The sequence below is a fragment of the Bombina bombina genome, chromosome 3 (genome assembly GCF_027579735.1).
Source record: "Bombina bombina isolate aBomBom1 chromosome 3, aBomBom1.pri, whole genome shotgun sequence".
Classification (NCBI taxonomy): Eukaryota; Metazoa; Chordata; class Amphibia; order Anura; family Bombinatoridae; genus Bombina; species Bombina bombina.
The window spans coordinates 1,041,338,353-1,041,482,531 of record NC_069501.1 but is presented as its reverse complement, the minus strand read 5'-3'; the positions used below and the strand labels follow the sequence as shown (position 1 = coordinate 1,041,482,531).

At 39.7% G+C, this 144,179-nt stretch overlaps 1 protein-coding gene across 1 annotated transcript; it reads right to left on the bottom strand.

The window, feature by feature from the left end:
• Nucleotides 1-57,114: 57,114 nt before the first annotated feature.
• Nucleotides 57,115-123,518, bottom strand: SLC48A1 (solute carrier family 48 member 1). Its single transcript, XM_053708261.1, has 3 exons — nucleotides 123,266-123,518; nucleotides 61,138-61,305; nucleotides 57,115-59,834 (listed from the first exon to the last, which is right to left on the bottom strand). Exons 1-3 carry the CDS (start codon nucleotides 123,396-123,398, stop codon nucleotides 59,698-59,700), a joined length of 438 nt encoding a protein of 145 aa, XP_053564236.1. The 5' UTR covers nucleotides 123,399-123,518; the 3' UTR covers nucleotides 57,115-59,697.
• Between the last annotated feature and the right edge of the window lie 20,661 nt (nucleotides 123,519-144,179).

The following is a 144,179-nucleotide window of genomic DNA, read 5'->3' as shown; positions in this document are numbered from 1 at the left end:
ACCCAACAGTCTGGGTCATTCCAGACAGGTTGCAACCAAATTGTCAATAGTTGAAAGTTGTAATAATTTTGACAGCCATATTAACAAACCTGTTGAAAACAATTTCTTGTTCCATAAACACTGTAAAATTGGGTATCAAGCTCACTCTCACCTCAAAGGGTTAGGGCTAGAAAAGTCTGTGACTTAAAAAATGTATAGACATAACACAATCATCATCCTGTCAGGTTACCACTAATCTGGCACAGGTGCTAATAGCAATGGAGAGTTGCACAACAGCTGATTAATCTTTATTATAAAGGCAGAGATATTTTTACCTGATAATATTATACCCTTAAAGAAAAATACAGAACTGCCTGTGCAGGATTATTGCATTGATATTGTGAGAAGGATAGTTCATATAACTTCAACAGAAGCAAATGGCCACTGAATCATTGCTGGAGAGGCATTTACTAAAATATTACTTTGTCATTAACATAGATCTCATTTGGATGCTTAAACAATTTTCAAACCAATTATTATTTCACAGAACAAATACTTTCCTGGTTACAGATTTGGTCTCTAAAACATTTATGATGATTTAACACAATACTTTTAATTTTGCATGTTTTTTTGTGGTAACTATAGATTCTACAACCATCATGCACTGTTGTTGACATTCCTTAGATCCTATTTTTATTTTTATGTCTCTACATTTAGCTATTGTCGTTTTTATATTGTTGTCCGACAGTGAGCCCAATGCTTGTTATATAGCAGAAGCAAAGCACAAGGAAGTTTTACAGATATCATGCTGCTCCCTAGTGGGTAAAATTGGTTATTTTTATATAGCCTCATGTTTTCATAATACACCAGATTTCTTGACATACACACACATTCATACAAACATTTACTTTGATAACAATGCAACTGGCTTAATGATATTGCTCCACAACCATGGTAAAAGCATACAGTGTGCTAATATCAGCATCACATTACAGTTCAGATAAATCTATGAACAGTACAGGCTGAAATAAACCTATTTCTTTCCTAAGATATGGAGAGTCCACAACGTCATTCAATTACTATTGGAAATATCACTCCTGGCCAGCAGGAGGAGGCAAAGAGCCCCACAGAAAAGCTGTTAAGTGTCACTCCCCTACCCATAATCCCCAGTCATTCTCTTTGCCTCTGTCAATGGAGTAGGTGAAGTTTAGAGTCTGAAGAATTTTTTTTTTTCTGGTACTTTTCCCTGCAAGCAAGGATTTGGGTTTAGTTGAGTCCACGTCAATCTCTTCAGTAGAGTAGTAATGGCTTTTAAGCAGTTAGGAAATTGTGAGGTAGTCCTTGCTTTGTTTCCTAACACATTGCTGCCCATGGTACAGAAAGCCAGAGTTGGTTACTCTGTTCTTTCTTTTTCTACAGGTCTCTGTAAGGAGTATGTGTTCTTTCACGCCTTGTGAGCTATCTTCCTGCCGGACAGCTAGACTGCAGGTAAGTGCTTTTGTCTTCTAGGTCTTGGAGACTTTCACTGCAGAAGAATATGTCATATGCAGTAGATGGGAACATTTTTGCAATCCTTTATACAGGATTTTCTTTGGCAGTGGGCAGGCACATTATGTATGTTGAGACTAGGGCCTCTATTTATCAAGCTGTCAACCGCAAATACCCTGGAATTCCGCAGCGTATTTGTGGTGAGCCTGATTCGATGGCATCCCTTGAATTCTGATTGGCTGATAGAATTCTATCAGCCAATCGGAATTAAGGTAGGAAAAATCCTATTGGCTGATGCAATCAGCCAATAGGATTGAAGTTCAATCCTATTGGCTGTTCCAATCAGCCAATAGAATGCAAGCTCAATCTTATTGGCTGATTGCATCCGCCAATAGGATTTTTCCTACCTTAATTCCGATTGGCTGATAGAATTCTATCAGCCAATCAGAATTCAAGGGATGCCATCTTGGATGACGTAATTTAAAGGAACCATCATTCGTCGGGTAGTCGTTGGTCTGGATGGATGCTCCGCGTCAGATGTTTTCAAGATGGAGCCGCTCCTCGTCGGATGGATGAAGACTTCTGCCCATCTGCAGGACCTCTTCTGGCTGGCTTGGATGAAGACCTGCCCGTCTGGAGGACCACTTCTGCCCGGCTTCGTTGAGGACTTCGGCCCGGTTGGGTGAAGACGTCTCAAGGTAAGGTGATCTTCAATGGGTTAGTGTTAGGTTTTTTTAAGGGGGGATTGGGTGGGTTTTAGAGTAGGGTTGGGTGTTTGGGTGGTGGGTTGTAATGTTGGAGGGGGGTATTGAAATTTTTTTTACAGGTAAAAGAGCTGATTACTTTGGGGCAATGCCCCGCAAAAAGCCCTTTTAAGGGCTATTTGTAATTTAGTATAGGGTAGGAATTTTTATTATTTTGGGGGGCTTTTTTATTTTATTAGGGGTATTAGATTAGGTGTAATTAGTTTAAAAAAATTGTAATTATTTTATTATTTTCTGTAATTTAGTGTTTGTTTGTTTTTTGTACTTTAGTTAATTTTATTTAATTAATTGTATTTCATTGTAGTTAATTTATTTAATTAATTTAATTATAGTGTAGTGTTAGGTGTAATTGTAACTTAGGTTAGGTTTTATTTTACAGATAACTTTGTCTTTATTTTAGTTAGGTAGTTATTAAATAGTTAATATCTATTTAATAACTATTGTACCTAGTTAAAATAAATACAAACTTGCCTGTAAAATAAAAATAAAGCCTAAGATAGCTACAATGTAACTATTAGTTATATTATAGCTAACTTAGGGTTTATTTTATAGGTAAGTAATTAGTTTTAAATAAGAATTATTTAGGTAATAATTGTAAGTTTTATTTATATTTATTTAAATTATATTTAAGTTAGGGGGTGTTAGGGTTAGACTTAGATTTAGGGGTTAATAAATTTAATATAGTGGCGGCGGTGTAGGGGGGGCAGATTAGGGGTTAATAAATATAATGTAGGTGGCGGTGGGCTTCGGGAGTGGCGGTTTAGGGGTTAAACAATTTATTTAGTTGCGGCGGGGTCTGGGATTGGCAGGATAGGGGTTAATAAATATATGTAGGTGGCGGCGGTATAGGGGGCGGCAGATTAGGGGTTAATAGGTGTAATGTAGGTGACGGTGGGCTCCGTGAGCGGCGGTTTAGGGGTTAATACATTTATTAGAGTTGCGGCGGGGTCCGGGAGCAGCGGTTTAGGGGGTAAGCACTTTATTTAGTTGCGGGGGCTCCGGGAGTGGCGGTATAGGGGGTAAACAGTGTAGTATAGTGTGGGTGCTTAGTGACAGGGTAGCAAGAAAGCTGTGAAAAAGCCGAAGAGCAGTGAGATCGATGACTGTTAGTTAACAACAGTCCGCTGCTTATCGCCCGTACTTGGTGCGCGGCTTTTTGACAACTTTTTTGATAATTTTGGGGAACGTATTCAGGTCCGCGGCAGCGATGTTAGGCGAACTTAGGCGAGCGTATTGGTGCCGTTGAATGAAAGGAAGTCGACGGCTTGATAAATAGAGGCCATGGGGTTAATCTTCCCTTTATTGGGACGTTTTTCCTCTTTGGGCTAATTTTGTTGAAATACTTTATTAGTATGTGTGTGGCTTATGTTTTATACAGGGTTTTATGTATACATTTACAATTTCGCAGTTGGTTTTCTATGCTTGCTTAGCTGGAACAGGCTAACTGGCAGACTGCTTGAGCATTTGTGTAAATTAAGCTCCGGTGTTGTAGGCAAAGGGAAATGCGCGCCTTTCACTTGCTGCATAGTTTCCTCTCTCTCTGCCGGTCATGTGACTTTTCTCTGCTCAAATATAGACAAGTGATGAACTTTACACCTCACTCCAGATATAGCCTCTTTTACTAGTGTAGTCTTCTCACAATTGACTACACAGTGTTTTAAAAAATGGAAAAGGTAAGAAAGGGGCAGTAAAAAGCAATCTGGATATTTGAAAAAAGATTAATCCTTACTAATGTGTATAAAATTTACTACGTGTGATAATCCTAAAATGATTTTTTCTTTTGGATGATGAACAATTCTTAATTGAACAATTATTAATTGGAAAAAAGTAAATAATTAAGTGAAAGGTGTTGGGATGTGAATAAAAGAAATAAGTGAATGTTTATAAAAAATACTAATAATAATAATAATAATAATGTGTTGTGGACATAAAAAAAAGTTTCTAACGACTTCCGGTGGGCGGGCAGAGCAACAAGTCGCACTTCAGCAGAGCTCCGTGCGGCTTGTGCAAAGAAAAGGATCTTTTTGGTCCCCAAAGTACCCCAACACATTTCTCCTAGGCAGCACTTCAACCGGTAGACTGCCGGAGTACCGCAGTGTTAGGAGCTGTCATCTCGCTCCACTACCGGAGGGGCCACAGAACGAAGATCCACCGGGCGGTGGAAAGCAGCACTATCGTAACAGCGCAAAGAGGAGACCGGAGAATTCCAGAGCGGTCCGTAAGTCGGGGGGGCACAGATATCCCTCAATAAACATAACACAAGCAAAGGGGGCACGACAGTAACTGGGCCTAGTGACTGACCCTGGGCAAGGCGCGGGAACAAGCGCCATCTTGGGGCCTAACAAGTGTCAGGACTTCTCAGACCCTAGAAGGGATAAATTAAAAGAGCAACAACAGGCAAGAGGGCGATACCGAAAAGTTTGTTAGTCGCGCCCCAGAGAGGGTCCATAGACTGTTATAATCCCGCAAATAAAGCGGGGAGCACGAACCACCCAGGCATAGACAGCACATCAGCAGAGAAAAGAGACAGAAGTTATGTGACAGAGTGCTTCCCCCCTGTTTCTTTCCGGAGGATATTTATCTCCCTAAAACAGATCATTGAAGGAGTCCCAGACACTGAAAAATAAACAAAAAAGCCTCCTGCTCTAACCTATTTCCATATAAGTAACTTCATCCTCAGCATGGCACACTAGACCAGCGCCGGAGGCCCTTGTACCCCCCCACATCCTCAGAGGCCCTCCACTTATTCAGCTATGTTTGTCCTGCCCTAACTAGTGAAGGTAGCTATAATCTCTGTATTACTTCCAAACCACAAGAGCTGCTTGTATGCAAAAGTATTTCCCACCTTATAACAAAAAGACTGATAAAATGGCAGGCAGACAGAAACAACCGGATAGACGCCAAAAGCATCAGGTGGAAACTCAGGGAGACTCGCACCCGCAAGGAGACACCTCAGAACTCACCCAAGATACACACCCTATAGTTGCGCAACTCTCAGCTCTGTTCCTGCCAAAAATTGAACAACTGCAAACAGGGGTAGACACGCTTTCCACAGACTTCAAGGCCTTCTCATCCCGACTACAGAATGTAGAACAGAGAGTGGCGGAGGGAGAGGAGAGACAAAGGGAAGCCTCATCAGCGCTCTCCACGCTACAGAAACAAAATAAAATGCTGCTAACTAAACTGGACGATTTGGAAAACCGTTCACGACGGAACAACATTCGTATTGTGGGGGTCCCAGAGTCTGTCCCACCTAAAGCACTAATGGACTTTGTTGAAAACATTCTCCCTGACCTGCTTAAATTTCCTGCCTCCAGTATACCATGTGTTGCAGAAAGAGTGCACAGAATAGGAGCCCCTCAACGCGAGGGAACATCTAATCAAGGTCCGAAGCAAATCATGGTGCGCTACTTAAATTTCAAAGACAAAATGATGCTGATAAGGGCATATAGACAAATACCATCACTCATGTATGAAGGAAAGAAAATATATATTTTCCAAGACTACTCAGCAGAGGTGGCTAAGAAAAGGAGGGAATTCTCGCCATATTGCAGAGATCTGATTGCCCGCGGAGAGTCGGTGGCTCTCCTATACCCAGCTCGACTGCGACTACAAACAGCCCAAGGCCCTCAGTTTTTCGACTCACCCAAGCATCTCCAGCTATTCCTGGAGAGATCAGGAACTGCCACAGGAACAGTACAGAGACCGCACCAGGAAGAAGAGGAAGAGACCTGAAACCAGCATGTATAGTCCGGGCGGACAATATAATAAGTATAATCTAAGTCACTATTTCGGCCATATGGAGGGCCGTTAAAGACTCTAAGTGGTTTATTCCACTACCTATCTGTTCTTTTCAAGTTGGGGGGGGGGGAGGGCTGTTGGGGCTTTGTGAAGTATATTCATTTATTTGTTTATTTGTTTTTGCACTATAATTCACCATCAAGACTCAAATACTGGTTTTCAATTTAGCACTTGAACTGTTTGGATAACTGATCGAATTAGCGTTTACTAGACAGGGCATGGTATTGAACTGTTGACTTTCTCTTTTGTGCACAGGTCTGTCAAGGTGTATCTGAGAAATTAACCCAGTACTGAAGGGGCATCATCTTCTCCCGCGGCTGGCTAACCGTGAGTACCCAGGACAGATCCCCTACACCATATGCTCACCACATATCATTTATACCTAAGCATCACACTACCATTGCTTATCATGAAAATTGTCTCATGGAATGTGGGGGGTATCACCTCACCCATAAAACGGAAAGCCATTCTCAAATACCTCAAAAACCATCACACAGATATAGCGATACTGGAAGAGACACACCTGTCTAGTGTAGAGCATCAGAAACTGAAACAAGGTTGGGTAGGAGAAGTCATTCACACCACATATGGGGAAAAGCGGGCCAGAGGAGTAGCAATTCTTTTTAGGAAAAATCTAGACTATCATATAGACAAACAAATAGTAGATACACAGGGCAGATACATCCTCATAAAGCTTAAGATAGGGAGCAAAGAGACAATGATTGGAGGAGTATATGGTCCCCACACTAATAAGAGAGACTTTTGGATAGACTTCCATAGGGAGATATTGAGATTCGCAGATGCTCCCCTGATATTGGGAGGGGACTTCAACATAGCACCTCAGACACCAGCGGACAGATACAGGGATCCCAGTATGCACACCTCCCAACATTCAAAACATCACAATGCTAGAAGGGACTCACAAATTCTCTCTAAATTCAAACATGCGCTGAAACTAACGGATATCTGGAGAGACAGACACCCAGAAGAACAAAACTTCACATGTCCCACTTTAGCTAAACATACCCTCTCCAGGATTGACCTATTTCTGACATCAGACGCTTTGGGGCCACTTATCACAGACACTGACATAGATGTAGCGACAATATCAGATCACGCACCAATTACGCTAAAAATCAGGCTAACACCAGCGAGAGAGGGGCCTCGTAGATGGAGGTTCCCATCTTACCTCTATGGAGACATCAATTTTAAGAGATGGCTTATGGGGGAGTGGAAAGCATATGAAACACTAAATGCTACACACGCGCAGGACACACTCTTATTCTGGGAGGCAAGTAAAGCGGTAATGAGAGGTGTCATCACCTCCTACTCGGCTGGCAAACTAAAACAGAGAAAGAATAGAATTGAGGAGATGCTGCGCAGGCTCATTAGCTCTAGAAACAAATACTTGAGACACCCCAACCAACTCACAAAACAGAAGTACATAGAAGCAAAAAAGCACAGAGACATGACACTTCATCAAAACGCAATCAGGGAAATGACAGTTACGCAGGCCAAATTCTACAGGCATGGTAGCAAGACGGGTAGATTCCTAGCCAGACTTACACAACTAGCTAAACCTAACAAATGTATAGGGGCAATCAAAGTGAAGAACTCCATATGCACAACAACGGCAGGAATCCACACAGCCTTCATAGACTATTATCAGACGCTCTACTCTGGACGGACCGTGGATAAAACAAAACAAGCAGTGTTTTGGGACTCCATACACACCCCTCAAATATCAGACGAACACTTGACACTTTTAAATGCACCCATCACAGAGACGGAGACGTTGCGAGCCATTAAGTCCCTGCCTCTAGACAAAACGCCAGGATCAGACGGACTACCTGGGGAATATTACAAGTTGATAGGAGGGGAGGTGATGGGTGTACTCACCAAACTGTTTAATAAAATTATGGCAGGGGAGATAAAACCCAATGATCGTTTTACAGAGGCAAATGTCACAGTTATTCCCAAAGCAGGCAGAGACCCGTTACTACCACAGTCATACCGCCCAATTTCCTTGATGAACCAAGATTACAAACTGTTCACAAAGATAATGGCAGATAGACTGGCAATTGCGCTCCCCTCGGTGATCCACCGGGACCAAACAGGCTTTGTCAAGGGCAGATCCTCAGTATTAAACTTAAGAAAATTGCAATTCATTCTCACACATTTTTGGAATAAATCGAAGGAGGGGAGGGGAGACACTCCGGAGGCCTGCGCCCTCTTAGTAGACGCGGAAAAGGCCTTTGACATGGTCCTTTGGGACCATCTTTTCCTCACCCTTGAAAATTTTGGTATTACAGGCCACTTCGCGCACGCGGTGAGAGCTCTGTATGCCAACCCCAAGGCATCTGTCATAGTTAATGGAGTGGCATCCCCTCCCTTCCAACTGGGTAGGGGAACTAGACAGGGATGCCCGCTGTCCCCTCTCCTTTTTGATATGGCCATCGAACCCCTTGCCATTAAAATAAGAGCAGATACAGAGGGGTTGTGGGTAGGTGGGGAGCAGTGCCACTTGTCCCTTTTCGCTGATGACATGATACTGTATGTACAAAACCCATCCAGAAACATCCCCAAAATTATGGACATCATACACCAATTTAGCCTAATCTCAGGATACAAAGTAAACGCGGACAAGTCCGAGTTAGTTTGGCTATACAAAAAACAGACACACCCAAATCTGCAGCGTACCTTTAAACAAGTCACCCACTCCTTCAAGTACCTGGGGATCATACTGTCCACAGATCCTGGGAAGTGGTATGATCTAAATTACTGTAACCAAATAAAAGACATCCAGGACATGCTGGTCAGATGGGGGGGACTGCCACTTACACTGTCAGGTAGGACAGCCCTCATAAAAATGATCGCGTTCCCGAAACTCCTGTATCTGTTCCAGATGATACCTGAAAACATTTATAAGTCCGATCTGAGCAAACTGAACAAATCAATCACCTCTTTTGTCTGGGCAGGGAAAAACACAAGATAAAGGCCAGTAGACTGATGGCAGAGACCCCCTCAGGGGGATTGGCACTCCCCAATATAGGAGCATACTGTAGTGCAGCACAGATCAAGTATGTAGCAGACTGGTTGACCGAGAGAGAGAACTTCACAATACCCAAACTAGAGGAACAGGGGACGTACCCCTGGTCACTGCAGGCGATCCCACACATGTCCCCAGCGCAAGCTGAAAAATCCTTTAAAGACTATACAATGATACTTCAACCCCTGAGAGCATGGTGGAAACTGTGTAGAGCCCTCAAATTTGACCACCGCTTTACTAGATTTCTTCCTCTAAAAGGGAACCCGGAGTTCCCGGCGGGCATTGATTCTGGGGTGTTTGGAGGCTGGAAGGCTAGGGGACTGACATCCATATCACACATGTTAAACAAACTAGACGCGACGGTTAAAACATTTCAAGACCTACAGAATCAGTTCAACTTACCAAACTCACACCACTTCGCATATTTACAGGCTAGACACTACGCCAAAGAACTGATTAGGAAAGAGAGTGTCGTAGATCAAAACTTAAGCATAAATAGACTGCTTCACAAGACCGAACAGGGGGTGACCTCTATATCACACATATACAAGCTTCATATGAAGGGAACTAATGATTCAACGTTAGCGCACATTAGTGACACGTGGACGAATATACTGAACACTGACATTACAATAGATCTTACCCAGAAGAGCATATCTTTATCGAGGAAAGGGTCCCTGTCGGCGATTAGCCGAGAGTCGCATATCAGACTACTACAGACGGCGTACATCTCACCAAAACTATACAAAAAATGGAGGCCAGAAACAGAAGGTTCATGTCACAAGTGCCAATTCCCAAATGCAGACCTTTTACACTTGATTTGGGCTTGCCCGAAAATAACTAGATTCTGGGGTATGATAGCGCACTGGTTGAACACCACACTACACGTAGAAATAGAGATGTCTCCCAAACTGATAGTCTTCTTGCATTCTCCAGAGCATGAGCCAAAATCTCATGGACGGCTGGTTAGTAACATCCTACTACAGGCTAGAAAACTCATCTTCCACAAATGGCTTAGCCCAGAGGCTCCCACTCTTACACAACTTAAAAATACGATACTCAAGCAGGTAACCTATGAAATAGCGGATGCCATGCAAGACACGCAGGGCAGAACCAGGTCACTGATGAAAAAATGGGGTACATACATAGAGACATTAAAACCATTGTTGCAGAAGCAACTCCTATATCCCATAAAGGACACAGAATTTATGCTCGAGGAACACCTTAGAGGGAAGTGGAGCAACATTTACCAAGTGAGTGGGGACATAAGTAGAGCCGCCAATACATACACACTGTCTTGATCTGTCCTGGGGAGGCCGGTACCGCGGGAGAGAGGTGATGAAAGGTTCTTTACATAAGAGCCGTCTAATACCAGTTCTGTTAGAGACCAAATTGTTATATGTTTGTTATTTATCATTATGTAATCTATAGGACATAAAAAGGATACACTTTTCCTCAATATGAGGAGAGCTGTTTGGAGGGAGAAAAAGGAGAGAAGGAAAGTTAGAAAGGGTTAAAGAAAAAGTGGAAAATGAAGTTGCCAAGAGAGGCTCAAAATCATTACCTACCTGACTCTCTCTGGTAGAATCTGTTAAATTTACGGTGAGACTAAAAACTTCTTGAGAGTCTGCAGACATTGTTATTTGTCACTGTCCATGTAAAGATATATATATACTCGACTGTAAATACTCACTGAAGCAATGTATGTATTCTTGGTAACTTTGATTGGAAAATAAAAGTTTAAAAAAAAAAAAAAAAAAAAAAAAAAAAAGTTTCTAACATAGGTTCTGAATCATTTTATGACTGAGCGCTAAAACTTATATAGTCTCCTAAGTGTTGAAAATAAAAAAATAGCCACAAAGATTTAATAAGGAAATGTGTGAGGATAAAGTGATCAGTCTAAGAGGTAGTTAACTATGGCAATCCTACAAGTCTGTTTTTAATAAGGGATCCTGAGTATAAGGGATCCTGAGACTGTGTAATATAACTGCATTTACTTCAGAATTAGCAAACAAACTGGGATGTTTCAAGATAAGCATACAAAATGATTTAAGTCTAAAATGCTGATTTAATAAACTTAGATAAATACAAGGTAAAGGTATATGCAAAAATCATTAAACTATTATTAGGGAAAATCTAGTAAGGTAAAAATAAAAATAAAACCAACACCGGTGTAGGTTATAACTGCAAAACGTTAAAAAAATCTCCATTATTTCAAACATTAAAAAATACTAAAAAAAGGGGGGCGGAGCCAACTACGGAGCAGTGAGGACGCATAGAGCTAGAGCTCCCCTGCTACCTTTGCCCAAAACATAGATTTAAGTGACAAATAGCCCCTCAAACTTTATCCAATTGGCACATCATGCCCTTTATAGCCCCTACATCTTATTCTACGGCATTTCCCTAAGACCGGGACCTTCTCTACACCAGATAGCACCGGACCTATTCGCCTGGCAGTACCGCAAGACCGGAATCAGCCTAGCTCTATTACTATTTATCCCACTCTCTCACCGACATCAGATGGCAGCCCAGTCACCCCTCAGACCCCTCTAACGCTACTCTATCACCACGGATCAGCACAGACAGAGCGCTGTAAAAGCCCGCGAACGGCGGCCATCTTCCTCAGACCTCCGTACATACAAGCTGCTATAAGGAGCCTCTGAAATATTTGCGCTAACGCGCACAACTACCTCTTCTAGCCCTGTATGTCTCGCAGTGAGCAGTGAGTCCTGCGGTCCCCCTCATTGCAGCCCGGCCCGAAGCACAAGAGCTGGATTGAGAATCGATCAGGCACACTTTAGATCTGCACCGGGGATGACTCCCCACGTGGGCCTGCGTGCGCCATGACAGCACTGCAGCTTTAAGGAATCCCTGACTTCGGCTCAGCAGAAGTGAGTACACTGTGTTAACCTATTGTCTTAGGGGGCAGAACTGTATATTTAACTCTCTCTGTGTACCACGCTCATCCCCTTATCCCTGCAGAGTGGTGATTATTTTTATGCCCTGACTCACTTCATCCGGGGACTACACAACGCTGCTGCAGCATCTAGCTGTTTATACTTCTCCCTAACACGGTTTGCTGATCTGGTGGCCTACAACCCTAACACATAGGGGTGACAGCTGCAGTCACAGGCCCCTTTAAATCCTCTGCAGTCTCCTGCTCATTTCTACATCCACCTTAATCCACAGAGACTGTATAACACACAAGTCACTTGATATCTCTACAAGGTATTTTTATTTCAAGAAAGTGTTTTTGCTGAAACCCTACATAAGCAACCCAAAAGCTGCACCTTTTGTCCTCCTAGACGCCCCTCTCTCCTCCCTTTCCCGCGTCCACACCTGGGGCGCGGGTCATATCCTCACTCCTTTTACCGGTCTCACCCAGAGGTGGTAAACTCCCAGGAGAGGGGGAGTTACACATCTATACTGCAGATTTGAAGCGGATTACGGAACTTTCTTATCTATACTATTGCATAAGAGAATGATGGGCTAGGGCACCTGGCTTGGGGGCGGCGGGGGTGGCCTCTCCCCGAATTTCATCTATCACTGGTTCAGCGACCTCAAGCCCACATCATTAAACACTAATCTTTGAGTAATCTGAGCATCACTTGCCTATAATATGGCGCAGTCTATAAAGAGAAAGCCAAAGCATCAGGAAAATCCCAAGAGGACTCTTACTGACCATTTCCACAGTAAAAATCTCTCAGACCCTGATCTTTCAGGGGAAGACTCCAGAGATTCAACAGCCCTAGTGGCAGATAATCCTCGATCTGAGTTACCTCGCAAAGATAAAACAACACTATCTCAGTCAACCTTTTTAGAATCTATCAGAATCTTGACTAATAAGATGGACACTCACTACTCATCCCTAAGACAAGAACTTCGCCAATCAGTGGGCGAACTGAAGAGAGAGATCTCTTCCTTAGGAGAGAGAACTGAAATCCTCGAGAGAAAACATGAGGATCTCGCAACCGACCACGCCAACCTTCTGGCTTACTCTCAATCATTGGCAGAACAAATGTCAGACCTTGAATCCAAACTAGCGGATAACGAAGATAGATCTCGCCGCAACAATCTCAGGATCCGCGGCATTCCAGAAGATGTATCTGCATCAGACCTCCAAAAATATCTGGTCGCACTCTTCAAGGTTATCCTGAATTCCTCCACAGATCAAGATCTCTTGATGGACAGAGCTCACAGGTCCACACGCCCCCGCAACTCTGTATTCGACACCCCCAGAGACGTAATTGTACGTCTACATTATTATACCACCAAGGAAAAGATCATGCGAGCCTCCTTCACTAACAAACCCCTCAAAGAACCTTATAACAAATTACAGATTTTTCCCGACTTATCTCCATATACACTGAACAAGAGGAGGACTTTCCAACAGTTCACCCTGGCCCTCAGACAAAACAAAATCAAATATAGATGGGGATTTCCTGTTAAGCTACATATACAGTATCAAGACTCTTCCCATACAGTCTCCTCTATAGAACAGGGTATGAAACTCCTCACTACTTGGGAACTCACTCACCCCCCTGGTCTTCCTCCCAGGAAAAAGGGAAAAACAGATGATCTGAACCCCTCAGCCGAAGAGTGGCATTCCAGGACCTCTACTCCACCGCCTCAAGCCTCAGATCTTTCCTGATGTTCTCCTCAGAGTTACTTGTCACATTTATAGCTCTCTCCCTGGTACCCTGAGAGAACTTTTCTTCTAGAAACCTTTCCAGATTGCTCCTCGGGAGATGCCCCGAATGGGGGGGTGCACATACGGGTACACATCTTACTCTTCTTTCACTCCCCCATCCTCGACCTCCACGGTAGGACCTCTGCTATGGACATCCAACGGACAGGTAAGCCTAGAGCCCACATACGGGTACACACCTTACCCTATTTTTGGCTCACGGCTTCTTATTTACCTATATTGTTAAGTTAGGGGTTTGTTACGACAAACTTACAGATCACGAGTTTAATTTTGTTTTGTGGAAATGTCCTAAATGTTACTTACTCTGTTTGTTTTCACCAACATGCCCATATTGCTTGAGAAGCTTTATCTGGAACTTATGTGCTAGATTAGATGCCCAGATAGACTAATATTTTTTAATCTGGATGAGGGAGTGTACACACGGGTACACATCTTACTCTTTTCTCACTCCCTTATTCTGGATTTCCTTTGTCAGACCTTCACCATGGACATCCAGCGGACAGGTAAGCCTGGAGCCCACACACGGGTACACACCTTACTCAATCTCTGGCTCCTGGCTTCTTGCCTGCATTGCTAGGATGGGGGTTTGTTGTGGCAAACTTATAGATTATGAGTTTAATACTGTTTTGTTGAATGTCCTAACTGTTATTTACTTTATTAGTTTTCATAGTCAAGACACTGCATTTAATTAATGATTGTTCTATAGGAAATACTGAGCTTAATGTATACAGGCCTGATACAGGCACTATTTCTTTACTGTTATGAACCTCATTACACCCTCTTCCTCTTAATCATAACCACTCTACACAGAGATCCTAGTCAGTTTCTCTCTTAACGTTATCCTCTTCTTATTGACCTTCCTCACCAATACACTCATATCACTTAAGAAGTTTAGCTTGAGCTTATGCTCTTGATTAGGTCTCAAGACCAACGAGACTATATTTACTCCTTGTTACATGTTACCAATATCATCCTATAAAACTTCTTTTTCTATGCACACACCTCTCCTGATACCTTCATTTAACGTTAGTCCCTACATAAATGGTTACTCATCCAGCCATCAACACTATACATACTACTATCCTCTGCTGAATCACTCCATCCACTTATCCATTCAGAACCGGGGGGCTCTCCCCCCGCCGCCTCTTTGGCTTTCCATGCCTCTCTATTATATTCTACCCACACACCGTCACTATCCTTATCCTACTTTTCAGGATTATGCCTCTTCTCTTCATCTTTCCCTATCTGCCTTCCAGCCCTACTATCAGCTCTATTACATACCCTCATCCCACCCCCCCTGCTTCGAGCTGACCTCCTCACTTATCTTTACACTAATCCCCCACTGAACATACACTTAAGGCTCCGCCCCCCCACCCCGCCCCCCTCCCTCAACCTTACATCCTCACACTTTCAATTACATTTACTCAACTTACAGTTTCTAATATATCTCCGCTCTCCCTACCTATCCATACCCTTCTCCTTTTTTTTAAACAAAGCGGCTCTAGCCCGCTGTCTCCCTTCCCCTGGAAATATACCTTAGAAAGCGAAACCCAGTCTAGCTTTCTCTCTTCATAATTGGTACTCATATATTCTCTTTGGACTTCATTCCCCTTATTTTTTTTTTTTTTTTTTTCTTTCCCTATACCCCCACCCCCCAACCATAGAACACAATACGGTCGCACCATGAAAGACCTACATTTCTTAACTCTTAATGCTCAGGGATTAAATTCCCCTACCAAACGTAGCCTCCTCATTAATTATTTACGCAAAAATCGTATAGACGTTGCCTTTATTCAGGAGACACACTGGACTCCCGAATGTGGTAAGCAGTACACTTCCAAACATTACCCAACACTTCTTTCCGCCACATTCCCATCAAAATCTAGAGGGGTCTCCATCTACATAGGCAAAAATGTTACTTATGATCAGATACATATTGAATCAGACCCCCAAGCACGCTACATCATTGCTGTCTGTAGAATAAATACTCACCTAGTGACCCTCTTTAATATATACGCGCCAAATAGTAAACAAGTTAACTTCCTCAGAACTCTACTTAAGACTGTAGCCTCTATACAACAGGGAGACCTCATATTAGGAGGTGACTTCAATCTCATATGGGACACTAACATGGACAGACAGGGACCCCCACTCTCCAGAAATGATAGAGCCACTCATTCCCTATCCTCAGCTTTCCAATCACTAATGGCACTACATGGCTTATATGACACTTGGCGCGCCCTACACCCACAAGATAAGGAATTCACTTTCTACTCTTTCCCTCATAAATCTCACACGCGCATAGATTATTTTTTTGTACATGCTAAATTCCTCGATGAGATTCACTCTACGACCATTTCCCCCATCTCGTGGTCTGACCATGACTCACTTCATATGCACATAGGCCCACATACCCGCCCACCCCCTTCTACATGGCGCTTACAGGACTGGACTCTTACAGACCCGCACCTTAAGACTGCCCTACAGAATATAATCACAGATTACATCTCCCTTAATGATAATAATCAGACCTCAGCCCAAAACCGGTGGGCTGCCCTGAAGGCAGTGGTGAGGGGCCACCTTATTCAATTTGAATGGGAGGCGCGCGCAAAAAGCAAGGCCACTTTGTCCTCTCTCAATATCCAGCTTCGTCATCTAAGAGCAGACATTTCTCACGCATACTCTCCGTCTATCAATGACAAAATCTTAGAAACAACGAAACAAATCCAAACTCTTGAACTCAAAAAAACCCAATCCATGTTAGAGAAGTATAGAAGAATTCATTATCATTTCGGTAACAAAGCTACCACACTTCTAGCCAACAAACTTAAAAATCGCACAGCTCAAGCCAGAATCATGTCTATACGAACCCCTTTAGGGACTCAGGTCACTGCCCCTCGCGAAATTGGCAATGCTTTTCAACAATACTACTCCGACCTTTACAACATTGAATCCGCTTCAGAATCTTCGACCTGTCCAGTCCAGCATATTTCTCAGTTCCTTAGAGCCCTTGACCTCCCCTCATTATCACCCGAAGACTTCCCCCCTCTGGTGTCTCCGTTTACCACACAGGATATCTCAAAAATTATACGCAATTTAAAATTAGGAAAAGCACCTGGCCCAGGCGGCTTCACAGCTAGGTTTTACAAAACTTTCCTGCCTCAGATCGCTCCTCTCCTCACTAATTTCTTCCAGGAGATATTCTCAGGAACCCCTTTTGCGGCGGAATTCCTAGAAGCTGTTATAGTTACCATCCTAAAACCTGGTAAACCACCTGATCTCTGCAGCAGCTATCGGCAGATCTCATTGATCAACACAGATACAAAAATATATGCCAAGCTCCTTGCTAATAGGGCTGCCAGAGTGATCCCCTCCCTTGTAGCGAGAGACCAGGTTGGATTTATCCCGCACAGAGAGGGCGTTGATGCGACCAGGCGAATCTTAGATGTCCTTCATCTGGCAGATTGTCGAAAGGTCCCCTTCCTGGCCCTGTCATTAGACGCAGAAAAAGCGTTTGACAGGGTCAGGTGGGAGTTTCTGTGGGAGGCCATGTCTGTGTTTGGCTTCCCTCCCTCTTTCATAGGTGCTGTCCAAACCCTTTATGATCGTCCAACAGCCATTGTTCGTGGGGCAGGGTTCCAGTCCCCCAAATTCACCATCACAAATGGTACTAGACAGGGCTGTCCCCTCTCCCCATTATTGTTTGCCCTCACCATAGAACCCCTAGCCCAATCTATTAGAATAGACCCTCAGACCACAGGATTAGCCATAGGATCGCATGTCCATAAAGTCTCCCTCTATGCGGATGACATCACTCTTTTCCTCACCTCACCTGACACTTCTCTCCCTGCAGTCTTTTCTATTCTTGAGAAGTTCGGTTCACTATGTTTCTATAAACTCAATGTAACCAAAACCGAGGCTCTCCCCTTAAACATTTCCCCACAAATTCTTTCCTCGCTACAGGCCACTTATCATTTTCAATGGAAATCTTCCTCGCTTAAGATCTTAGGAGTCCATCTTAGCCCTGACCCTCTGACTACCATATCCCAGAATTACACAGATAGACTCCGGGAGTTTGGGAAGCTTCTTGATTCGTGGGAGTTCCGGGAGATCTCTTGGACGGGCCGCATTGCTGCGGTAAAGATGTCCTTCCTCCCTAAGCTTACTTATCTTTTTAGGTCTATCCCCTACAACATCCCGAGAGCACTTCTTAACAGATTCCAAAGTCTAATCACTTCATATGTATGGAGAGACCGCCGACCCAGGACATCAGGTCGCACACTTGAAAAGCCGACCTTACAGGGAGGCCTTGCTCTTCCGAATGTGATCTCATATTACAATGCTGCAAGACTCTCACACATCCTCCGTTGGAATGATTCGGAGAGAAATCTAGCTTGGTATTCTCTAGAATCTTCACTACTGCCTCCGGGTATAACCCTCTCGGACATAATCTGGATCCCCCCCCACCATAGACGAGACGTTGACAACCTGCACCCTATCTTTGGACACTCCCTGCAATTTTGGGATCAGATCAGACATCATCCAGACATATCCCCTCATCCCTCCCCCGCCATGACAATCCCTGCCGCTCTCTACTGCCTCCCAGACTCCCACCATGACCTATGGCCACAGGCGCACACATTACAGGTATCTGACTTCTATGAGGAAGACACTTGGCTCTCACACCCAGCAATGTGCATTAAATTTCGACTCCCACCCAAGCTCTATTTTGAGGGTTTCCGCCTGAGTACCCGCTTACGTACATGGGGTTTCCCCAAACAAACACTACGTCCATTAACTGTTTGGGAGTGAGCATGGCGGGGAGCTCATGCTCTCCGACATCTCCTGTCCCTTCATTACAATATACTCATTAATCCGATCCCCTCGCACAAAATCTCACAACATCAGGCCTGGGAGAGAGAAATGGGTCTCACTTTCACTATAGAGAACTGGCACGCCAGAATCAAAATTACCAAAAAGATCCTCCATTGTGCCACACTATGGGAACTACATTATAAGATCCTAGTCCGCTGGCACCTGGTGCCAACCGTCCTGCACAAGATCTATCACACACAACCCCCAGAGTGTTGGAGAGGGTGTAGGATGCTAGGCTCCCCACTCCACATATGGTGGACATGCCCAGTAATCCAGCCATTGTGGCAGAAAGTGTTTACACTTCTCCGGGCACTCGGTCTTACCCCTCCATTCACCCCGGAAGTCACCCTCTTACACATGCAGATGCCCAATCTCACTCCCTCCGGGGAAGCTCTCACGATATATCTCCTCATGGCCACAAAACTAACCCTGGCTAGGGCTTGGAGAGAAGAGAGGCTGCCAACCCTCTCCCAGGTAATTGCTTGTACACATTACATCGGCCAAATGGAACAATACTCGTATAGAGTACTTGACAACACTAGTACTTATCATGAAATCTGGCTGCCATGGCTCACGAGGTTCCCTAACTGGTCCACAAACCCTCAGACATTTTAATCAATCTCCACTCCCTTATACCTTCCGTTTCCCCCCCCTTTTTTTTTTTTTTTTTTTTTTTTTCTTCTTACCTTCCTTTTCTGCCTTACATAAATTTAAGCGTCCCTGATCTTAACGAAATTAAGTACCAAAACCACTTTAAACTACAGACTCAACATCAAAATCCACATATACAACACGTCCTTATCAGAAAAGAGACCCATATAATGCATAGATCTACTCTTACTCTCATTCTCACCCACCATTATCTTTCTTAGCTTAAGAGTGTTCAATCTTTAAATTCCAAATGTATATCTCAATGACATATCTATGTTCCTTTAATTTTGTATGCACAAGCAATACTGTTGTTCATTAAGTTGTCTCAATAAAAAAGTTTATAAAAAAAAAAAAAAATACTAAAAAATACAATTGAGAAATTCTTAGAAACAACTGATCATTACACAGAAAGTGTAATCAAAAATACATATAAACGGTAAAAATAGGGTTGAGATAAGGATACAAGTTGATTGATGTTAGAGCATTTAACAGTCCCAATCTTTCTGTATTCAGTAAGCGCTCAGAGCAAATATATGATCTGACAATCTAAACGCTTTTGCACAATGTATCCATAAGCATAATCATTGTAATATAAGACAATGTTGCAAAGTGTTGTCATTTCTTCCGTTTAACCAATCAAGCGTGATGTGAGATACAGTAATTTATAGTCTTGCTGTGAATACTTTTAAAAACAATCCGGAGCTATATTTGATCACAGTACCTTTAGGTGTAATGTTTAAAGCACCTCTCTCCTCTCTGTTGGCGTTCCAACTGTTGATAGATCAGATGTGGGGTCACATGGGTTTCATGGACCAATGGTGCAGGGTTCCTCTCTTTGAATTAAGTGCGCGCACTATGTTCCTTGATAATTTCTTCACACGGCTCCTCTCACTGTCCTATTGCTAACCTCGGTTTCTTAAATTCAAACAACAGGGTTAGGTGCAGCGGTCCTGGGTACCAGAAAAAAACAGTGTTGTTGTGAGCTGTTAGGTTGGATCAACGCATATCGGCTTCCACAAAGCCTTTCTCAAGATACCCTTCAGCTCCTTCTGATTTCTCTTTTAAACCCTTTTCCCTCTAGCCACTTTAGGTCATGTGATCTTTTATGTTAACTCCTTCAGTGCCATACGAAGTGGAACTTTGTTTTCTTTATGCTCATATGAAAAATAAAAAGTCTTTTTATATTCTCTGTCAATATTTGTTTTAATCCCTAATATTTCAACCCAATCTATATATAATAAATAATAAAAGGACATACAGAAAAGGAAACAGTTCATATTTTATAATGAGTTATTCCATTGAATGAAGTATTATGATTCTCTTATATTAACCATTATCAAACAGATGCCTCCATACAAAGATTTTTTGAGGCTGAGGAACAAACAAAGTAATGTTTTGGGCAATTCATATCATAAAAGTGGGTGATATCAATTATTTATACCAGTACCGTTATACATAAACTTAAGTTTCACTTTATAAATATAAATTATTGGTCTATTTTTTAGTGTTTCATATTCAGTAGTAAAAAAGTATCCCATTATAGGTGCAGATTTGTGAATGCTATAATAAATGTTTCTATAGTGTTCATATTGAACTGTTATGGAATCCAAATAATAATCCTAAATACAGTTGGGTATATGTAAGGGGTTAATAGTTTCACCTTAGTTACTGCTAAGGCTTCTAAGTGATATAGAATAATTAATAACATCTAAATATCAAGTTCCAAGATAGAAAAAAGAAAAAAAGAAGAAGAATATGGTGTCCATATCAGTACTAGAGTTATGCTGATTATAACCATCTGGGTTGTTCAAAATAATCCTTAGGAAGAAAAAAAGCTATAGATTGCTCCTAAAATTGGTTAGAGTTAAATGGTTGTCAAAAGGGTTACAGAAAAAATATAGATGCTATGTCTACTAAGTTTATGCCGATTACATTATGCATACCTAAGTATACAAATTTATTTCACAAAATGTATTCTTAAAAAATATATATAATAATAATAAATACAAAATTGGATTTTTAATTTATCTTTCTCAAAATATTGAACTTTAAATGTTATTTATATTTTTAAGTGTGTGCCTGAGAGAACTGTATATAGAAAAAACTCTGGTTACAAAATGTTGGGAAGCAGTCTTCTTTTTATATTAAACTATTAAGATCAAATTCGCTATTTAATCCTTTTGGGTGTTGGGTACTGAAATTGTATATAGTGTTCATATTGAACTGTTATAGATCCTAAATACAGTTAGATATATGTAAGCGGTTAATAGTTCCACCTTAGTTATTGCAAAGGCTTCTAAGTGATATAGAATAATTTATAACATCTAAATATCCAGTTCAAAGAAAAAAAAAAAAATGAAAAAAGGAGAATATGGTGTCTATATCAGTGCTAGAATTATGCTGATTATAGCCATCTGGGTTGTTCAAAATAATCCTTAGGAGGAAAAAAGATATAAATTACTCCTAAAATTGGTGTGAGTTATATGGTTGTGAAAAGGGTTACAGAAAAAAATTATGGATAATATGTCTACTAGGTTTATGCTGATTACAATATGCATACCTTTGACTTTTCTCTGCTGCCTGATATTCACAGAGCGGAGCGGCATAATTGAATTTAAGTCTCTTCAGTGTCAATCTACTATATGATTGTTTTAGAGACTTCTGGCAGCCAAATAGTGTTACGGTAAGGCACCTCAGCCTGTCTGAGGTGTAGGGGGACTGATTGGTTTATTATTTGAAAGAATTTTTGCATTACATTAAGCGGCTGTGGTATTAAAAATCCTTAAAGTGGGGGGCGGAGGGCAGCAGGAAAAGTTCCGCTTTGAAAGGAGGCCGCACTACCATCTAGTCCTCGTGGCACCTACACTACAGGTAATACCTCCGGGACATAGGGGGAGGAACCGGACTGCCTAACTACTGTGCTAGCCCTTAAATTCTGGGCCTATGAGATCAATGCAGTCCCCTTGAACACAGCTACAGGTAAGCTTGTCAGACACGGGCCTCCTAACAAAGCACTGCAGTCCGCATAACACCAGCATAAGGACATCCCTCATTAGTGCCCATCGGGTGGCCCAATATCCACCCCACATCTGAATAGCTTATACCTAGTTACAGATTACCCTCCCATAACCCCAGAGAGAAACAAACTACCCACAATAGCCCAGAACAGCACAACTAGCCACTGAGGACTGATACACAAGCTCCCCTGCTGAGCTGTCCGCCTGGCCGACCCCCCCCCCACTAATAACACAGGATACTTACCTGACCTGGGTCTGGAGTCCCCAACATATCAGGCCTTCACGTTGAAAACACTGCTGCTCCAATACTCCATTGAATAACAGCAGCGCATCTCCACTAGCCCACTCTCCCTCATTTCCCACCTGTATAAACAGGTCCCCTTTCCCGGCTTCATCATGTCCCTTGGAGAGTGGGTCTAGGCTACCTGAGAAGCGGCGGCCACGCCCCGCAGCTGCCACCCTCTGTACTATGTAGTACTAAGTAAAGAGAACCCACAAAGGAAGGGCCTACAGGAAGACCTATGAAACCCAAGGGCTCTTAAAACAAACACAAAGATGTACTCCTAATTCTTACACATTCCTAACAGACATACTATACCTTCCACACAGAAGAGAGGTCTGGCGTCCCTGTGAGACTTTCCAATCGATCACGCCACTACAAGCAGCTAGATCTTAACCCTATATACCAAAGGCTCCTCCGAAAGACTTTAAAAACATCATGTCTCAGAACCAAAGAAGGAAATCCAAGTCACAAAATCCTCAAAAGAAGACTGTCTTGAATCATTTTCACCTTGCCTCGTCAGCCCAGCGGGAGGCCTCAGATGAGGACTAGTCAGATTCTAACACTTTGAATGAGGCCCTCTTAGGACCTGCCCTTGGCACTGCCCGCAGCAATAATAAACCATCCCCTAGTGACTCCCCGTCCTTAATAGACACTATCAAATGCCTATTAGCGGGACACCATGACTCTATGAAAAAAGTTTGACAAATCCAACGCCGATCTAAAGAGAGATATTCCATCAATCGGGGAAAGGACAGATGCTTTGGAGCAGAAACAGTAGGACCTTATCATAGATCACACTAATCTCCTATCCTATTCAGAGAACCTTGCCTCCCAGATTTCCTTGCTGAAAGCCAAGCTTGCAGACCTAGAAGATAGGTCTAGAAGGAATAACTTAAGGAAAAGGGGGGTCCCGGAGTCGGTCTCTGCTCATGATCTATAGAGCTACTTAAAAGAACTTTTCAAAGAACTGGCCCCAGAGGCTAAGGACTCTGATCTTCTGATGGACAGGGCACACAGAGTGGCAAGACCACACCCTATCTCTGCTGATAAGCCAAGAGATGTGGTGACTAGACTTCACTGCTTCTATTTCAAGAACCAACTTATTAATGTAGACATGAAGTCCAAAGCATTGCCGGAAACATTTTAACAAATCCAAATCTTCCCAGACCTGTCAGCCCACACCCTATTTTTGAAGAGAATTTTCGCAGATTACACCAAAGTCCTCAGAGCCAAAGGAATCAGATACAGATGGTTGTTCCCAGTAAAACTCCTTGTAACCAAGGATGGCCACCTACATGATCTTGACTCCTCCTACAAAAATGGGAACTGCTTCCTGAAGATCAGGAAGAGCAAAATACACCTCTAGGCTTTTCCCACTGAGGGCTGGCGCACCTGAATGGAAGCCTCTCCCGAGTAGGCCAGTCCAGCCCTCCAGAAGGCAGGCTACCACTCTTCGAAAACCTCCATGAGGAAAGACTCTCTCTATTGCAGCTTAGCCACACATGAACTTAAGTCTGACTAGGATGAAAGTCAGAAGAAAAACTTTCTAATATGGTATGCTTTGCAGTATACTTCTATAGCTAATAGGAGAGTTTTTGATTCTTGAGCTTCACACTCTCCATCAAGTTACATAGGTTTTAGTCAGGTTGCCTTAATGTTAGTAAGATGTCTGTTAGTTCTTGCGGTAGACACCTTTCTCCGCAACAAATGATATCCATGTTTATGTGTTTATTTATTGTTGTTACTTTGGTTCCATTAACATCTTTGTTCCTACAGGTGTACATTCCCCACATTGTGTGCCAATGGCTAATGGGTCAAAACTAGCCACTCTTAGGGGCTCTTAGCTAGACAAATAACTATGTATATACCTTAAGTTAGTTATCCGCTAGCTTGACCTCTATATTTACCCGTCCATACAGGTTTGAGGCAATAAGCGATAGTTTCTACATAGGACCACCTATCCCCCCTCATAGTACCTTTAAGTCTTGGTATGGATAATGGCACCCAACTAGAACTCAGATGAAAATAACAGCCATAACTCACATTCTACTTGTAGGCCCTCCCTAACCTCCCCCCCCATTCTTTAAGTATATGTGTACTTATTTTCATGCTACCCTGGGATTCCATAAGTGGAATTCCCAGAGTGACCTTGGGCAGTGCTCTCACGCACTATCCACCACCCAAATCCTTACAATACATGTGAAATGTAATTTTGCACTTTCTTTTTTTTTCTTCTCTTCTTCTACCTTTTTCTTGCTACACCCCCTCCTCTCCCTCTCTCCTCCCAATCCAGCAGGTTGGAAGTTCGAGACCACAGTGAGGCTTTAATCTGTTGAGCCTATGGCAGAACTGACAATATCCCCCCCTAATGCCAAGGGACTTAACACGCCCACTAAAAGAAGCTTGCTGGTAAGATACCTGAAAAAACACAAGACAGCGATAGCTTACATACAGGAGACACACTGGGCTGAGCCCTCCCCACATAGATCAGATTAGCCTTATACACAATCTGCGAAGCAGCCTCATACACACAAAAAAAGAGGGGCTTAGCTATACTCATAAGAAATTACATGAAATATACTCCTCTTACCCATCGATAGGGACATAGAAGGCAGATATCTAATCATTGTTTGCTATCTAGATGACAGCTTATATACCCTAGTTAACGTATATGCCCCCAATACCCGTCAAGGTGCATTTCTTAAACAGCTCCTAGTGAGAGTTGACCAGATCAAGAGAGGTTCTATACGCATGGGGGGGGGGTCTTTAACTCTACTTGGGACCCCACGCTAGACAGATAATCCTGAAAAGAGACAGATTCTGACCCGAGAGTTGGGCTCCCATCCAAGAGATTCCGAAATCTGCTGATGGGATATAACTTCTTTGAAATAAGGTGATGCCTACACACGACTGAAAAGGACTACACTTTCTATTCCATGGCACATCACTCCTATTCCCGTATAGACTATATATTTACTGATTCCTGGACCCTGGACAAGGCACACATTGCGAAAATTGTGGTCTGCCCCTGGTTAGACCATGACATGTTACTGTTACACTTAACCCATCCTTCCCCGTAAGGTCACATGAAATCTGGAGGCTTCCATACTAACTATCCCAAAGGAGGGTAAGGATTTCTCCCTCTGCCAGAGCTACCGACCTATCTCACTCATTAACCTTGACGTTAAGATTTACGCTAAAATACTAGCCACTAGGCTTAGTCCCTTACTTCCTAACGTGATACATAGATATCAGGTAGGTTTTGTGACCAATTGCAGGGCACAGATAGTATGCGCCGGCTATTAAACATTTTCTCAGAAGCAGACAGCTCTGGGAGACCACTTCTCACCCTGTCGTTCGATGCCGAGAAGGCATTTGACAGGATGCACTGGGACTGACAGCAGTGCTTGAATCAGTGGGTTTACCGGACAGCCTCAGATGGGCGGTGGGGGCGCTATATTGTCACCCAATGGCCAGGGTAAGGGGCTTGGGATTTTGCTCCCGACCTTTCGCTCTCAAGAATGGCACCCAACAGGGATGTCCATTGTCCCCTCTCCTCTTTGTACTGGCCATTGAACCACTAGCAGTGGCCATCCGCACACACAAGGGTATCAAGGGGATATATGTTCATGGGACAAACCAGAAACTTAGTCTTTTTGCATACGATCTGACAGTTTTCCTAGCAGACCCCGGAACCTCCCTTTTGAACCTCCTTGAACTCTTTGACTTTTTTGGTAGACTCTCTTACTATAAGCTTAACACAACCAAGACTGAGACCTACCCCTTACATCTCCCAGATGCCCAACTTCATGATCTTCAGGAAAAATTTAAATGGAACCACGAAGGGATCAAACACTTAGGTGTATTCCTATCACATGACTTTTAGAAAGTAGCCGAGACCAATTATGATCACTTTTTGCAGACAATCAAACAGACTTTGACACTTCCCAGGTATAAGGAGATCTCCTGGATGGGCAGAATCTCTGCATTTAAAATGATGATCCTTCCAAAATTCACATACTTATATAGATGCCTTCTGCTGAAAATCCCAACTACATACCTAGATACTTACCAATCACTCCTGAACAAATATGTCTGGGCAGACTCATGCCCAATATAGTGAGCAAGATACTACTGACCCCAATAGACTGTGGAGGCCTAGGTATTCACAATATCAAGCTGTACTATGAAGCGGTTATGCTTACCCATATTTCAGGGTGGGGCACCTTCAATGAACCCCCTAGATGGTACGATATCAAAAAAGCTTTACTGCCCCATGGTATCCTTCTCCCTGATCTGATATGGATCCCCCAACACTGCAGGACCCTTGCCTCCCCATTTAATGCAGTCATCAAACACTGCCCAATGGTAGCCCCTCAAGATCATAAAAATATACCTTTACAATTTACCTTATTCAGAATGGATTATATTAAAATACCACAATGAAATACCAGAGTATGGATCACTAACTTTAACAGTGCTTAGTTAAACAATAGAACAATATACTTTAACAGCCAATTTCTATGCCAAGTTGTCTGAGATGAAATAAATTCTTATTTATCTACAATAAGGCAAATTCTAAAATATATTTATATAGTTGCAAAGATAAATTAATTGGCAAACAAAATACTAGTTTTAAACAACACAGGACTATGAAACACAAGCTTAAAATACTAATTGTGCCCTTTTAAAAATACTAACTGCAATCTAGTTATAGTTACTAAATACCTTTGATTTAAATATATATATATATATATATATATATATATTTATCAATTGCGTATACTTTACCAAAGATAACCAAATCGATATTTCAGCTTCCAAAACTTCTTGTTTCACCTCATATGAATAAGGGTATTGCAATATAGATAATAAAATGTAGCCCAATTTTGCTTATAGTAACTGTTTTCCAAGGCAGCAAGTTATCAGTCAAAAATTGAGCAAACAGACAGTCAGCCAGCCCTCTTCTATCCTCTTGCATGAGGTTATATCATGTGATAATCCTCTCCCTTTATTATTCTAATCATTGGTGAAATGGTATGATAGGCCAGCGGAGCTTGTCCCTGATCTGCCCTTAACGGAGCTGAGCATTGATTGGCTATTTGGATTTGCATGTGTTCTAATAGACAATTCATTTGGCTGTCATACCAGAAATATAGTCTCATCATCCATTATTGCTACAGTTTAATACATCCTTATAAAGTGATTATTTAAACTACTTTAATTTTTTGTATTAATCACTTACAATTTTAATTATAGATGGGATAATATAATGTCATTTTTCTGATTGTTTTAAGACCAAACATGAAAATATTCCACTCAGGATATATTAAAAATGCATTTAAAAATCATATTTTCTATGAAACGATTTAAAAGGATTATAATACCTTTATCATAGACTCAATTACTTTCTCAGTTATCATCTTGATATCACATACATACCTTAAGATCATCAATCAGATGTAATTTTCATATAATTATATCTATATTGGATTACTATCCCATATAGATTAATATTTCATATCTGTATATCTCTTGCTGAGTGTATAAAATATATATTATTTAAAGCACCAATTATATATGTACTTATTAGATGCCTGAAAAATATAAAGAAATAGGTTATTAAAATTGGACATTTTAAATTGACTGTATAGCTACTTAATAAATTCAGCATATATATCCTAATTTGTCCCTTAGATGTCTGGCATTGTATTGTATCTCAATAGGAATGCAGTATATTTCATATTTCTAATAATTTTTGAATGCATGAAACACCAGATGCAAGTCTGAAATGAAAGAAATAATATTGTTATTAATTTTGAGACATTTTAAATCCTTAAGATATTCCATGCTTTCAAGGGAAACCATGATTTACATTTCCAGTTTGTCTGGAAATGAGAATGTGGATTGTAACTCAGCAGGGACAATTTAACACCTAGGTGGTATGAGCTGTTTCTTCTGAGTATGTTTGTATATTGAGAATCTTCAAGGGGTTGCTGTTCATATCTTCCACCAAAACACCCAGGGGTTTGTGCTGGTTAATGAGACAAATGCTCTCGTTTGAACTCTTAGATGCTATGTTAATCAGGAGAAAGTATCTCATGTCTGATCTCAGATTTGGAATGCACAGAATGTATTCAGTGATAAAATGAGCATGCTCAAACTTACTATTTGAGAGATTTCATACTTATTTTATCTTATTATATATATATATATATATATATATATATATATATATATATATATATATATATGTGTGTGTGTGTGTGTGTGTGTGTGTGTGTGTGTATTGTCCACTGACATTTACAGATACCCTAACAGGCCTTCTGCTCAGAACTAATTTTACAGTACATAATTCCACAGAAAATGTACTTCGAAGTGATGCGCTTTAGATCCCTACTATACTAAATAGCTGGAATTTTTTCAAAACTACTCCGCGTGATAATACACTATGGAAATCCCAATGGAAACTGGGACTACAGGGACATATACCACTTACGGCACACTATCTGTGCCTTTTACATTGCCCTACTTTACAAAAGACACAAAATATTTTATCATGGGAGAGAGACTTGGGAAAAGTTTTCAACACTAAGGTGTGGGCAAGAGCTATTACTGACACTAAACAGGTAATATAACCCTTTTTGAACTGTACTTCAAAATATTAGCGAGATGGCATTGGGTTCCTAAAAGGCTACACAAAATCTTTCCTACCACCTCTGATAAGTGCTGGAGAGGATGTGGCAATAAAGGGGACGACATCCACATTTGGTGGAGTTGTCCAGAGATTCACTAACTATGGGCTAAAGTGCTCGATCTGTGTAGACGTCTCTCCCTTTTGTCTGATGGGAGAACTGAAACCTACCTGCTCCATTTAGATTTCCCTAAACTTGCTAAACCCCGAAAACACCTCCTAATATATCTCTTGATGTCAACTAAGCTTGCTATTGCAAGATACTGAAAACAGCAGAGCGCCCCTACGATAGGTAAGATAATTGGGATCCTCAATAATATTAGAATAATGGAAGAAGCAGTATATCTAAACAGAGGAATCATAGATCTACATGCTGATATATGGTCCCTATGGGATGCACTCCTGCAAAACATAACTTCCGAACTTTGAACCCATACGGCCACCTGCTACCCCCCCTCCTTCACTCCTTCTTTTTCTTTCTCCTACTTTCTCTCTCTTCTTAAATCTTCTTCTTTAAATCTCCTTCTTGGATGTTCTAAAATGAGTTAATTTATTTTGTTGTGCACTTAGTGCGTTTTACTGTTCATGATGTTATACTACTCATGGAGCCATATTCCACAGCTCCAATGGGTCCAATCAGACATGCCACTTTAACACTCTAGATGTCAGAGACTATTAACCGTGTGAATGGATGTCCGGAAGCCCAGTCCACTTATGTCATAAGAGAGGTTTTAGACAATTTCCTGGTCTCCAACGTGAGACCAGAGAGATCCCTTATGTAAGATGTTATCTATCCTGTTTTCTGTTTACTATGTAACATGTAGAGAAGTACCTAAACATTTCTTACTACTGTACCACTGTTTATTGTAACCTCAATAAAAATATGATTGAAAATAATAAAAAAATAAAAATAAATCCTTAAAGTGACAGTGTATTTAAAACATTTCTACAATTTGGGGATTTTTTTATTTAGTATTATGGACATGGACCAAGACTCTGTGTCTTTTGACAAATGCTTGTTATGCCTTGAGGCACAAATTGTTTTGCCTATGCAATTCTGTGCTGCATGCTTAGCTAGAACACTTAAATTTAAAGGGACAGTCTAGTATAAATTAAAGTTTCATTATTCAGATATAACTTTTAATTTTAATCAACTTTCCAATTTACTTTTATCATCAAATTTGCTTTTTACTCTTGGTATTCTGAGTTTAAACTAAACATAGTTAGGCTCATATGCTAATTTCTAAGCCTTTGAGGGCTGCCTCTTATCACATGCTTTTTAAATCTCTTTTCAACACAAAGAGACAGAAAGTACACGTGGGCCATATAGATAACACTGTGTTCAGGCACAGGGAGTTATTTAAGATCTAGCACAACACAATGCTAAATTTAAGACAATAGATAATAAACAGTCAAAGTCATGTGATCAGGAGGCTATCAGAAGAGGCTTAGATACAAGGTAATCACAGAGGTAAAAAGTATATTAATATAACTGTGTGGGTTATGCAAAACTGGGGAATGGGTAATAAAGGGATTATCTATCTTTTAAAACAATAACAATTCTATGGTAGACTGTCCCTTTAAAGATAAGTTGTTGCCCTCTGAGCCCAATGTCTCTCATGATGATGCTGTTCAGGCAATGCCACAGCTTTCTCCTCAAACATCCAAAGCCTCTATGGCATCACATACAGTGCCCTGCAGTTCCTCTCAGCCTCCTGGAGGAGTTTATTTGCCTGCAGATTTTGCTGCACAGTTATCTTCTGTAGTATCTGCAGCATTATCTGCTTTTCCTATGCTGGGAAAACGCAAGAGGAAAATTAGACATTCAGATAGGAAGGTTTCTGTTCCACCTACTGCTACGCAGGTTGCCCTCCCTCATAAGTCTGATAAGGAGGATACGTCGGTAGCCTCTGAGGGTGAAATATCAGATTCAGACAGTATTATTCCTTCATCTGATACTGAAGAAGTAAACTTCAGATTTTAGCTTGAACACCTTTGTGTACTGTTATAGGAGGTATTGGCTACTTTGGACGACTCGGATACTTCTGTCGTTGTCAACCCTAAGAAGTCTAGTAAATGTAATAAATACTATGATTTTCCTTCCTCTGTGGAAGATTTTCCTGTCCCAGACCGTGTGACGAAGATTATTTCAAAGGAATGGGAGAAGCCAGGGATTCCTTTCTGCCCGGCTCCTGTATTTAAAAGATGCTTCCTGTTGCGGACTCCATTAAAGATTCTTGGCAAATGGTGACTAAAGTATAAGGGGCTATTTCTACTCTGGCTAAGAGAGCTATGATCCCTATAGAGCAGTGCTTTCCAAACTGTGTGTCATGACACATTAGTGTGTCGGAGGCAGTGTGTAGGTGCGTCCCTGCTTCAGCACATTTTTTTTTAATTTAACTTTTTTTTTGGTTTTTAACTTTCCGTCTGCCTACTACGCATATCACATGGTTGACACGTGATTGATAACTAGTGGGTTACAGATCATCTTAACCTATTGGCGCAGCTTTGGCGGCACATTGGCTCCTGACTGCACGTGTAGTTTCCTCAATCAGCTCGTGACTGCATGTGTAGTCAGTGAATGTGACAGCAGTGTGTTTGCAGCAATGGCAGTAGTCAGTCGGACTCATGGAGCTCTGAGGGTGGCAGTTTAAATGCTGAGCTGAAGTCGGAAGTCTGTGGAATTTTTTGCAGCTAGCTCTCAGTAGTGCATTGCTGCTCCTGCTCTTGATATATGGATAGGAAATGGAAGTTTAAAAATGCTTGATGATGAAATGCAAGTGTCTCTATCTAATATTCCACCAAATATTCAGAAACTGTGTTCATCCCATTATAACAGTAAGTAGCTATTGGTGTTATTAAACATTTTATTTTAATTCTTACACATACATACTGTTACTTGTAAATACATTTTTTTATTATATAATTTATGTATGTGTCAGTATCTCTTAAAACAAGTTAGTTTAACCTACTGTTTGCTAGTACAACTGAATTACTGTGTCGCAAAATGATGTAGGTCTAAAAAAGTGTGTCACCAAGATGAAAAGTTTGGAAAGCTCTGCTATAGAGGATAGCTGCTCCTTTAAGGATCCCATGGACAAAAAGCTGGAAGCTTATTTGAAGAAGATGTATGTTCATCAAGGTCTTTAATGGCAACCTGCAGTTTGTATTGCCACAGTAGCAAGTGCGACATCTTATTGGTGCGACGCCTTGTCTGAATCAATTTTAGTAGAGACTCCGTTGGAGGAGATACAAAATAAGATTAAGGCTCTCAAACTAGCCAATTTCTTTATTTCTGATGCTAACATGCAAGTTATTAGACTGGGAGCCAAGATGTCTGGCTTAATGTCCTAGCTCATAGGGCATTGTGGCTAAAATCTTGGTCAACTGATGTTACCTCTAAGTCCAATCTTCTGATGCTTCCTTAAAAGGGTAAGACCTTATTCGGACCTGGTCTGGCAGAAATAATTTCTGATATTACGGGTGGAAAAGGGTCTTTTTTACTACAAGACAAGAAGAACAGACTCAAAGGATGTCAAAGTCATTTTCGTTTCTTTCATAACTTCAAAGGTCAAATGTCTTCCTCTTCCAAGCAGGAGCAGTCCAAGTCTTCTTGGAACCCCTATAAGTCTTGGAATAAGAGGAAGCAATCAAAGAAACCCTCAGCTGAGTCTAAGTCAGCATGAAGGTTCGGCCCCTGGTCCAGGATCAGATCAAGTGGGGGGCAGACTTTCCCTGTTTGGTCAAACATGGAGATGAGATGTCCCAGAATCTTGGGCTATGGACATAGTATCTCAGGCTTACAAAATGGAATTCAAAACTTTCCCTCCCAGGGGCAGATTCCACCTCTCAAGATTATCTGCAGACCAGGTAAAAAGAGAGGCATTCTTGAACTGCGTTCAGGACCTTTCCTCCCTGGGAGTGATTTTTCCAGTTCCAGTAAGGGAACAGGGTCTAGGATTCTATTCAAATCTGTTCGTGGTTCCCAAAAAAGAGGGAATTTTTCTACCGATTTTAGACCTAAAGTGCCTCAGTCTCTCAGGGTACCGTCCTTCAAAATGGAAACCATTCGTTCCATTCTTCCTTTGGTCCAAGAGGGTCAGTTCATGACGACCATAGATCTGAAGGACGCGTATCTTCATGTTCCCATCCACAGGGATCATCACAAATTCCTGAGATTCGCCTTTCTAGACAAACACTTTCAGTTTGTGGCTCTTCCGTTTGGACTTGCCACAGCTCCCAGAATTTTCTCAAAGGTTCTGGGGGCTCTCTTGACAGTGAACAGGTCTCAGGGAATTACAGTGGCGCCATACCTGGATGACATATTGGTTCAGGCGCCATCTTTTCAACAAACAATACAGAGATCTTGTTGTCTTTTCATCATTCCCACGGTTAGAAAGTGAATCTGGAAAAGAGTTCCCTTGTTCCAGCTACATTGGTGGTTTTCTTAGGGACCATAATAGATTCCCTATCTATGAAAAAGGTTCTTGCCTCTCTCTTCAGTCTACTATTCAGCCATCAGTGGCTCAATGCATGGAGGTAATTGGTCTGATGGTCGCTTCCATGGACATCATTCCCTTTGCTCAATTCCATCTGCAATTATGCATGCTCAGACAATGGAATGGAGACTATTCAGATCTGTCTCAGAGGATAGCTCTAGACCAGTTGACAAGTGACTCTCTCCCGTGGTAGCTTTCTCAGGACCTTCTATCTCAGGGCACATGCTTCCAGAGAACTTCCTGGGTGATTGTGACCACGGACTCCAGCCTGCTAGGCTGGGGAGCAGTCTGGGACTCGTTAAAGGTGCAGGGACTATGGACTCGGGAAGGGTCTGCTCTCCCCATAAACATCTTGGAGTTGAGAGCGATTTACAATGCTCTGATGGCTTGGTCTCAATTGTCTTTAGCCCGGTTTTTCAGATTTCAGTCAGACAACATCACCTCAGTGGCTTACATCAACCACCAGGGAGGAAGTCAGAGTTCCTTAGCCATGAAGGAGGTGGTATGGACTGCTGGTTTCTTGGAATTTCGGTCTAGTATACCTGTTTCCTCCATCTGTGCTCCTTCCATGAGTTATTGATAGCATCAAACAAGAGAGAGCATCGATAATTCTAATAGCTCCTGCACGGCACGCTTAGTTCTGTCTAAGCGTGGATTTTCTGAGTCAGTCATTGAGACCATGATCCAGGCTTGCAAGCCTGCTACTCTAAAAATTTACCATAAGGTATGGTGTAAATACCTTTATTGGTGTCAATCTAAGGGCTACTCTTGCAGTAGGGTCAGGATTCCTAGAATTGTGTCTTTTCTCCAGGAAGATCCGGAGAATGGGTTGTCAGTCAGTTCTCTGAAAGGTCAGATTTCTGCATTATTTATTTTGTTACACAAGCGTCTGGTGGATGTGCAAGATGTTTAATCTTTTTTTTAGGCCCTGGAAAGAATCAGGCCTGTGTTTAAACCTGTTGCTCCTCCTTGGAGTCTTAATCTCGTTCTTAAAGTTTTGCAGCAGGCTCTGTTTGAGCCAATGTATTACATAGATATTAAGTTTCTATCTTGGAAAGTTTTATTTCTTATTGTTATCTCTTCGGCTCATAGAGTTTTGGAACTCTCGGCTTTGCAGTGTGATTCGCCTTACCTTATCTTTCATGCGGATAAGGCGGTTCTTCGTACTAAATTGGGGTTTCTTCCTAAAGTGGTTTCAGATAGAAATATTAATGAGGAAATTGTTGTTCCTTCTCTCTGTCCCAATCCTTCTTCTCATAAAGAACGTCTATTGCACAACTTGGATGTTGTGCCTGCTCTAAAATTCTACCTACAGGCGACTAAGTATTTTTGCCAGTCTTCTACCCTGTTTCTTTGTTTTTCAGGAAAGCGTAAGGGTCAGAAGGCTACTTCTACTTCTCTTTCCCTCTAGTTGAGAAGTTTGATTCGTTTTGCATATGAGACTGCTGGACAGCAGCCTCCTGAGAGAATTACAGCTCATTCCACCAGGGCTGTCTCCTCTTCTTGGGTTTCTAAAATGAAGCTTCTGTGGAACAGATTTGCAAGGCTGCAACTTGGTCCTCTCTGCATACTTTTTTCCAAATTTTTTAAATTTGATAATTTTGCCTCAGCTGAGGCATCTTTTGGGAGAAAGGTTCTTCAAGCAGTGGTGCCTTCTGTTTAGGTCTGCCTGTCTTGTTCTCCCTCCCCGTTCATTCTGTGTCCTCTAGCTTTGATATTGGTTCCCACTAGTAATTGAATGATGTTGTGGACTCTCCATATCTTAGGAAAGAAAACAAAATGTATGCTTACCTGAATAATTTCTTTCTTTCCAGGTTGGAGAGTCCATAACCCCACCCTTTATTAAAACAGTTTTTTTTTTTATTTTTATTTTTTTTTAAAGTTTCAAAAGTTTATTGAATTCAAGCATTTACATAGGTGTAAACATACAAAATAAATTCAATTAGGACTCCTTGAGTCATTTTAATCTGACTTTTGTAAAGGTATAAAATAAAGGGATAAAGGGGTGGGGGGGATCCGAATACGGCTACAATAAATACCAAGATTAAGAAGAAGAGACAATGTATAGTACACCATCTAGACCCTACATATTTCCCTAATGTTACTAAGGGATTTTTCTAAAGACCTTTTCTATTCTAGGGCATGTTTAAGCTACTTAGGTTGAGAGTTAGCCATTTTTTAGTCTGTATATAGGATTCCCACATTAAAGAGCATCTGTGCATATAGGTCTACGTTTCTATTTTTCATAAAGGAGTATTCCTCCAGTGATATTGTGCGATTACACCCTGAGTGCCATTTTGACTAGGGAGGGGAATTTTATCTGACTTCCAGCTCCTTGCTATCATGATTTTAAAGCTATTGCTCAGGATATAAAATAGTTTTTTTGATGGAGTAGAAGTTTGTTCGGAACTTTATTAAAAAAGCCACAGGACAGGGGTCCCAGGGGGGTGGGGTACTCCTAGTATTTTACTGGTTTCCTGAGCTACTCTCGTTCCAAATAGGTTTTATTTTACTGCATTGCGACCCACATATGGGACATGTGGCACTCCACAGAACCGCATCTCCAGCACTGTGCTGATTGAGTTTATATATTTTTTTACAACCTTTCTGGGGTTAGGTAACCATCTCTGCAGAATTTTTTAAGTTTAAGCTCAACAAATTTGCATGAGACTGAGGTTTTTTTTTATGTTAGCAAAAATCTGCAGCGCATCTCTGCATTTGTGATATCTATACCTAGTTCGGAGTTCCATCTGTATATGTAGTATGGGAGAGTTCCATGCGGTTGTTGTGATAAGAGGGAATGGGTGATGGATAGAGCGTGTCTGGTTGGAGTGCTCTTATGACAGATAAGATTCGAAAGGTGTCATTGACCCTAGTCATGTTGCTAGTTTGTGGATGGGATGTGATATATGAATTACACTGTCTATAGAAAAGCCCAATCCTTAAATACAGAAAAGCCTGTGGAAATTAGTTCATCTATTATAGGAGAATAATGTTCGCTTCCTAGGTGATGAATCTGCAAAGATCTGATAGGAGTGCCTGCAAGTTTAGACATTATTGAAAAGACAGGATGGAATTCGTTGTTATGTGTTAGTGGTGTTAGAGGTGGAGAAATTTTGACGATATATTAGGATATTCGGTCAGTATCCCATCCCAAACTCTAAAGGTTTCCTGATATAATTTGTGTGGAGAACTTTAAGAATCTATCTCTATTTTTTGGTGACCAGCATAATTGGCCCAAGTGTTGATTTTGTGTCATTTCGTGCTTAATTGTACCCACGTTTTGTCATTCAAATTTGAGTACCAGTCTATCATTCGCTGCAGGAAGGTAGCTTGCCTATACTGGTGGAGGTCTCGGTACCCCAAGGCCCTCCCATATTTATGGGGAGAAGCATTATCCTTTTTGCCAATTCTCGCTCTGTTATTGAACCAAAATAAAGTCTAGAATATTTGATTGTAAGGTGTTTATGTAGGTTTATAGGGAGAGAATGGGTAGGGTTTGAAAGAGATAAAGGAGTCTTGGGAGAATGTTCATTTTGATGACATTGATCCTCCCTAACCAGGAGATATGTTTCCTTTTCCAAGAGGAGTGGTCTGTAATTATCCCCTTGAGGAGCGGTTTGTAATTAAGAGTGAAAAGTTGATCTGGTGAAGGTGTTAGTTGGAAGCCTAATATTTGAGTGATGTTGTTTGCCAACAGAATGGGCATATTTGTTTGATTAGGTCTATATCTGTTAGTAGGACATTGATGTTCATTATTTCCGATTTCGTTTTGTTAATTAGAAGTTGGACGCGATACTGACTTTGTCTAACTGACGGAGAATATGCGGTATAGTGGTTAGGGGATTTGTGATACAGATAAGACATCGTCGGCATATATCATAATTTGTTGGTGTAAGTTTTGAATTTGTATACTGTAATAAGGGGGTGATTTTGAATTTTGTGAGCTAGTGTTTCTTGCCCACAAGCAAATAGAAGTGGGGAAAGGGAGCAGACCTGTCTAGTGCCGTTTGTGATATGGAATGGGCTGAAGGGAGCCATTTATGTGAAATCTAGCTGCTGGAGTAGAATACATGGCGAACACCCCGATTTATGAAAGTCCTGCCCTATGCCCATTTTTTGGAGCACGCTCTTAGAAACTGCCAACCAACCGCAGTCGATTGCCTTCTCCGCTCTACGGTCGAACAGAACCAAGAGCGGAATATTTTTGTGTATGGCATATTCTATGAGTAAGACAGTTATTTTTTACTAAACCTCAGGCACCTCTACACCTTTGTGTTATTCCTTTTCCCATTTCCCTTTGGTCCCAATGACTGGGGATTATGGGTAGGTAAGTGACACTTAACAAGCTTTGCTGTGGTGCTCTTTGCCTCCTCCTGCTTGCCAGGAGTGATATTCCCACTAGTAATTGAATGACATCGTGGACTCTCCATATTCGGAAAGAAAGAAATTTATCAGGTAAGCATAAATTTAGTTTTTAAATAATTAATTGTAGTCATTATGCAATAATACAATCAATACATTATTGACACTAAATTAAAGGGATATTATAACAGTCCTCCTTTGTTAAAAACAAATATGTTCAATCAAACAAAGTATAAAAAATAAAAGATAGTGTAAAAACACAAATAACTTACTTGTTTTCTTGCAAAATTGGCACTTAGAAATTATCTGTGCAGACCTTCCCCCAGTGTTTCAAGAGCTGAGGATTTTCAAAACCTAAATTTTTATTGTTGTTGTTCGTTCTGGGCAATGAGCAAATCTGACTCCTGTTATCTAGTCTATTCACTAGCCAGAAGATTTATGACATCAATCTAAGATTTTTAAAAAATCCTGCAAAGGCCACCTCCATATAGGGCTGTGACTGGAAGCACAAATTTAGTTTTTAAAAAAATTAAATGTAAATCCATTTAATAGATGAATAATACATATTGTAATTTTTTCTATTAATGTATAAGCAAACTGCTTAGTGCCTTTTTACTAGAACAATTAAATAGGCTCTCAAACATCCTGAAATCTGAAAAGGTGTTCAGTAAAATGTAAAAGCATGTAAAGGCCATAATGACATCTAGTGGCCAATATGAAAATAGGCAAACATTCGAAAAGTTCAGGCAGGAAAAGTCCCCTTAGTGCATCTGGGTGACAGTAATGGAAAATGAGTCTACCAATAAGTAGAAACGTACTCACAGGATGCACAAAATAATTTTGTTTTCTAATTAAATATTCGGTGAATGCTGAATCACTCCTTCTTAATCCAGAAGAAGTGGCCCTCTTGTATTTTAAAATTTCTCCTTTGAAAAATTCAAATGCACAGGAAAAACATGCTATACTTATGATGGCACTGTTTTCATGGTAAATACATAAAAAATATAGACCACACAAGTGCCAGTCAAATATTAGTATGCATGTTGTAGATATGGAGTCCTCCTAGAACTCGGTCCTAACATACTGCATCAAAACAGGATTTTGCACAAACTACAGCATCTCTGTGTATGAAGTCTTTGTGTTGTGTCTTAGGTAGAACCTGAAAACAAACAACATATGGTTAATCTGGTGATAAGGTTAGAATTATACAGCTATTCTAAGAGGATTGCTACCATTTAAAAGGACAGTCTACAATATAATGTTTATTGTTTTAAAATACAGAAAATCCCTTTATTACACATTCCCCAGTTTTGCATAATCAACACAGTTATATTAATATACTTTTTACCTCTGTGATTACCTTGTATCTAAGAATCTGTAGACAGCCCCTTGATCACATGACTGTGACTATTTATTATCTATTCACTTGCATTTAGTACTGTGCTGTGCTAAATCTTAAATAACTCCTCGGGCGTGAACACATTGTTATCTATATGGCCCACATGAACTAGCAGTCTCCTGTTGTGAAAAGTGTCAGTATATGGCTGGGTTATAATACAATATATTTAATAATTATTCTTTAAAACAAACCCCCAATAAAATGCATATACAAAACAATAAAATGAATGTAAATTCCTAAATTCTTTATATTAGTTAAAATTTATAGACACATTGAATTATATTTATAGAAAACCAGATATGAATCAAACTATAAAAGTTTAAAACTGTTATAATATTCTTTACCAAGCAAACCAAATATACCTTTAGAATTAATCTTATTCACAATTGAATTGCATTAAAATACCACAATGAAATATCACAGTATGGGTCCCTAGCTTCCAGAACAAATATACTTAAGCTATTTAGCCCACAAATGATTTTATACAACTCTAATTAAAACACCAGAAGTTATATATATTCTTATTGTAAACAGTTTATATGACAATTTATCTAAGCTAAAATAAATTCTTAATTATCTACAATTAAGACAAATTCTAATATATATATATATATATATATTTGCAAAGATAAATTACACACCAGAGATATTTATTTACAATAATGGGCCTGGCTTAGAAATATGCAATACAAAGGACCTTTGTTTAACAAATACATTATTTAAGAATAGTGACTAGTTAAAGGGACACTGAACCAAATTTTTCTTTTGTAATTCAGAAAGAGCATGCAATTTTAAGCAACTTTCTAATTTACTCCTATTATCATTTTTTCTTGTTCTCTTGCTATCATTATTGAAAAAGAAGGCATCTAAGCTTCTTTTATGGTTTTCAGTACTCTGGACAGCACCTTTTTTATTGGTGGATGAATTTATCCACCAATCAGCAAGGAACAACCCAGGTTGTCACAAAAAATGGGCCGGCATCTAAGCTTACATTCTTGCATTTCAAATAAAGATACCAAGAGAATGAAGAAAATTTGATAATAGAGTAAATTAGAAAGTTGCTTAAAATTTCATCTCAAATCTGAATACGAAAGAAAATTTTGGGTACAGTGTCCCTTTAAGACTACACAGGATCATGAATGCAAGCTAAAATACAAAGTCCTCTTTTAAATCTATTAACTGCAGTTTTTGTAGCAATAATGAATGCATTTGCTTTAAAATATCAGATTATAGAATTCATACATTACCAACATGAGCCAATTTAGTATTCCAATCTTTTCTCTATAGATTCAGATCACCTCATATGCCGAAAGGTTATTGCATAGATTAAGAAGTTAGTCTCAGATTTTTGCTTAGTGATTGTGTCCCAAGTATGGCTGCCAGTTATTCAATCACAAGTTTCAGCAGACATAAAAGACTGTCTCTCTCCTTGCATTGAGGTTATAACATGTGATATAATCCTTCCCCTCCTTATTCTAATAATTTGTAATCTGAATTCGATTGGCCCTTAACGGAGCTTTTCCCTGGTCCGCCCTTAGAGTTGAAACATTTGATTGGCTATTTGGATTTGCATGTGTTTTAAACAGTCAATTCGTTTGGCTGTCATAGCAGTTTTAATCCCTAGGGGGCAGCAGACAACTGCAAATACAATCTCACCATTAATTATTGCTACAATCCAAATATCTCCTTATATTTTGTGTGTGTGTATGCGTGGGGGGGGGGCGCTTAGGTGAAGTGTTACATTTCATATTCTATTCTCCTTACAATATATTTTTCTGGTGAAATCATCTGTTTGCTGGTCTTGGGTGAAGTAAGATGGTCAATGCTTGCTGTTTAATTTATTTCCATAAACACATTGCATTCTTCCAATAGTAGCTGGGGACTCATGTCTTTTTTAATTTATTATTAGGGGCACATTTCCTGTTATTACCTTCACATATGTGTAACTTAGACAATTAGGGCTATTGCACAAAGAGACATGATACAAAAATACAATGTTTTAATTATTTATTTTGCCCTTTACTGGACTTTTATTATGTTACTTATATACTCCAGTCTTATCCTGCTACATTAAACACCTTGATTGTTTTATTGCTATATTAGCTCAAACTAGTACCCAATACTCAGTAGAGGAAACAAAATCAAGGTTTCTAAATGTGTTATGTCCAGGGGCTAAAAAAGAATGAAAAGTTTGCTAACAAAATTACAGTTTAAATGCTTTAAAACATTTATTTTGTATGTAGACCTTTTGCAATAAAGTGTTTAATTGCTGACATATTCTATGCATATATACAGACAGTTTTATGTCCCTTTCATTTCAGAGCAATCTCTGAGGCTTCATAGGCCTTGTGTGATTCTCTAAAAATATTGTATCAATTAGTGGTGCTGTTTCAAATAAAAGTGTCCCTCAAATATCCTCATCAATTCCTCTTTGCAATTTTGCAATTTTTAGCTTGAACTTTTGATGATAGAGGAGCCTTTGATAATTAAAAAGCAGTCATGGAAACTTTGTAAACAGCACTATATTTCGTTGATTCTATGGGGCATATTTATTAAGCTCCGTATGGAGCTAGAAACACAAGCTATGAAGCAGCGGTCTAAAGACCGCTGCTCCATAACCTGTCCGCCTGCTCTGAGGCGGTAGACCGAGATCACCGGAAATCAACCCGATCCAATACGATCGGGTTGATTGACACCCCCTGCTAGTGGGCGATTGGCCGTGAATTTGCTGGGGGCGTCGTTGCACCAGCAGTTCACAAGAATTGCTGTTGCAATGATAAATGCAGACAGCGTATGCTGTCGGCATTTATCGATGTGCGGTGGACATGATCCGCAATATTGGATCATGTCCGCTCGCACCTTATTAAATAGGCCCCATTGTACTGTGCACGCCCCATTTTTCTCAAAGGGGGTTACTGGGATACTCCTTCTCACAATATTTATTTTCAGAATTATATTAGTTTGTATTAAAAAAAAAACAAAATTTATATCTCACCTGATAAATTAATATCTTTCATGATGGCGAGAGTTCACAAGCTGTTACATATGGGATATACATTCCTACCAAGAGAAGGCAAAGTTTCCCAAACCTCAAAAGCCTACAAAACCCCTCCCACCTGACCTCACTCATACCTTAGTTTGATGTATATCCAAGTGGCAATAATAATAATAATAATTTGTGATTTATATAGTGCTTTTCTCCCTGTGAGACTCAAAGCACTTCACAAATATACCAACATAAGACATAAAATTTAGGAGTTTCTGAAGGTCAGATAAGCGGACTGAATGCCTGATGGAAGAGGTGGGTCTTTAGCTTTTTTTTTTTAATGTCTGTAAGGACGGTGCCTCTCTGATTGCGCACGGTAAAGAGTTCCTGAAAGTAGGGCAGCGTGGCCGAATGCTCTGGAGCCTGAGTTTGTCCTTATTTTGACACTAGAGAGGAGGGATGTGTTGGCTGACCTAAGTGAACGGGTTGGGATGTAGGGTGTCAGGAGCTCTTTCAGGTACTGTGGGCCTTGGTTGTTTAAGGCTTTGAAGGGTCAGCAGGCCAAATTTTAAAATATGTTCACCATTTAATTGGAAGCCCAATGCAGGGAGTGCAGAACAGGTGTTATGTGGAAGGAGTGAGTTTGATTGCTCAATAGTCTGGCTGCTGCGTTTTGTACTGTCTGAAGGCGATGGAGTTGTTTTTTTTGGAAGGCCCCAAGTAAAGTGCATTGCAGTAATCTAGCCTAGAGGATACAAATACATGGTATTAATGTTGGCATATCATCCGGTGGAATTAAAGTGTTGTATCCTGGCTATGTTTTTTCAGATGAAAGTAGGCAGATTTTATTACGAGGAAATCTGCCTTTTAAAAGATAGTCCAGCGTTAATCAGCACTCCGAGGTTTCGTACCTTTGCGGAACTAACAAGTTTAGAGCCTCCAAACTCCAGGCCAGTTTGGGTGATGGTGGGATATTTTTGATGCCCGGGCGTCCCCTCACCAAGAGTAACTCTGTTTTGTCCGGGTTTCACTTTGAGGACAGCTAGCATTCATCCATTCTATGAGGTCTGTTAAGCAATTGCTTATGCGGCATGCTGGGTCCTGTAGTATCTGGAGCAAAGGAAGAAGTAGAGTTGTGTGTCATCAGCGTAACAATGATACCTTAGGCCATGCTGGTTTAATGATGTCCTCAGTGGTAGTAAGTAAATTGCGAATTTGCTCATGGGAGACAGGATAGATCATTGTGGAACTCGGCAGGACAGTTCTGTTGGTGCTGATGAGCTTGATCCTGATATTACTCTCTGTGATCTACCAGCGAGGAAAGATTTATAACCAGTTAAGGACTGTGCCTCCTAGACCACAGATGTACTGCAAGCGCTCTATTAGAATCATATGGTCAGTGGTGTCAAATGCACGTGATAGATCCAGGAGGATTAGAATGGAGTAATCACCTTTGTCTCTTGCCATGAGGAGGTATCATTTAGCACTCGGAATAAGCGCTGTTTCAGTGCTGTGGCGGCATCTGAAGCCTGACTGGAAAGGAATCGAATATGTTTATGCCGTGATAGATGGGCTTCCAGTTGAGTTGCCACTACTTTTTCAATTACTTTCCCCAGATATGGGAGGTTGGATACTGGTCTGTAATTAGTCCATGCAGTCTGGGCTCTAATAAAGGTTTCTTTAGGAGTGGTTTTACCACAGCTTCGTTTAGAGGATCTGGAAGTCTCCTGTTTTTAGTGAACACTGCACTATTTTTGTGAGGACTGGGCGAGTGTTTCAATGCATCCAGATATGAGCTGAGTTGGAGCAGGGGTCTAAGTCACACGTAGTAGGGTGCAACTTTTGTATGGTTGTTTTTAACTCCTTTATATCCACATTTGTAAAAGTGGCCCATAAACTGGGGCAATCTGGCATTCCATTGTAGTGGTTCTGGTGTGTAACTGTTCGGCCTGCTGTGATAGAGGTTCGGATTGAGGAAATCTTGTCTCTGAAGAAGTTTCGCAAATGCTTCACATTATCCTGAGAAAAGTTGGTAGGGCTAAGCAATGCATGCTGGTTTGCAGAGCCTTTCTACTGTGCGAAACAGTTGCCTGGGTCTATTGTGGGAGAGTGCAATTTTGCGTGATAATAAATGAAGATTTTTCTTGGATTGATATTTATTTAGATGTTTGGTAAGAGCGGCTTTATCCTCTGGATCATGTGTTCTGCGCCACTTTCTCTCGAGCTTACGTCCTGTTCTTTTAATTTCTCTAATGGAGCTATCAAACCACGGTGCACTGGTTGTGGGTTTGGGACAGTGTGTATGCGAGATGGTGCAATGCTTTCTAGGGTGTCTCTCATGGTTTTGTTGTAGAGTTGGACTAAGGAGCTGGGGTCTTCCAGGTCCCCATTAGTTCACTTAGATCCATATGTGATGCTACATCCAGTGGTGTCACCCCTTTTAATGAGCGGTGTTTTGACCAGGTTCTGCGGCTGGTGTCTGGTTGATTGTGATACAATGGAGAAGTGAAATGGAGTGGGTGGTATGACCAAGTAACTGGGTTTTAGAGTTACTGGTGACACTTCTAGTCCAGACTGAAACACTAGATCCAAGTGTATGACCTTTTCTGTGGGTGGGAGTGGTGACGATTTGTGTAAAGCCGAGTGTACTCATCAAGCTGAGGAGATCCTGCCCAAGCAGGGATAGGGTGGTTGTCGATCCAAGTGTTGAAGTCTCCTAATATATGCCATCTGGGGTGTTCAAGGATTAAGCCAGCCAAAAGATCTGGGGAGTTCCTGAAGAAATCTCTTCCCATCTCCTGGGGGTCTGTATATTAGCAGTATTCGGAATCCTCTCTCTATTGAGAGGCTGGCAGCTACACATTCAAAAGATTGGGTTTTGTGGACTGATATTGGTCTGGGATTTAAGGATGATTTTGCACAGATCATAACTCCGCCTCCCTTGCGATCTTGTCTCGGGTGGTGGAACACTGTGTAATTGTCTGGAATAGCTGCCTCTAGAATAGGCCCTGCATTTTGATCTAACAATGATTCTGTGATGCATGCTAATTTCGCATGTGTCAATAAGGTCGGAAATAATAGCCGTTTTGTTCTTATTGATCTGGCATTGCATAGGATTGCTCTGATAGGACAGTCTTGGGATTCAGAGTTTTTGGCTCTGTACATTGGAGACAGCATGTCTTCTAATAGGGATCAAAGAGATTTTCTTGATTTGATAGTGCGGTTTTTTGTGGCTTTTAGGTTGGATCACTTAAATTGGCCTGTGGGTAGACAGGGTGGTGGGGCAGCTGTGATCGTGTCAGGATATAGAACTTTAATTTTGATTTTCCTCCATGACAGCCCCTGTCAGTCCCTTTGAAAATGCTGAGTGATTTTAGGGTAGCCACTAGTGAGGGGACTGAGTGCTGAAACCACTTTTTGGGGTCTTAAGGAGTGCAGATGTGAGGGCGTATAGGTGGTCATTCCCTCTGCAGTGAAGGGGTTTAAAATAGCTTCTAGTATTTGTAGGAATGTTAGCAGTGAGGGCTGGTTACATTGCCCCTGCTCTATAGTATTCAGGCCAGAGTGAGGTGTGAGATTTTGCACTTCAGGCTGCATTGTAGATAACAGATAAGAAGCATGCAGGGGTTTTAAAACAATGTATTTAGTAAAATAGACTTCATCAATTAGTTTTTCTTGTGTTTAGAAATGAAATCTGAGCATTGCTAAATGGATGATTAAATCAAAAACCCAATTTGTGCATGGGTTGAGTCTGTTGTTTTTTTTTTTTAGTTTAAGTGTACCTTGTTTGTGGTGTTCAGCTGAAGGTATCTCTTTCTGGTAGTAAGATTGTCCGGTGGGAGTATATTTCCATCCGTTGAGTATCTCACTTTAGTAATGTCATCCGTTTAACTCTTATTAGTCTAGTTGTGCCATTACGTGGAGTCGGTATTTGTCCTTGAAATAATTATGATGAGATTTTGAATGTAAGAAGGTTAAAATTAAGATAAATCCAGAAGAGGTCAGGAGCCTGAGGAAAGTGTGGCAGCCAGCAGCGGCGCCTAGAGCAGTGGTGAGGTGACCCGCCTCCAAACAAGCTTTGTGAATCAAAATTTTCAACCAAGATGCTAAAGAAATAGCAGGGACCTTCTTGGCTTTTTATATTACCAGAAAAAAGAACAAACAGACTAGAAGTCTGGCCTGAAAACATCATATAAGATATTAATGGTCCTAACATCCAAAGAATGTAAAAATCGGTCAGTAGCATTTTTTTGATCAGGACACAAAAAGTGAACAACAATTTCCCTATTAATGTTGTTAGAGGAAACAACTTTAGGTAAAATTTAAAAGTGGTCCGCAAAACAGCTTATCTTGATGGAATATATGATAAGGAGTCTCACAATAGAGAGAGAGAGCAGACAATTCAGAAACTCTTCTAGCAGAAGAGATGGCCAAAAGTAATAATATTTTCCATGAAAGTAGTTTAACATACATTTTTTTTTATAGACTCAAAAGGAAGAGCCTGTAAAACTTTTAATACTAGGTTAAGATTCCAAGGAGGAGAAATAGGCCTAATAACAAGTTTAATCCGGATTAAAGCCTGAACAAAACAATGAAACATCAGGAAGGTAGTATTCTTCGATTAAATAAATACAGAAAGAACATAGCTTTGTCCTTTCAAGAACTGGCAGATAAACCTTTATTTAAACCATTGAGCAAAAACTGAACAATCCTAGGAATTCTAAAAGAATGCCAGGAATAATCACAGTTGATACACCATGAAATGGAAGTTTTCCAAATTTTGTGAATCATAGTGTTAATCACAGAATAAGAGTATTCTCTATGACTGAGAACTAAGCATTCAATTTCCATATCATGAAGTGTAGAGACTTTAGATCTGGATGGATAAAGAGACCTTGAGACAAAACTTCTGGCCTTAGAGAAAGAGGTCATGGCGGGCAACTGGACATCTGTACCAGGTCCTCATACCAAATCCTGTGGGGGCACGCTGGGGCTATTAGGATTACAAATGACTGTTCCATTTTTATTTTGGAAATCACTCTGGAGAATAGGATCAGAGGAGAAAATATATAAGCAGGCTGGGAAAGACCAGGGAACTGCTAGAGCATCCCAATACTTCTGCTTGAGGATCACTGGACATTGCAAGGTACCTGGGAAGTTTTTTTGTTCAAACAAGAGGCCAATCAGATCTATTCTGGTAGGACCCCAGTCTTATACAATCAGATAGAACACATCTTGGTGGAGAGACCACTCTCCTGGATGTAGGGACTGACAACTGAAGTAGTTTGCCTCCCTGTTGTCCACACCTAAGATGTGATTTGCAGTGATGAGGCAGGAAATGGTTTCTGCCCAAGAGAGGATTCAAGATACTTTAATCATGGCTAGGAACTCTAAATTTCCCCCTTAATGATTGGGCATAAGCTACTTCTGTAACATTGTCTGTCTGAAAATGAAGGATAATGCTACCTTTTCAATAGTGGCCAAGTCCTGAAGGGCCCTGAAGAGTGCATGGGTCCAAAACATTGATTGGCAACCTTGCCAAACTCCTTGTGCTGTCAGAGGACCTCTCGATAGCTCCCCACCCGAAAGACTGTAGTGATCACAGACCAGGTAGGATGAGCAAAAGAAGCCCCCTGAGTAATAAACTGGTGATTCAGCCACCAAGTCAGAGATAGGTGCATGCTAGGATCGAAGAATATCACTTGGGATATTTGAAGTAGGAATCCTTGCACCATTGGCACAGCATATGAAGCTGAAGAAGTCTCATATGAAATCGAGCAAATGGAATTGCATCCGAAGCTGCAATCATGAGACCTAATACTTCCATACACAGAGCCACTGAAGGGAATGAGAGAGACTGAAGGTTTAGACAAGCTGTTCATTTTATTTGTCTATTTTCTGTCAGGGAAAGAGTCATGGACACTAAATCTATCTGGAAACCTAAAAAAGGTGACCTATGTCTGAGGAATCAAGGAACTCTTTGGTAAATAGATCTCCAACCAGGTCTTAGAAGAAACAACAATAGTTTGTTTTGTTGAAAATTCTGCTAATTGAGAAGATTGAGCCAGTACTAAGATATCATACAGATAAATAAATACTGCAATATCCTAAGTTCTGATTACAGATAAAAGGGCATTTAGAACCTTGATAAATATATATGGACCAATTTAAGCTCAGACTCTCGACAAAGGTTTTTAAAACTTTTGTCGAGAGTCTGAGCTTAATTGGTCCATATAGGACATTGGAGAGAACAGTAATCTTGTTGTTCAGTGAGCTGGGACACTGTGAGTTCCCAGTCTGCCTCTATTAGCACAACGGAGTGCTGCTACATTTGTGAGTATCTATTTGGCATTCACATTATTCTACTTGCTCCAACTGTATTACAGTAGGAGGTGCCTTTGTCTTTGTGATTCCTTTCCACAGAGAAAATTTGTATCCAGACCATCTATGTTACAAACAGCTGACTCCAGAATTTGGGTACAGAATCAACATCATCTGTATTACATAGGAGGATCATCTCACATCAAAGAGACTGCGTTACTTTGAGGATTTCCCTGAGGACTGAGTCCTATACAGCTAAGATCCAATAGGACTTTTATTTTTTCCTTTTATATTTACATATCACTAATTTTATTTGTTTTTATATTGTGTTTTTGTGGGTTTTGTTTTTTTTTATTTATCGTTTAATCCATTGTGCTTACTTTTATTACTATATTATTTTTATCAGATTTGGGTGAATATTAGCATAGGCCCAGTCCCACAGCACATTAGTGCTTAATTCGTTCATTTATTCATACACAGTGTTTCGATTTGTGGGCTATACCATAGATTATTCCATACCTTAGTTTTTGGCTTTGCACCCCCTAGAATTACCATCTAGATTTGTGTAATAGGTTCATCCCTAAACCCCTATTCAGCACATCAATTTTGTCTTGGCTCAAAACTTTTGAGGATAAATTTATAAAATGTACCTACGTCCTGCCGGCTGGTCTGCAACCTGGTCCCCCATGCCTCCTATGTTTCCTCCCTCGTCTGGTCCGCCTCCTCGATCTTTCGCATCCTGTTTGTGCTCCCCTAAAAAAAAAAGCAGATGGAGGTGCATGGGAAGATGAAGTCGACATACCCTGAGTGTTGGAAACCGGGGTGTCCGTCCTGAAACAGGTCTCCAATGGGATGTAAGGGGTTAAAGATGTTTAGTGTTGTTTATAGCATTCTTGTATCAAATGAAATGACATGCGATGATGTCAAACCTTTTAAACACTTCCATGCTTTTAGATTGGTCACCTGTTTTACTATTAGGCCTATATCAGGACTGTCACTTGTATTAGTGATTAGCTAGAGAAAGGGGCAGGTGCCCTGAAACATTGTTTGTTAATAAAGGTATAGCCTTTAACCCGTGTGCCACCTTGTTCTCTGTTATACCTTATAGTCTGGACATCAGGAGTGGTCCTATTAGGTGTTGCACTAGACTTATATGATTCAAGTTTACTTGCTTTCAAGATTGAATTGTGACAGTGCGGATCCACTACTCTCGTTGAATGTGTTTACCCTTGAGAGATTACAGTACCACTCATTTTATTGACTATTCCTGTCTATTCACCAGACTATACCTACCTTTGCCAAGATGTCCTGTGAAACAGAAGTATTTGCCTACTCAGAGGATGAAGCAGCTTGGATTGCAACTCTGACATTGAGGCCCAGAGAGTTCCTGACAGCACCGGACAAAGACTCCCAAAGGAGAGATCTAGAGAGAATGATGAAACGGCAGGTAAACCTGCAAATACATTCAGCAACGATGGCTGAATATTATAGAACCAAACGGATTCCCAGAGGCCTGGGGGTCCCCCTCCAACCCACCTTCTTTTCAGACAATACCGAATTTTGCAGAGTGTACCAACAAATCCTAAACAAAAGTTCAATGATCTAATTATATTGAACATTGACTTTTCAAATCGTAAATTATTAACCTCATCTACATGGATCGATGAACAAAAACGCAAATTGCGTGAATTGCTGAGTGAGGAGGAGTATCCACATGTGCTTGGTGAAGTTGAGAAGGTGGTCGATAACTTTAAGCAAGAGGTGAAAGAGCGGATGAGGCGCAAGTTCAAACGTGACAAACACGATTACAGTGTGGGTAACGTGAATCGTTGGAACCGCCCATGTCGGAGGATGGCCAATAGTGGGCGGGATCACGAGAGATGCTTATAGCGGCGCTGCCACTAGCTCTGACAGTTCCGGTTAAGGACGGACACCGGTTTCCAACACACAGGATATGTCAACCTCATCTTCCAATGCACCTCCATCTGCTTCTTCTTTTTTTAGGGTAGCGCAAACAGGATGCGAAAGATCGAGGAGGCGTGGGGACCAGGTCGCAAGCCAAGCCGACATGACGGAGGCAAATGTTATAAATTTATCCTCAAAAGTACTGACAAAATTGATGTGCTGAATAGGGTTAATCCTTTTGCCCCACTGAACATGCTGACACCTTTTCCCTCAAGTTGGACCTGACCAGGTTTTTTAGGTGGCTGAGATTGAAAGCCTTCTTCAATAATCCAAACAGCGACTATGTTCCCAAGACTACAGATGGACATAAAGATACGGTTCCGTTTGACACAGGCCTGTATGGCCTAAAATCTTAAAAGTGCATTTAATCCATCAGGAGACAATGCTGCTGTGGAAGTGTTCATTAAAATAGTGGACACTGAGTATAAAGAGATTACTTATCAAAATGGTAGACAAAGAGATAGATACAATCTGACCAAAAAACAACAAGATGTGCTGAAACAGCTTGAGAGGGATACATCCATTACGATCAAGCCCGCGGATAACGGCAGAGCCGGGGACGTGATGGATACTGTGAAATATAGAGCAGAGATATTGCACTAGTTAAATGATGTACAGGTATATGAGAAATTAAGTGGTAATCCCACTGAAAATGTTTTCAAGGAATTGCTTAAAATTTTGAATAAGGGCTTGGAACATGAGATTCTGACGCAAAAAATGTACCAGTTTTTGACACCAACACACTCTCTGACACCTGTGTTTTATGTAGTAGCTAAGGTATATAAAAAGCTTATTGATCCACCAGGTAGGCTGATAGTGGCCGACATAGGCTCTCTCTTAAGTCCTACTGCACAATTTTTAATCAAATGTTGGCACCACTTGTTACACAGGACAGATACCTACATTAGGGACACTAAGCAGTTTATTGAGAAAATTACAAATGTCAGGGTATCTGTAAATGCCAGTTATATATAAAAATATGTATATATATATATATATATAATATAAAATAAGTATGACATCTCTCAAATAGTAAGTTTGAGCATGCTCATTCATCACACTCTATGTATTCCACATCTGAGAACAAAGGATTGCTTCCAAAGATGTCCCGCTGAAGTGTGAAGTTAAAATCCCTATCAGATTGTCACTGACCCCTAATTTCTACTCTGAAACCATCTATATTTTTGTGTGTTGTAAATCTTGGATTTGCAAACATCTTTAAAGAAAGGACATCTAAGAACAAGAATATCAGATAGATAACCCCATACAGTGATACACAGACACAATGTCTGAGAAATGGCTGGATTTCTTGTTTGAAGCCTAATGAAATTCGTAAAAAACAGAGTTTAGCTGAAGAAATGACTATGTGTCACCTATATGCTAATTACCCCTGCTAAAACTAATACACATAGAACATCCAACTTTACTGTATAGAAATTATTAAATGAAGCTGTTTGTTTGTTATGCTGCCCCCGGTGTTGCGATGCGAGAATTACAGCCAAAAGATTTGACTGTTAAAGATGCATTTCCCTAGCAACCATACATTCCCAAAATGAACCAATGAGAAGGGACAAGATCCGAAGGGCCTCCCAAACCAATTCACCAATGATGGTACATAACAAAAAGGGGTGGGGTTATATCACATGATTTAGCCCGGAGCATAGAGAGAGAGAAAAAGGCTAACTTTGGCTAAGAACTTTTGCTGCAAAAACTTTGGCTGCTGGCTGGTTTTTGTCTTGCTAACTTGTAACTGATAACTGCCGCGGGGGACACAGTTACTTTAAGCAAATTGGGCTATTTTTATTCTCCACATGCAAAATACTCCATTTTTGTATTCTGAGGTGAAATTGGACCTGTTGAGAAATATTGGAAACTGTGAATTATCGATTTTGGTCATTTTGGGTAAAGTATTAAGAGGTATCTAAATATAGGTCATTTTAAAACAACATTCCTTGTTGCTGTAGTTAATAAATTTAAAGAGCATATGTGTATTTTAAAACTAGTATTTCATAGCCTGTGTATTTAAAACTAATCATATACTGATATATTAATTTAAATTGGTTGTTTGCACAAATAATAGATACTATTTTGATGCTTTAAATTAGAATTGTATTAGAATCAATGGTGGCAATATAGCTGATTGTACTGCTTGAATGTTAGTAGCTAATATCTTGGAATCTCATTGTGTTAATTGAATGAAATTCAATTGTGAATAAGGCTAGTTATAAAGTTACAATTTGGTTTGCTTTGTAAAGAGTATTGCAATAGTTTAAACACTGTATAATTTGACTCATATTCTGGTTCCTACAGATATATTTCAATGTGTTTATAAATATTAACTAATAAAAATAACTTAGGAATTTTATATTAATTTTATGGTTTTGGTATATGTATTTTTATTGGGGTTTATTTTAAGGAATAATTATTAAATTTATTGTGTTATAACCCAGCCATATACTGACACAAAGATAACAAACATGGATGATGATGTGATACTGGCCACTTGGGACGTGACTTCTCTCTACACAGTCATCCCCACTCTGTGGGGATAGGACTGTGTGGGAGAGGCATTGTCAAAGAATAATTTGTATAATGAGGCACAACAGGAATGGTTAACCCAATTACTTACTTTGGTATTAACAAATAATTTTTTTATTTTTGAGAACCAATACCTTATGCAGAAAACAGGCACAGCGATGGATTCCAATGTGGCCCCATCCTATGCCTGTTTGGTAATGGACACCATCAAAGAGAGACGTGTATACGAACCTACTCTTTACTCAATTCTGTCGGGGTTGGTTCCGTTACATAGATGATTAGTTCATTGTGTTGCGGGGCCCCCCCTAAAAACACTAATGGAACTTAGACTTAGCATTGAAAATGCAGTCCATTTTCTGAAATTCAGTAGCAAAATGGAATAAACAAAAGGTTAGAATTTTTAGATACAATGGTCTCAAAAAAGGATGGTGAATTGGTCACTGATCTTTTTGTGAAACCTACTGATAGGAGAGTTGAGAGTAGAAAAGATAGTGTCAGATCCAGAAACTAGACAGGTCAGGTCTAACGACATGAAGGAGAGATTTGTCAGGAAGGATTATAATGTTCAGGAACTTGAGGAAATGGAGAACTCTCTAAAAAAAAAAAAAAAAAAAAAAAAATCGCCCAGTCAGGAGCAATACACCTAGTTCAATGAGATTGAATTTTGTGAGCTCATACAATACTACGAGTAAAAAAGTGTTTAATATCATCAAAAAACACTGGTATTTGTTAAAAGAGGCATGTCCACAGATTTAGGGGTTACAGGAATTTCCTAGAACCTCATACCGTAGAGGCAATACAATAGGCAGACTGTTGTTTGTGCCATGCCTGTCAAGTAAACTAGTAGTGCCCAACACAAATTCTTTGGAACCCCCAAGCAAGGCACGTTCCCATGCTTGGGGTGTGCCCAATGCAATAACATCATTAAGGGAGAAATTATTTTCCATCCTTACACTGGGGAAAAATATATTACAGGTTTTTACACCTGTAATTCGACTTATGTTGTTTATGCATTAAAATGCCCATGTGGGCTATTATATGTTGGCGAAACAACCTAAAAGAGACCTCATTTGTCAAAAAAAGTCGACCATTCGCAATGACAAAAATGTTACATCTCCCTGTTCCAGCACATTTTGTAGAAATGGGCCATCAGGCCAATCAGTTGAGGTACACAATTATTAATAGTGCCCCCAAAAAACCTAGAGGGGGCGATAGAGTTAGGGACCTCCTTAACAAAGAAGCCAGATGGATTTGGCTACTTAACACCATGTCCCCATGGAGAAAAGAATTTGATCTCTTGCCTTTAATTACTCTATGCCATTTATCTTCTTTGAAACTCAGGTATTAAAAATTGAAGTGATTTAATCATGTTTCAGATATGGTGTATGGTTGGCATGTTTCAGATATGGTGTATGGTTGGAAACATAGTCTCTGTTTGGATTATTGAAGAAGGCTTTTAATCTCAGCCCCCTAAAAAAAAACGGGTCAGGTCCAACATGAGGGAAAAGGTATCCGCATGTTCAGTGGGGCGAAAGGATAAACCCCTATTTAGCACATCAATTTCATCTTGGCTCAGTACTTTTGAGGATAAATTTACCTATGTCCTGTCGGCTTGGCCTGCGACCTGGTCCCCATGCCTCCTACGTTTGCTCCCTCGTCTGATCTGCCTCCTTGATCTTTCGCATCCTGTTTGAGCTCCCCTAAAAAAGAAGCAGATGGAGGTGCATTGGAAGATGAGGTCGACATACCCTGTGTGTGTTGGAAACCAGTGTCCTTCCTGAACCAGGTCTCCAATGGGATGTAAGGGTGTTAAAAAATGTTTGTGTTGTGTTGATAGCATTCTTGTATCCAATGAAATGATGTGAGATGTCGTCAAACTTTTAACCACTCCCATGCTTTTTGATTGGTCACCTGTTTTACTATTGGGCCTACATAAGGCTTGTCAATTGTATTAGTGATTAGCTTGAGAAAGGGGCAGGTGCCCCGAAACATTGCTCATTAATAAAGGTATAGCCTTTAACCAGTGTGCCACCTTGTTCTTTGTTATACCTTACAGTCTGAACGTCAAGGGTGGTCCTCTTAGGTATTGCACTAGACTTATATGATTCAAGTTTACTTGCTTTCAAGATTGAATAGTGACAGTGCGGATCCCAACACTCTCATTGTATGTATGTATGTATATAAATTTATGTATATGTGTGTATATATATGTATATATATATGTGTGTATATATATATATATATAGATAGACTTTTAAACATTCAAAAGTGCTCATAAACATAGCTGTTTTTAAGAAATACAAAATATATTAACCCATAGACACTTGTCCACTTAGTAGCAGACAGCAAAACTAGTACTGAAACATATCAGCAGAGGTAATGGAATAGGAGTACAACGCTGATCTGAAAAGGGAGGCAGAAGAGGAGTTCTCATGAGGCAAAAACATTGTATCACGAGGCAGTACTCAAATTAAATGCCTCTGACGAGCATTGTATTCTGAGGGGAACTGGGCTTCAATATGCTCTGAAGTGCCTTTCACTGAATAAATCAAGCACCTCATCTTATTTCAACCACCTCCAACGGAGGCAAAGTAAAAATCTAAGGTATGCCTCTGTATGCTAACACATGCTTTATTTAAGTTAAAGGGCACAGAGATATTAACACATATTTAGTTTATCTGTCTTACTCATGTTTATAGTTGGTTCATACTTTCTGATCTGCATGGCTTGAAAAATGATATAGTACATGTGGAATGTAGTCAGAATAAAATGTAGGGAATTAGTCAAAATATTGAGGAGCTATATACACACACAACTTTACAAGCCAGGTATTTTTTCATATACATATATAACAAAGTTATAACAATGGTAGCCAGGAACTCAGTATTATGAATTGTTGCAATTTGTAAAACCCTGCTACCACATATACTGTAAGTATAACTAACCCAGCTCTGTACAAAATATACCTGCACAGATGGTCCCTGTATATCAGCAGTAGACAGGAATTGATCACCAGTATTCCCTGCTCTAATATAGAAACATTTATAGGGACTGCCCTAGCTCTGTCACCTTGCTGGTCAGTAAAAGCAAGTGGACCAGCCTCATTCTACCCTCCTCCACCAGCTTCATGCCAGCCATCCCCCACAAGGCAAAGAGCAAGTAGACTACCCCTTCCTGCTATCACTGGGAATGTAAACTGCAATAGGCATCTGCAACCCCTGCTGGAGAAGTTACTACAGCTGATTTTGTGGAAAAAGTGAAGTCTTCTTCTTCTCTTGTTTTAGTTTCTTTTCTTTGGAAATGTAAAACTTTTTTTTTGTACCATTTAATATTGGGACATCTGTTAACTGGAGAACATCTATTTTCAGAAAGTAAATTAAAACAATTTGGACAGAACTTTTAAGCAACTAATTTCCACAATTGAGTTTAGAAGGAACATAAAAAAATCCCTAGAGATGGAGCAAACAAGACAAATATATTTTTCCTTGGAAAAAAAATGATGAACTGTAGACGGCTGTGGTGTTGCCAATACTGACTGATGGAAGGATGGGCCTCTGAATCATCCAGTTAATTCAACCATGAAAAGATGAGGCAAGGCAAAAAAGATAATAAATAATAAACAAAACATACTTCACTGTGTAGATGAACGTTCACTAGCAGTATAATTAATTACAACTGATTTGAAACACAGGACAGATGTAAATTTAATTTTTTTTTAAAAAATGAAATCCATACTTCCAAATATGTTTTAATATAAGCCTGAACCTAAAATTATAAATTTAGGCAAACATACAAAACGTAATAAAATTAATGTTTTGTGCTTTAATTATAATCAGATATTTTTTATGTGGGGATATTCAAATGTGTTACTGAAAACACATTACTTTAACAATGGTCTGTGACCTAAATTGTGTGACTTGAACTTTTAAATGTCTACAACTACAGGTACTTTGATTAAAAGGACATCAACCCAAATTTTCTCTTTCATGATTCAGATAGAGCATACAATTTTACACAACTTTCAATTTATTTATTTTATCAAACTTGATTCTCTTTCGCTCGGTATCCTACGTTAGAGCAGAAATGCACTGCTGGGAGCTAGCTGAACACAGGTGAACCAATGACAATAGGCTTATATGTGCATCCATCAATTAGCAGCTAGACCACAGCTGCTCCAGAGCCTACCTATGTATGCTTTTCAACAAAGGATATGAAGGGAACAAAGCAAATTAGATAATAGAAGTAAATTGAAAAGGTTCTTTTTTTTATATGGAATGCTCTATTTGAATCATAAAAGAATAGTTGTGGGATAGGATTTGTTGTGCTAGGAAGAGTAGCATTTACATTTTAACGAGCAGCATGCTAAAAAAAATAATACGATTCAGATAGAGAAACTGACTTCTTTTTCATTATAGTATCTTTGTGGAAGTGTAGCTCCTTTCCATGAAAACATACTGTGGCAACAACAGGAGAGTACACTAAATAAATAATGTTACAGGCATTATTGATAAATTTGCTGTCATACAGTGCTCATGATACATGCACACTCCCAAGCCTACCCCGCTTGAGGAACAGTAAAGTCAAAATTTAAACAAACGGATTGGATAGAGCAAACATTTTTAATTAAAATTTCCAATTTATTTATTTTATCTATTTAGCATTGTTCTCTTGGTAGCCTTTCTTAAAGGGACAGTATACACCAATTTTCATATAACTACACGCAATAGACAATACTATAAAGAAGAATATGCACAGATACTGATCTAAAAATTCAGCATAAAACCTTTTAAAAATGTTCTTAGAAGCTCCCAGTTTAGCACTGTTGATAAGGTTAGGCTGAGACACCAAGTGAAAGGGGCTGGGAAAACAATATGAGCAGACCCCTCCCTGCATATGAAAAGACAGATACCATACAGGAGCCAGCAGGAGTCTGTAAATGTGTGTATACATCTGTGGGGCTTGGTTAGTGTCTGAAAATCAGCACAATGTTATTAAAAAAATAAGTAAAACTATACATTGTTCAAAAACACTACCATATGGGCTATATAAATGGATCAAATAGAAAACATTTATGAAAAAAGAAAAGAAAAAAAAAAAAAGATCTAGTGTACAATGTCCCTTTAAAGAGCATTTCTAGATACCTGATAGCAACGTTTGCAACTATGTATAACATTGCTATAAAACATTGTGGCAAACACTGCTGCCATATACTGGTAAAGACACGTACACACGCCTATCAGCCTAAATTTACTCTTCAACAAAGGATACCAAGAGAACAAAGGAAATTACATAACGGAAAGTTGTTTAAATTTGGAATGTTCTATCTGAATCATAAAAAAACCATTTTGGGTCATTTTAAACATTTGGTGTGCTAGAAAGAGTAGCATTAGCATTTTAATTACACAACTGTTATCCTCTTGCCTGTCAGGATTATGTTAAACATTTGTAGCCAAGTGTTACAGCCCTATCTAATACAGCAGCAACACAACATTTTCAAACGTTGGAATGAAAACAGTCATATTCTAATCTTCAGCGTGGTCAAACCCACCATAATATTCTGTGACATTTCTGATGCACCACTAAAACGCAATATTATATTTTATACTAGTGCAAATATTTATAAAAATGGTCTAAGGATGAAACCCTAGTAGTTCTTGCTAACTCATTGCAACAACCCATTTGTAAAACCCATAGTGAAGTTGTCCTGGCACAAGAAGGGTCAGAATTTGAAAATAGAGCACTATATATTGTGTGAATACATTAACATACACAAAAACATTTATATATTTATACATACATGCAAACACTCATACAGATAAAACAGAAATAAATGCTTTGATGAATAAAAAATATTTAAAGAAAGCAAATCTAAGATTTTTTTTTCTGGTGTAGAGCAGAAAAAAAACTAAAGATACATTGCATGTTGCCTTTTGCAATATGCGAGTGAAAATATTGTTATCTGCCTGGATAGGCCAGAGATAAAGTGACTGTGCCAGCTGTGTTTAATTCAAAAGAGCAAGGTTCGATTTATGCAGTTTAGGGCAATTTAAACCCACCTATATGAAAAAGATAAAAAAAACAAAAAACAATAATGACTTCTTTACAAAAAAAGTATATAAAGTAAGGGTATAAAGAGATGACAAAGTCAGAGATATGAAAGCTATGTTCTTCCAATGTTCATTCAGTTTCCGTGTAGTTTTACTTCACAAACCATATAATAGCTGAATGGCAGAGAAGAAGTTGGTATTTGTATATACACACAAATAAAAAACCCTAATGCTTCCATATGTTCTTAATCATAAAAAAGTCTGTTGGTCAGAAGTCACTGAGAATGCTAATGTCAGCAAATTCCTTCCTGTATCGATGCGAGTAGAGGCTGAGCAGGAGGGCCCATTTCATGGACATGAAACTCCAAACACAGGACAAGTAGTAACTCTTTGGGTCGGTTATTGCTGCATAGACAGACAAGGGGAAAAACAAATAGGGTTAGCAAGCTATAATGCACAGAAATTAATACTTAAATAATAAATATTTCTGTCAATTCAACCAATTTTTTTTTTTGGGGGGGGGGGGGGGGGTAATATCTATAATAATATGGTTTTATTTGTGTTTTTGCTATACAAAGATACTTTTATTTTGTGTGGAAATATACAATTTACGTTGCCAACGGATTCGACATTAATGGCTGTGTGTTGAATTATTTTGATTATTTTGAGGGGACAGCAAATTTACACTGTTATACAGGCTGTAGACTCACTACTTTACATTGTAGCAAAGTGTAATTTCTTTAGTGTTGTCACATGAAAAGATATATTAACATATTTACAAAAATGTGAGGGGTGTACTCACTTTTGTGAGATACTGTATATGCCAACTGACTGACAGATCGTTTTAAAGTAATTTCAGAGACATTTACAAAATATGTTTTGGGAGCTAGAAATGTAATTTTTTTTTTTTTAAACTGTATAAATTTTAAGATCATGGAGAGAAGCAGATCATATTTATACAAATGTATACACATTTTACATGCCAGCAATCAGAAATTGCACTTCTCAGCCGTTAGCAGGAAGTAAGTCAGCCAATTAATATGAAGTACACAGTGGATAATATATTTGTTTCAATTTAAACTGAATTTATTTTACTTTTTCCCCCAAGTGGAAAAAAAAGCCCCCGAATATCAACATGTTTAAAAGTTAACTGAAAATTAAATTGTAATGATTCACACAGAGCATGCAATTTAAATACATTTCTAGTTTAATTCTAATTTGTTTTGGTATCCTTTGTTTAAAAAAAAAAAAAGCATACCTAGGTAGGCTCAGGCACAGCAATGCACTACTGGGAGGTAGTTGCCAATTGGTGGATGCACATTTAGCACATCAGTTAGCTTCTAGCAGTGCATAGCTGCTCCTTCAACAAAGCATACCAAGAGAATAAAGCAAATTTGATTTAAAAAAAAAAAAATGTACTTTGTTAAACTTAGTTGTTTAAACTGTATGCTCTAAATGAATAATTAAAGAAAATAGTTTGGGTTTCATGACCCATTAAGTGCTGCTCTTTCATATGAATAAGACATTTTTTAAGTGAAGCATCCCTTTAATAATGGGCATGTTGTGATAGGAGTACAATTTTATCAGTGTTTGGTTTGTGTCTCCCAGATAAACAGATTCAGCTACGTAGTGTAGTTTATGTACTACTCATGGCCACAACAAATAAACATTAGCAGACCCGGTGCCGCCCATCCCTCGCGATACTTACACTGGTGTGAAGATATGGCGATGGCAAGAAATGCTATGAAGGCCACAAGTGCCAGAAACAAGAAGAGCATTCCAATACAGAAAAAGAATCTCAGCCCTTTAAGCCACGTTCTCCAGAAATCTTGCACATACATGATGTGAGTGATGAGGGTCCAGAGCGCCAGCACACCTGACAAAGAAAACGCAATGTGCTCAGCAAAAAATGCACATGGATGGCAAATTTACATTTTTATGATTTAAAAATGTTTTTTTTTTAAAAAAAAAGAACACAAAACCCCCCCACAAAACTTTACAATTTACTTCTGCTATTATATTTACATCTTTCTCTTCATATACTTTAGACGTTCCTTTAAATGAGAGTATACTAGTGTATGCTCAGGAGTGTGCACGTCCAGCCTCTAGTCTATAGAGGCCGTTAAGGCAACAAATGTTTCTAACAATACAGTTCTCAAGATGTGCACGCTCCTAGGCCTAGCTCAGTATGCTTTTATGGAAAAGACTATGTTTCAAAGGATAAAAATAGAAGGTGGTACGTTTGATAACAGAATAGGAAAAGTTAAATTGAATTTACCTGAACTATTGATTTCTACATCCCTTTAAATGATCTCTTATTAGTAATAAATGCACCATTTCTCGCATATACACAAAAAACAACAATTAAATATTATTTGTTCCCAGGTGTTTCAGTGAATATTAAAAGACAGGAAATGAATGTTTGTGTGCATTAACTGATAAGGGCACACACCCACAAAAAAAAAAAAAAAAAAAAAAAAAAAAAGTATCATGGCAAGAACACCTATTTAAAAAAACAAAAAAAAAAAAACAAAAACATAAATTTATGTAAGAACTTACCTGATAAATTCATTTCTTTCATATTAAAATGCCTATAAATACACCCCTCACCACACCCACAAATCAGTTTAACGAATAGCCAAGAAGTGGGGTGATAAGAAAAAAAGTGCGAAGCATATAAAATAAGGAATTGGAATAATTGTGCTTTATACAAAAAAATCATAACCACCACAAAAAAGGGTGGGCCTCATGGACTCTTGTTAATATGAAAGAAATGAATTTATCAGGTAAGTTCTTACATAAATTATGTTTTCTTTCATGTAATTAACAAGAGTCCATGAGCTAGTGACGTATGGGATAATGACTACCCAAGATGTGGATCTTTCCACACAAGAGTCACTAGAGAGGGAGGGATAAAATAAAGACAGCCAATTCCTGCTGAAAATAATCCACACCCAAAATAAAGTTTAACAAAAAACATAAGCAGAAGATTCAAACTGAAACCGTTGCCTGAAGAACTTTTCTACCAAAAACTGCTTCAGAAGAAGAAAATACATCAAAATGGTAGAATTTAGTAAAAGTATGCAAAGAGGACCAAGTTGCTGCTTTGCAGATCTGGTCAACCGAAGCTTCATTCCTAAACGCCCAGGAAGTAGATACTGACCTAGTAGAATGAGCTGTAATTCTCTGAGGCGGAATTTTACCCGACTCAACATAGGCAAGATGAATTAAAGATTTCAACCAAGATGCCAAAGAAATGGCAGAAGCTTTCTGGCCTTTCCTAGAACCGGAAAAGATAACAAATAGACTAGAAGTCTTACGGAAAGATTTCGTAGCTTCAACATAATATTTCAAAGCTCTAACAACATCCAAAGAATGCAACGATTTCTCCTTAGAATTCTTAGGATTAGGACATAATGAAGGAACCACAATTTCTCTACTAATGTTGTTGGAATTCACAACTTTAGGTAAAAATTCAAAAGAAGTTCGCAACACCGCCTTATCCTGATGAAAAATCAGAAAAGGAGACTCACAAGAAAGAGCAGATAATTCAGAAACTCTTCTAGCAGAAGAGATGGCCAAAAGGAACAAAACTTTCCAAGAAAGTAATTTAATGTCCAATGAATGCATAGGTTCAAACGGAGGAGCTTGAAGAGCTCCCAGAACCAAATTCAAACTCCAAGGAGGAGAAATTGACTTAATGACAGGTTTTATACGAACCAAAGCTTGTACAAAACAATGAATATCAGGAAGAATAGCAATCTTTCTGTGAAAAAGAACAGAAAGAGCGGAGATTTGTCCTTTCAAAGAACTTGCGGACAAACCCTTATCTAAACCATCCTGAAGAAACTGTAAAATTCTCGGTATTCTAAAAGAATGCCAAGAAAAATGATGAGAAAGACACCAAGAAATATAAGTCTTCCAGACTCTATAATATATCTCTCGAGATACAGATTTACGAGCCTGTAACATAGTATTAATCACGGAGTCAGAGAAACCTCTTTGACCAAGAATCAAGCGTTCAATCTCCATACCTTTAAATTTAAGGATTTCAGATCCGGATGGAAAAAAGGACCTTGTGACAGAAGGTCTGGTCTTAACGGAAGAGTCCATGGTTGGCAAGATGCCATCCGGACAAGATCCGCATACCAAAACCTGTGAGGCCATGCCGGAGCTATTAGCAGAACAAACGAGCATTCCCTCAGAATCTTGGAGATTACTCTTGGAAGAAGAACTAGAGGCGGAAAGATATAGGCAGGATGATACTTCCAAGGAAGTGATAATGCATCCACTGCCTCCGCCTGAGGATCCCGGGATCTGGACAGATACCTGGGAAGTTTCTTGTTTAGATGAGAGGCCATCAGATCTATCTCTGGGAGCCCCCACATTTGAACAATCTGAAGAAATACCTCTGGGTGAAGAGACCATTCGCCCGGATGCAACGTTTGGCGACTGAGATAATCCGCTTCCCAATTGTCTACACCTGGGATATGAACCGCAGAGATTAGACAGGAGCTGGATTCCGCCCAAACCAAAATTCGAGATACTTCTTTCATAGCCAGAGGACTGTGAGTCCCTCCTTGATGATTGATGTATGCCACAGTTGTGACATTGTCTGTCTGAAAACAAATGAACGATTCTCTCTTCAGAAGAGGCCAAAACTGAAGAGCTCTGAAAACTGCACGGAGTTCCAAGATATTGATCGGTAATCTCACCTCCTGAGATTCCCAAACTCCTTGTGCCGTCAGAGATCCCCACACAGCTCCCCAACCTGTGAGACTTGCATCTGTTGAAATTACAGTCCAGGTCGGAAGAACAAAAGAAGCCCCCTGAATTAAACGAAGGTGATCTGTCCACCACGTTAGAGAGTGTCGAACAATCGGTTTTAAAGATATTAATTGATATATCTTCGTGTAATCCCTGCACCATTGGTTCAGCATACAGAGCTGAAGAGGTCGCATGTGAAAACGAGCAAAGGGGATCGCGTCCGATGCAGCAGTCATAAGACCTAGAATTTCCATGCATAAGGCTACCGAAGGGAATGATTGAGACTGAAGGTTTCGACAAGCTGTAATCAATTTTAGACGTCTCTTGTCTGTTAAAGACAGAGTCATGGACACTGAATCTATCTGGAAACCCAAAAAGGTTACCCTTGTTTGAGGAATCAAAGAACTTTTTGGTAAATTGATCCTCCAACCATGATCTTGAAGAAACAACACAAGTCGATTCGTATGAGACTCTGCTAAATGTAAAGACTGAGCAAGTACCAAGATATCGTCCAAATAAGGAAATACCACAATACCCTGTTCTCTGATTACAGACAGAAGGGCACCGAGAATCTTTGTGAAAATTCTTGGAGCTGTAGCAAGGCCAAACGGTAGAGCCACAAATTGGTAATGCTTGTCTAGAAAAGAGAATCTCAGGAACTGATAATGATCTGGATGAATCGGAATATGCAGATATGCATCCTGTAAATCTATTGTGGACATATAATTCCCTTGCTGAACAAAAGGCAATATAGTCCTTACAGTTACCATCTTGAACGTTGGTATCCTTACATAACGATTCAATAATTTTAGATCCAGAACTGGTCTGAAGGAATTCTCCTTCTTTGGTACAATGAAGAGATTTGAATAAAACCCCATCCCCTGTTCCGGAACTGGAACTGGTATAATTACTCCAGCCAACTCTAGATCTGAAACACAATTCAGAAATGCTTGAGCTTTCACTGGATTTACTGGGACACGGGAAAGAAAAAATCTCTTTGCAGGAGGTCTCATCTTGAAACCAATTCTGTACCCTTCTGAAACAATGTTCTGAATCCAAAGATTGTGAACAGAATTGATCCAAATTTCTTTGAAAAAACGTAACCTGCCCCCTACCAGCTGAACTGGAATGAGGGCCGTACCTTCATGTGAACTTAGAAGCAGGTTTCGCCTTTCTAGCAGGCTTGGATTTATTCCAGACTGGAGATGGTTTCCAAACTGAAACTGCTCCTGAGGACGAAGGATCAGGCTTTTGTTCTTTGTTGAAACGAAAGGAACGAAAACGATTGTTAGCCCTGTTTTTACCTTTAGACTTTTTATCCTGTGGTAAAAAAGTTCCTTTCCCACCAGTAACAGTTGAAATAATAGAATCCAACTGAGAACCAAATAATTTGTTTCCCTGGAAAGAAATGGAAAGTAGAGTTGATTTAGAAGCCATATCAGCATTCCAGGTCTTAAGCCATAAAGCTCTTCTGGCTAAGATAGCCAGAGACATAAACCTAACATCAACTCTAATAATATCAAAAATGGCATCACAGATGAAATTATTAGCATGCTGGAGAAGAATAATAATATCATGAGAATCACGATTTGTTACTTGTTGCGCTAGAGTTTCCAACCAAAAAGTTGAAGCTGCAGCAACATCAGCCAATGATATAGCAGGTCTAAGAAGATTACCTGAACATAGATAAGCTTTTCTTAGAAAAGATTCAATTTTTCTATCTAAAGGATCCTTAAACGAGGTACCATCTGACGTAGGAATGGTAGTACGTTTAGCAAGGGTAGAAATAGCCCCATCAACTTTAGGGATTTTGTCCCAAAATTCTAACCTGTCAGGCGGAACAGGATATAATTGCTTAAAACGTTTAGAAGGAGTAAATGAATTACCCAATTTATCCCATTCCTTGGAAATTACTGCAGAAATAGCATTAGGAACAGGAAAGACTTCTGGAATAACCGCAGGAGCTTTAAAAACCTTATCCAAACGTATAGAATTAGTATCAAGAGGACTAGAATCCTCTATTTCTAAAGCAATTAGTACTTCTTTAAGTAAAGAGCGAATAAATTCCATCTTAAATAAATATGAAGATTTATCAGCATCAATCTCTGAGATAGAATCCTCTGAACCAGAAGAGTCCAAAGAATCAGAATGATGGTGTTCATTTAAAAATTCATCTGTAGAGAGAGAAGATTTAAAAGACTTTTTACGTTTACTAGAAGGAGAAATAACAGACAAAGCCTTCTTTATGGATTCAGAAACAAAATCTCTTATGTTATCAGGAACATTCTGCACCTTAGATGTTGAGGGAACTGCAACAGGCAATGGTACATCACTAAAGGAAATATTATCTGCTTTAACAAGTTTGTCATGACAATTATTACAAACAACAGCTGGAGGAATAGCTACCAAAAGTTTACAGCAGATACACTTAGCTTTGGTAGATCCAGCAGGCAGTGGTTTTCCTGTAGTATCTTCTGGCTCAGATGCAACGTGAGACATCTTGCAATATGTAAGAGAAAAAACAACATATAAAGCAAAATAGATCAAATTCCTTATAAGACAGTTTCAGGAATGGGAAAAAATGCCAAACATCAAGCTTCTAGCAACCAGAAGCAAATGAAAAATGAGACTGAAATAATGTGGAGACAAAAGCGACGCCCATATTTTTTAGCGCCAAATAAGACGCCCACATTATTTGGCGCCTAAATGCTTTTGGCGCCAAAAATGACGCCACATCCGGAACGCCGACATTTTTGGCGCAAAATAACGTCAAAAAATGACGCAACTTCCGGCGACACGTATGACGCCGGAAACGGAAAAGAATTTTTTGCGCCAAAAAAGTCCGCGCCAAGAATGACGCAATAAAATGAAGCATTTTCAGCCCCCGCGAGCCTAACAGCCCACAGGGAAAAAAGTCAAATTTTTGAGGTAAGAAAAATATGATAAATTCAATGCATAATCCCAAATATGAAACTGACTGTCTGGAAATAAGGAAAGTTGAACATTCTGAGTCAAGGCAAATAAATGTTTGAATACATATATTTAGAACTTTATAAATAAAGTGCCCAACCATAGCTTAGAGTGTCACAGAAAATAAGACTTACTTACCCCAGGACACTCATCTACATGTTTGTAGAAAGCCAAACCAGTACTGAAACGAGAATCAGTAGAGGAAATGGTAAATATAAGAGTATATCGTCGATCTGAAAAGGGAGGTAAGAGATGAATCTCTACGACCGATAACAGAGAACCTTATGAAATAGACCCCGTAGAAGGAGATCACTGCATTCAATAGGCAATACTCTCTTCACATCCCTCTGACATTCACTGCACGCTGAGGAGAAAACCGGGCTCCAACTTGCTGCGGAGCGCATATCAACGTAGAATCTAGCACAAACTTACTTCACCACCTCCCTTGGAGGCAAAGTTTGTAAAACTGATTTGTGGGTGTGGTGAGGGGTGTATTTATAGGCATTTTAAGGTTTGGGAAACTTTGCCCCTCCTGGTAGGAGTGTGTATCCCATACGTCACTAGCTCATGGACTCTTGTTAATTACATGAAAGAAAACACAACAACAACAACCACCAACACATCACAACTGTAAAATAATAACAGAGGAAGAAAAAAAAAAAACTGATTTTAATGCCCATTTATCAGAACAATTGGGTGATGATTTATATTTGGAAGAGAAAAGATATTGAACTAAATTACTATAAGGAATATTCATAACTTAAAAATGATTTTCAACTATACATTTTGTTATGGACATTAAAAGGACACCCAAAAGTTCTCTTTCATGACACAAATAGAGAATACAGTTTAAAAAAAAAAAAAAAAGTTTTCAATTGACTTCTATTATACAATTTGCTTTGTTCTCATGTTATTCTTTGTTGAAGAGATATCTAAATAGGTAGCGTGCATATGCTTGGAACACTACATGACAGGAAATAGTGCTGCCATCTAGTGCTTTTGCTAATGTATAAAATTATTGCAAAACTGCTGCAGACACGTGCACAGGTGAGCTTAGTTTCCTGCTTTTCAACAAAGGATAACAAGAAAACCAAGAAAATGTGATAATAGAAGTAAATTAAAAAGTAGTTTAAAATTGTGAGTCTGAATCGTGAAGGGCAATTGTTGAATTTTCTGTCCCTTTAGCATCAGTTTTGTGCACTTAGTCCTCAAACTGATGCAGTTGCATTACTAGCCATCTTAGCAGTTTGATAACATTTGTGTGTTCAGAAAAAAAGAGTGACAATGTAACTTCTCTAGAATTAGAATAGAATTGTACAAGCCTTTTTTTCCTATGCAAAATTAACAACAACATGCACAAATGTGCACTCATGAACAAAAACCCTTATGTTGATGCCAGAGTTTAAGTTCTCATTAAGATATTCAAAAGCAAGGAAAATTCCCAACTTGATAAACTTCCCCACATGAGAAATTTAATGACATCACCAGACATGGCTTCAATTACACAAATGTCATCCGTTCTGACCTCACACATTAAAAACATAAATTATGCTTACCTGATAATTTTATTTCCATTGTGGGGAGGAGAGTCCACGGCTTCATTCATTACTTGTGGGAATTAAGAACCTGGCCACCAGGAGCAGGCAAAGACACCCCAGCCAAAGGCTTAAATACCTCCCCCACTTCCCTCATCCTCCAGTCATTCTGCCGAGGGAACAAGGAACAGTAGGAGAAATCAGGGTATAAATGGTGCCAGAAGAACAAAACTAAATTTAGATCCGCCCACCGGAGCCACGAGCAGGAGCCGTGGACTCTCCTCCCCACGTTGGAAATAAAATTATCAGGTAAGCATAATTTATGTTTTCCATCGAAAGGGGAGGAGAGTCCACGGCTTCATTCATTACTTGTGGGAACAAATACCTAAGTTCTAGAGGACACTGAATGAAAAACGGGAGGGCAAAAAGAAGGCGGACCCCAATCTGAGGGCACCACAGTCTATAAAACCTCTCCCCCAAAAACTGCTTCCGTTGAAGCAAAAGTCCAAATTTTAAAAAAATGTTGTAAAAGGATGTATGTAAGGCGAACCAGGTAGCCGCCTTTCAAATCTGCTCCATAAAGGCCTCATTCTTGAAGGCCCAAAACAAAGCCACAGCTCTATCAAATGAGCCGTGATCCTCTGAGGAGGCTTATGTCCCGCTGTCTCATAGGCTAAACGAATCATGCTCCTCAACCAAAAGAACAAAGATGTTGAAGAGGCTTTCTGTCCCTTGCACTTCCCTGCATACACCACAAAAAGAGATGTCGATTGTCTGAAATCCTTTGTAGCCCGAAGATTACAAAGGCTCGAACCACGACCAAATTATGAAGTAACCTCTCCTTAGGAGAAGAACAGCCTTATTAGCATGAAAAAACAAATAAGGAGGCTCAAATTTTAACGCCTCCAGCTCAGAGACTCTGCGAGCCGATGCAATAGCCAACAGAAAGAGAACTTTCCAGGAAAAAAAAAAAATCTTAATGTCAATAGAGTGCATAGGTTCAAACAGAACCCTCTGCAACACCCTCAGAACCAAGTTCAAGCTCCAAGGAGGAGCAGATTGTCTAAAAACAGGCCTGAACAAAAGACTGAATATCCGGAAGCTCAGCAAGCCTCTTGTGTAACAAAACAGATAATGCCCAACTCTGTCCTTTCAAGGAACTGGCGGCAAGCCCCTTCTCCAGTCCATCCTGGAGAAAGGACAGAATCCTGGATACCTTCACCTTGTGCAAAAGATATCCATGCTTCTCACACCAGGACAAGTAAGTCCTCCACACCATATGATAGATGCAACGAGTGACCGGCTTCCTGGCCTGAACGAGAGTATCAATCACTCTCTCAGAAAATCCTCTCCTGGCCAAGACTAAGCGTTCAATCTCCATGCAGTCAGCCTCAGAGAATCTAGATTTTGATGTTGAAAGGGACCCTGTATCAACAGATCCCTGCGACAGGGTAACCTCCATGGAGGAGACGATGACATCCCCACAAGATCCGCAAACCACGTCCTCCGCGGCAACGACGGAGCAATCAGAATAGCCGAAGCTTGCTCCTGCTTGATGCAGGCCACTACACGAGGTAGAAGTGGCAACAGTGAAAAAATGTAAACTATGTTGAACCCCCAAGGCACCGCTAAGGAATCTATCAGCTCTGCCTGGGGATCCCTGGATCGCAACCCATATCTGGGTAGCTTGCAATTGAGTCTGGACGCCATGAGATCTATCTCCGGCGTCCCCCATCTGTGAAAAATCTCGGCAAACACCTCGGGATGGAGAGACCATTCCCCCGGATGGAAGGATTGCCTGCTGAGAAAATCTGCTTCCCAGTTGTCCACACCTGGAATGTGGTTTGCTGAGGGCGAAGAGATGTGGGACTCTGCCCATTACAATATCCGAGAAACCTCCATCATTGCTAGGAAGCTTCCCCCCCCGATGGTTGAAGTAAGTCACCAAGGTAATGTTATCTGTCTGGAACCTGAATGACCCCAGAGGAGGCCATGCCTTCAGAGCATTGTAGATTGCTCGAAGTTCCAGAATATTGATCGGGAGGAGAGACTCCTCTAGAGACCACTTTCCCTAAACCATCCTGGCACCCTAAACAGCTCCCCATCCTGCCAGACCCGCATCTGTGGTCACAATCCCCCAGGACAGTCTCAGGAAGGATGTCCCTTTGGGACAGTTGTTCCGGACAGATCCACCAAGGGAGGGAGTCCCTCGCCCAATTGTCCAGAGAAATCTGTTAGGATAGGTCTGTATGATCGCAGTTCCACTGTCTCAACATGCACAACTGAAGAAGAGGTGTTAGATGGAACCTGACAAATGGAATGACATCGATGCTGGACACCATGAGCCCGATCACCTCCATACTCTGAGCCACAGAGGGACTGGAGGAGGACGCAATCTTCCTGCGTCGCTGATCTTGTGAAATATCCTCATGGATATAGAATCTATTATCGTTCCCAGGACCTCCACCCTGTTGCTGGGAATCAGGGAGCTCTTTCCTGAGTTTATCTTCCATCCGTGAGATTGGAGCAAAAGAAGCAAGGCCCTCAAGTGATCCTCTGTGAGACTGAACGGCGGTGCCTGGACTAGGATGTCGTCTAGGGCGCCACAGCAATGCCTATGGATCTGGCTACTGCAAGAAGCGCCCCCAGAAGCTGTGTGAAGACTCTCTGGGCTGTCGCAAGGCTGAAGGAAAGGGCCACAAACTGGAAATGTTGGTCCAGAAATGCAAATCTCAGGAACCTGAAGTGATCCCTGTGGATTGGCACATGAAGGTAGGCATCCTTCAAGTCTATTGTCATCATGAACTGCCCCTCTTGCACTAGGGGCAGAATAGATATGATCGTTTCCATTTTGAAAGATGGAATAGCCAGAAACTTGTTTAAACATTTTAGGTCAAGAATCGTGCACTCCTTCTTTGGGACCATGAAAAGGTTTGAATAGTACCCTAAATCCCTTTCTGCTGGGGGTACTAGTACAATAACACTGAGAGAAGAGAGATCCCTCACACATTCTAGAAAGGCGTCTCTTTTCTAGTCTGGAAGACAGATTTGACAGGAGGAATCTGCCCCTGGGCGGATGAGATCTGAACCCTATCCTGTATCCCTGGGCGATAACCTCCAGAACCCACGGGTCCTGCTTAGCAGTCAAGCAAATGATTTGCATATTGGCATCACAAATAAAAGAATTGGAGACCCTCAAAACCTTAATTCTATATCTCGTCGAGGGGAGTCTCCCGCTCGACTATGTCCAACAGAGATTCGCACCATCTCTTCGAAGCAGCAGTTTTGGCAAGGGGTGACTCTACCCCAAATTGAGACAGAAGATTTACATAGACCGATTTCAGTTGAAGAAGTTGTCAACGCGATAAAAAGGTTAAAATTGGGGAAAGCACCTGGACCAGACTCCTTGCCCGCGGAGTTTTATAAGCTTCTGCTCGAACAGATCCCAACGGTTCTAGTTAAATTATTCAATGAATACTTTATAGGGAGTAAGTCCCAATCTTCCTTATTTGCAGAATCTAACGTAGTCTTGATACCCAAGAAAGGTAAAGATTTGGAACTTCCTTTATCATATAGGCCTATCTCACTTTGGAATCAGGACTATAAAATTCTTACATATATCCTGGCTAGTAGACTGAAAGTCCCTTTAGGATATATGGTGCATCCTGACCAGACCGGTTTTATGATGGGTAGAAATCCCGTTAAAAATTTAAGGAAAGTCCAACTGGTCCTTGATTTTTATTGGAACAATTATGAAAGACAGAGACACTCTCCTAAGCCATCCATCATTTGGGATCATTTACTCACGGTATTGGGTAAATTTGGTATATCAGGCTCTTTCCATCAATTTATTAGGCAGTTATATAATAAGCCATCTTCTTCAATTATAGTGAATGGAGAAGCTACCGAGAAGATAACTCTGGGTCGTGGCACTCGGCAAGGGTGTCCCCTGTCGCACTTTCTCTTTAATTTATCCCTTGAACCGCTGGCAATTTACCTAAGGCAAGAATTGCAGGGCATTCAGCTAGGAAGGCATAAGTTAGTTCTATCTCTCTTTGCTGATGATCTTTTAATATTTCTCAGTAATACGGCGACGTCTATTCCGCGATTATTAAAAATTTGTAATTTGTTTAGCTCATTCTCAGGGTATAAAATAAATTATGGAAAATCGGAAATTCTATGGATACGTAAACCTATAGGTCAAGCTAACCATCCTTTTACAGAATCTACCCAGATTTCTTATTTAGTAATCAAGCTAACTAGGGACCCTAATCTCTGGTATGAGTTCAATTTCAAACAATGTATTAAGGCCTTAGCAACCAAACTACAGAGTTGGAGCAACCTCCCGCTCTCACTTACATCGCGAATTATGCTGATCAAAGTGGTGTTATTCCCCAAACTCCTGTATTTTTTGCAGAATCACCCACTCCTGTTATATAAGAAAGATTTGATCTTTCTTAATCAGTCTTTCAATCAATTTATTTGGCAAGGTAAGAAACCTTGGATTTCTATATTTAAGTTAACTCTACCAAAAGCTTTTGGAGGGATGGCTTGTCCCCACCTGAAATTTTACAATTATGCAGCGGTAGCCAAGTTTGCTCTAGATTGGATCACTGAAAAGTATCTCGTCTCATTCTATGAGATGGAATCTAGCCTGATAAAACCCTTCACATTAAAGGCTATTATACATCATACAGCTAGCAAACTACCCGATAAAATTAATCAGTTAACGACTTTCAAATTTATTATACAGGCTTGGCAGAGCATCTGTAAGGAGCTGGCAATAGATTATCGGAAATCAGAATTTCTACCAATTTTAGGCAATCCAAGTTTTCCAGCGGCTTTGGTTCCTTCGACATTTGGGGCATGGGCGGAAAGAGGAGTGATTTATGTATCACAGCTATGTGAAAATGACAATTTTAGGCTCAGTTCGTTTGAGAGTATCTCTCAACAATTTGGGCTCCTAAGGTCAAGTTTTTTTGCATACCTGCAACTCAGGCACTGGCTTGAGCAATTGAGACAAGAAACAGGTCCTGAGATAAACAACAGTAAGGTTAAGCAAGTTACAATACATTATCGTGAGGGGGGGAACACTATCTCTCAATTGTATGATAAGATTATGAAATCCTTGGGTATGAAGAACATCGAGGCTTTGACGATTAAGTGGGCCGAAGCAAACTTGAGAGTAGAGAGTGAGACCTTAAAGCAAAGTATTATATTTGTTACTGGTGCTACATGTATGAGTGCATGGAAAGAATCGCATTTGAAAATATTAAATAGGGCCTATCTCACGCCAGCTAGGCTGGCAAAATGAAGTCAGGTTAAAAGGAATTGCCCTAAGTGTTGTAAAGAAAAGGCAGACTTAACACATTGTTTCTGGGATTGCCCTAAAATAACCCAATTCTGGCAGAAGATTAATTTTTGGGCTAATAAGATAATGGGGGTAAAGTTTAAACTGACTTTAAACCAGATATTCTTTCTATGTAACTATAGTGTGGCTGTTCCCAACAATAGATTTATTAACTTACTCATACTGACAGGTCGGAATTTAATCTTGAAAAACTGGAGAAATCACATTTCACCCAAATTTACAGACTTCCTGAAAGAACTGCAACATCAAATGGTGATGGAACAATGTAACATAAGAGCTACCAATCCGAAACAGATTATTAGATTTTATAACAAATGGAAGAACTATATTCTTGCTCTCCCTGTTGAGATGCAGAGACAGGCGGTCTTTCAACACAAATCATCTACGTGGGTACAAAAGCAAATAGACCGCGGTATATTTCCTAGATCGTGGTTTAGGAACGAATAAAAATTCCCCCCCCCCCTGCCCTCCTCGGCCCCCCTCTCTTCCCATAAGTCTCCATTTAGATATTAGATAGGATTCCTATTCCAAGAATCCTATTCTTTAAAGAGGGTGAACCCATCACATAATCCTTGGAGAAGAGAGAGATAAGGGCGTATATTAAGACAAGTAGAATTTAAAAAAAAAAGAATTTTTTTTTTATTTGTTAGAGTACCATTTGAGATTAGGATCCTTATCTGTTTCACTTTTACTTTTTCTGCTATGGCTGTATTCCCTTTTTATTTTTTTTCTCTTTTCTTTATGTTAGCAGTATATGATTAAATATATACTTCTGAGTTCATATAGAAGATATTATGCAACAAATTAATGTAACAAAATGCTAAGCAATTGTCTGTATATTGTATTTTTGGTATCTTCACTCTTTTCTGTTGCAATTGGAAATATGTATGATTATCTTTTTTGATTATAAATAAAAGCTTTAAATTTAAAAAAAAAAAAAAAAAGATTCGCACCAATATGTTGCAGCTCCGGTTACCGCAGCTACCGCCGCTGCCAGCTGAAAAACAAACCCCGTGTGCTGAAACATTTTTCTTAACATGTTTTCTAACTTTTTATCCATGGGCTCTTTAAACGACGAACTATCCTCAAGAGGAATAATTGTCTGCTTCGCGAGCGTAGAGATAGCACCATCCACCTTAGGGACAGTTCCCCATAGCTCGAGCTGACAGTCTGGGACAGGGAACAACTTCTTAAAAGGAAGAAGGGGGAAAAGGAAGAACCTAATCTCTCCCATTCATTCTTAATAATGTTAGACCTTCCCGGTTCCTGTTAAGATGGCTAAGGCACCACCCTGTCCTCATATACTTTATCAAGCTTAGGAATCAAAGGTTTCTAAGGTCTAATGTAGTTTCTGTTCTGGAACCTCGAGAGTAGCAAGCTTTTGCTTCAGCAAAAAGCGCAAATTTTACATCCTAAACCTAAAATCAGGCTTCTCCGTAGTTGGAGCTTTAGATGACATAGACTGTGACCCAGAAGGAACGTCCTGTGAAGAGTCAGAATAGTCCTCGTCAGCGGATAATCTTTCCAAAATATCCATTGGAGAATATGAACCCTGGAGTTTAGCAGAACGTGGTAAGGCACTAATCACCTTAGAAACCGCCGTTTGCAGTTGACCTGCAAAATCAGGAGGCCAAAGGATCTCTCCTGTAGGAGAATTGGTTGTGTCCGGGGGCGCTGCATTTGTAATCGGAGATGAATGTAAGGAAACGCACATCACGGGACAGGGAACCCTGCTGAGAGGGGGACGGCTCAGTAGTACTAGACATCCTATTCTTTCTAGATGTCGTAACTTTATCAAGGCATGTGGAACATAGTTGAGCAGGCAGATCTACCAGAACCTCCTTGCAATAAACACAGGTATGAGACTTTGTTAAAGAAGGAGTACCCTCCAACGCGTCAGAGTCCTCCATAGCTTGCGCCTTTATTACGGACTAGATATGTTATATGACAAATGGCACCTTTATAACCTCCAATGGCTGGGACACTCACCACAGAAACCGTTTTGTCTCCTGCAACCGCCGGTCAAGCAGAGGAAGTCGAATAGGCCACACCCAGTCAGAAGGAATGCCTTGCAGGACCACCACTGCACTAGGGAGAAAAACACACCAAATTGGCTGCGCAAATACTCCCAAGAATTAAATTAAAAGTCCACCCATTGCCAGAGCCTCATCTCACACATATCGCAGCAATGACACAATGACAATATCCCTACCAGGGATATTAACCCTTGATTCTATAAAGATAAAAAGGTATCACACTGTGACCCTGTCTTCTTCGTTATCATTATGTGTATAAAAAAGTAAATTTATGCTTACCTGATAAATTAATTTCTGCTACGATATGACGAGTCCACGGATTTCATCCTTACTTCTGGGATATTAATCTCCTGCCAACAGGAAGTGGCAAAGAGCACCACAGCAGAGCCGTATATATAGCTCCTCCCTTCTCTCCACCTCCAGTCATTCGACCAAAGTTAGGAAGAGAAAGGAAAAGCCAAAAGGTGCAGAGGTGACTGAAGTTTGTAAAAAATATAATATAAACTAAATCTGTCTTAAAAAAATGACAGGATGGGCTGTGGACTCGACAGATCGTAGAAGAAATTAATTTATTAGGTAAGCATAAAATTTACTTTTCTTCTACAAAATATGACGAGTCTATAGATTTCATCCTTACTTGAGGGATACAATAACAAAGCTACAGGACATGGATGAAAGGGAGGGAACAAGACAGGAATCTAAACGGAAGGCACCACTGCTTGAAGAACCTTTCTCCCAAAACCAGCCTCAGAAGACACAAAAGTATCAAATTTGTAAAATTTGGAAAAAGTATGAAGAGACGACCAAGTCGCAGCCTTGCAAATCTGTTCAACAGAAGCATTGTTTATAAATGCCCATGAGGTAGCCACAGCCCTAGTAGAATGAGCCGTAATTCTTTCAGGAGGCTGCTGTACAGCAGTCTCATATGCCAGGTGGATGATACTCTTCAGCCAAAAAGAAAGAGGTAGCCGTAGCTTTCTGACCGCTGCGCTTTCCAGAAAAAACAATAAATAATGAAGATGATTGACGGAAATCCTTAGTCGTCTCCAAGTAAAACTTCAAGGCACGGACCACGTCCAAGTTAAGTAACAGACGCTCCTTCTTAGAAGAAGGATTAGGACATAAAGAAGGAACAACAATTTCCTGATTAATATTCATATTTGAAACAACCTTAGGAAGGAAGCAATCCAGGTTTGGTACGTAAAACCACCTTATCAGAATGAAAGATAAGATAAGGCGAGTCACATTGTAACGCTGAAAGCTCAGAAACTCTACGAGCAGAAGAAATAGCAACCAAAAACAAAACTTTCCAAGATAATAATTTAATATCTATGGAATACATGGGTTCAAACGGAACCTCTTGAAGAACACTAAGAACTAAATTCAAACTCCAGGGTGGAGCAATTGGTCTAAACACAGGTTTAATTCTGGTTAGAGCCTGACAAAAAGACTGAACATCTGGAACATCTGCCAAACGTTTGTGTAGCAAAATTGACAAAGCAGAAATCTGTCCCTTTAAAGAACTCGCTGATAACCCTTTCTCCAATCCTTCTTGGAGAAAAGACAGAATCCCGGGAATCCTAACTTTACTCCATGAGTAGCCCTTGTATTCACACCAAAAAAGATATTTACGCCATATCTTATGATAGATCTTTCTAGTGACAGGCTTACGTGCCTGGATCAAAGTATCAATGACCGAATCAGAGAATCCCCGCTTAGATAAAATCAAGGGTTCAATCTCCAAGCAGTCAGCTGCAGAGAATTTAGATTTGGATGTTGGAAAGGTCCTTGAATGAGAAGGTCCTGTCTCAATGGAAGTTTCCAAGGTGGCAGAGAGGACATGTCCACTAGATCTGCATACCAAGTCCTGCGTGGCCACGCAGGCGCTATCAGAATTACTGAAGCTCTCTCCTGTTTGATCCGAGCAATCACGCGGGGAAGGAGAGGAAACGGTGGAAACACATAAGCTAGATTGAACAACCAAGGCACTGCCAAGGCATCTATCAGTTTGGCCTGAGGATCCCTCGACCTGGATCTGTATCTTGGAAGCTTGGCATTCTGTCGAGATGCCATCAGATCCAACTCCGGTCTGCCCCATCGGAGAATCAGTGAGGCAAATACCTCCGGATGGAGTTCCCACTTCCCCGGATGAAAAGCCTGTCGACTTAAAAAAATCCGCTTCCCAGTTGTCTACTCCTGGGATGTAGATTGCTGACAGATAACAAGAGTGGGCCTCCGCCCATCAAATTATCTTGGATACTTCTGTCATCGCTAAGGAACTCCTTGTTCCCCCCTGATGATTGATGTAAGCCACAGTTGTGATGTTGTCCGACTGGAATCTGATGAATTTGGCCGAAGCCAACTGAGGCCATGCCTGAAGCGCATTGAATATCGCTCTCAATTCCAGAATATTGATTGGAAGTAGAGAGACTCCACCTGAGTCCATACACCCTGAGCCTTCAGGGAATTCCAGACTGCACCCCAGCCCAGTAGGCCGGCGTCCGTTGTCACTATCACCCACGAGGGTCTGCGGAAACACATCCCCTGGGACAGATGATCCGGTGACAACCACCAAAGAAGAGGGTCTCTGGTCTCTTGATCCAGATTTATCGGAGGAGATAAATTTGCATACTCCCCATTCCACTGTCCGAGCATGCACAGTTGCAGTGGTCCGAGATGAAAATGAGCAAACGGAATTATGTCCACTGAGCCACTGATGGCCAAGGATTGGACTGAAGGGCTCGGCATGTATTTAGAATTTTTGACCTCCGTCAGAAATATTTTAATGTCTACAGAATCTATCAGAGTTCCCAAGAAGGGAACCCTTGTCCGTGGAATTAGTGAACTCTTTTATAGGTTCACCTTCCATCTGTGAGTTCTCAGAAAGGACAACACTGTGTCTGTATGAGATTTCGTCAGATGATAAGTTAATGCCTGAATCAAAATATCGTCCTGATAACCACCAGAAGGGACCCTAGAACCTTCGTGAAGATCCTGGGTGCTGTGGCTAACCCGAAGGGAAGAGCCACGAACTGAAAATGTTTGTCCAGGAAGGCAAACCTTAGGAACTGATAATGATCCTTGTGGATAGGAATATGAAGGTATGCATCCTTCAAGTCCACGGTAGTCATATATTGACCCTCCTGGATCATTGGTAAAATTGTTCGGATGGTCTCCATCTTGAAGGATGGAACTCTGAGAAACTCTTGAGGTCTAAAATAGGTCTGAACGTTCCCTCTTTTTTGGGAACCACGAAAAGATTTGAGTAAAATCCCTGTCCCTGTTCTAATGGGACGATTTACTCCTATTACGTCCCTGTTCTAACGGGACGAATTACTCCCATAGTAGAGAGGTCTTTTACACAACGTAAGAACGCCTCTCTTTTTATCTGGTTTACAGACAACCGTGAAAGAAGAAATCTCCCTTTTGGAAGAAAATTTTTGAATTCCAGTTGATACCCGTTGGTCACGATTTCCAGTGCCCAGGGGTTCTGAACATCTCTTACCCAAGCTTGGGTAAAGAAAGAAAGTCCGCCCCCTACTAGATCCGGACCCGGATCGGGGGTCATCCCTTCATGCTGTCTTTGTAGCAGCAACGGTCTTCTTGGGTTATTATACCAAAAGAGAGGGAAAGACCTCTCTGCAAGACTGCACTTATAGCACTCTTTGCCTGGACTAGTGATGGAGAAATTGGGAATTTTAAAATATAACTTTTATTGGATATATTAAAATAAAACAAAACACTCAATTAAAAACACCCTGTAAGTAGAAGGCCTATTCCTTGATCTACTATCAGCCTTTGATATGTTGTAGGTACTTAGAAGGAAATTGCTTAGGCAGGGAGTTATAAAATGTGACCACTTGTGCAATAATAATTTAAATACTCCGTCTTGATATTTATGTGTCAAATGCACTTATATCTGAGTATCTTTAAATATTATTAGATTGTGCTGGGTATTGGAATTGAATTCACTGCTAGTAATGTTCAATGAACTCCACAGTGTATATCAGGAGTAATGTGAAAAATTTCACTTTATTACTGTCTGTTATTCCTGTTTCTTCTTTTATTAAAGTATAGAGAGTTAAGATATTCAGAATAATCAGGTCTCACGTGACAGTTTATGATCTTGTGTTATTAGTTATATTGATGAAAATTGAGTATTTTCTTTATTCAACTTTTTCACAGTTGCTAGGTTTATTTATTGCATTAAATTATTTACAACCTCTGTGTGATTCAATTGACTCATTTGTATCAGATCATTCACAAGATCTATTTTTGTTTTCTCGCTGGATATACATCTAAATATTAGTAATTCTGTGTTTGGTGTACATATCGTTTTCCCATTGTAACGATACCACTTTCTCATATGGGATTCTTATAGGATTGTATTATTGTATAATAGGAAGTATATGTAAGTCTTCTAATAAGATCAATCCTAATAGTTGTAATGTATCTTTTTCAGTAACAGTGTATAGTATAGTTCTTACACCTAGTGACTCAGTCAATCTCAGTGTATTTTAATCTTGATGGATGTTGTGACACAAAGATGTATTAGCTGTTACATTAGAATATTTATACTTGAAAGCTGGGGGAATTCACTTAACTTGTGAATGCTTAGCTACAGTGTTATGCAGCTATGTGTGTAGCTATTGTGGTAGAAAGTTCTGTTTGCCTGCTTAACTGTAATATTGAGTGTATCCTTCCTTATAATAATTCCGTTTCTTATGTGACTCAGTATCACATTAATAGTGCAACATGGTGCTTGGTGTACACTACTATAGGATCAGATACAAACTTGTAAAAATATTATCTGTAACGTTAAAGTTGTCAACTACTGCAGCAAACATAAATAGTTCCCCCAGTAAGATAAATTCTATAACACTTAGTACTGTTATATTTACAATTCCCCCAAAGTGGTATCAAATGGGTTGCCTGCTACTAAGTAGCTTAATGCTAGTGACTCTCTGTCAGTTCCAATAGCATGTGGTCATAGTTATAACTAAGTTATACGATATCGAGTAATAACTGTTAGTTATATAAATAGAAGGCTCAATGCGTTTGTATCAATTATTCCCGCCTAAACAGGCCAACTACTACAGGTAATTTTTTAAAAATTATATAGAGCTCCCATCTGCTCTATAACCCCCTGACCGGTTTCGCCCGTATCGGGCTTTTTCAAAGGCGGCGCGCCGCCGGAAGTTTTGAAATATACGTGGGTTGAGGACCCGGTCCCAATATCAGCTCCTTTTGTGATTGGACAATCTGGCTGTCACTCTTAGCGGTTAGCCAGTTAGCGCTTCCCTATGTTATAGGTAGTGATAATAGTTTAGCCATCGCCGGTCTCCATTGAATATTATCTGTTCTACATTAGAGGTATCAAGGAAGACATTTGTTGGTTATAATAATCACAAGTTTGATCATATAATTTAAGTTCATTGTTAGTATAGTAATATATTACATATTACTTCATTTTAGGCTTAATGTGAAATATTGAGTCTTTTATCGTTATAAGTAAGCCTAGGTTAATGCCTTTAGATAGATTGGATATAAGGAGAAATAGAACGTAGTTTATGAACATTATAATATAGTTTGATGTCATATAATCTTGTTCTTTCTTGTGTATTGATGGAATATATACATATTACTGCACCTGTTATGAATTTATTCTCTTTGTATATTAAGGATTATGAAGTTGATTTAGTACCTATGTTGTTATTATACTAAATGATGAGTGTACTACTTAATAATAGACTGGTCTCTTATGTTTATTATTATTGTCAAGTTATTTCTACTATTAATTTTAGTTACTGAACCAACTTTGTGTTGGGTATTATAAGTAGTTGTATATTTTTTGAATTAATTTATAACTAAAATTATTTTACTATTAGTGCTATGGATTAAAATTAAATTTAAAATTAAAAATTAATCAAGTGCTCCATTGTGTGATATATTGGATATCATATTGGACGTGATAAAATATATAAGTGAAAGTGCTAAAATTGTGTTCTGTGTTTTCAGTGTGTGCAAAACTTATATATGTTGAGGGTCTAAGTGCTCACAAAAAAGGGGGTTGATTGAATATAGTGAGGGAAAATCAATGAATAAAAATAAATATAAAGTTGGAAGAATTTTTTATTAAAAGAATAGTATGGGTAGTGTTTTCTTGTGTGGTTAGTTGTGATAGTGTCTCACTGTTACAGGGGGGTAGTGTCAGGGGGGTTGATGAGTGTGACTTATACGTTGTGCCACCTGTTTGGTTGGTTTATCTCTAATCAAGTGATAGGGATTGAGTTCAAGTTCAAATTATACATATTGGTATTGTTTTGCAGAGTTAGCAGAAATTTGGAATTGGTATTCTGTTTCTAACTCACATCTATTATACTTGTGTTAGAGTATGTTAGAATAGAGTTATTATTTCTCAAGTTTGGTTCTTTCCAGGTATTGTATATATGTTCTTATTTAATTTGTTTCATCATTTCTAACTTTTAAGATGTACATAAAAGTTATTATTTTCGTTCATACCATGGGGTTGAACACTATTAAGAAGGTAGATCCATCTGCTCTCTCTTTTTAATAGTTTAGTTTCAAGGTTTCCTCCTCTGATACCCAATCTGATTCTTTCTATGCCTTTGCATAGTAATTCTTCAGCATTGGCTTTATGGTATTGCAGGAAATGGTGTGCGACACTTGTAAGAGTTTTATCATCTTTTTTGTCTTGCTCAGCATTTCTGATGTTGCGTAAATGTTCCATGATTCTCACTCTTAATTTTCGTGTCGTCATACCTACGTAAAATTTTTCACATTTACATATGAGTAAGTATATCACTCCCTCTGTTTGGCAACTGATGTAATCTCTGATGGCGTGTTTGTTTTTGAATCGATCTATTACATGATCCGATTTTATTACATATTTACATGTACTGCAGTTGCCACATTTATGTGATCCTGGTGCCAATGCTGTTCTAGTTTTGTGTCTTTGCAGATGGCTGCTTGTTATCATATCCTTAATGTTACGTGTGCGTTTATATGAAATGGAGGGTCTGGTTCCTATAATATCTTTTAATGTAGGATCGGATTTCAAAATGTACCAATGTTTGTTCAGAATTTCATTAACCGCTTTACTTTGAGAGTTGTATGTTGTTATAAGTCTTGGAATGTCGTTTCCAAGTCTGTGTTTTTTCTTCAAAAGTTCTTGTCTGTTGGTTTCTTCTGCTCTGTATTTAGCTTTTTTGATTGTTCTCTTGCTGTACCCTCTCTCCAATAACCTACTTTCCAATTCTTGAGCACGTATTTTAAATGTTTCTAAATCAGAACAATTTCTCCTGATTCTCAGGAATTCCCCTGTGGGGAGACTTTTCACAGTATTACTTGCATGTGCGCTGCTCTTGTGAAGTAAACTGTTAGTTGCCGTTGTTTTCCTGAAAAGATCGGTTTTTATGTTTCCTTCCACATCCTTGATTATCGTTAGGTCGAGAAAGTTAATACTTTCTTGACTCGCTTCATGAGTTAGTTTGATGTTAATCCTATTATTGTTCAGTATAGTGATGAATTCTTGTAATTCTTGGTATGAGCCTTCCCAAATGAAGAAGATATCATCTATGTACCGAAGCCACATAGGGATTTTATCAGTATGATCCAATCTATCTAAAGGCATTAACCTAGGCTTACTTATAACGATAAAAGACTCAATATTTCACATTAAGCCTAAAATGAAGTAATATGTAATATATTACTATACTAACAATGAACTTAAATTATATGATCAAACTTGTGATTATTATAACCAACAAATGTCTTCCTTGATACCTCAAATGTAGAACAGATAATATTCAATGGAGACCGGCGATGGCTAAACTATTATCACTACCTATAACATAGGGAAGCGCTAACTGGCTAACCGCTAAGAGTGACAGCCAGATTGTCCAATCACAAAAGGAGCTGATATTGGGACCGGGTCCTCAACCCACGTATATTTCAAAACTTCCGGCGGCGCGCCGCCTTTGAAAAAGCCCGATACGGGCGAAACCGGTCAGGGGGTTATAGAGCAGATGGGAGCTCTATATAATTTTTAAAAAATTACCTGTAGTAGTTGGCCTGTTTAGGCGGGAATAATTGATACAAACGCATTGAGCCTTCTATTTATATAACTAACAGTTATTACTCGATATCGTATAACTTAGTTATAACTATGACCACATGCTATTGGAACTGACAGAGAGTCACTAGCATTAAGCTACTTAGTAGCAGGCAACCCATTTGATACCACTTTGGGGGAATTGTAAATATAACAGTACTAAGTGTTATAGAATTTATCTTACTGGGGGAACTATTTATGTTTGCTGCAGTAGTTGACAACTTTAACGTTACAGATAATATTTTTACAAGTTTGTATCTGATCCTATAGTAGTGTACACCAAGCACCATGTTGCACTATTAATGTGATACTGAGTCACATAAGAAACGGAATTATTATAAGGAAGGATACACTCAATATTACAGTTAAGCAGGCAAACAGAACTTTCTACCACAATAGCTACACACATAGCTGCATAACACTGTAGCTAAGCATTCACAAGTTAAGTGAATTCCCCCAGCTTTCAAGTATAAATATTCTAATGTAACAGCTAATACATCTTTGTGTCACAACATCCATCAAGATTAAAATACACTGAGATTGACTGAGTTACTAGGTGTAAGAACTATACTATACACTGTTACTGAAAAAGATACATTACAACTATTAGGATTGATCTTATTAGAAGACTTACATATACTTCCTATTATACAATAATACAATCCTATAAGAATCCCATATGAGAAAGTGGTATCGTTACAATGGGAAAACGATATGTACACCAAACACAGAATTACTAATATTTAGATGTATATCCAGCGAGAAAACAAAAATAGATCTTGTGAATGATCTGATACAAATGAGTCAATTGAATCACACAGAGGTTGTAAATAATTTAATGCAATAAATAAACCTAGCAACTGTGAAAAAGTTGAATAAAGAAAATACTCAATTTTCATCAATATAACTAATAACACAAGATCATAAACTGTCACGTGAGACCTGATTATTCTGAATATCTTAACTCTCTATACTTTAATAAAAGAAGAAACAGGAATAACAGACAGTAATAAAGTGAAATTTTTCACATTACTCCTGATATACACTGTGGAGTTCATTGAACATTACTAGCAGTGAATTCAATTCCAATGCCCAGCACAATCTAATAATATTTCAAGATACTCAGATATAAGTGCATTTGACACATAAATATCAAGACGGAGTATTTAAATTATTATTGCACAAGTGGTCACATTTTATAACTCCCTGCCTAAGCAATTTCCTTCTAAGTACCTACAACATATCAAAGGCTGATAGTAGATCAAGGAATAGGCCTTCTACTTACAGGGTGTTTTTAATTGAGTATTTTGTTTTATTTTAATATATCCAATAAAAGTTATATTTTAAAATTCCCAATTTCTCCATCACTAGTCCAGGCAAAGAGTGCTATAAGTGCAGTCTTGCAGAGAGGTCTTTCCCTCTCTTTTGGTATAATATATTACTTAACTGCACAGCACCAACTTTTCAGTCACTATAAGCATAGAAACATTAATTTGATTCCAGACTCACTATAATTATAGAAAAGGCTGCCGCAGTGGTGCCACTGTATATCAATTGTGGTAAAAATTATTAGGTCTTCTTGGGTTGCTTACCCTTGTTCCAAGCCTGGTTGGGTCTCCAGACGAACTTGGCTTGAGCAAAATTCCCTTCCTGCTTGGTGGAGGAAGAGGAAGCAGAGGGTACTCCTTTAAAATTAGAAAGGAACGAAAATAGTTTTGTTTAACCCTCATCTTCAGAGACTTATCCTGAGGTAGAGCGTGACCTTTACTTCCAGTAATGTCAGAAATGATTTCCTTCAACTCAGGCACGAATAGGGTCTTACCCTTGAAAGGAATAGCTAAGAGCTTTGATTTAGATGACTCATCAGCAGACCACGATTTTAACCATAACGCTCTACGCGCTAAATTGGCAAATCCTGCATTTTTCGCAGCCAACTTAGCAATTTGAAAGGCGGCATCGGTAATAAAAGAATTAGCTAGCTTGAGAGCCCTAATTCTATCTAAAATGTCCTCTTAAAGGGGTCTCAACCTTCAGAGACACTTCTAGAGCATCAAACTAAAAAGCTGCTGCAGTAGTAACTGGTACAATGCAAGCTGTTGGTTGTAAAAGGAAACCCTGATGAATAAATAATTTCTTTAGAAGACCCTCTAACTTCTTATCCATAGGGTCTTTGAAAGCACAACTATCCTTAATAGGAATAGTTGTACGCTTAGCCAGGGTAGATATAGCTCCCTCCACCCTAGGGACAGTCTGCCAAGAGTCCCGAATGGTGACTTATATGGGATACATTTTCTTGAAATTAGGAGGAGGAAAGAACGGTATCCCCCGTCTGTCCCATTCCTTCTTTATAATTTCCGAAATTCTTTTAGGAACCGCAAAAACATCAGTGTAAGTAGGTACTTCTAGATATTTGTCCATTTTACACAATTTCTCTGGTGGTATCACAATAGGGTCACGGTCATCCAAAGTCGCTAAAACCTCTCGAGGTAACAGGCGGAGGTGTTCAAGCTTAAATTTAAAGGACATGACGTCCGAATCCGTCTGAGGTAACATACTTCCTGGGTCTGAAAGTTCTCCCTCAGACAACAATTCCCTGACCCCCAACTCAGAGCCCTGTGAGGGCACATCGGAAATAGCCAACAAAGCATCAGAGGACTCAGTATTCACATTAATTCCTGTCCTACTATGTTTACCCTGTAATACTGGTAACTTAGATAATACCTCTGTAAGCCATATCCTGCAGAGTAAAAGAATTAGACGCATTTGAGGAACTCAGCGTCGCTTGTGTGGGAGTTAAAGGTTGCAACACTTGGGGAGAATTAGATGGCATATCCTGATTCTCTTCAGACTGAGAATCATCCTTAGGCACACTTTCTTTACATAAAATATGCTTTTTACATTGTAAGGCCCTTTCAGTACAAGAGGTACACAAAGTAAGAGGGGGTTCCACAATGGCTTTTAAACACCTAGAACAATTAGTTTCCTCAATGTCAGACATGTTGAACAGACTAGCAATAGTCACATTAGTCGTAAATCACCTCATTTATTAATTCAAACAACTTTTAGAAAAATGTGTACTGCGCCTTTAAGAAATAAAACAAACGCAACAATTTTTCCCAAACTGCACTAAAACATTTTAAAAACGCTAAACAATTAAAATATAATAATTCAATTGGCCCAAAAATTATTGCACCCTATAAGTAAATGTGAAATTACCCTCTAAGAGACATTTTAATTCAAAAAATATATATTAACAGTGAAAATGACCCCTGCACCTCGCCACAGTTCTGCTGTGGCGCCTACCTGCCCTCAGGGTACTGAAAAATGACTCTACAACGATCCAGTGATCAGAACACAACTTTAGGCCCCACCGGAGCCAATGCCTGCTGCCTTCTTAGTGAGAGAAAACCGCGCGTCTGAGAGCGCGAAATAGGCCCCGCCCATCATGGACGTCGTCTCAACAGTCTGTCTAACCGCATGGGAAGCGGTTTGAAAAAAGAAAGCCATGTGGTTCCTTGTACTTATAAACCTTTAACAAGAAACTGCAGCCCTACTGACCTTAAATAATAAATATGTATATGTCAAGCTGCCTCTCCCAGTGTCAAGCCCCAATACAGATATGCCAACCTTATAGCAATATGTATAAAAGACAGGAAATTCAGTAACACCCTTAGTGATACAGGTCTACTGCTTACCCCTTCCCTTGCAGGGAAAAATGTCAGCCGGTTCTGATATAACAAGTCTCCTCAGAAATAAAAGACTGAACATACCTCAATGCTGCTTGTAGCATGACACCGTTCTCCACACTGAAGATTTCTCTTGCACTACCTTCAGAAGCTCTGTGGGAACCAAAATGGATCTTAGTTACATCTGCTAAGATCAACCTCAGGGCAGAAAAAGGTCTTCATTCTATATCTCCCTGAGGAAAATAGTACTCACCGGTACCATTTTAAAATAAACTTCTTGATTGAAGAATCTAAAACACCTCACTTTACCTCTTCCTATTACTAACAAAGGCAAAGAGAATGACTGGAGGTGGAGGGAAGGGAGGAGATTATATATATATATATATATATATATATATATATATATATATATATATATATATATATATATATATATATATATATACACACATACATACACACACACACACACACATTTACAGCTCTGCTGTGGTGCTCTTTGCCACTTCCTGTTAGCAGGAGGTTAATATCCCACAAGTAAGGATGAAATCCATGGACTCGTCATATCTTGTAGAAGAAAAATTAAACAATCTTACCTTTATTTATGCCGTGGAACAGGAACACGGCCTCTCAAGTGTGACAGTGTAGTAGCTTCGCTCTTGACATGGACTTAAGTGTAGAAAGCAGGAAGTGAAACTTGTCAACGCTGATTGCTTATGGAGCTGTTAAAATGAGTTGGGATGGTTTCTCAGAAAGACTATCCCTGCATCTCCGGACTCTGAGAGGCTGAGAGGACTACTTAAAACTCCAGTCCCATTCTGAAGCGTACTACCCTCCATAAGAAACTACTCCGAACCTTCCGACACTTCTCTGCCAACCTCCTGTAACGAAAGGCAAAGAATGACTGGGGGATAAGGGAAGTATTTATGCCTTTGGCTGGGGTGTCTTTGCCTCCTCCTGGTGGCCAGGTTCTTAATTCCCACAAGTAATAAATGAAGCAATGGACTCTCCTCCCCTTTAGATGGAAACAAGGCTTGTAAACTGAGTGACAGGGGAGCCTCAAAATCCTGCCATGACAATGCTCTCCCACATGTCTACCATCACACTAACCACATAAGATTATAACAGGAGCAAAAGCACCCTACATTATTCCATTAGAACTATCGTGCAAGACATTCTGGGAATTATATTTCTCACAGAAACATGGGAACTACAAACACCAACACACAGTGGGATTGCTCAGTTAATGGCCTTAAAAAAACAGAATTTATGTTTACCTGATAAATTACTTTCTCCAACGGTGTGTCCGGTCCACGGCGTCATCCTTACTTGTGGGATATTCTCTTCCCCAACAGGAAATGGCAAAGAGCCCAGCAAAGCTGGTCACATGATCCCTCCTAGGCTCCGCCTTCCCCAGTCATTCGACCGACGTAAAGGAGGAATATTTGCATAGGAGAAATCATATGATACCGTGGTGACTGTAGTTAGAGAAATTAAATCATCAGACCTGATTAAAAACCAGGGTGGGCCGTGGACCGGACACACCGTTGGAGAAAGTAATTTATCAGGTAAACATAAATTCTGTTTTCTCCAACATAGGTGTGTCCGGTCCACGGCGTCATCCTTACTTGTGGGAACCAATACCAAAGCTTTAGGACACGGATGATGGGAGGGAGCAAATCAGGTCACCTAGATGGAAGGCACCACGGTTTGCAAAACCTTTCTCCCAAAAACAGCCTCAGAAGAAGCAAAAGTATAAAATTTGGTAAAAGTGTGCAGTGAAGACCAAGTCGCTGCCTTACATATCTGATCAACAGAAGCCTCGTTCTTGAAGGCCCATGTGGAAGCCACAGCCCTAGTGGAATGAGCTGTGATTCTTTCAGGAGGCTGCCGTCCGGCAGTCTCATAAGCCAATCTGATGATGCTTTTAAGCCAAAAAGAGAGAGAGGTAGAAGTTGCTTTTTGACCTCTCCTTTTACCAGAATAAACAACAAACAAGGAAGATGTTTGTCTGAAATCCTTTGTAGCCTCTAAATAGAATTTTAGAGCACGAACTACATCCAAATTGTGCAACAAATGTTCCTTCTTTGAAACTGGATTCGGACACAAAGAAGGCACAACTATCTCCTGGTTAATATTTTTGTTAGAAACAACTTTCGGAAGAAAACCAGGTTTAGTACGCAAAACCACCTTATCTGCATGGAACACCAGATAAGGAGGAGAACACTGCAGAGCAGATAACTCTGAAACTCTTCTAGCAGAAGAAATTGCAACCAAAAACAAAACTTTCCAAGATAATAACTTAATATCTACGGAATGTAAGGGTTCAAACGGAACCCCTTGAAGAACTGAAAGAACTAAATTGAGACTCCAAGGAGGAGTCAAAGGTTTGTAAACAGGCTTGATTCTAACCAGAGCCTGAACAAAGCCTGAACATCTGGCACAGCCGCCAGCTTCTTGTGAAGTAAAACAGATAAAGCAGAAATCTGTCCCTTCAAAGAACTTGCAGATAATCCTTTCTCCAAACCCTCTTGTAGAAAGGATAGAATCTTAGGAATTTTTACCCTGTTCCATGGGAATCCTTTCGATTCGCACCAACAGATATATTTCTTCCATACTTTATGGTAAATTTTTCTAGTTACAGGCTTTCTAGCCTGAATAAGAGTATCAATGACAGAATCTGAGAACCCACGCTTTGATAAAATCAAGCGTTCAATCTCCAAGCAGTCAGTTGGAGTGATGCCAGATTCGGATGTTCGAACGGACCTTGAACAAGAAGGTCCCGTCTCAAAGGTAGCTTCCATGCTGGAGCCGATGACATATTCACCAGGTCTGCATACCAAGTTCTGCGTGGCCACGCAGGAGCTATCAAGATCACCGAAGCCCTCTCTTGATTGATCCTGGCTACCAGCCTGGGAATGAGAGGAAACGGTGGGAACACATAAGCTAGGTTGAAGGTCCAGGGCGCTACTAGTTCATCTACTAGAGTCGCCTTGGGATCCCTGGATCTGGACCCGTAGCAAGGAACCTTGAAGTTCTGACGAGACGCCATCAGATCCATGTCTGGAGTGCCCCATAATTGAGTTATTTGGGCAAAGATTTCCGGATGGAGTTCCCACTCCCCCGGATGAAATGTCTGACGACTCAGAAAATCCGCTTCCCAATTTTCCACTCCTGGGATGTGGATTGCAGACAAGTGGCAGGAGTGAAGCTCCGCCCATTGAATTACTTTGGTCACTTCTTCCATCGCCAGGGAACTCCTTGTTCCCCCCTGATGGTTGATATATGCAACAGTCGTCATGTTGTCTGATTGAAACCTTATGAATTTGGCCTTTGCCAGTTGAGGCCAAGCCTTGAGAGCATTGAATATCGCTCTCAGTTCCAGAATGTTTATCGGGAGAAGAGATTCTTCCCGAGACCATAGACCCTGAGCCTTCAGGTGTTTCCAGACCACGCCCCAGCCCACCAGGCTGGCGTCGGTCGTTACAATGACCCACTCTGGTCTTCTGAAGCTCATCCCTTGGGACAGGTTGTCCAGGGTCAGCCACCAACGGAGTGAATCTCTGGTCCTCTGATCTACTTGGATCGTCGGGGACAAATCTGTATAATCCCCATTCCACTGTCTGAGCATGCACAGTTGTAATGGTCTTAGATGAATTCGCGCAAAAGGAACTATGTCCATTGCCGCAACCATCAAACCTATTACTTCCATGCACTGCGCTATGGAAGGAAGAAGAACAGAATGAAGTGCTTGACAAGAGCTTAGAAGTTTTGATTTTCTGGCTTCTGTCAGAAAAATCTTCATTTCCAAGGAGTCTATTATTGTTCCCAAGAAGGGAACTCTTGTTGACGGGAATAGAGAACTTTTTTCTACGTTCACTTTCCACCCGTGAGTTCTGAGAAAGGCTAGGACAATGTCCGTATGAGCCTTTGCTTGTGGTAGAGACGACGCTTGAATCAGTATGTCGTCCAAGTAGGGTACTACTGCAATGCCCCTTGGCCTTAGCACCGCTAGAAGGGACCCTAGTACCTTTGTGAAAATTCTTGGAGCAGTGGCTAGTCCGAATGGAAGTGCCACAAACTGGTAATGCTTGTCCAGAAAGGCGAATCTTAGGAACCGATGATGTTCCTTGTGATAGGAATATGTAGATACGCATCCTTTAAATCCACCGTGGTCATGAATTGACCTTCCTGGATGGTAGGAAGAATTGTCCGAATGGTTTCCATCTTGAACGATGGGACCTTGAGAAATTTGTTTAGGATCTTGAGATCCAAAATTGGCCTGAATGTTCCCTCTTTTTTGGGAACTATGAACAGATTGGAGTAAAACCCCATCCCTTGTTCTCCTAATGGAACAGGATGAATCACTCCCATTTTTAACAGGTCTTCTACACAATGTAAAAATGCCTGTCTTTTTATTTGGTCTGAAGACAATTGAGACCTGTGGAACCTTCCCCTTGGGGGTAGTTCCTTGAATTCCAGGAGATAACCTTGAGAAACTATTTCTAGCGCCCAAGGATCCTGAACATCTCTTGCCCAAGCCTGAGCGAAGAGAGAGAGTCTGCCCCCCACCATATCCGGTCCCGGATCGGGGGCCAGCATCTCATGCTGTCTTGGTAGCGGTAGCGGGCTTCTTGGCCTGCTTACCTTTGTTCCAGCCTTGCATCGGTCTCCAGGCTGGCTTGGTTTGAGAAGAATTACCCTCTTGCTTAGAGGATGTAGAATTTGAGGCTGGTCCGTTTCTGCGAAAGGGACGAAAATTTGTTTTATTTTTAGCCTTAAAAGACCTATCCTGAGGAAGGGCGTGGCCCTTTCCCCCAGTGATGTCTGAAATAATCTCTTTCAAGTCAGGGCCAAACAGCATTTTCCCCTTGAAAGGGATGTTAAGCAATCTGTTCTTGGAGGACACATCCGCTGACCAAGACTTCAGCCAAAGCGCTCTGCGCGCCACAATAGCAAAACCTGAATTTTTCACCGCTAATCTAGCTAATTGCAAAGTGGCGTCTAAGGTAAGAGAGTTAGCCAACTTAAGTGCTTGAACTCTGTCCATGACCTCCTCATAAGAGGATGCTTGATTGAGCGACTTTTCTAGTTCCTCGAACCAGAAACACGCTGCTGTAGGGACAGGAACAATGCATGAAATTGGTTGTAGAAGGTAACCTTGCTGAACAAACATCTTTTTAAGCAAACCCTCTAATTTTTTATCCATAGGATCTTTGAAAGCACAACTATCTTCTATAGGGATAGTGGTGCGTTTGTTTAGAGTAGAAACCGCCCCCTCGACCTTGGGGACTGTCTGCCATAAGTCCTTCCTGGGGTCGACCAAAGGAAATAATTTCTTAAATATAGGGGGAGGGACAAAAGGTATGCCGGGCCTTTCCCATTCTTTATTAACAATGTCCGCCACCCGCTTGGGTATAGGAAAAGCTTCGGGGGGCACCGGGACCTCTAGGAACCTGTCCATCTTACATAATTTCTCTGGAATGACCAAATTGTCACAATCATCCAGAGTAGATAACACCTCCTTAAGCAGAGCGCGGAGATGTTCCAATTTAAATTTAAATGTAATAACGTCAGGTTCAGCTTGTTGAGAAATTTTTCCTGAATCTGAAATTTCTCCCTCAGACAAAACCTCCCTAGCCCCTTCAGACTGGTGTAAGGGCATGTCAGAACCATTATCATCAGCGTCCTCATGCTCTTCAGTATCTAAAACAGAGCAGTCGCGCTTTCGCTGATAAGTGGGCATTTTGGCTAAAATGTTTTTAATAGAATTATCCATTACAGCCGTTAATTGTTGCATAGTAAGGAGGATTGGCGCACTAGATTCACTAGGGACCTCCTGAGTGGGCAAGACTGGTGTAGACATAGAAGGAGATGATGCAGTACCATGCTTACTCCCCTCACTTAAGGAATCATTTTGGGCAACATTATTATCAGTGGCATCATTGTCCCTACTTTGTTTGTCACATTCATCACATATATTTAAATGGAGAGGAACCTTGGCTTCCGAACATACAGAACATCGTCTATCTGATAGTTCAGACATGTTAATAGGCATAAACTTGATAACAAAGCACAAAAAACGTTTTAAAATAAAACCGTTACTGTCTCTTTAAATTTTAAACTGAACACACTTTTTTACTGAATATACGCAAAAGTATGAAGGAAATGTTCAAAATTCACCAAAATTTCACCACAGTGTCATAAAGCCTTAAAAGTATTGCACACCAAATTTGAAAGCTTTAACTCTTAAAACAACGGAACCGGAGCCGTTTTTACATTTAACCCCTATACAGTCCCTGGTATCTGCTTTGCTGAGACCCAACCAAGCCCAGAGGGGAATACGATACCAAATGACGCCTTCAATAAGCTTTTTCAGTGGATCTGAGCTCCTCACACATGCATCTGCATGCCTTGCTTCTCAAAAACAACTGCGCATTAGTGGCGCGAAAATGAGGCTCTGCCTATGACTAGAAAAGGCCCCCAGTGAAAAAGGTGTCCAATACAGTGCCTGCCGTTTTTTTTTTTTTTTTAATAAAATTCCCAAGATTAAAATAACTCTCCAAAGTTATAAACCATTAAATATGCTTATAAAGTAATCGTTTTGGCCCAGAAAAATGTCTACCAGTCTTTAAAGCCCTTGTGAAGCCCTTTTATTCTTATATTGAAAATTAAGAAAATGGCTTACCGGATCCCATAGGGAAAATGACAGCTTCCAGCATTACCAAGTCTTGTTAGAAATGTGTCATACCTCAAGCAGCCAAAGTCTGCTCACTGTTTCCCCCAACTGAAGTTAATTCCTCTCAACAGTCCTGTGTGGAAACAGCCATCGATTTTAGTAACGGTTGCTAAAATCATTTTCCTCTTACAAACAGAAATCTTCATCTCTTTTCTGTTTCAGAGTAAATAGTACATACCAGCACTATTTTAAAATAACAAACTCTTGATAGAAGAATAAAAACTACATTTAAACACCAAAAAACTCTGAGCCATCTCCGTGGAGATGTTGCCTGTGCAACGGCAAAGAGAATGACTGGGGAAGGCGGAGCCTAGGAGGGATCATGTGACCAGCTTTGCTGGGCTCTTTGCCATTTCCTGTTGGGGAAGAGAATATCCCACAAGTAAGGATGACGCCGTGGACCGGACACACCTATGTTGGAGAAAGACAGACTACTAGAATTGTTTTATTGTTTAAAAAAAAAAAAAACGATAGATAATTCCTTAACTACCCATTAACCAGTTTTGCATAACCAACACTATTATACTACACTTTTTACTTCTGCGACTACCTTGTATCTGAGCCTCTGCAGACTGCCCCCTTATCTCTGTGCTACTTACAAACTTGCAATTTAGCCAATCAGTGCCGACTCCTGCATAACTCCATGGTAGGTTTAGCTTTAAACAAAGAATACAAGAGAACGAAACAAAACAAAAATTAATAAAAATTGGAAGGTTGTTTAAAATTGCATGCCCTGTCTTGAGAGTTTAATTTTGACTTTACTGTCCCCTTAAGCTAGAGAAGCTAAACAGCACTGTTGCACACAGAAGCTATGTCAAGTTTGTATTACAAGGTCACTGTGCCTATTTCCTTCACCTAGAGCTAAGTGCCTTAAAGGGACATTGTACACTAGATTTTTCATTGCAGAAATGTTCTGTAGATTATCCATTTATATACCCAATCTGGGAGTGTTTTTGTAAAAATGTATTTTTGCTTATTTTATTTTTTTTTAATAACAGTGATGATTTCCAGATTCTTAACCAAGCCCCACAGTGTCAGATGTATAAATACGTTTATAGACTACTGCTGGCTCCTTTTTTGTTATCTGTCTTTTCATATGCAAGGAAGGGGGGAGTGTCTGCTCTTCTTGTTTTCCAAGCCCCTTTCACTGGGTGTCCCAGCCTAATCTCATTAACAGTGCTAAACTGTGAGTTTCTAAGTAAGTTTAAAAAGTTTTTATACTGCATTTTAGTTCAGCATCTCTGCATATTCTTCTTTATAGTAGTGTCTATCACATACAGTTATATGAAAATTGGTGTATACTGTCCCTTTAATTAATAAAGCAACACAGAATTGCTGCGTGTGGGTAAGCGACCCTACAAGCACTACTTTAAAGGAGCTAGCAACTGCATGAGTGTCCCCTGTGTAAAACTTTGGTTTACTTCGGACAGGAACTACATGAGCTTTTAAAAAACACTAAATAGATTTTGAAATGCCCTCTTTTTTAAGTTGACTACAAATGTAGAATAAATGTACCAATACGAACAGAATAAAACAAAAATATCTTAACATTAACGATACCATAATTTAACTAGGTTATACGAAGCAAACTGTAGGACAGGCTAATTCATGATAGACTAGAACTGCTGTGTCATGGTGCAAGGTATAAAATGATCATGTGCGCTTCTGCACTTGTTAGCATCTATTAAAAGTCACTAGTTTCAGAACACACTTCCCTTTTTTAGAGGTCAGCAAGAGAGGGAACTAAAACCAACTGATCCCAAATGCAGATTTGTACCCTAGGAGCTGACTCAGCAAGCTGACTGTTGTTGAATCTGCAGAGTCACTGTAATACTTATCCATTGTTAGTAATCACATCACTCATGTGTTTATTTGTGCTTTACTCAGCAGCCTAACAGATTTTTACAAAGGCAGTAGGTTTTAAAAAGGAAGTCAATTCATTTATCAGGCTGTTTTCTTTCTGAGAAACAAGAGGGCGTGCTGCAGAGGAGAAAAAAAAAGATTGCTGGGAGATTATGTAAGTAAGTACTGTGGGACTGTGCAAGAGTAAATCTGACACACGTGCTTGACTTGAATGAGAGGAAGAAGGCTCAGTCAGTCTGGTGGTTAGGATTGACTCTATTTTACATATTAGATTTCACAACATTCAGATTATGTACAGATTTTTGATAAAAGGACGTTTTAAACACATTCCTTTAAATAGGTGTTAAATACATAATCAAAGTTGTATTTCTGTGGCACTACGGAGGAGAATACAACTTTTGATCGAATGAAAAGCAAAATACATACATAAACTCCAATCACTGGTTGTATGATAATCTGGTAAAGAATAGGAGTGTGCTAGGAAAGCAGTTTTGACTGGTAAATTCTTCTTAAAAAAAAAAAAGGTTAATCAGATAGTAAAATAAGGGAATACTATGTGCTAACCAAATACATAATTTTATTTTTACACTAAAATATCCCTTTTACTAGTTCGATTTGCATTCTTGTCATGCAGGGAGATTGATCTCAGGAACTATAGTAGCTACAGAATTCTGATTTGAAAGAGAATGCTGAAAATCTGAAATGTACAGACACCCAATAAAAATATATATATATTTTTTTAGTAGACATGTCCTCTTTTTAAAAACTACATTTTGTCTGTACAGCCAGGACCTGGCAAAATGTTTCTACAAATAGGACCCTTTTTATTACAACCTCCAAATGACTGTATAAAACTCTAGTAAGATGATCACAGTAGCAACAGTGGTCACCTGACTATTTTCAATTTTATTTGCCAAAATCTTAACAGAAATATACATTTATTCAACATTATGGGCTAGATTACAAGTGGAGCGCTAGATTATCGTGCTCCCCGCAAAAGGGCAAATTTGCCAGTTTAAGGGAGCGCGATAATTAACCAGCCATTACAAGTCCGATCTCTGCTTAATTTTCTAAAAGTGTTCCAAATGCCCTCAAAATAGAGGGCATTATAGTTTTTTATTATATATACAAAAAAAACTGCACTAGGCAGCTTTGGGGCTTTAAAGTTGGTGGGAGTGGGGTGTTGGGAAAAAGACACTGCCTGTGTGTTCCCTGTAAATATATGTATATGCTTATATACATATATATTTATGTGTTAATATGTGTATATACACATGGTTGTTGGTGCCAGACGGGCTGGTCTGAGTATTTAAAAAACTGGGGATTTTCACTCACAGCCATCTCTAGGGTTTACAGAGAATGGTCCGAAAAAGAGAAAATATCCAGTGAGCGGCAGTTGTGTGGACAAAAATGCCTTGTTGATGTCAGAGGAGAATGGGCAGACTGGTTTGAGATGATAGAAAGGCAACAGTAACTCAAATAACCACTAGTTACAACCAAGGTATGTAGAATACCATCTCTGAATGCACAACACGTCGAACCTTGAAGCAGATGGACTACAGCAGCAGAAGACCACACCGGGTGCCACTCCTGTCAGCTAAGAACAACTGAGGCTACAATTTGCACAGGCTCACTAAAATTGGACAAACGTTGCCTGGTCTGATGAGTCTCAATATTATAACAGTTTTCTGCACTTCCATTTCTAACAGAAAGTTAAAAGCTCAAAATTTCAGAATGGAATTACAGGAAAAGGGGACAAAAAGAAAATGTATGCTTACCTGATAAATTTGTTTCTTTTTAGACACGATGAGTCCACGGATTTCATCCTTACTTGTGGGATTACGCCTCCTGGTAAGCAGGAGGAGGCAAAGAGCACCACAGCAGAACTGTATATATAGCTCCTCCCTTCCCTCCCAATCCAGTCATTCGACTGAAGTTAGGAAGAGAAAGGAAAAGCCAAGGTGCAGAGGTGTCTGAAGTTTACCAAAAAATAACCTCATAGGTCTCATAGAACAGGGCGGGACGTGGACTCATCGTGTTTAAAAAGAAACAAATTTATCTTTTTAAAGACACGATGAGTCCACGGATTTCATCCTTACTTGTGGGATACAATCCCAAAAGCTAGAGTACACTGATGAAGAGGGAGGGACAAGACAGGGAACCTAAAAAGAAGGCACCATTGCTTGAAGAACCCTTTCTCCCAAAAACAACCTCAGCCGAAGCAAAGGTACCAAAGTTGTAAAATTTAGAAAAAGCGTCAAAAGAGAACCAAGTTGCAGCCTTGCAAATCTGTTCAACAGAAGCATCATTTTCAAATGCCCAAGAGAAGCAACAGCCCTGGTGGAATGAGCCACAACCTTTTCAGGAGGCTGCTGTCCAGCAGTCTCATATGCAAAACGGATAATACTCTTCAGCCAAAAAGAAAGAGGTAGCCATAGCTTTCTGACCCTCACGTCTTCCAGAAAAAATGACAAATAGGGAAGACGATTGAGGAAAGTCCTTAGTCGCCTGCAAGTAAATCTTAAAGCATGGACTACGTCCAAATTGTGCAGATGACGTTCCTTCTGAGAAAAAGGATTAGTACCCATGGAAGGAACAAAAATCTTCCAATTAATGTTCTTGTCTGAAACAACCTTAGGAAGAAAACCAAGTTTAGTACGTAAAACCACCTTATCTGAATGAAAAAATAAGGTAAGGTGAATTATATTATAATGCCGAAAGCTCAGACACTCTTCGATCAAAAGAAATGGCAACAAGAAATAAAACTTTCCAAGATAACAACTTAATATCTATCTATGGAATGCATAGGTTCAAACGGAACCTCTTGCAGAACTTAAGAACTAAATTAAAAAACTCCATGGAGGAGCAATTGGTTTAAACACAGGCATGATTCTGATCAAAACCTGACAAAAGGATTAAAATATCTGGTACATCTGCCAGACGCTTGTGCAACAAACAGATAAGGCAGAAATCTGCCCTGTTAGGAAACTTGCTGATAAACGCTTCTCCAATCCTTCTTGGAGAAAAGACAAAATCCTGGGAATCATAACTACTCCATGAATAGCCTTTGGATTCACACCAATAAAGATAATTGCATCATGTCTTATGGTAAATTTTCCCAGTTACCGACTTATGCGCCTGAATTAAGGTATCTATGACTGAATCAGAGAACCCCAAAATGGACAAGATTAAGCATTCAATCTCCAAACAGTAAGTGCAGAGAAACTCGATTCGGGTGAAGGAAGGGTCCCAGATGAGATAGTCCTTCCTCAATGGAAGCTTCCAAGGTAGCAGGGATGACATGTCCACCAGATCGGCATACCAAATCCTGCGAGGCCACGTAGGAGCGATGAGGATCACTGATGCCTTCTCCTGTTGGATTTGAGCAATAACCCGGGTGAGAAGAGCCAACGGGGGGGGGGGGAATAGATATGCTAGGTAGAATGACCAAGGAGATGCCAAGGCATTTATCGGCTCAGTCTGGGGGTCCCTGGACCCGTATCTCGGGAACTTGGCATTCTGATGATATGCCATGAGATCCAACTCCGGCCAACCCCATTTGAGAATCAGGTTGGAGAATATTTCTGGAAGGAGTTTCCACTCTCCCGGATGTAAAGTCTGCCTGTTCAGAAAAACCACCTCCCAGTTGTCCACACCTAGGACGAGGATCGCTGACAGATGGCAAGAATGGGCCTCCACCCACTGGATTATCTTGGCTACTCTGATCATCGCTAAGGAACTCCTTGTTCCTCCCTGATGATTGATGTAATCCACTGACGTTATGTTGTTCTACTGGAATCTGATTAATTGGGCTGAAGCCAACTGAGGCCAAGCCTGAAGGGCATTGAAAATCGCCCTCAGCTCTAGGATGTTGATGGGGAGGAGAGATTCTGCCTGAGTCCATACTTCCTGGACCTTTAAAGAGCCCCAGACAGCTCCCCATCTCAAAAGACTGGCGTCCCTTGTCACAATCACCCAGGAAGGTCTGCGAAAGCAAATCCACTGGGATAGATGATCCAGAGAAAACCATCATTGAAGAGAGTCCCTCGTCTCCTGTTCTAGGGTTATTCGAGAAGACAAATCTGTATAATTTCCATTCCACTGCCTGAGCATGCTTAGCTGCAGAGGCCTGAGGTGAAACCGAGCAAACGGTATGATGACCATTGCCGCCACCATCAATTCGATTACCTCCATGCACTGAGCCACTGACGGCTGAAGAGTGGACTGAAGAGCTTGATAATGTATCCAGAATCTGACTTTCTGACCTCTGCCAGAAAAATTCTCATGGATAGAGTCGATTAGAGTTCCCAAGAAGGGTACCCTTGCCTTCGGAATTAAAGAACTCTTTTCCAGATTTAACTTCCACCCGTGAGTTCTCAGGAAGGATAGCACAATGTTGGTATGGGACCTTGTTTGCTGACAAGATGACGCCTAGATTAGAATATCGTCCATATAAGGCGCAACCGCAATGCCCCACGGTCTCAGAACCGCCAGCATAGACCCCAGAACCTTTTGGAAATTCTGGGTGCCGTGGCCAGACCGAAAGGAAAGGTCACAAACTAAAAGCGTTTGCCCAGAAAAGCAAAATCTCAGGAACTTGTGATGATCTCTGTGAATAGGAACATAAAGATATGCATCCTCTAGATCCACTTTAGTAATAAATTGACCCTCCAAGATCAATGGAAGGATGGTACGAATAGTTTCCGTCCTGAAATATGGAACTCTGAGAAACTTGTTTAGACCATTGAGCTCTAAGATAGGTCTGAAAGTTCCCTCCTCTTTGGGAACTACAAACAGATTTGAATACAAATCCTGCCCCTGTATCGGAACAGGACAAATTACTCCCACGGAAGAAAGGTCTCTTACACAAAGAAAGAACGCTTTTTATTTTTATTTTTTTTATTTATTATTTTTTTTTTATTTCAAAAGAGATCATCTCCATCAAGTTAGGGTCCAACAAGGCCCTCTTGTAATGGATCATTAAAAAATTTAGACTTAGAGCATACATCTGAATATCAAGGCTCAAAGAGCTGGGACAGAGGAACCTGACAGCTACGCTCCCATTTTGATAACTTCAAGGCAAGAATTTGAAATAAAGGAATTAGCCAAATTGAAAGCCTTTATCCTATCCTGGATTTTATCCAGGGGAGTTTCTGACTTAATAGCATCAGACAACGCATCACACCAATATGCCGTCGCACTAATGACGGTAGTAAAATACACAGCTGGATGCCATTGTAAGCCCTAGTGTACATCCCTTTTCCAATTTTTGTCCATAGTACCTTTGAAAAAAATCTAACTATTCTTTAAGGATATAGTAGTTCTCTTAGCTAAGCTGGAAACTACTCCTTTCACCCTAGGTAATGTTTGCCCAGCCTCCTTCGCTGAATCGGTTATGGCAAACCTCTCTTTAAGTATAGGGAATGCAGTCTTTTCCATTCGTTAGAACGTACTGGACGCACTAGGATAAATTACACCGGTATAGTGCTTAAAGTTGAAAATAATTCCTCTAGTAATGTTAGCTTCCACATGGGAAAAGCATAAAATGCAGAGAAAACTCCGGGCGAAGTATGAGAGGAAGCGCAGGCCACTGAATGTGGGCCCTAACATTTTGTGGAGACTATAAGTTTGTGGCATAAAGTGACCATTGTCAACATATTCCCAAATAGCAAATGCCTAAAAAGGAGAAAGTTCAGAAAAAAGGGTGTAATTTTTTAATAAAAATTGACACAAAAAAACGTTACTGTCACTTTAAATTTCTTATGTAACTTCTTATTTCTGTGTGCAGAAACAATCCAATTAGTATGTTAACCTTGCTGTTAATAGACATTACTATGCACAATAAAGAAGCAATGTCTTGTGCAACAATTCCATATGAAAATTGTAAGGAACTGCAGAGCACTGCATGTGGGCCATGAAAATTTCTTGGGACACTATATGAGAAATTTGTGGCATGAATTGACCAGTGTCAATGGACTCCTGAACAGCAATAGCTTTAGAAGGAGTATTTATAATAACAATTGACACACACAAAAAAAATGTTACTGTCTCTTTAAACTTTAAAGTAACATTATCTTTTGTGCTTCTGTGCATGTGTGGGCTACAAAATATTTTGAACACTTGAGGGAAAAATTTCTCAATCCCCTTATGAAAGTTCTCTTTACAACATAGATGAAAAAGGAAAGAGATTAGTAGTTGCAATAACAAAGGAGGCACTTTTTTACTTAAATTGACTGCATAGGAAAAACAAGAGGCAGATAAATGTAAAACCCAGCTGTGGCGTCTGACAATCTTTCTATGCAAATTGGTGATTCAGCTGAAACGCTTTTATTTTAAGCGCAAACACTGACATAAATTCCCAGGTCCTTCCGATAACCGGAAGCATTAAGAAAAAAAAAAAAAAAAAAAAAAAAAAAGAAGAGTGCTGTTCCCCTGTTCCTTCCGATAACCGGCGTGGGCGTGTGAAAGGTTATCTCCCGGTCGCCATCTTTGCTAAGTTACCGGGATAAAAAACAAACCGGGCTTAATGTACAAAGTTTATGGACAGTGAGACTTATGTTTTTACGTTTTGTTAATTTGTTAAATTCAGCTGAAAATTAGAATCCATGGTATATGGAGTTGGTAATATTCTCTTCATCCTTGCAATTTCATGTGCTTTGACAATTTATTTGGAAATTGTATATGACCTGTAACTCTCTATATGCGATGTTGTAAAACTTTGCCATTTGGATTCTTAATAAAAAGTATTTGAAAAAAACAACAACAAAAAAACGGGCAATCTATCTCCCTTCTTAGGTAGATTAACTATTGCCATAGAGCTTAAAATGTTAAAATCATTAGAACAGCACCGTTGCACGTAATCTTTGGGAACTACTGCATCCTGTAATACGTGGGCGTTTCAATAGTCAACTCCAGGTCTTTTAGTGATATGGGAGAAATAACTAACTGAGCCGTCATAGATTAGGAAGATGCATGGTCCTTATCTAACAGAAAAAAACACCCTCACACTGAGTCACTGAATTACAGTACATCAAATTCCTTGTCTCTTATAATGTTAAAAGGGAATTCTCCTCACACTGATCTTGTGCATTACAGCACATATGAAATCTCCCGGTCGGTTACCTATCAGTGAGAACCGCCAGAAAGGGAGAGTTAGAATTAGCCCCAGTGCCTTCCATATTGCCCAAGTAACCCCTAGTACGCTAGGAGAATATATTGTGCTCCAACGTATTCTGAGTTTTCTTACCCCCAGAAATAAAGTTAGCACTTAACTCATCTTCTGCCTGGCAGCACGGCAGTTTCCAGGTGTGAGGGGTCCTCTCCCTCCCATGGACCTGCAATTAAACAAGATTCCCGAGTAAATACACCTCAGGTTGTTATCAGTGTAAGGGCAGCAACAGAATACGGGAGGCGCAGTGAGAATTATGTCCCACAAGTTCCCATTGCTTTAAAGCCACCAAATGCTCTACTCTAGAGACTGATATGGACTACGGCTACACCATAGAACAAAGCAGCACTCTCTGGCACTACTTTTTAAAATAATAAACTCTTGATTGAAGAATCTATAACTAACACCTCACTTTACCTCTTCCTATCACTAACACAGACAAAGAGAATGACTGGGTTGGGAGGGAAGGGAGGAGCTATATATACAGCTCTGCTGTGGTGCTCTTTGCCTCCTCCTGCTGACCAGGAGGCGTAATCCCACAAGTAAGGATGAAATCCGTGGACTCATCGTGTCTTTAAAAATAAATAAAGTATATTGCAGAGTTTTTTTTATATATACGACTTATTTTACCATCTCAAAGTGTTTACTGCATGTGTTGTCAGACTTATATGAATCCTAGGAACCTTCAAGTATCCTGTGAATTCAGTGATAACAATGATTTAAAAAAAGTTTCACAAATAAAGCTATATGCATGGCGGGGGGGGGGGGGGTAGAATTGGAAAAAAAATTGTGAGGGGAAAGAAAAAAAAAAAAAACAGTTGGGTGATGAGAAATTAATTTTAGCAATTTAAAAGTCATAATTTTTCATTTTCATTCAGTACTCATTCTGTAAGTCCTTCAGATCCTGTAAGTTTCTCAAGTGCTTTTGTTGAAATTGATTCAATTCCCAACACCCTGTAGAATTTTTGGGAAACTATTGCAATCCACAGAATATCCACTCCCAGCCTGAAGAATGTGGACGCTTGGAACAGATTTTTGAGTGGGAGGCAAAAAAATATTGTGCAATTCGCTACTTGACATCTTTAGCATATACAACATTTTGAGCAATAACTAATTCCTATGTGTGTAAATATTTTAGAGAAGAATTAGTTTACTTAAGTTTTTTAAACTATAGAATAACCAGGTATTTTGTGTATTTAACTCAACATTCTTCAGAGATGACAAAAGGAGCACTTCTAAAATGTTTATGAAAAAATTACAAAACCAGTTTGTTAAAAGGGACAGGAAACCCCAAAATTCTCTTTCATAATTTGGATAGAACATATCTTTTAAACAACTTTCCCATCTATTTAAAATGATCAAATTTGCTTCATACTCTTGTTATCTTTTGCTGAAGGAACAGCATTGCACTACTGACAGCTAGCTAAACACATCTAGTTAGCCAATCACAAGATACAAAATGTGTGCCAGCACCAATCAGCAGCTTGCTCCCACTAGTGTAGGATGTGTGTATTCTTTTAGAACAAGGGATAACAAGAGAACGAAGCACATTTGAAAATAGAAGTAAATTTAAAAGGGTCTTAAAATTACAAGCTCAGAATCATGCAAGTTTCACTTTGCCTTTCCTATCCCTTTAATTTTATTGAGAAAGTACAAGCATTTTTTGTGTTCTGCCTAACAAGATATTTCTAAATGTATTTTTTTCCTCTTTATATTCTTGTAGCGTAATAAACCTTTTTAAGACTGCAGAGACCTGTTAAATAATACAGCTGTGAGCAGTGAAGACCTAAATATGCAGCATATAGTTCCTATTGCCAGCTGTAGCCTCAGTTTCCTATGCTAAATTGGCAGTCATGAAACTTGGTGCAGCCCATACACTTCAAGGTTTGGCATATTGCGCATTGGTGTAAAGCATGGTTAATTCTCTTCTCCTGTACACTTCATTTTAAAGGACCAGTCAACACAGTAGATTTGCATAATCAACAAATGCAAGATAACAAGACAATGCAATAACACCAAGTCTGAACTTTAAATGAGTTGTAGATTTTTTTCTGACAATTTTAAGTTATGTCTTTTTCCACTCCCCCTGTACCATGCGACAGCCATCATCCAATCACAAATGCATACACGTACCATGTGACCGCCATCAGCCATTCACAAATGCATACACACTTATTCTTGCACATGCTCAGTAGGAGCTGGTGACTCAAAAAGTTTAAATATAAAATGACTGTGCACATTTAGTTAATGGAAGTAAATTGGAAAGTGGATTAAAATGGCATGCTTTATCTGAATCATGAAAGTTTAATTTTGATTGAGTGTCCCTTTAACTTGAACTAGTTTGCCCATTCTCATCTGACTTCTCTCATTAACAAGACGTTTTCACTCACCGAACGGACACTATTTTTTTTTTACAATATTCAAGAGACTGTTCTGCATAAAAATCACAGAAAATTCAGTGTGACCACATCATTAAAAGGGACATTTTCTTTCAGGATTCAGATAGCATACAATTTTTTTTCTAATTTACTTCTATTATGCAAATGTACTTCCTTCCCATTGTATTCTTTATTAACCCCTTAATGACAACTGACGTAACAGGTACGTCATGCATTAACAAGCAGTTAATGACAATGGACGTACCTGGTACGTCAGTTGTCTAACAGAGTGCTGGAAGCGATCACAAATGCTTCCAGCAGCTCTGAGGGTATTGCAGTGATGCCTCGATATGGAGGCATCCTGCAATACCACTTTACAAGCCCCCGATGCAGAGAGAGCCACTCTGTGGCCCTCTCTGCACCGGTAGCAATAGTGCCGGGTGTGAGGGTGCGCGCGTGCACAATGCGCATGTGTGCACGTGAGCATGCATGTGCGCGTTCACGTGCACCCATTAGCCACACTGACACCAATGAATGAGGGCAGAAAGGGGGGGGGGGGGGAGGGATTTTTTTTAAAAAAAAAAATATAAAAGGATCTGGGAGGGGGTGGGGGTATTGTGGGGGGCTGCTACACTACAGAAATAGTTTTTTTAAGTAAAAATAAAATAAAAATACTTTTTGGGGGGTTTTTGGGGCCAAACTGGGTACTGTCTGCCAGTACCCAAGATGGTGGTAATTAGGTAGGGGAGAGGGTTAGAGAGCTGGAGGGGGGATCAGGGAGGTTGGGGCTAAGGCAGGGGTCCATCACAGCTAAAAATACTTTATTATTTTTATTTAAAAAAAAAAAAAAAAAAACCTCTTTTATTTAGTACTGGCAGACTTTCTGCCAGTACTTAAGATGGCGGGAACAATTGTGGGGTGGGGGAGGGAAGAGAGCTGTTTGGGAGGGATCAGGGGGTGGGATGTGTCAGGTGGGAGGCTGATCTCTAAAATTAACCCTGCAAGCTACCTAATTTAACCCCTTCACTGCTGGGCATAATTAACGTGTGGTGCGCAGCAGCATTTAGCGGCCTTCTAATTACCAAAAAGCAACGCCAAAGCCATATAAGTCTGCTATTTCTGAACAAAGGGGATCCCAGAGAAGCTTTTACAACAATTTCTGCCATAATTGCACAAGCTGTTTGTAAATAATTTCAGTGAGAAACCTAAAATTGTGAAAAATGTTAAGTTTTTTTTTATATTTGCTCGCATTTGGCGGTGAAATGGTGGCATAAAATATACCAAAATGGGCCTAGATCAATACTTGGGGTTGTCTACTACACTACACTAAAGCTAAAATTAACCCTACAAGCTCCCTACAAGCTCCCTAATTAACCCCTTCACTGCTGGGCATAAAACACGTGTGGTGCGCAGCGGCATTTAGCGGCCTTCTAATTACCAAAAAGCAACCCAAAAGCCATATAAGTCTGCTATTTCTGAAAAAAGGGGATCCCAGAGAAGCATTTACAACCATTTGTGCCATAATTGCAGAAGCTGTTTGTAAATAATTTCAGTGGGAAACCTAAAGTTTGTGACAAATTTTGTGAAAAAGTGAACTTTTTTTTTTTTTTTTTTTTTTATCGCATTTGGCGGTGAAATGGTGGCATGAAATATACCAAAATGGGCCTAGATCAATACTTTGGGTTGTCTTCTAAAAAAAATATATATACATGTCAAGGGATATTCAGGTATTCCTGACAGATATCAGGGTTCCAATGTAACTAGCGCTAATTTTGAAAAAAAGTGGTTTGGAAATAGCGAAGTGCTACTTGTATTTATTGCCCCATAAATTGCAAAAAAAGCAAAGAACATGTAAACATTGGGTATTTCTAAACTCAGGACAAAATTTAGAAACTATTTAGCATGGGTGTTTTTTGGTGATTGTAGATGTGTAACATATTTTGGGGGTCAAAGTTAGAAAAAGTGTGTTTTTTTCCATTTTTTCCTCATATTTTTTTTTTTTTTTAGTAAATTATAAGACATGATGAAAATAATGGTATCTTTAGAAAGTCCATTTAATGGCGAGAAAAACGGTATATAATATGTGTGGGTACAGTAAATGAGTAAGAGGGAAATTACAGCTAAACACAAACACTGCAGAAATGTAAAAATAGCCATTGTCATTAAGGGTAAGAAAATTGAAAAATGGTCCGGTCATTAAGGGGTTAAAGACAATAATAGGCAGGGTGTGTGTACTTGTCTGGAAAACTATTTGGCAGCAGTTTTGTAAAAAATGCTTTTAAAAGATAGCAGCAGTGTCTGCACAATTTATAACATTGTTAAAAGCATTTATGCAAAACTGCTACCACATAGTGCACCGAACAAAGTGCATGTCCCTCAGTCTAACTACATGCTTTTCAACAAAAGGATACCAAAAAGAACAAGGTACACTTATTAACAGAAGTATATTGGAAAGTTGTTTTGCTAAATTGTACTCACTGAATCATGAAAGAAAAATTGTGAGTTTCATGTTTAACTCTTCTGGTCTATCTATTGGGATCACGAAAAAATAAATATTAGTTGTTACATATATGGTCTTATTTCTTTCTTATACTTAGATTAAAAAAAAGAAAAAAAAAAAAAAATGTATTCTAACCTGATAAATTTGTTTCCTCTTGGACATGACGAGTCCACGGATCATCTTCATTACTTATGGGATATTCTCCTCCTGCCTGCAGGAGGCGGCAAAGAGCACCTACAGCAAAGCTGTTAAATAGTCCCTCCCTTCCCCTCCAACCCAGTTATTCGACCGAAGTTAGGAAGAGAAAGGAAAAACCAAAAAGGTGCAGAGGTGTCTGAAGTTTAGAAAAAAAAAATAACATCCTGTCTAAACAGACAGGGCGGGCCGTGGACTCGTCATGTCCAAGAGGAAACAAATTTATCAGGTAAGAATACATTTTCTTTTCCTCTTAAGGACATGACGAGTCCACGGATCATCTTCATTACTTATGGGATACAATACCCAAGCTTAGAGGACACAGATGATACGGGAGGGACAAGACAGGATACCTAAACAGAAGGCACCACTGCTTGAAGAACCTTTCTCCCAAAAGCCGCCTCAGCTGAGGCAAAAGTATAAAATTTGTAGAATTTAGAAAAAGTGTGGAGAGAGGACCAAGTAGCAGCTTTACAAATCTGTTCAGCAGATGCTTCATTCTTGAATGCCCATGAAGAAGCCACAACTCTAGTAGAATGAGCCGTAATTCTCTCAGGAGGCTGCTTCCCAGCGGTTTCATAAGCAAAGCGAATGATACTCCTCAACCAAAAAGAAAGCGAAGAATCCGTGGCCTTTTGACCCCTTCGTTTTCCTGAGAAAACAACAAATAAAGAAGAAGACTGACGAAAATCCTTTGTCACCTGTAAATAAAACTTCAAAGTACGAACAACATCAAGACTGTGCAAAAGACGTTCCTTCTGAGAAGAAGGATTAGGGCATAACGAAGGTACAACAATCTCCTGGTTAATGTTTTGGTCCGAAACTACCTTAGGAAGAAAACCCAACTTGGTACGCAACAGTCGTTATGTTGTCCGACTGAAATCTGATGAACCGGGCCGAGGCCAACTGAGGCCAGGCGAGCATTGAAAATTGCTCTCAGTTCCAGAATGTTGATAGGAAGAAGAGACTCCGCCCCGGTCTACACTCCCTGAGTCTTCAGAGAACCCCAAACGCTCCCCATCCTAAAAGACTTGCGTCTGTTGTCACAATTACCCAGGAAGGTCTGCGAAAGCAGGTTCCCTGAGAAAGATGATCCAGAGACAACCACCATTGAAGAGAGTCTCTCGTCTCCTTCTCCATGACTATCTGAGGAGACAAGTCCACATAATCTCCATTCCACTGTCTGAGCATGTTCAGCTGCAGAGGTCTGAGATGGAACAATGTCCATCGCCGCTACCATCAATCCGATTACCTCCATACACTGGGCCACAGATGGATTCGGAGTGGTTTGGAGTACTCAACCGGTATCTTTAATCTTTGATTTCCTGACTTCGGTCAGAAAAATCCTCATTTGAACAGAATCTATTAAAGTTCCCAAAAAGGTAACCCTTGTCTTTGGAACTAGAGAACTCTTTTAAATTCACCTTCCACCTGTGAGATCTCAGGAAGGCTATGACTATGTCGGTATGAGACTTTGCTTGATGGCAAGATGGCGCCTGGATTAGAATTGTCCAGGTAAGGCGCTACTGCAATGCCCTGTGGTCTTAGGTCCGCCAAGAGAGACCCCAGAACCTTTGTGATAATTCTGGGTGCTGTGGCCAACCCAAAAGGAAGAGCCACAAACTGGAAATGTTTGTCCAGAAATGCAAATCTTAGGAACTTGTGATGTTCCTTGTGGATAGGAACATGAAGATATGCATCCTTTAAGTCCACCGTTGTCATGAATTGACTCTCCTGGATCTATGGCAGAATAGTGCAAAAAGTCTCCATCTTGAATGATGGGATTCTAAGAAATTTGTTTAGACTCTTGAGGTCTAAGATTGGCCTGAAAGTTCCCTCCTTTTTGGGAACTACGAACAGATTGGAATAAAAATCTTCTCCTTGTTCCCGAGTAGGAACTGGAACAATTACTCACATGGAGGAGAGGTCTCTTACACAACATAAGAACGCCTCTCTTTTTATCTGGTTTGCAGATAACCTTGCAAGGAGAAACCTTCCGAGGAGGAAAGGCTTTGAACTCCAGTCTGTATCCCCTGGACACAATCTCTTATAGTCCAGGCATCCTGAACATCTCTTACCCATGCCTGAACGAAAAAGGATAGTCTGCCCCCGACCAGATCAGGCCCTGGATCGGGGGCAAACCCTTTATTGTTAGAAGCTTAGACTTTGAGGACACATCCGCAGCCCAGGGTTTTAACCACAAGGCTCTGCGGGCCAAGATAGAAAACCCTGAAGTCTTTGCAGCTAATTTAGTAATTTGCAACAAAGCATCAGTAATAAAGGCATTAGCTAATTTCAGCGCCTTAATCCTATGCTGGATTTCCTCCAAAGGGGTCTCATGTCTGAGAGACTCAGACAGAGCATCAAACCAATAAGCTGCTGCACTAGTAACCGTGGCAATGCATGCCGTAGGCTGCAACAATAACCCCTGATGAGTATAAATCCTCTTAAGGAATCCTTCCAACTTCTTGTCCATAGGATCCTTAAAGGCACAGCTATCTTCAATAGGAATAGTCGTATGTTTAGCCAGGGTGGAAACAGCTCCTTCCACCTTAGGGACTGTCTGCCAATTTTCCTTTATAGCATCTGCTACTGGAAACATTTTCTTAAAAACCGGGAATACCTTGTCTGTCCCATTCCTTAGAAATAATCTCCAAAGTCTTCTTAGGTATTGGAAAAATATCTGAATATGAGGGAGTTTCAAAATATTTATCCATCTTACACAACTTTCAGGTGTTCTAACTTAAACCTGAAAGAAACCACCTCTGAATCTGAAAAAGGTGCTGAACTTCCAGAATCAGAAAGTTCACCTTCAGATAAAGACTCCGAACCCTCCAACTCATGTTCTTGAGAGGGTAAGTATGAAAATAACACCAATGCATCAGCATCCTTACTGACTCCATGGTCACTCCTTTTACGTTTGTCTTGAAACATGGGAAAGGCAGATAATGTATCAGAAATAGAAGATACTACCTTAGCTATGTCCATTAAGGAAATATTTGAACCTTAAATATTAGTACAGGGCACTGCTTGAGCGGGCGAAATCTCTTGGGACATTTGGGGAGACCGCTGTAAAATACACTGAATCTCATCTTGAGACCCCTGAGAAGCATCCGCCTTAGAGGAGGTTTGCTCATGAAAAATCCTCTCTTTGTAACTCAAGACCCTCTCAACACATGAGGGACAAAAAGGAATAGGGGGTTCAACCTGAGCATTCAAACACATAGAGCAAAGAGCAGATTGATCAGCTTCTGTATCCATCTTTCACAGTCATAAAATAAACTTTTTTTTTTTTTAATATATGTAACTGTGTCTTTAAGACAGAACACAAGGATATCCAATAAAGGTAGATCCCCAACAAGTAACGATTTGAGATGGAAAAATTAACTTAAACCGTTTAAAATTTAAAGGCACAGGTTGGTTATTTTTATAACACAAAACATTTTTCTGCCGTTTTTATAATAGAGTAAAAAACACGAAAATAATGTTTTTTCAGATACATCTACACCTCAGCAGCCTGCTGAGGTGCCTACCTGCCACCAAACAAGCGACCGACCTGCCAGGAACAACCGGATGTTGATATCAGAGGACCGGAGGAAAACAGAAATCACTGCTTGCAGAGAGCACTACTACCGCCTGACTAAATATGTTATAAACAGTAGCCATACAGCAGTAGAACTCCATGCGACTTCTCAGCCCAGAAAGCAACCAGAATCAGGAAGCACGCGGAAATAGGCCGCGCCCATCATGGGCGTACCTCAAAGAACCCTATCTAGCACGGCATCCATAATAAAATACATAAAATGTAATAAAAGCAGTCTCGCCAGTGCCTGTACATACTGTCTTGCAAAATGACAACCCCTATATCTTGATAAGGGGAGTCTTGTCCTGGAGCTGCACTAGCAGCTTATCATTAGTGTAAACATTAATATAAGTTAAGTGCCATAATCACTCTGCCTATTGCTCCAGAATGAAAAAATAGCACTTACCTCAATGCTGCCCGATAGCAGGTTCGTCCATCAGGTGTAAGAGGATCCTATTTTTCCCTCTCATAGCCCTGTGGAAGCAGATCAGCCTGAGTTACCATGCGCTTAGGCTATCTATAATGGGGCAGCAACATCTTAGGAGGCACAGTGAGAATTATGTCCCACCAGTTCCTAATGCTTTAAAGCCACCAAAAAGCCCTACTGTAGGGACTGATTAGGTCTAGGCTACACCCCAGATCAAAGTAGCACATTCTGGCACTACTTAAAAACAACAAACTCAAGAAGAATCTTTCTCTAACACCTCACTTTGCCATCTCCTATTACTAACGCAGGCAAAGAGAATGACTGGGTTGGAGGGGAAGGGGGGGGGGGGACTATTTAACAGCTTTGCTGTAGGTGCTCTTTGCCGCCTCCTGCAGGCAGGGGGAGAATATCCCATAAGTAATGAAGATGATCCGTGGACTCGTCATGTCCTTAAGAGGAGGAAAAAAAAAAAAAAAAAAAAAAAAGAGAGCTGATTCTGCTTGGAAAACACACCAATATTTATGGGACTTCTCTACCATTGCTCATCAAGCCAGTGCTTGCTTGAGGTCAGCATACATTAGATTATATGTAATTACAGAACATATTGTTGTCTACACTTGAGCCCATCCACTCTCCAACTTTCGATACCATAGGAAGATCCCACATTGGAATTGCAGACCAGGCAGAAGGTTGGTATGAGCCAAGGCCTGAAACAACTGAAGCACCAGTGGTTTCTTAGGCCATTTAATACTAGAGATAGCAGAAACTTGAACTTTAAAGCATTCCCTTCAGAAAACCATCATGAAAAAAAAATCCATAAACAATACAATTCAGATTTGAATGTAGATTATGTTATATCCAGGCAGAAAAGGCATTTCATATTTTATAATACACCAATGAGGTTGTCTTCTGTCTAGCCTGAAGCAGAGTCTGAATGCCTGGAGACGATATATTCAATTGTCTAAATCTTGTGATTTCAGCAACCATAATCGCCAGGGAACTGAAGCTCCCTGGGCAGTATCAGATATGGGCTCCATGAGGAAATATCATAACAAAAATATTCACCAACAAAACTTTAACTGCTTTCACATGCAGAAACAAAAATGCCCAGTAAGTCTAAATAGATATACATAAATGTGATGAATAGTATAGCAGCACAATTGCCAGGGACTCACGGTGGGAAATTGATTACTTAGTAAAAACAATAGATGACTCACAACTTGATTGGTACTAGCGTTTAAACTAGGCCCCCACGGAGATCAATTTAAAGTGTGAGTGCGCTCCAAGAAGTCTTCAGAAGGAACCCCCAGCACTGTCACGGCCCACATTAAAGCATCGCCGAAGAGAACACTTGCACAGCTGTGTCCCACCTGTCAGATCATCATGTTGAAGAAAAAAAAAAAAAAAAAAAAAAAAGGTATAACCCTAAGGGTAGATATAGTTCAGTGTGGTCACTGCCCAGGGATGAAGAGAGGGTCTCACCGGAAGGCTGGACAGAACTAGGATAAGGGGAATAGGTTTAGGTTACCTGGGAGTGGTCAATTCTGTCCACTCCCCTTAGGAGAGAGATTCTCACTGGTAATCATTACCAGGGAGGGCCAAGAAAAATAAACTGTAAAAAACAAAAATTATTTTAGCAGGAATTTTATGCTATATAAGCATTTCAACAGTTTTTCTGCATGTTTTGAATTTATTGTGTAATAATCACACTTGTATGTTACTGAGCACATTATCACATCCACAAAGGTAATGGAGCAAATTAAAGATTTTTATGAGTTATAACTAAACAACATAAAATAAAGACTAAATGAAGATTAAAGGGGCAGTCAGGTCCAAAGTAAACTCATGATTCAAATTGGGCATGTAATTTTAAACAACTTTCCAATTTACTTTTATCACCAATTTTTATTCTCTTGGTATTCTTAGTTGAAAGCTAAACCTAGGTAGGCTCATAGGCTAATTTCTTAGACCTTGAAGGCCACCTCTTATCTGAATGCATGTTGACAGTTTTTGCACCCCTAGACAGCGTTAGTTCATGTATGTCATATAGATAACATTGTGCTCACGCACGTGAAGTTAACTAGGAGTCAGCGCTGATTGGCTAAAATGCAAGTCTGCCAAAAGAACTGAAATAAGGGGGCAGTTTGCAGAGGCTTAGATACAAGGTAATCAAAGAGGTAAAACGTGTATTATAACTGTGTTGGTTATGCAAAACTGGGGAATCGGTAATAAAGGGAGTATCTATCTTTTTAAACAAAAATTCTGGTGTTGACGGTCCCGGTAAAAAGGGACGTGAAAAAGTTTTTTTCCCCCATGCATAAAAGACCAGTATACTTTTACATCCCTGCAGGTATGTGAAGCATCAGGCAAGGCCGGCAAACACATAGTTTCCATATTGAAACTAAAAGTAAAATGCATTTTTGTGTACAAATACAGATCATGCTCCTTGGCTGAGTGAAGGAATTTCCATTGTATTTTTTGTTTTTTTGGGCACTGGCAAAAAAATAAATTTATTGAGCACAAGAAAATCCATTAAAAAACAAAACAAAAAAAAAACACCAATGCAATGAACAAAGAAATATCTCCTGTTCCTTGAAGCTGAAGTTAAAGTGACACTGAACCCAAACATTTTTTTTTCGTGATTCAGATAGAGCATGCAATTTTAAGCAACTTCTAATTTACTCCTATTATCAATTTTTATTTGTTCTCTTACCATCTTTATTTGAAAAAGAAGGCATCTAAGCTAAGGAGCCAGCCAATTTTTGGTTCAGAACACTGGACAGCACTTGTTTATTGGTGTTAGTGATTTTATCCACCAATCAGCAAGAACAACCCAGGTTGTTCACCAAAATGGGCTGGCATCTAAACTTACATTCTTGCATTTCAAATAAAGATACCAAGAGAATGAAGAAAATGTTATAATAGGAGTAAATTAGAAAGTTGCTTAAAATTGCATGCTCTATCTGAATCACGAAAGAAAACATTTGGGTTCAGTGTCCCTTTAAATACCTAAATGCATATGGGAAGTTATATGATATAGCCTTGAAGACCAAGAGTGGAACACAAATAAAAAGCAGTATAAATTTCCATTGCCTTGGGTCTCCCCTCTCTAGTAATTAAATCAAGCACCTGTCTTTTCATATCAAGGTAGGGCCTATGATGTTGCAAAGTATTTAGAGCTTCTTTTATTAATGTCCAGGGATTCAGTCTTGGACACTTAAGTCTTTGAATAAGCATTTTAAGTATTCTTCAGACTTAGCTAAAGTAAATAGAATGACTAAAGGCCTAACCTTCCACAGAGGTTCAGTGCAGACTTTTTGTTGGGATGGGAAGCTAAGACATGACTAGTGAACACCAGCCAACTGACACTTATCAGGAAGCCCAAGTTGTGTTTGCCGGCCTTGCCTGATGCGAGTGTCTTGATGCGAGTGTTTTGATGCTTCAGCGGTCAGCAAACATTTTATTAAAAAGGGATATGAAACCAAAATTTCTCTTTCATTATTCTGATTCTTTACCTGTCTCGCCTCTGTTCACATACGGTGAGTGTAGACAGGGAGTCAGATTGTATCAGATATTGCTTGTCACTAAGATCAAGTGACATTCCATGCCATCCTAATGTACAGTGTTTTCAGTACAGTTCAGACGGTATGGAATTTCCTAACATCATCTAGGTGATAAATAAATATACAACGTTTCATTAGCGTTCTTTTATACGCATGATAAAAATGTATAGAAATGAATTTCCCTTCAAAAGACATTAAGGTAGAGCAAGACTATTTGCTTAATTTATCAAATTTTCTTTGTTCTCTTAGTATACTTTGTTGAAATGCATATCTATGTAGGCTAAGGAACAGCAATGCACTACTGGGATAGATAAATAGATAATGCGTATTTTTAGTCCCTAAAAAGTGTCTGGCTGCTCAATATTCTGGCTGCCCCTACATTTTATATAAAATCTGTCATACAGTGTAAGTTGGCAAAGGAAATGTAATAAGTTTATACAGCTGGGATGTATTCATATTTTCTAGAAATAAAAGTTATTAAAACTGCTACTGCCACTAGTTCAGTTCCTAGGACCAATACAATACACACTACTGAGCCCTCTGAAAAGGAACGTGATGGCGGCTGTATATTTTCCTGTATAAAAATCACAAGATTCTTGGCTTGTGATACTCTCTCAACATCAGTTCTCTCTTCTGAATTATTGGTAGACTGCTGGAATTTAATTTCCACCCAGTGTTCTTGGAGAGCTAAGAACTATAGTTTGGAATGAATGCTTTTTGTGTGGTTGCACTGAAAACATCTGTGTACTGCAAGAAAAGGCAGAAAATATGACCAATATGCCTGTTGTGCGCTAGTAATGCCAGAATTTCTTGACCCCCTTCAATGCATCCACCTAGAGAATCTGGGCTACCTAGAGAGGAGGGACAGCAGGGAGCTAGTATTTCAGATTATTCATGTTTTTTTGTTCCAGAATATAGGTCCTCCCAAAGCGTGCTGCAGTTACAAGGCAAATTCTGCCTCAGTGAAACTTATACCAATTGCAGTATTTTCTTTCCCCGGACTCTATATCCTTTGCTCAGTATTGGCTTTAAGGGACACTGAACCCAAATTTTTTCTTTCGTGATTCAGATAGAGTATGCAAGTTTAGGCAACATTCTAAATTTACTCCCATTACCAATTTTTCTTCGTTCTCTTTCTATCTTTATTTGAAAAATAAGGCATCAAAGCTAAGGAGCCAGCCAATTTTTGGTTCAGAACGATGGACAGCACTTGCTTATTGGTGGGTGAATTTATCCACCAATCAGCAAGAACAACCCAGGTTGTTCCATCAAAAATGGTCCGGCTTCTAAACTTACATTCTTACTTTTCAAATAAAGATACCAAGAGAATGAGGAAAATTTGATAATAGGATTAAAATTAGAAAAGTTGCTTAAAATTGCATTCTCTATCTGAATCAAGAAATAATTTTTGTGGGTTCAGTGTCCCTTTAATTTGAAAGCTTGAATGTTCCCAACAATCCCTATTTTGCCTATAAATGTGTTTCATAACTGAAAAAAAAACATATTTGGATTCCAACATCATGTTAACAGTGTGCTGTATAAATAATCTCTGATTATAGGGGTAAAGACATAAAAGCTGAAAGATTGTATTATGGTAAAGAAATATTATTTGCTTAAAAAGGTAAAATATGTGCTCAAAACAAATTTCTTATTTACAGTTCCTTTTCCATATTAGAGGTAGAACATTGTTTTATCCAAACTGCTTGGGACTGGAAAAAGTTTGGATTTTGGAATATTTGCATCTAAAATGGAACAGTTTAGAGAGGGGATGGAACCAAGTGAAAACAACACTATCGTATGTCATTTAGGCAACAATTACATATTTAATACTGCTTATACATGCAACCCTAGAGGTAATCTAGGTTTTAAATAGAGATTTAGAACACCAAAAAAAAAAGACACAGGCAGAGAAAAATAATTATTTGATTATTTTTATTTTATTTTTTTAAAAAAATATGAATTAAAATGATTGGATTTCAGAATAAGATTGGATTTTGTAATTTCGGATTAGAGGATTGGTAATTGTGTAATCTTTTTATCACAGTCTTAAACTACAGCCAAATGTGCTGGCTTCCAACCAAAAAATGAGAACACACAAGGGTGTCATAACTATTTGTAACCTCCCCTAGACACATTCCAATCAACTTCCGGGTTTGTGCTTGTCTAGGGAAGTTACAAATAGTTGTATCACCCTTGTGTGTTCTTAGCGTGAGTGCTGTGACTTTACTTATACCAACCAGGTCAAATTTAAAAGGGACATGAAAACTAAATGTTTTTCCTTTCATGGTTCAGAAAGAGCATGCCATTTTAAACAACTTTCCATATCTAATGTGCTTCATTCTCTTGATATCCTTTGTTGAAAAGCATATCTAAAAAGGCTCATGAGCTGCTGATTGGTGGCTGCACATAGATGCCTCGTGTTATTGGCTCCCCCATGTGCATTGCAATGTCTTCACAAAGGATACCAAAAGAATTAAGCAAATTGGAATGTTGTTTAAAAAGGGTTTTAAAAACACAGTATAAATACTGGGTGGGACTCTCATAGCACTGCTGGTCTTGAGCAGAAAAAGCCACTGATCCAACCAGCAAAACTAGTGAAACTATTCAGATGTAAAACTAATATAGGAACAACAAAATTGGTAGTGACTACCCTGGAAGGTAGTGAATAAATTAAAAGGGACAGTAAAGTCAAAATTAAACTTTCATGGTTCAGACAGGGCATGCAATTTTAAACATCTTTCCAATTTACTTCTATTCTCTAATTTGCTTTGTTCCGTTTGGATCCTATAATGAAAAGCATACCTATTATGTCCTGGTGTTGGTCAAAGTACAAACTAGATCTCACTATAAAACTGGAAACGGGGAACTCATGCACGAGAATGCAGTATTAATAATAACAGTGTTTATTATGAACTTAGTGCCAACACACACACCCACTAACCAGTGATTACAGTACACAAACAAAAGCAGTGATTAAAGCGTATAAACGCATTACTAATCTTCAGGTTTCAGATAAGGTATTAATATCATGCAACAGCGTTGAATTCAGTGGAACACAGGCAGATGCTGTATTAGACTTCTCTCCAAGATGTTATCCAGCAGACTTCTCCAGCCCCGGTAGCAATTCTAATAATTAAAGGGACAGTCTACACCAGAATTTTTATTGTTTTAAAAGATAGATAATCCCTTTATTACCCATTCCCCAGTTTTGCATAACCAACACAGTTATAATAATATACTTTTAACCTCTGTAATTATCTTGTATCTAAGCCTCTGCAAACTGCCCCTTTATTTCAGTTCTTCTGACAGACTTGCAGTCTAGCCAATCGGTGCCTGCTCCAAGATAACTTGTGCACGAGCACAGTGTTATCTATATGAAATACGTGAACTAACACCCTCTAGTGATGAAAAAGTGTTAAAATGCAATCTGAAAAGAGGTGGCCTTCAAGGTCTAAGAAATTAGCATATGAACCTCCTAGGTTAAGCTTTCAACTAAGAACACCAAGAGAACAAAGCAAAATTGGTGATAGAAGTAAATTGGAAAATTGTTTAAAATTACATGCTCTATCTGAATCATGAAAGTTTATTTTGGCCTAGTCTGTCCCTTTAAACCTAGCGGTTTTGCAGCTGAGTCAAGCTTTATGTCAATCATATTTCATTTAGCATACAATTTAATTATCTAAGAGTGCTTTTCATAGCAAACAAAAAAATGCCAGTTTGGCTTGTGTTTAAGAGACCTACCTTTCTACGTGACAGTAAGACTCTCGAATTTCAGTGAATTACTTTGCTCCTTTCCTGCCCAGGAGTTGGGATACTACAACTTAAAGGGACACTGAACCCAAATTTTGATTCAGATAGAGCATGCAATTTTAAGCAACTTTCTAATTTACTCCTATTATCAATTTTTCTTTGTTCTCTTGCTATCTTTATTTGAAAAAGGCATCTAAGCTTTTTTTTTGTTCAGTACTGTGGACAGCACTTTTTTAGTGGTGGATGAATTTATCCACTAATCAGCAAGGACAACCCAGGTTGTTCACCAAAAATGAGCCAGCATCTAAACTTCCATTCTTGCATTTCAAATAAAGATACCAATAGAATGAAGAAAATTTGGTAATAGGAATAAATTAGAAAGTTGCTTAAAATTCCATGCTCTATCGGAATCACAAAAAAAAATGTGGGTTCAATGTCCTTTTAAGTGAAGCTCTTGAAGGGGTGTCTTATGAAATGGTTAGCTATATCAATGGCAGATTTGTGCTTGTGATTTAGAGCACAGGTGGATCAATCATAGCTTTTTATCTGACTTTAGGATATATTTGTGCTTTATTGAAACTTGAATGGCACCGTCAATCACTCAAGTGGAACAGTCTACTTGAAAATTGTTATTGTTTAGTAAGATAGATAAACCCTTTATTACCCATTCCCCTGTTTTGCATAACAAACACTGATATTAATACACTTATTACCACTGTGATTACCTTGTATATAAGCCTCTGCAGACACCCCCTTATCTCAGTGCTTTTGACAGACATGCATTTTAGCCAATTAGTGCAGACTCCTAAATAACTCCACAGGAGTGAGCACAATGTTATCATTATGACACACATGAACTAGCACTGTCTAACTGTGAAAACCTGTCAAAATGCACTTTGATAAGAGGCAGTTTTCAACAGTGTAGAAATCAGTTTGAGCCTACCTAGGTTAAGCTTTAAAAAAAGAACCAAGAGAACAAAGCACATTTTTGGATGGGTGTTGCTGATTAGCTTGTATAAATGCATGATATATTCCGGCACTTTAAGACTTTCAAGGGGTGACACAGATCCCGTTTTCTGTACCCACCCAAGCATTATCCTCCTATAGGTGGAGCTTGTGGTTGGCCGTGGTGTTGTCAGCCCCTTGAAACATACACAGCGCTGCACATGCGATTTTATTTTGCGAGATTTCATTTTGGTATGACATTCACTTATTATTTCATTGTAACTAATTCTGTTAACATTGTGCATTAGAAGGATTAAGGACTTCCTTCATTTGAGATTTATAAAGAAACTTAATATCGATAAATAAATGTGATAACCTTGTTTAAAAGACGTGCTGAAACCCCCGGTCTTTTAAACACTTTACTACTGTGTGTTGTGTTTATGATCACGGCACCTGTCTGAAATTTTTTCTAAGAAATACTTGCTTTAAGGGTCTGCACCAATAAATAGTATTGATTGAAACATACAAAATGTATTATTAGGAAAAAGATTTTGTGTGCCTCTTGAAATAAACAAAATATTCTCACACCAGCCTAGCACTATCTGCCTTGTGGAATGTTACATCCCACTACAAGTACAAGTGTAACTTATTTCTTAAAGATCTAGAGATATATATATATATATATATTATAAACTGCTAATACATAACTGTTTGATTATTTATCTGTGCATGGAATCATGAAAAGTTCCAAATCCCTTATAACTAGGTATGATCAGAGGCAGCAATAATCTACTGGGAGCTAGCTGCTATCAGGTAGCTGCACATATTTGCCTCCTGTCATTGTTTCACCACATGTTTTCAGCTCCCAGTAGTGCATTTCTTCGCTTCCACCAAAGGATGGTGGAACAATGCACCCTCCTTGAGAAATTATTTAAAATAAAATATTAGGAGAGCATCGGAGTTCTAATGTGTCATACAATAGTGCTACCCCTCAAAATGTGTTGTGCTCTTAAATCCTGTTGTTATCGTAGGCATAGGCCTGACTGGCTGAAAATACATTCCTGGGACTAGCTGGGTCACTGATACAAAGTTACATAATGTTATCAAGCAAATGTTGCTAACTGAACATTAAAGAGAAAGCACTAGTTTTGTTGAACAATAAATAATTTGATGGGTGTATAAACAACTGTTTATTTTTAACAGTATTTTTTAAAATGTAATAACTTTTTATTAGTATGAAAAAAAAAATTACCCTGAGACCTTTTTGTGATAAAAAAAAAAAGGAGTATAAACTAATTAAACCGACTTCCACTGCTATAAAATCCAAGGCTCTTTTGTTTTTTAAATAAAGATAACAAGAGGACAAAGAAAAAATGATAATAAGAGCAAATTAGAAAGTTGCTTAAAAATTTCATAGCTCTTTAATTTGGCTTCATTCTTATGATATCCTTTATTGAAAGAGTACCAATGTAATACTGGGAGCTAGCTGAAACCCACCAATCAGAAGTTAGCTCCCAGCTACTGAGCCTAAGTGGGGATGCTTTTCCACAAAGGATAAAATGAGAAAGAAGCAAATTAAATAAAAAATAGTAAACTGGAAAGTTGTTTAAAAAAAATGGTATGCTCTTGAATCATGAAAGAAAAAAAAATGGGGTTTCATGTGCCTTTAAGGTATCAAGAAGTCTTAACTGGCCTAACACTCTTCTCACCAAAGGGTCCCACTGCCACAGCATCAAGGCCATCCTGCTTCCAGCCCTACTAATTATAACTATGGATACTTCACATGACTAGCCCTCCATCTTCCCTGAAACCCTCCTGCAGCACATATCACAATACCCTGGCTCTCCTACACCCTACCTTTAACTTACAGCTTTTCTGCCCAACTTACCTACCAATCATGTGTACCAATTTTGCCCTAAAGGGACAAAGACACCAATCAAGTATTATTCCTTATCCCTACATTAATTTACCCAACACAGTAGAAGTAACCAAAAAATCCACACAATTAGTAATTGTAATTTATGTGCTGCACCCACATTCTACTAAAACACTCTACCTTTCTGCCTAAAACACATTAATAACAATTACCCACTCGTTGTGATATGCCAACACTAGTTATACAGAAAAACAACCCTCTCTTTACAATCACATAACATTACAATAGCTCAGGTGCTACCCAGTGCACTTGTCACTCACACCTGCCCAATTCACGTGACAGACACTCACCTGATAATCCCCCCATGGCCGCAGTCCAGGGCTGCCCAAAGGCCACGTTCCAGGCCAAGAAAGCTGACACCCCGAATAAAGTGCCCATCGCCGCGTAAGCGATTCGAATCCAGAGCTGCTTAGTGACCGCCATGAAAGAAGAGAAAAGGCAAAAGCGGTCTTTACCCTGACTGGTGCCCGACACCTTTGGTTGGTAAGAGGGCACCGAGCTTCAGAGGCGATTACCCAATAGCTACATAAACAAGGGGTGGAACCCGTGAACCACAACCAATAGAAAAAAGCAACAACTGACGAACCAATAAGAATAGCTCTGAATGTCTCTATGTTACCAAGTAGAACGTCGCTGGATTTCGTTCCCAGAGAGAACATTAGAAGTGCATTAGACAAATCGGGTGTTTTTTTTTTTCATAAAGCGTAGGGAACACTTTTTACAAATCACATTAATCCCACGTACCGCTACCACTTTAAGACCCCTGACCTCTTATGTCTTCAGAAAGAGGCTTGACACGCAAAGCTTTGTGTGCCCCAATGACAAATAAGACGTGTGCAGCATCAAGTTGCCATGGGAACTGCGAAAAGTCAATTATTTTTTTAGTAGTTATTTGTCATAGAGTACACTGGTGGTTAGTTCAGGATTCTTCAAACTTTTTTTTGTTTCCCAAGGCCTAGTGCAATGATACCACATACTTTCTTGACCCTATTTTAATGCTTGGTCTGAAAATGTTTGAAGTAATATATAAACATTTTTGCAAAGTGACTAAAATGTGTGCATATTTTATTCCTGATTGTAGTCAAACACTCTCATACAACACACAGGTTGTGACCCAGTAAACATGTAGCCACACACTGGCCGCGTTCGGGCAGCGCTCAGGAGCTGGGGGAGGCACTTCACTTCCAGCGATGACGTGGCGCTAGGTGACGTCACAAGCAAGGGAGCTTAGAAAAACGTTTGCATGCGCAAAGGGATCTGCTGCACAATAATGGACTTTGTGCATGCAAACGTTTTTTCTAAGCTCCCTTGTAGCATTGTTACACAACACAGTTGTTATGCCGAGAATGGTTTCCCCTGTGTTTCTGGTTTCCCTGCCTCTATGCAGCTGCTCTCAGCTCAGCCATGTAGCTTATCCTGCCCCATTTAGCTATTAATAAATAAAGATATAAGGGCTGCAGCTCCCATCACTCACATGGGGCAGGTTAAGCTACAGGGGCTGAGCTGAGAGCAACTGAATGGAGGTGGGTCAGAGTTCCGATGTTTGCGGGTCAGAGTTCCGATGTTTGCAGAGAGGCAGGGGAAACCAGAAACACTGGGGAAACCATTCTCGGCATAACAACTGTGTTGTGTAACAATGCTACAAGGGAGCTTAGAAAAAACGTTTGCATGCACAAAGTCCATTATTGTGCAGCAGATCCCTTTGCGCATGCAAACGTTTTTCTAAGCTCCCTTGCTTGTGACGTCACCTAGCGCCACGTCATCGCTGGATAAGCCTTACATCAGCATTTAGTACAGGGCAAAGTGGAGATAGGTTAAGTAACCTATATGTACTTTAAAGGGACATGAAACCCACATTTTTTCTTTCATGATTTAGAAAGAGAATGCAATTTTGTTTTATTCTCTTGATATTCTTTGCTGAAAAGCATATCTAGATATGCTCAGTAGCTGGTGATTGGTTGCTGCACATAGAAGCCTCATGTGATTGGCTCACCCATGTGCATTGCTTTTTCTTTAAATAAGGATATCTAAAAAATGAAGAAAAATAAATAATAGAAATAAATTGTAATGTTGTTTAAATTTGTATGTTCTATCTGAATCATGAAAATTTTTTTTTGGGTTTAGTGGCCTTTTAAGTAACCTATCTCCACTTTGCCCTGTACTAAATGCTGCTGTCAGGCTTATCCGCCTCACCTGTCCCTCCTCTGCTGCTTATAAAAACATGGCAGCCTCCACAGCAACACGTGTGTGGAGGCTGTCATGTTGCCAAGCGTCTGAGCTTGCTCTGAAAAGTCCCAGCTTTTCCAGCACGCTGGAAGCACAGGGACTTACACCAGCAAAAAACATCCAGCCTCTCACTTGCAAGTGTGAAGAAAACACTCCAAGCGAGTCCCAGTTCGCTTGGAGCACTGCCCGAACGCAGCCACTGTGTCGCGATCCGTGATTTAAAGAATCCTGCAAGCCTACTCGATTATCAAAATAGATTTGTGCTGTGTACTGTGAGAGGTGCCTGGATTATTCTAATTTTATATACCTTCACCACTCTTCCTCAAAACAATAGTCCCAAGAAATATGAATTATATAAGGTCATTGTATGCATACTCTAAAGAATTATCCATTTCATTAGCTCCAATCTGACTAACATTTTTATTATTATTATCAAGTATTTGTAGAGCGCCAACAGATTCCGCAGCGCTATAAACATAGGCGGTATACAAGATAACATTTAAAGGGGGTCAAATGGGTAGAGGTCCCTGCCAAGAGTTGCACTGTTGTAATTGGCTCTTATGCGGGTGAGCTGGGCTCATAGGCTTACATTCTAAGGGGTTCAAGGGGATAGCAGTGGAGTTAGGAAAGGTAAGTGTAGGTTGTATGCATCCCTGAATAGTACAGTCTTTAGGGAGCGCTTGAAGCTTTCGCAACTAGGGGAGAGTCTTGTGGAGCGAGGCAGAGAGTTCCACATAGGGTTGCCACCTTTTGCCCAGAAAATTCCTGGACACTCAAGTGGGCATGGAGAGGGTGTGTCTCAGGGTGTGGCTTGAGGCGTGGCTTCTCACGGCCTCAAATTCATTATGAAATCAATTATATATATATATATATATATATATAACACACAGAGAAAACCCAGAACTCACTTACAAGCTCTCAGCTAAGATTTAAAAGCAAAAATGGAAAGGTTAGTCACCGCATCTGGCCAAATGGGACAAGCTCAGGTACCACGTCAAGGTCCTTTCCAATACCTGAGATCCTAAAACAGCCACACAATGCAAGCTTTCAAATCCAAACAAACTGAAAACAAGGGAAGGGTGCACAGGAATATGTAACCACCCTAGACATATACAAAACACGGAAGGGAACTGCACTCTCATACCGGACCGGGTACACATCCCATGACCCTGCAACATGCTCAGCCCTGGGTGCCACTGGAACTCACAGGAAGTTGTGCTGTCCCCAGAGCCACAAGCAGGGTCATGGGATGTGTACCCGGTCCGGTATGAGAGTGCAGTTCCCTTCCGTGTTTTGTATATGTCTAGGGTGGTTACATATTCCTGTGCACCCTTCCCTTGTTTTCAGTTTGTTTGGATTTGAAAGCTTGCATTGTGTGGCTGTTTTAGGGTCTCAGGTATTGGAAAGGACCTTGACGTGGTACCTGAGCTTGTCCCATTTGGCCAGATGCGGTGACTAACCTTTCCATTTTTGCTTTTAAATCTTAGCTGAGAGCTTGTAAGTGAGTGCTGGGTTTTCTCTGTGTGTTGTATTAATTTGTTTTGTAATTTTCCCTATGGTTCTTGCACCCAGACCTGTCTGGGGTAACTGCTTGTGGCTCTGGGGACAGCACAACTTCCTGTGAGTGCCAGTGGCACCCAGGGCTGAGCATGTTGCAGGGTCATGGGATGTGTACCCTGTCCGGTATGAGAGTGCAGTTCCCTTCCGTGTTTTGTATATGTCTAGGGTGGTTACATATTCCTGTGCACCCTTCCCTTGTTTTCAGTTTGTTTGGATTTGAAAGCTTGCATTGTGTGGCTGTTTTAGGGTCTCAGGTATTGGAAAGGACCTTGACGTGGTACCTGAGCTTGTCCCATTTGGCCAGATGCGGTGACTAACCATTCCATTTTTGCTTTTAAATCTTAGCTGAGAGCTTGTAAGTGAGTGCTGGGTTTTCTCTGTGTGTTGTATTAATTTGTTTTGTAATTTTCCCTATGGTTCTTGCACCCAGACCTGTCTGGGGTTAACTGCTTGTGGCTCTGGGGACAGCACAACTTCCTGTGAGTGCCAGTGGCACCCAGGGCTGAGCATGTTGCAGGGTCATTGGATGTGTACCCGGTCCGGTATGAGAGTGCAGTTCCCTTCCGTGTTTTGTATATGTCTAGGGTGGTTACATATTCCTGTGCACCCTTCCCTTGTTTTCAGTTTGTTTGGATTTGAAAGCTTTCATTGTGTGGCTGTTTTAGGGTCTCAGGTATTGGAAAGGACCTTGACGTGGTACCTGAGCTTGTCCCATTTGGCCAGATGCGGTGACTAACCTTTCCATTTTTGTTTTTAAATCTTAGCTGAGAGCTTGTAAGTGAGTGCTGTGTTTTCTCTGTGTGTTGTATTAATTTGTTTTGTAATTTTCCCTATGGTTCTTGCACCCAGACCTGTCTGGGGTTAACTGCTTGTGGCTCTGGGGACAGCACAACTTCCTGTGAGTGCCAGTGACACCCAGGGCTGAGCATGTGGCAGGGTCATGGGATGTGTACCTGGTCCGGTATGAGAGTGCAGTTCCCTTCCGTGTTTTGTATATGTCTAGGGTGGTTACATATTCCTGTGCACCCTTCCCTTGTTTTCAGTTTGTTTGGATTTGAAAGCTTGCATTGTGTGGCTGTTTTAGGGTCTCAGGTATTGGAAAGGACCTTGACGTGGTACCTGAGCTTGTCCCATTTGGCCAGATGCGGTGACTAACCTTTCCATTTTTGCTTTTAAATCTTTGCTGAGAGCTTGTAAGTGAGTGCTGGGTTTTCTCTGTGTGTTGTATTAATTTGTTTTGTAATTTTCCCTATGGTTCTTGCACCCAGACCTGTCTAGGGTTAACTGCTTGTGGCTCTGGGGACAGCACAACTTCCTGTGAGTGCCAGTGGCACCCAGGGCTGAGCATGTTGCAGGGTCATGGGATGTGTACCCGGTCCGGTATGAGAGTGCAGTTCCCTTCCGTGTTTTGTATATGTCTAGGGTGGTTACATATTCCTGTGCACCCTTCCCTTGTTTTCAGTTTGTTTGGATTTGAAAGCTTGCATTGTGTGGCTGTTTTAGGGTCTCAGGTATTGGAAAGGACCTTGACGTGGTACCTGAGCTTGTCCCATTTGGCCAGATGCGGTGACTAACCTTTCCATTTTTGCTTTTAAATCTTAGCTGAGAGCTTGTAAGTGAGTGCTGGGTTTTCTCTGTGTGTTGTATTAATTTGTTTTGTAATTTTCCCTATGGTTCTTGCACCCAGACCTGTCTGGGGTTAACTGCTTGTGGCTCTGGGGACAGCACAACTTCCTGTGAGTGCCAGTGGCACCCAGGGCTGAGCATGTTGCAGGGTCATGGGATGTGTACCCGGTCCGGTATGAGAGTGCAGTTCCCTTCCGTGTTTTGTATATATATATATATATATATATATATATATATATATATATATATATATATATATATATATATATATATATATATATATATATACAGGTGGCCCTCGTTTTACAACGGTTCAATTTACACCGTTTTAGAATAACAACCTTTTTTTCTAGTCATGTGACTGCTGTTGAAAAGCATTGAGAAGCAGTGCATTTATTAAAATAGCCAGTAGGTGTATATATATATATATATATATATATATATACACACACACACACATGTTATATATACATTATATATATATACATATATATTATATATATATTTATATATATTATATATACAATATATACAATATACAGGGAGTGCAGAATTATTAGGCAAATGAGTATTTTGACCACATCATCCTCTTTATGCATGTTGTCTTACTCCAAGCTGTATAGGCTCGAAAGCCTAGCCTACTACCAATTAAGCATATTAGGTGATGTGAATCTCTGTAATGAGAAGGGGTGTGGTCTAATGACATCAACACCCTATATCAGGTGTGCATAATTATTAGGCAACTTCCTTTCCTTTGGCAAAATGGGTCAAAAGAAGGACTTGACAGGCACAGAAAAGTCAAAAATAGTGAGATATCTTGCAGAGGGATGCAGCACTCTTAAAATTGCAAAGCTTCTGAAGCGTGATCATTGAACAATCAAGCGTTTCATTCAAAATAGTCAACAGGGTCGCAAGAAGCGTGTGGAAAAACCAAGGCGCAAAATAACTGCCCATGAACTGAGAAAAGTCAAGCGTGCAGCTGCCAAGATGCCACTTGCCACCAGTTTGGCCATATTTCAGAGCTACAACATCACTGGAGTGCCTAAAAGCACAAGGTGTGCAATACTCAGAGACATGGCCAAGGTAAGAAAGGCTGAAAGACGACCACCACTGAACAAGACACACAAGCTGAAACGTCAAGACTGGGCCAAGAAATATCTCAAGACTGATTTTTCTAAAGTTTTATGGACTGATGAAATGAGAGTGAGTCTTGATGGGCCAGATGGATGGGCCCGTGGCTGGATTGGTAAAGGGTAGAGAGCTCCAGTCCGACTCAGACGCCAGCAAGGTGGAGGTGGAGTACTGGTTTGGGCTGGTATCATCAAAGATGAGCTTGTGGGGCCTTTTCGGGTTGAGGATGGAGTCAAGCTCAACTCCCAGTCCTACTGCCAGTTTCTGGAAGACACCTTCTTCAAGCAGTGGTACAGGAAGAAGTCTGTATCCTTCAAGAAAAACATGATTTTCATGCAGGACAATGCTCCATCACACGCGTCCAAGTACTCCACAGCGTGGCTGGCAAGAAAGGGTATAAAAGAAGAAAATCTAATGACATGGCCTCCTTGTTAACCTGATCTGAACCCCATTGAGAACCTGTGGTCCATCTTCAAATGTGCGATTTACAAGGAGGGAAAACAGTACACCTCTCTGAACAGTGTCTGGGAGGCTGTGGTTGCTGCTGCACGCAATGTTGATGGTGAACAGATCAAAACACTGACAGAATCCATGGATGGCAGGCTTTTGAGTGTCCTTGCAAAGAAAGGTGGCTATATTGGTCACTAATTATTTAGATAAGATAAACTCAGATTAACAAGCTTAACATAAAATATAATTGACACTGTTATTCTGTTTAATCACAAACTAACATTTGGGCGACAACTTTACAAAATTATTGGAGCAGTGTTTGGAGATGAAATGGAGATGAGACTGCGCATTACCTGGGATTGCTAAGCTTACGGGCATCGTGAACCTGTGTGACCGGACTCGGGTGACTGGTGGTGGGGCGGGCGGGTGCGCGCAATGTCCTGCCTCTCTCTGCTGCTCTGCTGCAGGATGTGACAACTCCCCTCCTCAACCCTCTTCCCCCCTCCCACTGTCCCACATCATCCTCCGTCTCTTCTGCAGACTCAACCTACCCATTTTTTTTAGTAACCCCGGGCTAAGCGCTCCTCTAGCCAGCTAATTTTTTGTAATGTCTGTGCTCACTGCTGCTTGCTGCGCCAGGGGAGCGCTTAGCCCAGGGCATTTGAGGCTAGTTCCAAGACACGGGACACAGAGCCTTAGACCGGGACTGTCCCGGTGAAACCGGGGCGGGTGGCAACCCTAGTTCTACAAGATGGGAGCCAGTCTGGAGAAGTTTTGTAAACAGGAATGTGAGGAGGTAACAAGAGAGGAGGAGAGTAGGAGATCGTGGGTAGAGCGAAGGGGACGGGAGGGAGAGTATCTGGAGACAAAGTCAAAGATGTAGGGGGGAGCAGTGCAGTTGAGGACTTTGTATGTCAGAGTGAGAATTTTTGCCTGGAGGCAAGAGGAAGCCAGTGAAGGGATTGGCAGAGAGGTGCAGCAGATGAAGAGCGACGTGTAAGGAAGATGAGCCTGGAAGAGGCATTCATTATGGATTGTAAAGGAACTAGGTGGCAGCTAGGGAGACCAGAGAGGATGGAGTTGCAGTAATCGAGGAGGGAAAGGATGAGAGAGTGGATTAGAACCTTAGTTGTGTCTTGTGAAAGGAAATGTCTAATTTTAGAGATGTTTTTAAGGTGAAAGCGGCAGGCTTTAGCCAAGGACTGAATGTGAGGAATGAAAAAAAGATCTAGGTCAAGTGTGACCCCAAGTCATCGAGCATGTGGGGTAGGGGCTTAAATGAAGTTTTAGATCTGGCCGTGTTTTGATTAGGGTACTGAGGTATCCTTATATAATTATCTTGGAGACACTCCCTAATGAGAGACAGATATATTTTCTATATCATCTCCTTATCACAGGTATTGAGATACGTTATTATCTGTGCGTATTAGTTTGCCCTAGATATGGATATGTTCCATCAATTGTGCTTGCAAGGATAGGGGTCATTGATTATGTTCTATTTGGTATACAAAATTGGCTAGAGATATCTTATGGTGTCATATACTATTGTCCACCATGACTTTGAGAGTATTTCTTATATATCCATTATATATATTTTTTATATATTTTTTATATAGTTTTTTATTTTTTGTTTCAATGTGCAGTCCACACTACATACTATATATATATTTCTTTATATGTCGATTTGTACATAAGTATGTTTTCCCATTCCTTTTGTGTATACTATTTCCATTATATATGTGATAAGCTATAAGTATTTATCAATTCTGCTAGATGTGGAATAACTCTTCACATGATGAAAGATCATTATATCGACTAGCGCATATATAGTTCACACCCTTCTAGCTTTTCACCGTCACTATTTAATGATTACACAATGAATTTATGTCTTATCCTCAATCATTTTTTGTACTATTTTTTAGTACGTACTACCATCATATAATGAGAGACATTTATTTTTTGGGGTATAGTTCTCGTTGCACCACTTGGCCGTTTACTATTCTATAGTTAGGGATTCACATACACTTATTTTTAGTACAGTCATTCTGACATTAACATCATATGCTCATCACTTTTGTTTACTATTGACACTGCCGTATCTATGATACACACCCTACACTATATCACTATTGGTCATCCCTGATCACGTGGAGATGACGCGATCATGGAACTTGCTAGTGAATCACGCACAGAACTAATTTGAGGCATACACTGGCTGAACTACACTTAAGTTATGGCGTGAAACCAGCAAAAGCTATTTTTAAATAATACATTAAGATACACACTATTAATAGGAATATAAGAGATCAATTGCATCTAGATAAGATTGCTAATCTGACATCACAAACCTAATAAGTGGATTTATCAAAAGCATTTACTAATGGAATGGTGCGCTAATAGATTGGGGACTTAAAACATAATTCCAAACAAACGGCATAAAGTGCTCATAATATGCACTCACATATGTATCACCAAATAGGACAAAAAGACTGTGAACAATCATATTGTAACATCTTTCTACTGTAACAATGTAATGATATATGTTGTGTATAGAGAGGACCATCTAGTCACAAATGTTATATTTACAGGGAGTGCAGAATTATTAGGCAAGTTGTATTTTTGAGGATTAATTTTATTATTGAACAACAACCATGTTCTCAATGAACCCAAAAAACTCATTAATATCAAAGCTGAATAGTTTTGGAAGTAGTTTTTAGTTTGTTTTTAGTTATAGCTATTTTAGGGGGATATCTGTGTGTGCAGGTGATTATTACTGTGCATAATTATTAGGCAACTTAACAAAAAACAAATATATACCCATTTCAATTATTTATTTTTACCAGTGAAACCAATATAACATCTCAACATTCACAAATATACATTTCTGACATTCAAAAACAAAACAAAAACAAATCAGTGACCAATATAGCCACCTTTCTTTGCAAGGACACTCAAAAGCCTGCCATCCATGGATTCTGTCAGTGTTTTGATCTGTTCACCATCAACATTGCGTGCAGCAGCAACCACAGCCTCCCAGACACTGTTCAGAGAGGTGTACTGTTTTCCCTCCTTGTAAATCTCACATTTGATGATGGACCACAGGTTCTCAATGGGGTTCAGATCAGGTGAACAAGGAGGCCATGTCATTAGATTTTCTTCTTTTATACCCTTTCTTGCCAGCCACGCTGTGGAGTACTTGGAGGCGTGTGATGGAACATTGTCCTGCATGAAAATCATGTTTTTCTTGAAGGATGCAGACTTCTTCCTGTACCACTGCTTGAAGAAGGTGTCTTCCAGAAACTGGCAGTAGGACTGGGAGTTGAGCTTGACTCCATCCTCAACCCAAAAAGGCCCCACAAGCTCATCTTTGATTATACCAGCCCAAACCAGTACTCCACCTCCACCTTGCTGGCGTCTGAGTCGGACTGGAGCTCTCTGCCCTTTACCAATCCAGCCACGGGCCCATCCATCTGGCCCATCAAGACTCACTCTCATTTCATCAGTCCATAAAACTTTAGAAAAATCAGTCTTGAGATATTTCTTGGCCCAGTCTTGACGTTTCAGCTTGTGTGTCTTGTTCAGTGGTGGTCGTCTTTCAGCCTTTCTTACCTTGGCCATGTCTCTGAGTATTGCACACCTTGTGCTTTTGGGCACTCCAGTGATGTTGCAGCTCTGAAATATGGCCAAACTGGTGGCAAGTGGCATCTTGGCAGCTGCACGCTTGACTTTTCTCAGTTCATGGGCAGTTATTTTGCGCCTTGGTTTTTCCACATGTTTCTTGCGACCCTGTTGACTATTTTGAATGAAACGCTTGATTGTTCGATGATCACGCTTCAGAAGCTTTGCAATTTTAAGAGTGCTGCATCCCTCTGCAAGATATCTCACTATTTTTTACTTTTCTGAGCCTGTCAAGTCCTTCTTTTGACCCATTTTGCCAAAGGAAAGGAAGTTGCCTATTAATTATGCACACCTGATATAGGGTGTTGATGTCATTAGACCACACCCCTTCTCATTACAGAGATGCACATCACCTAATATGCTTAATTGGTAGTAGGCTTTCGAGCCTATACAGCTTGGAGTAAGACAACATGCATAAAGAGGATGATGTGGTCAAAATACTCATTTGCCTAATAATTCTGCACTCCCTGTAGGTGACAACTTTTATTTTGAAGACATGTTGAATGTGCAATTTATTTTACTGGTTGACATTTATAGTATTAATTAATTAGGGACTCTGATGTGTTCACACGCCCATGGTGGGCGGTTTCTACTTGCTAATTGGTCATATTGTATTTTAAATTAGTGGTTTGTACTAAGGTGCTTTATGCCGGAGGAAACGGCTGTTATCAAGGCCGAGAAATGCATCGCATAGATAGGCAGTATATTTGATATGCCCTCTATACCCACTGCTTGTATATGTTTTAAAAAAGTTTTAACAAATCCATTTTATCACTACAAGCTTAGTGGAAGCACCTTTTTTTAAGAGACCTATCTTCACATTGAATCTGAGCACCTAGAGTCGCCTACTTCTGAAGTGGGTTGGACCACACCTGTATATCTTGTGGGAGCCAGGAGAGGGTTAGCTAGGACACCCAGAGCTACCAGCCTGATCCTACCAGTACATAAGTGTACTTATACCTAATGTGAGTACAAATTTAGCTTGAATATCCATATGCTCATATTTGATTATGCTGCTATACACGTGAGGCGCCCCTCTGTCTTATGCTGTCTTCATAGTTCTACCCGCATACCAGGGCCGGATTGGGCCGTCGGGATACCGGGACAAATCCCGGTGGGCCGGGCCATTAGGGCCTACTGGTGGGCCGGCAGCTGCAGCGTGCACCGCACCAGGGGAGCATCATAGGTGAGTGAGACTGTGACTGAGCGGCCGCCGCCAGTTAGTATACCCCCATTGTCCTTTGTGTACTAAGGTTTCCTTATCTGACACTCTATATACCGCACAGACAGCCTAGTCACCCTCCCCAAGAACCAGCGTCCAGCCTCCCCTCCCCCACGCACGCTCCGCATGCCACTAGTAGTAGATTAAGGCTACACACCCCACTGCATGCTGTGCTACTGGGGGAGGTAGTGCAGACCGCTGACCGCCTTGGGTTCCAGGCCTAGCGCTGTGTGATGAGGGGCAGGCACACGGTAAGGCTGGTGCAAACAGCTTATTTCTGGCTGCTTAATTGTTGGGGTTATAGATTATATACATTGTTAGCAGACGGGTGCTGCGATTTGAGAGACAAAGTCAGTTAGCCAATTAACCCCTTTGTTGCTGAAACAGCTATGCTATTGTAAAGTATATCACTATCACTAAAATACATTATGGTTTCATATCACTATATATGTATATCACTGTATATCACTATCATTAAAATACATTATGATTGGTATTTAGTGTATTGTTTGCAGACTTTTTATTAAAAACACTTTCAGCCTGTATTACATATCCACCCTATTGTTCCATTAAGTGATTTCAGAATGTAAAGTTGTATTTTATCCAAATAATACAATCTTTGCTGTTTAGTGCACTTATACTGAGTCTGCAGCATTATTTCTGGAAAGTTTCAGAATTTGTATGGGCTTGCCTGAAGAGGGCGTGGCTGTGCTGGAGGGGCGTGGCTGGGCTGGAGGGATGTGGCTGGTCCGGTCTAAACAAATCTCCAGGGCTGGTCTGATTTCCCAGTCCGGCCCTGCTGGATACGTCTGTGAGGAGGAGAGCAGCCATTGATACTTGTGTCCCCTTTAAATATCACGGACATTACACAGTTTTGGACTCTGTGTTTGGGACTTTGTGTCTATTGTCAACTATTATCTATTCTTGTCATATATATATTTGTATGAATTGACATCCTTCTATATGCTATATCCTTTATAGTATGCACCCCCTCACTACTCTGTTTGTGTAACAACTTTACTTATCATGAATAAACAGCCACTATTCCCCCACATTTTTTGATATTTTTGGGTTTGATTATTTTTTAAATTAAATCACTCTTTTATATAATCTGAATTTTAGATTATCAGTTGTATTTCCCTTTTGTGGGAGAATCATATTTATTTCTAAGGTTGCCTGAGAATTAAACAAGTAAATGCTGTACATAATTTCCTCAATGAGGGAAAAAGTGCTTCTGCTAATAGTTTAAAACAATGTAATATACTTGAGCATAAAGGAAACCCTTGTTGCATGCCACGTTTAACCATATAAAAAACATTATCTACTCAAATATAAACATATCTCTTTTGTGGCAGCATATATATATATACTTTGTCACCATATATACGCCCATGAGTGGAAGACTGAGGAAGTCAGTGCAACAACATTGGTCCCTCCTCGAATCGGATCCAACTCTTCCATTTCAAAGAATGAAGCCACCGCAAATGGTATATCGAAGAGCAGATAACCTAAGGGATATGTTGGTAAACACGGATCCAAGTGCATGCTATAACAAAGATACATGGTTAAAAACCTCAAAGAATGGCTGCTATATGTGTGGAAGCTGTATAACATGCAACAGCATGATGAGGGGGCAAACATTCCAACACCCCCATACCAATAAACGTTACACCATTCGCCACAGGTTAACATGTACAAATACACATGTTGTGTACATGTTAATTTGTCCATGCTCTCTGGTTTACATTGGAAAAACGGTGACAAGTTTTAGAGATAGGATGGCCAATCATCGTTGTGCTATCTGGGAGGCCCTCAGCAAGGGGGACTAGGAACAACCAGTGGCACGCCACTTTGCCAGACACAACCATGGCCTCTTAAGTCTTAGATCTATGTTGATTGATCATGTCCCCCCACTAGGTGGTAATAGAGCTAAAAGGCTTTGGCAAATGGAAGCTAAGTGGATCCACACCTTGGACACCCTGATACCGAAAGAAATGAATACTTACCTGGACTTTGCACCATTTTATACCAAATGATTAACAACTGGACTCACAAATTATATGGCAGAATATCATCACCCAAGGGGATCCACATGGATGCACGTTCTAGTGGGTACCCACGGGTTTCTACCTATATTCTTGAAGGCACGAAGAGGGTGTAAGAGTGATTTGGGATGGTGTATGGGTTTTCATTAATAATAATAGCACTATGAGTAACATCATGCTGGATGGTTGCTATGTGTGAATGCATTTGCTAGTATTTGTTTCCATGTATTTCTTGTGATGATATATGTTGAATATGATTTTAGCAATTTATGTTGGTAACAATTATCTTCTTTGTAGTGGGATGATATGAGTGCTTCATATGAGTGCTTGAGGATCATTTCTGATTATGCCACATTATGTATGGTTATGATTCATATGGACTCTTATGTTGCTATGATGACATGATATCTTGTCTTTTGTACTTATGATGATTGCGTTATGCCATAATATAGGTACGTTGTAAAATTTATGGCCACTTAGGATATAGCCACATTATTTGCAGATGTGGTTTACATGGAGCCTTATTTCACCATGATAACATAGTACTTAGGTTGTTGTATATGTTAAGCACTGATTGCACTTATGTCATTCCTATACATGATGAAAAGAGTAGGTTTACCTATGTATATATGTTACCAAGGCAACGGAGTATAAGCCGATTGGCGATGACGTATCACGCTGCTACCGTTGTGTGATGACGTCACCACGAGCCAATACGGCGGATCTAACGATTTTAATGGGTGATTAGGGACAGTATATAAGACAGGTGGAGGTATCTAATGTTATATGCTTTTTGGGTCCGTGATTTGGAGCTTAATTTTGACATTTGACAAAGGTGTGACTACACACCGAAACGTTATGTATTTTTAACAATATGATGAATTAAACGTTATTTTTTACGAAGACCAGTGAGTACCTTTTTCTTTGATGGAACTTTGGATGTGACTTTAAAAGTGCACCCTGGCAGCTGAAAAAATCGTAAAATTGTGCTCATCTTTCCCTGGGGACTTACTTTATATATATATATATATATATATATACACTGTATATGTATATATATATATATATATATATATATATATATATATATATATATATACATATTGGGGAAAATATTGTTTCTCCTTAAATATACTCCAATCCTATTTGGATCACTATATGTATTTTAGCTTCATTATTGCAGAGATCATTAACCCACATATCTGAGCCTAGGGCAGCAAAGCTCCAAATGTGCCTTTGGCATATTGGTTAATTAGCCCAAGCGACAGGTAGCATAAAGATAGTGAAAAGGTTGCTGCGTCCTTTACAAATTTGAAGGTGACCTTTCCAACATGGCAGACACCATGAAAAAAGGGACATTGTGCATGAATGGCTTTACTGGACATATGCAGTGTCACTACTTCATTGTGACACTACCTTAGACTGATAGATGTATACTTGTAAAGGAGGGCAATTTCAGAGGTGCATTCATGCAGAAGGGCTAGAGGAATGAAAAATCAGGAAACAGTGTAAAAAATGTATTGTTATTGTTACAAAAAAGTAAAAGTCGCTTCTTTGTGTGTTATTGGCACGAAGGGGTTGCATTTTTGCTTTATGTATTAGGGCCGCATATTGGGTGAGCATTTACAAGAGGTATATATGTGCAGTCACCAATCAGAAGATAGCTCCAAGTAGTGCACTGCCGCCCCTGAGCCTTTCTAGGTATGCTTTTCAACAAAGGCTACCAAAAGAATGAAGTCAATTAGATAATAGAACTAAATAAAAGATGTTTAAAAAAGTATGCTCTATCTGAATCATGAAAGAAAAAAAAAATGGGTCAGTTAAATAAGTGAATTTTGAGCAAACCAGCTGCATAAAGCTGGCAAGATAAATTAGTTAGACCTAAAGTTGTAAAATGCCTAAAGCATATCATGAGAATTGTGAGAGACTGAAACATGGACCCTGGAAACTCCCCTGTCCCCCTTCCCTTTCTGAAACTGTTAGTTTTATTTTACATGCAACAAAGCGCAATGTAATTTGTAGAAGATACACATAAATACACAATAAGAATGGTCCTTATTTGTTAAAGTTTTTTTTTAACGTAGTTTTTATTGTTTAATCTGTTTCACAATACAAAGAATACAAATAGGACAGGGTACAAAGTATAATAAGTATAATTATAAATAAAAGAAAAGAAAGGAGCATTTCAGTTCCAGACATTAAAGGGACACTGAACCCAATTGTTTTATTTTGTGATTCAGATAGAGCATGCCGTTTTAAGCATCTTTCTAATTTACTCCTATTATCAAATGTTCTTCATTCTCTTGGTATCTTTATTTGAATTGCAAGAATGTAAGTTTAATTGAGGTCCCATTTTTGGTGAACACACTAAGTTGTTCTTGCTGATTGGTGGATAAATTCACCCACCAATAAAAAAGCCCTTTCCATGGTCCTGAACCAAAAAAATAGCTTAGATGCCTTCTTTTTCAAATAAAGAAAGCAAGAGAACGAAGAAAAATTGATAATAGGAGTAAAATTGGAAAGTTGCTTAAAATTGCATGCTCTATCTGAATCACACAAGAAAAAAATTGGGTTCAGTGTCCCTTTAATTCACATATGTCATTAATACTCAAACATCTTGAACAGATAAAACATAAGATACAGTTTATATAATCTATAGCAAATATAAGACACTGTAGAGAATTACTAAGTCTGATCCTCATTAGTATATATTATGATATTGAGTAGTAATACTTCTTAAAGGGCCATGATACCCAAATGTTGAAACACTTGAAAGTGATGCAGCAAAGCTGAAAAAAGCATAAAACAGAGAGGTTAATACAGGTGCTGCCCACAATACAAGTTAAAAAAAAATATATCAAACAACCCTGTCAAAAGAGATACCATATATCTCTGAGTATAAGTGTAAGAGCTTGGGTAGTGCACCTCCTGGTTACTAGCCTAATGAATATATATAAGGTAGCCTTTCAAGGATCACACAACATATATATAAAATCAACCAGGGGTATATAAATGTACAGAGAAGTCTTACAGTTCCGTAGCTGAACTATAGCAAGAAATGTTCCAAAAAGTGCTGAATAAAAGTTCTCCGTATACAGGCTGCTCCTTAAAAAAGTCCCATCACGAACTTCATAAAAGCTGAAAAAACAAAAAAAGACAGAAGCACCCACCGCATCTAAGTGCAGATTAAATGTGTGACTTTAATGATAGCATGTAGCAAGAATAACACTCACAATATAAAAGAATATATACAAGTCATGTATAAAAACTTGAAACTGTCCCAGGTTCCGGCGTTTACAGCTCCGATCACACTGTTTCCAAGATGGAGTGTCCGTGACTTGGCTGGAGAGGGGTGTGTCCACAGCTGGGCCAATCCGATGCGTCTTTGACTTGGGGCTGGATCGCTATAGGTGGTATAGCGATACTATGTGAAGCCGTCCCAGTTAGTGTTAGTTCCACCTCCACAATAGAATTACTACTTAGCCGTAGTAAACGGGATCCCCCTTAAAGGCAATGCATTGCCAGAGAACACTGAATGAAATTAATCAAAGGTCCTCAGCCCACTTAGTGTTTGCGTGTTGGATTACAAGCACTAACAGTGGCCTCACAGGAACCTAATAATGCACACTGTGTGTGCTTACTCAAAGGCAGTGCAATGCCAGTATATCCCTGTATGAAAGTAATTCAAGGTCCTCAGCCCACTTAGTGTTTTGCGAGTAGGATTAAAGACACTAACAGTGGCCTCACAGGAACCAAATAATGCACACTGTGTATGCTCACTCGACGTACGTTTCGTTCCACACAGGAACTTTTTCAAGAGTGATGGTTGACACCTCCTACCTGCCTTTTATAGGCAGATAGAAAGACCTCATTCCATATTAACTCTTAAGGTTCCATATAACACATACCTGTAGTACAGGGTGTTTAAACTTATATTATACACATATAAGTTACCATTAAAATATACATATTCAGTAACAATAAATACTATGTTAAAATATCATAATATAGCGTCATGTATAGATATAAACAAAAAATTTGGGGATAATTCCTTGAGATCTAGTAGACAGAGGTCAACTAATTTACTATTAGGAAACCCTGTTATAGGGACAATGGATAACCCAATGGAACTCTTTAAAGAATTAGAGAAACTATTAGGGAAAGATGCTAAAGAGTGGCAAGATCTAGTTTTACTGGATAATTATATAAGTCATGACATCATACCAAGAGGTCTTAGAATCTTTAAATTCCCTGCTTTTGAATTAGATAAGGTGGAATTTCAGATGGAGTGGGAACAAGCTTTACATAAGTGCTCCATCTCCCTCATCAAAATACTGATCAAATACAGGGAATTTAAATTAGAGAATTTAAAAACACAAATTGACACAATAGTGGAAAAAATACAACCTTTCCAAAGTATAGCGAAATGGAAAGAATCGAATGACAATATACAGGCTAAGATCAATTCATATGCCAAGGAGTTGGAAACAAATAAATTAAAGAAATTAAGGAGGGACGTGGAGGACTTTAAAAATGACAGAGTCTATACGTATAAACAACATGATAATATGAGCAAGGTAGAACAGAATGACAATAGTAATAGGGGGAATTTCTCTAACAATGCACAGGGATTAATACATATCCCATCTAATGTCACCAAACAGGGACTTTTTGACATCAATAGTCAACATAATAAAAACAAAAATTCCTATGCCCCTCATAAAACTAAGAACATTAATAAAATTGAATCACATGACAGGTTTAGAGGTCAAAGAGAAAATGGCCCCAATACCCATAGGAACCAACAACAAAATAGGGGGTCATTCAATAGGAATGGGGGTTACACTACAGTCGAACACTCCCATAACTACAGTGGTAGGGATAATTTTAATATTGAAACATCTAATAGATTCCAGTTTGGGGAAAATCATACTGAGAGATCGTATGGAAATAATAGTCCAAGATGGAACCATCAGGGAGCTAAACCCAAGTTTAGAGGGAGGGATATGGATAATGAACACCAACCCAGAATATGGTCCCCTAGGGAACAAAGACAGGGAAATCAGAACAAGGGGCATTTTTTAGGAACTCCCCCCTGGCGACAACAGGGGAGCAGATCGGAATGGGGAGGGGCTCTTGTAAAAGCACTAGATACCCCAAGAAAACCAAAACAGGCACTAGAAGATTCAGAGGTACTAGAGGAGGGTTCAAACAACGAAAAAAGGAACAGAAACGGTTGGAATTAGAAAAAGGTTATCAATTAATTTTCAACCTCTCTGATAAAATGTTTACTAACAATGAGATGAAATTACTCTCTAAAGGGTTAAACTTTGCTCCAATTTCCCAACCTAATCACTTTGAATTATTTATAGATGTCCAGAGATATATCAAGAAACTGACTTTAAAAAGGTATTACGATAAGATCAATATGTCTACAAATATAGCCCTCAATGAAGGTGATATACAGGCATTAGTGGACCTAGAGTCCCTTTATGAAGAAAATAGAATTCAAGTATTGTCAAATAGCATCTCAGATGAAGAACTTTTAAATATCTCAATACAGGAGGATGGGTTTAATAATATTACCCATTGTCCCCTTAAGAGAAAATCCATTTTCTATCCCCAAAACATGCAAAGTGAATTCATAAAAATATTTAATAAATTGGTTTGTGAGGATCTTAATAAATTGTCATATGGAAGTAGATTGAAGTATGATAATTTAACTAAAGGAGAAAGAGAATCTCTAGAAGTATTGACAGAGGATATGGATGCAATATATAGATGTGCAGACAAGGGGGGTGGATTAGTGATCCAGAATCGTATAAGCTCCTGAATGATAAGGACACATATCAACTCCTCACATTTAATCCAACTTTAAATTATAAGAAAGAATTATTTGACCATCTATGTATTGCAAAACAGGAAGGTATACTAAACCAGAATGAATATAGTTATTTATATGAGGCATATCCGAAAGTGCTTTTATCATCTGCCGAAAATTCACAAAGACATTAAAGAACCCCCAGGAAGACCCATTGTGTCGGGCATTGGGTCACTTTGTGACAACATGTCGAAATACATAGACTATTATTTACAACCATTAGTAAAGTTAATTTCAGCATACATTAGAGATACAGTGGATGTTATCAATAAATTTGAGGGTAAAAACTGGTCACCCAATTATTCTTGGTTGACCTGCGATGTCTCGGCATTATATACAAGCATACCCCATGGAAAAGGGGTTTCAGTAATTGAAGAAGAATGCCTAAAAGCAAATTTTTCACCTGTACATTCAAAATTCTTATCTGAATCCATTTATTTTATTCTGTCGCACAATTATTTTTTATTTGAAAATAAATTGTATAAACAAACAAAGGGGACGGCGATGGGGACGACGTTTGCCCCATCGTACGCAAATTTATATATGTCCAACTATGAGGAACATAATATATGGAATAATAACCCATATCTTGAACAGATTTGTATGTACTATCGGTACATAGATGACATTATTTTAATTTGGCAAGGGGAAGTACAGGACATAGATAGACTATTAGAACACATGAATAAAAATGATTTTAATTTGAAGTTTACACATGTACATTCACAAACGGAAATCAGTTTTTTGGATCTAACACTTTTTGTAGATCACAATAAAATAGCAGTAAGAAACTACAGAAAAGAATACAGATAGGAACGGCCTATTAAATGCTAAAAGTGGCCAGTACAAACAATGGAAGAACAACATCCCTCTAGGCCAGTATCAACGCATTAAGCGCAATTGCACTAATGTTCAGGATTATAATCTAGAAGCTGAGAGTTTAACTAGAAAGTTCGAAGATAAAGGCTATAATAGACACCATTTATCTGAAATGAGAAATAAAGTAAACCTAATGGACAGGAAACAAATGCTGGAGAAAAGAAATAATAATAAAAAGGAGAAGATAACGGAGCACCCCAATCCCAAATTCATTACAAAATATAACAATCAACATCATATTATTAAAAGTATAATGAATAAACATTGGAATGTATTGCAATTAGACCCTATTTTGAATAAATCAATAGGAAGTAGGTCTGAAATTGTTTTTAGAAAAAACAGAGATCTAAAAAATATTTTGGCCCCAAGTAAATTGAGAAATAAACCACCAGTAAGAATCTCTGATTGGGGGAATAGTCATGGAACTTTCAAATGTAAAACAAAAGATTGCTTAATGTGTCCACATATAGCAAAAAACCACAATGTTATCGAAAATCATGATAACT

Excerpts from the sequence above, each read along its gene's own strand:
- SLC48A1 (XM_053708261.1), bottom strand. The coding sequence starts at position 123,398 with ATGGCGGTCACTAAGCAGCTCTGGATTCGAATCGCTTACGCGGCGATG. Across the intron at positions 61,306-123,265 it reads GGCCATGGGGGGATTATCAG|GTGTGCTGGCGCTCTGGACC; the intron begins GTGAGTGTCTGT and ends TTTCTTTGTCAG. Across the intron at positions 59,835-61,137 it reads CGCCATATCTTCACACCAGT|CAATAACCGACCCAAAGAGT; the intron begins GTAAGTATCGCG and ends CTGTCTATGCAG.